This window comes from Mercurialis annua, linkage group LG1-X (genome assembly GCF_937616625.2).
Source record: "Mercurialis annua linkage group LG1-X, ddMerAnnu1.2, whole genome shotgun sequence".
In the NCBI taxonomy this organism is placed as follows: Eukaryota; Viridiplantae; Streptophyta; class Magnoliopsida; order Malpighiales; family Euphorbiaceae; genus Mercurialis; species Mercurialis annua.
Window position 1 is genome coordinate 51,000,449 of NC_065570.1, and position 144,179 is coordinate 51,144,627.

At 32.0% G+C, this 144,179-nt stretch overlaps 10 protein-coding genes and 1 long non-coding RNA gene across 14 annotated transcripts; 7 read left to right on the forward strand and 4 right to left on the reverse strand.

Annotated features, from left to right (window-relative positions):
• Positions 1 to 12,079: 12,079 nt before the first annotated feature.
• Positions 12,080 to 18,683, reverse strand: LOC126664480 (serine/threonine-protein kinase GRIK1-like). The gene is made up of 13 exons (XM_050356878.2): positions 18,304 to 18,683; positions 18,009 to 18,180; positions 17,419 to 17,803; positions 16,917 to 16,991; positions 16,781 to 16,825; positions 16,471 to 16,545; positions 16,076 to 16,163; positions 15,830 to 15,945; positions 14,975 to 15,070; positions 13,587 to 13,653; positions 13,108 to 13,223; positions 12,932 to 13,010; positions 12,080 to 12,523 (listed from the first exon to the last, which is right to left on the reverse strand). Exons 3-13 carry the CDS (start codon positions 17,737 to 17,739, stop codon positions 12,339 to 12,341), a joined length of 1,263 nt encoding a protein of 420 aa, XP_050212835.1. The 5' UTR covers positions 17,740 to 17,803; positions 18,009 to 18,180; positions 18,304 to 18,683; the 3' UTR covers positions 12,080 to 12,338.
• A 15,780-nt stretch (positions 18,684 to 34,463) lies between these two features.
• Positions 34,464 to 38,744, forward strand: LOC126664406 (probable pyridoxal 5'-phosphate synthase subunit PDX2). Of its 2 annotated transcripts, none has more exons than XM_056103727.1 (7): positions 34,464 to 34,573; positions 34,686 to 34,813; positions 34,944 to 35,031; positions 35,346 to 35,419; positions 35,970 to 36,110; positions 38,152 to 38,249; positions 38,330 to 38,744. In XM_056103727.1, the coding sequence occupies exons 1-7, from the start codon at positions 34,519 to 34,521 to the stop codon at positions 38,451 to 38,453; spliced, it is 708 nt and encodes a 235-aa protein (XP_055959702.1). In that variant the 5' UTR covers positions 34,464 to 34,518; the 3' UTR covers positions 38,454 to 38,744. The 2 variants fall into 2 exon arrangements, with proteins under 2 accessions (XP_055959702.1, XP_050212736.1); XM_050356779.2 differs by having other exon boundaries at positions 34,465 to 34,573; positions 35,970 to 36,161.
• A 4,112-nt stretch (positions 38,745 to 42,856) lies between these two features.
• LOC126664403 (uncharacterized) lies at positions 42,857 to 45,189 on the forward strand. Its single transcript, XM_050356777.2, has 2 exons — positions 42,857 to 43,406; positions 44,293 to 45,189. The coding sequence occupies exons 1-2, from the start codon at positions 42,959 to 42,961 to the stop codon at positions 45,006 to 45,008; spliced, it is 1,164 nt and encodes a 387-aa protein (XP_050212734.1). The 5' UTR covers positions 42,857 to 42,958; the 3' UTR covers positions 45,009 to 45,189.
• Positions 45,190 to 52,366: 7,177 nt separating this feature from the next.
• On the reverse strand, positions 52,367 to 54,159 carry LOC126664402 (cytochrome P450 CYP82D47-like). The gene is made up of 2 exons (XM_050356776.2): positions 53,171 to 54,159; positions 52,367 to 53,077 (listed from the first exon to the last, which is right to left on the reverse strand). The coding sequence occupies exons 1-2, from the start codon at positions 54,122 to 54,124 to the stop codon at positions 52,454 to 52,456; spliced, it is 1,578 nt and encodes a 525-aa protein (XP_050212733.1). The 5' UTR covers positions 54,125 to 54,159; the 3' UTR covers positions 52,367 to 52,453.
• Positions 54,160 to 67,839: 13,680 nt separating this feature from the next.
• Positions 67,840 to 74,258, forward strand: LOC126664407 (uncharacterized). The gene is made up of 3 exons (XR_007637411.2): positions 67,840 to 69,367; positions 69,920 to 73,318; positions 73,871 to 74,258. It is a non-coding gene; the product is annotated as an uncharacterized LOC126664407 (long non-coding RNA).
• Positions 74,259 to 90,014: 15,756 nt separating this feature from the next.
• Positions 90,015 to 91,861, forward strand: LOC126664405 (uncharacterized). The gene is made up of 2 exons (XM_050356778.2): positions 90,015 to 90,394; positions 90,956 to 91,861. The coding sequence occupies exons 1-2, from the start codon at positions 90,085 to 90,087 to the stop codon at positions 91,687 to 91,689; spliced, it is 1,044 nt and encodes a 347-aa protein (XP_050212735.1). The 5' UTR covers positions 90,015 to 90,084; the 3' UTR covers positions 91,690 to 91,861.
• A 176-nt stretch (positions 91,862 to 92,037) lies between these two features.
• LOC126664401 (beta-galactosidase 8) lies at positions 92,038 to 98,691 on the reverse strand. Of its 2 annotated transcripts, XM_050356775.2 has the most exons (18): positions 98,117 to 98,690; positions 97,764 to 97,876; positions 97,499 to 97,565; positions 97,317 to 97,409; positions 96,588 to 96,731; positions 96,424 to 96,512; positions 96,214 to 96,319; positions 96,037 to 96,124; positions 95,462 to 95,580; positions 95,200 to 95,358; positions 94,901 to 95,103; positions 94,483 to 94,592; positions 94,111 to 94,220; positions 93,877 to 93,987; positions 93,406 to 93,507; positions 93,093 to 93,304; positions 92,689 to 93,025; positions 92,038 to 92,441 (listed from the first exon to the last, which is right to left on the reverse strand). In XM_050356775.2, the coding sequence occupies exons 1-18, from the start codon at positions 98,360 to 98,362 to the stop codon at positions 92,334 to 92,336; spliced, it is 2,517 nt and encodes an 838-aa protein (XP_050212732.1). In that variant the 5' UTR covers positions 98,363 to 98,690; the 3' UTR covers positions 92,038 to 92,333. The 2 variants fall into 2 exon arrangements, with proteins under 2 accessions (XP_050212732.1, XP_055959705.1); XM_056103730.1 differs by lacking the exons at positions 92,038 to 92,441; positions 92,689 to 93,025 and having other exon boundaries at positions 93,089 to 93,304; positions 98,117 to 98,691.
• A 17,189-nt stretch (positions 98,692 to 115,880) lies between these two features.
• LOC126668802 (DNA polymerase II subunit B3-1) lies at positions 115,881 to 118,101 on the forward strand. Of its 2 annotated transcripts, XM_050361993.2 has the most exons (5): positions 115,881 to 116,329; positions 116,443 to 116,527; positions 117,374 to 117,415; positions 117,642 to 117,741; positions 117,917 to 118,101. In XM_050361993.2, the coding sequence occupies exons 1-4, from the start codon at positions 115,928 to 115,930 to the stop codon at positions 117,713 to 117,715; spliced, it is 603 nt and encodes a 200-aa protein (XP_050217950.1). In that variant the 5' UTR covers positions 115,881 to 115,927; the 3' UTR covers positions 117,716 to 117,741; positions 117,917 to 118,101. The 2 variants fall into 2 exon arrangements, with proteins under 2 accessions (XP_050217950.1, XP_050217941.1); XM_050361984.2 differs by having other exon boundaries at positions 117,642 to 118,101.
• Positions 118,102 to 126,178: 8,077 nt separating this feature from the next.
• On the forward strand, positions 126,179 to 127,126 carry LOC126677420 (fasciclin-like arabinogalactan protein 12). The gene has a single exon (XM_050372024.2). The coding sequence runs from the start codon at positions 126,294 to 126,296 to the stop codon at positions 127,011 to 127,013; it is 720 nt and encodes a 239-aa protein (XP_050227981.1). The 5' UTR covers positions 126,179 to 126,293; the 3' UTR covers positions 127,014 to 127,126.
• Positions 127,127 to 134,788: 7,662 nt separating this feature from the next.
• On the forward strand, positions 134,789 to 135,702 carry LOC126678345 (fasciclin-like arabinogalactan protein 12). Its single transcript, XM_050373249.2, has one exon. It carries the CDS (start codon positions 134,847 to 134,849, stop codon positions 135,609 to 135,611), a length of 765 nt encoding a protein of 254 aa, XP_050229206.1. The 5' UTR covers positions 134,789 to 134,846; the 3' UTR covers positions 135,612 to 135,702.
• A 4,593-nt stretch (positions 135,703 to 140,295) lies between these two features.
• LOC126665236 (zinc finger protein BALDIBIS-like) lies at positions 140,296 to 143,509 on the reverse strand. Its single transcript, XM_050357966.2, has 4 exons — positions 143,176 to 143,509; positions 142,673 to 143,069; positions 141,290 to 142,112; positions 140,296 to 140,550 (listed from the first exon to the last, which is right to left on the reverse strand). Exons 1-3 carry the CDS (start codon positions 143,318 to 143,320, stop codon positions 141,338 to 141,340), a joined length of 1,317 nt encoding a protein of 438 aa, XP_050213923.1. The 5' UTR covers positions 143,321 to 143,509; the 3' UTR covers positions 140,296 to 140,550; positions 141,290 to 141,337.
• Between the last annotated feature and the right edge of the window lie 670 nt (positions 143,510 to 144,179).

Below are 144,179 nucleotides of genomic sequence, written 5' to 3' on the forward strand. Positions count from 1 at the left end.
TGATGAAGTCAAATACTTCACATTTAGCTATAAAAATGAAAGATAATTCAATTACTGATGGCATTATATTTTAATAATTTATTGAGAAATATAGTTTTTTAGATATAAAATATGTATGTTGACATTTTTCTGAATCATATAAAAAAGTTAAAACAATAAACACATTAAAAATAAGTGGGTGGAACTGAAAGGTGAAAACCATAATAAGATGTCTAATATAAACAAAGAATTAAATAAATTGGTGATAGTGTTATGACTTGCATTTGATATAAGAAACTTTTTGCATTGTGGTGTGCCACCAAAGTTTTAAAGGAAATAAATTTAGATAGTGATTCTATAACTATTCAATGCTTCTTTCTCTACCGCATTTCATATGCTTATTACTCTAACTTTGCATGGATACAAATTTTTAAAAAACAAGAATTTTTTTTGAAAAATAAGAAAAATTGTTTATGCAATATATGTGTTACGTTAATATTCAAACATCTCTTATGTCTAGATAATTTTTATTTTTTATTTAAACAAACAACAAATCTCAAAATATCACCTGTATATTTATAATTGTGAGAAATATGTTGTATATTGACATGACATATTTTTTTGTATTTCAGAATTTATCTGGATGACGTGATAGAACTGATTTATATAAAAATTTCTGAAAAGAAGATAATACAAATACGCATAGGCATTGAAACATCAACTATAGATCTACCCTTACACAACTTTCATTTATTCACACACCATAATCATAATGCACACAAGTATTTCCTTCTTTGGCTACCTATTCTTATATTACCTAAAATGCAAAGCAAAGTTATTAAAGTGGAAATATATACTTGCTTATGAATGAGAAACACTAGAATTTTAGGTTCAACAACCACTTTATTCATAGGAAAAGAAACAGAAGAAAAAATAAAATTAAAATAGGACATGGACATTATAACTTTCAAACAAATGAGTGGTTTCACTTATAAAAGTATATATTATATTAATTAAATAAGGCTATTTAACTATTTAACTCACAGAGAGTTGTTGGGTTGATTTTACTGATATGCTCATCATATAATGGGAATTTAATTTATTTATATAAAAGTGGAAATATCTACTATGTCATTTGATCTTTTTCAATTTACTATTTCATTTTTTCAAAATTAGTGTTTTTTTAAGGGTTAATTACGTATAAAATCACCACCTTTACACGAAATTGCAAAAATAACACGACCTTTAAAACGTGGCAATTCAGGGCACCACCTTTCATTTCTTTTCAAAATTAACATGGGCACATTTTTAGTGGCATTTTTGCTGACGTGACGTGACACGTGACACTCTCATCGGCTGTCCAAGTCAGCAAAATTTTATCAAAAAACATGCCCATGTTGTTTTTGAAAAGAAATGAAAGGTGATGCCCTGAATTGACACGTTTTAAAGGTCGTGTTATTTTTGAAAATTCGTGTAAAGGTGTTGATTTTATATGTAATTAACCCTTTTTTTAAATAGCAAACAAATCTTTTTAATTGTTATTAGACCATCGATGTACTAAAAAATAATACTTGCTTATTCTTTTTGTCATATTAGCAAATATTTTACATATATATAAATATATATAATGGATAAAATAACACATTATAACAGTAATTTAAATTTATTTTAAAAATTATTAGTAGTCCGATAATAAAAAAATGATAAAAGACTCGTTTGACACACTTTTAAAAGTCGGAATACTATTTTAAACGAAATAAGAGTTAATATACTAAAATAGCAGAATCGTAAAAATTCAAACGTTGCTAATATACATACTAATATATTATGGAATGTGAAAAATTAAATTAATTAAATTTTATTATTAACATAATGTTTGATGAATATATAGGGAGAATAAGATAGAAGTGAAATTAGGGTTGATTTAGTTGGGTATAAGCATGCATTAACTTGGAGTTGTTGGACTTATTCTCTCCCCCCCTACCATATTTGTTCCTATGTGCTTTAAATGTGAGGGCAAATGATGGGTACCAGCTCATTACTTTAGATAAACACCAATTTCATGAGTAGATACCCTATCAAAATCCATGTGAAACTTAATGCCTTTCTTTAATCTAAATCACATGAATAGAAGAAATTTCATAAATAAAGAAGGGTTTTTTTAAGTGAAACTATTTAATTTTTTACTTTAATTAAATATCACATGAACCTCATTTAACCTATTTATTATATTACTCTTACCTCCAATATTAGTCCTTTTGAAATTGCTCTTTCCCTCTTCCTTTTTCTTATTATATTCATCTCTTTTTTATCATTTTTAAACTTTTCATTAAGTACATATTCTTAATTTTTTTAACATTTATGTTCCTAGAGGGCTATGCTTGCAAACCTTTTTCTTTCTTTTGCACCACTTGTTATTTGGCTTTGTGATTTACAAAGATAAGAAAAAAGGTAAAAGAAGAATCCCATGCCACCCATAGAAATAGACTTAATTATTTAAAAATATTTCATTGTAAAATTCTTTATTATGGTCGAATCTTTTAAAAATATTAATTTAATCTAAATTGTAGTTAACTATTTGCTTTTAAAAATATATATCAATTTTTCTTTCATTTATAATAAAGCGCTTTAATTTCATCAAATTGCAGTCTAATTTTGATAAATGTCTTTATATTTTAAAAATGATAGATTTGTTCATAAATACTTTTTTATATGTGTCTAATTGGCCGTAATTAAAATGTATTTATGGAAATAAATTAAAATTTATATTTTTAAAATGATAGACCAAAACTAAAACAAATCGAAAATTTGGATATTTTTAAGTGGTTAGACTATTAGAAATACTAATTGATAGTTTTGAAAAGGTTTTTTTTTATGAATAGTTTCGAAAAGTTAAATGTTTTATTTGGATTACAATAAATAATGTCTTTTTAATTTGCAGTGAGTTATATGATTAAATCATGACATTTTGTTAAATACTGAGGTTAATTAATACACAAAAAGCTTAGGCATATATATACAAACTTCAATCAAAAATTAAATTGCTATAAAATGAGGATTTTATTAGGCCAAATGTCGTAAAAAGGCCAAATCTTTCATAAAAGTTTCACAAAAGTCCTGACCTTTCAATTTTGTCGATTTTGGCCAAAAACAAATTATTTGGTTTCAGTTGTGGCCAACTCTCATTTTGATTTCAATTTGCCTATGTGACGCCTATGTGGCGCCTATGTGGCATGCCAAATATTGAAAGTTCAGGACTTTTGTGAAACCAAATAATTCATTTTTGGCTAAAATCGACAAAATTAAAAAGTCATGACTTTTGTAAAACCAAATATTCAGTTTTTGGCCAAAATCGACAAAATTGAAAGATAAAAACTTTTATGAAATTTTTATAAAAAATTTAGCCTTTTTACAACAATTAGCCATTTTATTACTGCCTGGTATTCATAACGTGCGTGTGTCCCTCAAAATTGAAACTTTAGTAAAAAAGAATACTTAGGTATAATAAAATATTCAAGCAATTCAAAGTTTGGATAAAGTCATTTCGATAAAAGTAAAACATTTGTCAATAACTTTTCACGCCCACGTTGTAAACATAGAAATTTTATTTAAAATTAAGACTTAATCACCAAAAAACCCTACCTTTTAACCTCTTTTCAGTTGCACCCTGACGTTATAATTTTGTCAGCTACACCCTAATTTGCACTTTTGGGTTTCAATTTCACCCTCAAAATCAAATTGGACTCTTTTTCACTCGGGAAAAATTTATAAAAACCCTTATAAAGTACTCGTTTGAACTCTTTTGCACACAAAAAATTAAAAATGGATAACTTATTTTAACTTTTTCTAATTAGAGAAGAGATCAATTTAGTACTTAAGGGTGGAATTGAAAACCAAAAGTGCGAATTAGGGTGCAGCTGACAAAATTACAATGTCATGGTGATTTGAAAAGGGGCTAAAAGGTGGGTTTTTTTTGTAATTAAGCCTAAAATTAAATGAACGATTTGTTATGCTCAAATAAAGTATTCAAGCATCACTCTCATATAGCTGGTGAAGCTAATTAGATCGAGGACGCACTCGAACGCCGGGGTAATTTTGCTCAATTGTTCTTCATCATCGAAGAAGAGCGCAATTACCCGAACATTAGTGAGATGTTCCTGAACCAAGTGAGTATTTTAATCCAGTGGCAGCAACCAGGGGTAGTCCGAAGCGGATTAGAGGTCGCCGATCAGGAACAGTGATCCGAGAACGAGACTAACCTAGTCAGCAGCCCCAAGATACGACGCGTATGCTCTGTGTTATCACATTGCTCACGATAGATACAGTTTGGCCAATAAGGCAAACCAATATAGCACAGACGTACCTTATATGAGATAGATGGCTGTCACATAGAGGATGCACTAGGAAGTTTGCGAACCTAGGTGCATAACATAAGATGTTCCTTAGAAAGGAAATAGAACATAGAGAATACACATTAAACATACACTAAAAAGAGTTTTGACATACTCTACAAAATGTCCAATATGCCTGAATAACCCAAGTTATGCCCTTAATATAGCTTAATAGTGTATGGTGGAGGAATAGAGAACAAGAATAACATACCTCAATATGATGATAATGAAGCAATAAGAAAAAAAATATAAATGTCACAGAGGATCCGATTTAAGTTGACTTAGAAGAAAAATTAGGAGGACCAGTGGTGGGACGCTTCCTTCCCCCCTTGGAGGAAAGCAAAGGTAAAGAAGTAGAAAAATCAGGCGCCAAAGATGACACCACCACAACCGATACAAAATCAATGGTGACCAATGATAATGCCCCAGGCGAGGAAACAATCGAAATAATCGCCGAAAGAGATGCCAAAGAAGTAGCAGTGGTAGGAACGGGATGACCATCCAAAGCAACAGAGACACCATCCTTGTTATTAGACAAAAGAGAAATGAAAGGAATAGAGGGACGATCAAGAAGAAGAAGACTAGGCATGACGGTCATATCATCATCACTCAACATACCCGCATCCATAGCATCAAAAATATTCTTTACCATTTTTGAGAAAGGAAACTGAAACAAACAAGAAGATAAGAAGAGAGCCAGAAAGTTCAAAGAGAGGATACCAAAAGAAATAAAAAAAAAATAAGACTTATTTATAATCTTTCCCTAGAAGGCAAAGAGGGGAAACCAAAGGGCAAAAGCGACAAAAGAAGATGTAGTAAATAACAATAAAGTAACTGCATTTACTGCCAATGCTACAAACGAGGAAGCATAACCAACCCAGCCGTCAAAACATAATTAATAACAAGAGCACGACGCGCGAGAAAGGTGGAGAATACAGAAAGGTAAGGCAGCTGTAACGCACTATCCAGAATGCTATAAATACGAAGGCTAAGAAAATAAAAAAGAAAGGAAAGAGGGGAGTAAGTGAAAATCAAAAGTATTCCCGATCATCTGGTATCTTGTTTTGGTTTGGTTAAACAAAACCCAAAAACCAAAACAAGTTATAAAGTGTACAGAACGAACCCCATAAAGAAGGAAAACAAGGAAAGAATGGTTGTCCCGACTTTAGAGTGTGACTTGGTTTGGCTTGGCTTGAAAGCGCATAACCAAAACAAGTCACAAAAATAAATGAAACAGACAGAAGTAAAAATTCCAGAAGCCATGGGTCACGAGACACAAAGCATCAAAACCTATGCTGACACATACTGAACAGCAAGGAAATAAAAAAAGCGGCAAAAGCAAAACCATGAAAACAAAAATTTATGTTGGTAACTTTAGGCATAAATACCTAGCTAACGCAAAACCGGTGGGGGAATTAATGATGGAATAACATAAAGTAAAATAGTATAAACCGAAAGAGTCCCATGTCGCCCAGGAAAAGGCAGATATGTTGAGAAATCTATAATTAGGGAACAAATTCACCTGTCAGGAGGTATGAAAATTCTAGCTAATTCATTCCACTTTCTTCCATAACCGTAACTGGCTTAAGCATTAGAGTGGGTATGGGGTCCTGAGACCCACCCTCACCCGTTGCTCCTTATTTTGTCTATTCTACAGGGTTTGGAGACTCATGTCCAACATCCCACATTCATCACTCATTATATAGCAAAGAAAGTTTTTAGGCAATACCAATAGATATGCAAGATGGAAGGTGTATACCCCTCCTAATGTTATTCAACATGTCCTGGCCGATTCATCATCTCTTTAATTAATGCAATCTATCTTTTCTAAAAATAATTGGAGTTGAGACACCAAATATCCTGATAAATTCTCCAAGATTGAGTAAAGAATATTTTTTTCTTGAATTTATAACCTACAAAACTTGTAATGTGTCTCCTTCAAAAATCACTCGACACCAACTAAAGATAATGCCCAATTCATGGTTTCTCGTAATGCCAGCTTCCAATATACTAGTATCCCATATTTTTCAAAAAGTAGCTGAGAATTTACCAACTATTTGGCCTGCTGGATTTTTAAATAATGCAGCAATTGTACCAAAATTATTGTGGGAATCAAAAGTAACATCAAAGCTGACTTTAAAACGATTAATAGGAGGTTGTTTCCAAGATTGAACAAGAAAACGATCACGGTATTATAATCCATGTGAAGAAATGGAATTGTTATCTTCAATAAATGTAACTGCCTTAAAGTCAAGATTTTTTTAACAGAGATATACAAAATTTATATTATTATATTTATAACATTTGATATATACTAGTGTTTACAATTATGTGCAAATTTTACGTTAATCACGTCATCCACGCCGTTTACGTTGAATGCATCGCCTACAAAACTCATCATCATGGTAGAACGATGTCGCAGCCGCTGCTCTCGACGTTTGGAGTCTTCTTTTTATACCCATCCATAAACCTTCAAATAATTTTCTCCATCTTGTCTCCAAAAGAGTTGGAACCCAAGACATTTCAGGATTTTCGACTTCACTCCTAACAAATTGAGATAGGAGATCATTTGCACCTTAAAAGCCAAGATTGAACTAGAGAAAGATCATAGTGTTGAAATACATGTGGAGAAATGGAATGGTTGACGATGAAAATATCAGAAGATGCCTTAAAAGCCATCTGATATGTCTCAAATTCTTTATAAATGTAATAGTTAAATACCTTCGCATTACGCACTTTTCAGATAAACCAAAGTAGAAAACATGTATGTGCCAAAAACTCCACGGATGAGTGGCTCATTTGTTCAATAGAAATAACATGAAGCCAATAGTCAATAAAAGTGGAAGCTTGAAAAAAATCGAAAACACAAATCAAGTTAAGAAGAATGTAGAAATTAAAATATTATTTTATGAATAAATTTAACCTAATCAAATTTAAGTATTTTTGAATAAATGTAAATATAATCTAAGTTTGGAATTATTTAATATTTATTCACTATTCAAATTTAGATGAAGTCATATCAAATATATGTAGATTTGTCATGTATCTCTATTATATAAAAAAAAATTTAAATCAATCCAAAGCCAATTTGTAAATTTCAAATATATTACAGATTCAGATCGAGCCGAACTTCAATTTTAAGCAAGTTTATGCACATATATCAATAATTAATAAAAATAGAATAAAATTGTTGTATAATTGAAATAGTAAGAAAGTCTTACTTTTGGAGTCATGGTAGATTCTTAAACTGTTACGCTATATTTTTTTTTCTAATCCAGTGTTGGTTAATTAATCAATTTAAATTTTATATGTATACTTAATAATTTTTATATTTAAAGACTTAAAGAGGTAACTTTTATTTATAATTATAATTATTACATTAAATTTGATACTAAATTTTACTAATTAATATTAAATAATTATAACATTAGGTTATTAAATAATAGTTGAATTATAACTGTATATTTATATTTTATAATTTATTTATTTTTATTTTTACCAGAAAAAGAGAGTGATATAGCAGAACAACTTATACAAATTTATTTTATTTCTTAGAAATTTTTTGTTCATAAAATATATTACTTAAATTGAAAAAGATTATATTTTTTTAATAAATACAAATGAGAAGCTAAAGGATATGTATTCTACACAAAAATTTGATTTATGTACTCTCACAATACATTAAGTTGGGCTCCACAAAAACAACAAAAGACTTATATAAATTGTACCTCCTTTTCTGAATGTTAATGTTGTTTGTTTTTTTAACTAGAAAATCCAAGTGGGGTTTCTTCCATCGAAAATCAACGAAGTTTTATTCTGACATTTTTTCTTTTCAATGCACTACTATACTATGAAGTATTGTTTTACTTTTACAATGGGAAGTGGAACCAAAAATTCGATCAAGAGATGAGGCAAAATTTTATATATAGTAGAAAAAAGAGAAACTAAAATAATTGTACACCGTCTTTTATAATCATCAAGAACTATTAATACAAGTGAAAATTTGATATTATTTGTCTTTTTATCGGAGTTCATTTTCGATAAAGGAATTCTTAATCTAGTAAAAAACATATTTTATTTTATTTATTTCTTTTTTATATAAGACTTGAGATAGGCCTTGAAAGAATATGGACTATGCAATAGTCGGAAATGTTTGACGATATTGAACTGAAGCAACATGTCCTTTCCGAACACCTCCATTTAGGGGCTAATAATCACCCATGGCACCTCAATTTTAGGGGTACGGGCGCTAAACCCCCTGATGTTTAAAAACGGGCGCTAAACCCCCTGAACTTTGAGGCGGCGCTCACTAAATCCCTTTTGGACGAAATATGACCAAAATACCCCTGGCGCCGTTTTTTTTGGTCAACTGACTTTTTTTCAAAAAAAAAATAAATAAATAGTGGCGCCACGTCAGCTGCCACGTCACCAAACTACCCTAAAAATTAAAACACCTAAAATACCCCTAAATCAAATCAACCCAATGACATCCAACCAAACCACTTTCACCCGAACCGCCACCACAACCACCACCACCGCCACCACAACCGCCGCCGCCGCCGCCACCATAACCACCACCGCCGCCGCCGGGATCTGTTCCTCACTGAGGAATAGACGACGATGGATCTGTTCCTCAGGAACAGATCCGGAAGATGACCGGAAAAATTTTCCGGTGTGGTCCAGTCGGGTGGAGGTGGTCTGGTCGGGTGTTGAGTTAATCTTTTGATTTAGATTGGGTTGATTTATTTTTTTGTCTTTTTCTAAATCAAATTAGGGGTATTTTGGGTGTTTGAAATTTTTAAGGTATTTTACTGACGTGGCAGCTGATGTGACAGTGTCAGATTTTTTTTGAAAAAAAAGTCAGTTGACCAAAAAAACGGCGCCAGGGGTATTTTGGTCATATTTCGTCCAAAAGGGGTTTAGTGAGCGCCGCCTCAAAGTTCAGGGGGTTTAGCGTCCGTTTTTAAACATCAGGGGGTTTAGCGTCCGTACTCCTAAAGTTGAGGTGCCATGGGTGATTATTAGCCCCATCTAGGATGCATCACTCAATTGTTCTGCCAAGCAACATGATGCTTATTCCGACTATGTATTCATATTCTTAAACAAATAGCGAAACAAAAATTAAGTCAAAATGATGGAGAACAAAGTTAGAGAGATCTAAAATCGAGAAATCTTTCTTTTTGAAATTCGTGTCAAGTGATGCTGATATTTTTTATTACGAGAAAAAAACTCCTTATTTATAAAGAGTCTTCCATGAAAATACACTTAATACAAATGCCACTTGAAGTATTTTTGTTTCTATTTATTTGTTATTGCATCGATCATATTGTTTCATCGAAATTCAATTCAAATCACGAAAACATTTTCTTATTTTTAGATGAGTTTTTTCAATTCTTTTATATTTCTATTCATGGATATTCCCCATGCCTTTACACACTAATGGGTATTTTAGTAAAAAGTAATTTAAAGAGAAATATAATTTAATTATAAAAAAATCGAAGAAAACTAGTTTTGTTTCTTGAGCTAAATTTTCATTTCACGTCAAATTGAATAGAAAAAGCAATATTGAAAAGAGTATTTAATATTTTAAATATCTTGATCGATACTCCAACTCCTTGCTAAGAAATAAAACATAGAGTTAATTGATTTAGTTACTTGAATGATATTGTCTTTAAATATAACATTTTTCCATCGATTGGCTATACACCGGCGCATTACTTTATAAAGATTAGATATTTAAAGATATTTGGTTTCACGTAACTCGAAAATTTGACTTGTAGAAATGAAGAAGGTAAAATTATTTTTAAAATTCAAACATTTGCAATTTTTATTAATTATGATTGAATTTTTTAATTTTTATAATTAAATTCAATTTGAAAAGATTGCTGTAATGATGTCCAAATTTTTGCGTCACACCATTTAAATTTTAATTTTTGCGTTATTTATTAGTTGAGCCCAACCTTTTAAAATGCGGTCTAATTTTTTAAAAAAAAATATTGTAAAAATTTGGTTGCAATTGATCAAAATATTTGGATATAATTGAAATAGAATTGTTCAAATTGAAATATAATTAAACCTTGACAAAAAAATATAATTAAACAATTCGCAGTTGATAAAATATATAAAAAATATAAATTTAAAAAACAATTTTGCCAAAATAATATTAGAGCATTCCTAATGGTGTTTTTTTTATAATGAAGAGTATCTTCTTTTAAATAAAGACTAAAGAGCATTTTAAATTAAAATAATTTTTATTTAGTTTTAATCCAATAGACTCTCTAATTTTTAACTCTTTACTTTACTTTTTTTCAATAAATATTAATTAAATTATTCTTTTTTTTCTTTCATATTGGATTAGCAATATATATATATATATATATATAATTTAACTTCGAAATAAATATAATTGATGAAATATAGAATATAGAGTAAAAATTGGCTCTCCACATATAGAGAGTCAAACTCACTCTTTTCTCTAAATTTACATAATAGTTAGTTCATTAAATTTGTATTTTAATGTTATATTTTTTAATTTAAAGAGCTTGACTTTTCTAGAGAGTTTATTGGGAATACTTTGAGTAGTATTGAAAATAAAAATATTTAGTCTTTGTTTTTTATAGGCAAAAGGTATAAAAAAAACCCACGTAATTTTCACAAAAATACAGATCAACCTTTTTATTTTTTTGGTATAATTAAACCCTCTTTGTTTTTAAAGAGAACAAATAACCCCTTTCTTCCAATACTATTAGAAATACTCGTTAATAGGTGACATGTATCTCATAATAATATAGGAAAAACGTTTAAAATTTCAATGTTTAAAATATTTACCAAGAATTTGAGGGGGTAAGTGTCGAAAAATAAACTAAAAGGATTTATTTGTTCGATTTAAAAAAAACAAGGATTTAATTATTCAATTTTAAGAACACAAGATCTTAATTGTGCCTAACAAAATAAAAGAGCTAATCTGTACTTTAAAAAAAAATCATGTGTTTTTTTTACCTTATACTTTTTTTTATATGTATTCGTTTTCATAAAGAGGAGGAGAGTCGTGCAAGTATTCATGACGACGGCTGATGAATTTTCTTTATTTCTTTTTAGTTGCTAAATAAAGAAGACATTTTCATTTTGTTTTAACTTTGGCCTTTAATTTGGACGGTGGAGTGTACCATTAATTTCTTTGTTTATGATCGAACTATTGACTATATTCAACGCCGATTAATTAAAGTGGAAACGGATTAGACTCCGAGAACACTAGTAATATTTTCCTTTCAAATTTCATTACAATTGTTTATATCAAGTTTAAATTTAAAATTTCTTATTAAACTAAAATTAGACCAGTTCACAGTTCAAAATCGATCAAACCGCTAAAAAAAAAATGTTAATTTTTAAAATAATTTTATAAATACATCTATGTACAAGATTCGTATGAAAAAATAACACCCTATAGAACTTTTTTGGTTCAAAACTGTTGGACAATAATTCATTTTTAAAAGGAACCAAACCAGATTCACCTCTGGTCTGATCCAGTCCGACTATTAAAACACAAATTAAAACAACCCTTTACCATTTTCAACTTCCAATACAATATGCTAAGGCAAATCTTCTTTGTGGTAGAAACTGCATTTCATTAGGTTAACAAGGAACAAACAACTTTAAGTTGAAACAGATCATACAATTAAGAGAAATAATTTGTTTTTAACAAAAAAAGACACCTCAAAAATCATACTAGCATTTTCACGAATATAAAGCTCGAAATATTTTCCATAATCATTACAACTTAACCTGAATCAGCCAAAACCTACACTAACTTTTCCCCGGAGTTGGTCGGCATTGGCGCATATTGCATGCCTCCCTCCCTCGACAATCAAAAAGATGCACCAAAACTAAAAGAAAAAAAATAAAATATAAAACGAAAAGGCGTGCCAAGTTTCCTACTATACACCAACAGATCAAACTACTCGATATATTTTAGTAAGTATGATTATCATCAGAATTAATGATCGTCGTGTGTGCTTCATCATTGCTCCCATTAGATTGTTCCATATGAAGGCTATTGCGCTTACACCAGCATAGATATTGAGAAACGGGTCCATCTTCTCCCGTAACCCAACTATGATTCGCTACAGAATCTAACGTCAACCTCTGTTTCGGGTCTGCATGTAACAAATTTTCAGTTCAAAACATAGATCGAAGACAGAGACACAAACATGGCTGTAGATAGAAGTGTAAAAAACTGAACCAAACCGAATAACTGAATCGAACTGAAGAATTTGATTCTGTTCGGTTCGGTTTGACATCATAAATATATTTTAATTTTTCAGTTTGGTTTCAGAGGTACAAAAGTTTCAATTATTTTGTACAAACAAACCGAAAATACCGAACCGACTAGTTGAGTTTGGGTTGCTTGATGTCTAGTAAATTCAGTTCGGTCTTGAAAATAAATAAGAATTTCAGTTCAGTTCGAACTGAATGCACACCCCTAGTTGTAAACGAATAAAAAGACACAGCTCTAGCCAGAAATTCAAAGAATGACTCAGACTAAAAATATATATGCCGCTCACCTTTGCAAAGAAGTCCTTCAAGTAAGTCCTTAAGCTGAGGGTTCATTTCATTTGGGAGTGCTAAAATGTTGTTAACAATCTGGACAAAGGGAAGAAATTTCATCAAACATGTTACTTGCAGTTACAGAGCAAGCTGAAATGCAAATTTCTGAGAGAAAAAAAAAAGAATTGCTTGCCTTATCGTATGTATCCTGTAGTGTTTCTCCAAGAAAAGGGTATTGTCCAAGAACCATGCAGTACAAAGTCACTCCTACTGCCCATGTGTCAGCAGCTTTCCCATGATAGGTTAGACCTGTTTAATCAAAACAAGAGCAAAGTTAGAACATCGGTCAATATATTCCTCATCCATCTAAGTATTCCTATAGCATAGAATTGTGCATTTAATTCTAACCCAACCAAACTGGAATTTTAATTGTTTTCAAAATCGAACTGTGGTAAAATTATAAGGATAAACCAAAACAGACAGTTCGGTTTGATATGTACCAAAACTGAACTGAATTTATTGGTTCGTTTGATTATCAGTTTGGTTTGGTTTGGTTTGATTATCGGTTTGGTGTGGCTTGATTATCGGTTTGGTTTGGCTTGATTATCAGTTTATTTAGGATTGATTTTTTTCAAATTCCTAGTACAACGTTTCCGAGCATGGAGAACTAACCTAGACAGCACTCAGGTGCAGTGAAAACAGGGGTCCCAGGAGACCGGCGAAGTTCATCATTATCATCCTGCAATAAAGGGTGATGTAAAAACTATAAAGAAAACGAAAAATAAATTATGATAAATGTCAGAATGTTCACTATCCATTTCTCAATCTACAAAAAGCAAGCTATATTTTCACTATCGCCATAAACTGGACCAGGAGAACTTGTTTTATCAGCTACTGTGCATACTTCAATAATAAGCAGATACTTGTATGAACTGCTGCAGCAATGCTGATATACCAATCATTAGCTCTAGTGTAGCTCCAAGTTGCAGCTCTTATGCACATGCACGCAATGCATTTCTACAGCAATGACTTAAAGACTACAAGCGGGAATGCTCAAAAGGACGAAAAAGATCCCACACCTACAGCAATGACTTAAAGACTATTTACATGCACACAACGCATTTCTAAATTCTGCAAAAACTTCTTGAATACTATATTTCCCCATTTTCCATTTCAATATTTTTGGTTTCAGCTTCGTGCTACACAGATACATTTATATTTGAGCATTTGACATTTTTGGACCACAGTAGAAAGACCAGATCCTCAATTACAATAAACAGCCTGAGACTTTAAGCACCAATCATGCCAATCTTAGTTCTGTCCCCGTCTCTGAAAAGTTTCAAAGTTCCTTCTACTAGTAATCCAAAATCTACTTTTAATGAACGAACTCAAAGGGCAAAATGACATAATGAATGCAAAATCATAAAACCGCATCAAACATCAGTTTTAACATAAACCAACACCCTAGAAATGATGATACACAAACAAAATAACAAACTTATGATAAAGTATCAACTTATGTTAGTTGATATGTTATTAGGAAGAATACCCCTTGGCCCTTACAAGTCAATGACCACTTAATTATCTACATAATAACATATTTCTCCATAGCACCTAGCATTTGTCATAAATGAATTAAAGTAGTAACACGAATATCAATGACAATAACAAAAGTAAATAAAATCAAAGACGTAATATCTACATTTACAGGTACTCCCTCTGTTTTTATTTAGTTGTCCATGAAAGAAAATGTATTTGTCTATATAAATAGATGATACTTTGGATTTCTAGATGACTTTTACAATTACATTCCAAATTTGTCCTTATCAAATCACTTAATTAAATAGGTAATTCAATTTATAAAGCTAATTCTTCACAAATGGGTGTAATAAAGAAGGTTATATTAGTCTTTACATTTATAATTTAAGACAAAGAAATCACTTTCTTCATATTAGAAATTTACCTTAAAGTGACAACTAAATAAAAAATGGAGGGAGTAGCATACACCATTGTCCAAGATAAGTGATTTCTTTAGCTACATGAAGGAGGCATTTTCTTACCTCAAAGACCTGGCTAACACTGAAATCTCCTATCTTCACAATACCCGAACTAGTAACCAACAAATTGTCAGGTTTAATATCACCATGCACTATATTCTGTTAATTAAGAAAAAAGAAAAGATCAGTATATATAACAATCCCCTTATCCGTGCATCAAAGAAAGCATGACATCTGCATAAAAGAGAGTTGCAAGAACAGCATCTGCAAAACATCTTGACGAACACAGAGAAATCAGAAAGCTATTTCAAATATAAAAGTAGTAAAATATCTGTAACTGAGTCCATAAAATCGTTACAGATAGAAAATTTCACCAGCAAAATTTTACTAGGTTAATCAATTACTTAGTTTCCTTGAAAGTTGATGATAATGTAACAATTTGACTGAGACGCTTAGTGTCTGCAACTGTAAAGTCTTTGACTTACAATCCTGCAGCTTGTGGAACTTTTAATTTTACTAACAAAATTCATCATCTTACCATATAGCCCGAAACCTAAACTGTTACTTCAGAGATGCTTCATGGCAACACGTTCCTAATTAACTTGCATTTGTTTCAGCATATCATAGCATGTATTGTCGTTTATCAAAAGAACTCTTCAGATTAATATGCTAAGGGCATGCTACTAATTAAAATAAAATGACATGTAAAGAGATTGGTTCCTAAACATGGCTTTCATAAGAGAAAATCACTGCTATTAGTATACGACTATACGTTAAAAAATCAGAGGTGCAAAAGCAAAATATTACTTGCATATGAACAAGAAAATTTGTTATTATTCAAGAAAGCACACAGCAAGACAAATAGACAATAATGATTCAGAAATAAAATCTGCAAGCATGGTGTTGTCAGCAACTTACATGGGAATGCAGATACATTAGCCCAGATACAATATCCCGCAAGTATTTTCTAGCGGTAATTTCTCCAAGAGGACCAGAACCTTCCCAATCCCATTTTCCATCCACATATTCAAGAACTGAGAAAAAATAAAAATAATTGCAGTTAACAGAAGTAATAAGAGAATTCCTTAAGATTAAAAGAGTACCAATAGAGGAGCAAAGAGACAATGAACAACAAAGGAAAAAAAGGAATTTAGTCATAAATACCCATGTAGAAATGATCTGTGTTTGGGTCATCAATCACCTCAATGAGATTGATAATATTAGGGTGGTTCAACATTTTCATGATCAGAACCTGCAACAAGAGAGGAAAAAGATTTAAAGATTATTAACTTCCTCCATCAGTGGTGTACATTGTTTATGAGCCGACTAAAACTACAGACACATGAAAAACGGCTCTCTAAAAACGGAAGCGAGTTCTTGAAATTATAAAAACAATAAAGATTTTGAGACTCAATGGATGATTACTGGCACTTATAACCACTATTAAACACAGACATTTCAGGACAACTGTTTAGTTTAATATATATATATTTAGTAACCACCGAGATAAAATTTACAACTGGCTGTGCACTTTAATAAGAAAAGAATTTATATTTTACCTCTCGGAGGACATCACTCATTGCAGTCTCTGAAGGTGCAACCCGCAGCTTCAATAAATGAGACTTGTGAAAAGCCTGCAAGTCCAAAAAAAAAAACTCATTGTAACCAACTGAAACTCCAAATGCATTAATATTGAAGAACATAAGAACTATCAAATTAAGTCTGTTTGAAGAATAGTAAGAAATGCCAAATTATGGTGTTTGTGATGAGAAGGGGCAGGGGATTGGAGGGCTTTTAATAAAACATAAATTGGCTTCTGACTGTTCACAAGAAAATAGGAGAAATTCTACAATAAGGAAAACACGCTACCTTGATTGCATAATGCTTCCCATCATTACTGCTTCGATATAAAACCTATGAGATGAGCAAGGACAAAAAGCAGAACACGTCAGTTTCTTTAACCAAGTCGTGCAATAAAAAATTCCGTTCAAAGCACTACGCTTACCACTTTTCCATAGCTACCAGCGCCAATCTTCCGCTCACGAACATATTCATTAATCATCTTATTACCATCATCATCCTGCAAAAGAACTCACAAAAATAATTTAAAAGTTCAAAAAAATAGCAAAGTAAACTGCAACACTTGCTGATAGACAAAGTCCAAGTGGATATGCATGCATAAAAATCTGTAAGGGATTGTTAAATGCAACTTACAAAAAGTTGAACTTGATAATTAGTTATTTGCATAAGAACCAGTGCTTAGTTATGAAGAAGGTAGGAATCAAATAGACACAAAGAGGAACCACTGTCCATGAATTGTTAGGAACCTAATTTCTAAACTAGTATGCATATTTCTTCATGGGGACTGGCAATAGGAATCAGACATGTATTATTTTCATTCGGAAAAATATTAATTTCTAAGTGATTTGGAATAATAGAACAATGAAAAGTGCAAATTAGAATTAATTATGCATGAAAAGAAAATACATTTCAAATCAGTTTTTTACCTCTGATCGAATAAGTATCTGAGTTTCCTTAACAGGAAATTGCCTACATATCATTCCATTTTGTTCTCTAAATCTTAAAATTTCTTCTGAATGTTTAACACGGATTGGTAACTCAGCATCCTCCTCGTAAGCAGAGTCGGTAATGTTACCATTGTATGAGCCATCGTCCTCATCGTCAACTTCTTCATCCAATAAAAGTTCCTGGGATAGATTATGATTCCTCACAGTAACAGTCCTCGTTGTTCGTTTGGGCTTCCAGGAGAAACCAAAACAGCTACAACAGCCCATTACTCTTGCAAGTGAATAGCTCTTAGGATACATCAAACCCTCAAACTTGCAAGCATCAACCAGAATACTCGGCACAAAACGAAAATCAATCCTAATTCTGCAAAGAACACAATCCCACGAAGCTATTAAAAAATGTCCAGAACGCACTGAATCAGCTCCGTAAAATAAAGCTAACATATAAACAAAAGAAAACACCCTCCTACCGACATAAAATTTGCTATATTTTCAAAGTGTAGCTCAATGGACACAAACATATCTAACAAAAATTCTTACATCAAGAAAGGAGAAAAGCAATTGCAAACCTGAATGACAAGTATGCTATGGAAAAAAGGGCCTTATAGTGCCCAATTCAGATATGCTATTCCAAAGGATGCCATTCAGCCAAGTGAAAGAAAAAACTTATGATATCAATTATACAAATGCTAAACATCCTGATAATAACTCCAGTTTTATATTGAATGATGCCCACTATACCTGCAAAAACAACAACAAAAACAAGTTGACCATTCTAATTAAATTATTCCATAGTACAAACAAACCACTTAAATACATAAGAAAAATAACAAATTTTATTAAAAGAAAAAAGCAAGATCATACCTTTTCTAAATAAATAAATGCATCATCAACACCCAATAAATTAAAAACAAAGAAAAAACAAGAGAGAAACTATAATTCTGGGCCTAATTGAATCTAATGAAAACAAAACCCCTGATCAGGTTTTAAAAGGACACACAAAGCCAAAAACTTGATGAAAAAAGATTAAAACTTTGGGGCAAAAAACCCTAATTTGTGTAGAGAGAGAGTTGTAATGGAAGAATAAATTAAAATTGAATGGAGGATGTACAGGTGGGTGAAACTGAAACTAAACTAAAAATAAAGAGACAATTATAGAAAATTGTGATGCAAATAGAATAGAATAACGTTATTTTCATGTCTTTCAGTTTGTGTGTGTGTGTGTTTCCTTTTAATTGTCTGCTACTAATTTAGTTATTCTTTTTTGAACTATACTAACTTTAGTTCAACATAGTTACTTCCAAGACACACAAAAAACAAACATTATTAAAAAGAAAATCAATTCTAGAGGGCTAGTGAGGTTAATAGAATTTAAATTTATTATTTATTATACTTATAGAAGTAATTAAGTACATTGATTTAAATAGAAAATTTGCTAAGTTGTTAATATGGTGAGCAAATGACCGGTTAAACCGATTTAACGTGTCTATTTTGATTAATATTTTTGGTCAATTCGATTATTTCAGTATAATAAATAAAAAAATTGATTCGACTGTGATTTGAGATTTTAAATTTTAGTTAACTTAATGAATCAAATATTTTTTATTTTTTTATATTTTTATGTGTTTAATTGAATCAACGACTAATTCGGTTAGCTCGGTTTATATTTTGGATTTTTGATCAATTTAACAGGTTTGATTAAAAAATAAACTTATTTTTCAAATTTTGATCATAATTATAGATATACAAATTAATTTTTCTTTTTATGTATAATTTTGTTTGCTAGACATATTTTTTTATATCAATGGAGATATTAAGAAGTTGTTCAACCACCAACATTTAAGAAAAGGTGACGTTTAACTATCAAAATTAGGATTAAATACATTTGGGGTCACCGGACTTTCAAATTATTTTAAAAAGATATTGAATTTGAATTTATTTCTTTAAAATTTCTAAAATTTCAAAAAGGTCTTTCCGATCTAAAATTGCTGATGTGGTCATCCGAATTAATTGGGTTATTCAGATAACATTTATCATGTCAACAATTTAACTATACGTCACAAAAGTTAGTAGCCGATATTAATTAAAATGTATAATTTAGTAATGATTGCGGATGTGATAAATATTTTTAACTTAGATGGCCACATAAAAAAATATTGTCGAAAAATATAAAATAAAATTAACATTTAATATCCTTTTTAAAGTAAATTAAAAATTTGAGAAAAATAGGAAAAATACTCCTTTTTTAAAAATAATATGATTTCCTACCTCAACAAGGAAAAAATAGAGAAAATATCTAACTATTTTAATATACTAGTTCCGCATTACGTGCTACGCACGTGGCACGTTGTGTGACTCGTCACTTTGTATATTAAGTAAATTCATTACAATTATAACAATTTATTTTAATTATAATTAATATTAAATTAATTAGAATTTTTATTAGAAATAATTATTATACTTCAATTTATGATTTTTAAATTTAATTGACGTTGATAACATTATATAATTAATATTAAATTAGTTAGAGTTTTTATTGGATTAGAAAACATCTTTATTATTATACTTATACTAATATATTTTACATATAATTAATATTAGATTAGTTAGAGTTTATTTTGGATTAGAAAATATTAATTTTCATGAGTTGGTTTATACTTTATACTAATAAATAAATTACACATGCTAAATAAATTGAAGAATTTATTCATCAATCCAACTTAGTATGAAGGGCACAAAATTCTCTAGCAATTAATAGGTCATGCATGTATAATGCATACATCTAAGTAATAAGCATATATATAGCCGTGTATTAGTAGCCGTGTGTATTAATATTTGCTTCCTTATTCAAGTTGTGTTGTCTTGCATAATTAATTCCCAATTCAAATCAAATTCTAATTCTAACCGTATATAATGTTTAATAATAAAATAAATATCCTAATTTATAAAGATAAAAAAACCTTTGATTAAGTCATTGTTTAGTAATAAATTAAAAAGGCTATCACGGTAAATTTGCCTGTCCCCCCCCATCCGTGCTTTTATATATAGTATAGATTTACTTTTTTACTCTAACACCTATTTATATTATAATTATACCTATTCGTAATTATTATTTTACTCTAACTATATTATTAGGATTTATAAGTGACAACTGTCATTTTTTTTTCTCTTTTTTTCTTTTCTCTCCATTGGCTTTCTTCTTCTCTGTTTTTTTTTCCGCCATTTTTTTCTTCATTTTCTTCTTCTTCTTCTTTATATTTATTACTTCTTCATTTTTATTTTCTTCTTCTTCATCGTTAATTCATCGCTCCGTCGTCGTTCCGCCATCATCCCGCCGTCGTTCTGCCGTTTTTCATATTTGATTTTAGCGATTTTCCTCAACTCGTGGTGATTAATACGATTTTTTTTAAATTTCAGATCTAAATACATTACTCTTGAATTTTTCCAATACAAAATTAAAAAATCTGTATTAAAAACGATTTTCTGCACAAAAAAACTATTTCTGCAAAAAAACAGCTTCTGATTATCATATGAGTATCTGTCACGACCCAATCTCAGGGCCGAGACCGGCGCTAGGGAATGGGAGTGGTTGCTCCGAAACCCGTAGCAAGCCTAAAAACGTAAAATAATTTTTCGCGAAATATAAACATCATGCATGACATACATACACACGTGTCATGCAAAAGCACACATGCCAGGCATACATATCCTCTGGCAGTCACAATATAGATGACGCAGCAAGCGTAAAACGTTTAAAACTTTAAAACGTTAAAGTTATATTTACAGAAAACTATATATACAAGCTGACTTGCAAAATACTTATCTACTGCAGCTCTAAGAGTAAAGTACTGTTTCTTTACATACTCAAAAATACAGACTTCTGGAAGCAGGATAGAAGTCCGTTGCTTCAAAGCGTCTTTATCCTGAAAGGAAATCTGTGAGGGGTCAGTATATTGGGATATACTGAGTGAGTTCATACATTTACCAATAAGTATTCAAATAAAATCATAAACGATACTTAATCGTATACAGCCAAGTACAGGATCCGAATGAAACCTTAATCCTCAACATACTAATAATCAATCGATCAACCCAATCATAAACATCAATTGCGAGTCCAACTCGCTGGTGGCCCAGCCACTAGATACGGGGACTCCAGACTACACCGTAGCCGAGTACTCTCTCGTATCAAAATCATAACCCAATCGTAAATTTCATATTCATCATCAGCTCCCAGCTGAGTCATATCAAAACTGGTGATCACACAGTCCTATTGTCGCCCAATAGGTAGCACGTTGCATCGGATCAATACTGGTTTCAAATCAAACATATGCAATTCATAAAAAGAATTCGCATATAAAACATGCAGTTCAAATATAAAGCAATATAAAATAATTGCTTAAATAAATACTTTAAAAGCAAATCGTATAAACTCACAGAAAACGCTTATCCAAAAATACGTCGGGGCTTTAGAACGTCAAGCTTCCCGAACTACTGGTCCAGCTGCTTCTTGCCTTGCCGGATCTAAAGCAAATTTTTAAAACATTTGACTTGAGTTAGAATTCTATTCTAAGATTGACTCTAGACTCGAGACTAGACACACTAAACTTTATTAACCGTCGTGCCTCTCACGTGATTATCCCGATAAACGGTATCAAACTCGTTTATGGATAAAATATCACTTTTAACTCAATTCTCTTTCAACCTCATTAGGTTAATGTCTCACATTAATCAATTACTAATCCATTTCAAATCTCGATATGCGCGTATACAATTTTCTCGAAGAACTAGGTCGATTGGCGAAAACACTGTGCGTACGCACGTCTGCATGTGCGATTGCACAGGGGACTGTGCGTCTGCACGGTGTGACTGTGCGTTCGCACAGTCCTAGCAGACTGTGCGTTCGCACAGTCCTGCTGTGCGTTCGCACAGTTCGGCTGTGCGACGCACAGCCACGAGGTTTTGTCCGGGAATCGATTTCCGACGAGCTTCAACGCGCCAAAACGCTCAAAACGTATCCAAAACGCTATTTCTAACTTCAAAACACCCAACTACGATCCTATAATCAAATAAACGATAAAATCGTTTCGTGGCCTAAAACTTTGAATCGATATAACTCAAAATATAATCAACGAAACGGTAAAACGTCAAACTTACCGTAATTACCCGTCGAAATACGATCGTTTGGAGTTATAGAACGTCGGAAACGGACGAGAAACGGAAACCGCGCGACGAACCGTACGTTATCGCCGTTTTTGGAACGAAGAAGGAGAAGAAGGATCTGGTGATTCCTTCATCTGAAGGAAATGATATATAACCTGGCTAATTTGCACTTTGGTCCTTGAAACTTTTCAAAAGTTTCAATTTAGTCCATAACCTATTCGCGTCCAAATTTTAAACGATCTCCGATCGATTCGGAACTTTTACCATAAATACTAAAAATTATTTCGCGGACTTTGGCGAAATAAAATTCCTTACGGGATTTATAAATTATTTTATATTAATTTCTGAAGTTAAATCCCCAAATCCCGCTAATTGACTTATTAAAATTTATTCTAAATTCCCGATATAATTAAATTAAATTCTTCTTAATTTAATTTATCGGAAATCACGACACGTGGCACGACGTAATTATCTTAAAATATTTTGGGGTATTGCATTCACCCCCCCTTAAAATAAATTCGTCCTCGAATTTAAAATTAGTCACGTACCTTGAGTGAACAAATATGGATATTTCTGCCTCATATCCTCTTCTGTCTCCCACGTGCACTCTTCTACTGATTGACTTCTCCAAAGAACCTTCACCATTGGAATTTTTTTCGTTCGCAGTTGTCGTATATGTGTATCGACAATCTGCACTGGTCGTTCTTCGTATGTTAGTTCTTCGCTCACGTCCACCACTTGCGGTTGAATTATTCGAGAAGGGTCTGGTACATATTTCCGAAGCATGGAAATATGGAAGACAGGATGAACTTGCGACATTTCCGGTGGCAAATCCAGCTTATAGGCAACCGAGCCTATGCGTTCTACGATCTGGTAAGGTCCGACATATCTCGGTGCCAATTTACCCTTCTTTCCGAAACGAATTACTCCCTTCATCGGTGATACTTTAAAAAACACGTAGTCTCCGATCTGAAATTCGATATCTTTTCTCTTGGGGTCCGCGTAACTTTTCTGTCGACTGGAAGCAGTATTCAAACGCTGCTTTATCAACGGAACTTTTTCTGACGTAATCTGGATGATTTCTGCCCCAGTGAGCTTTCGCTCACCGACTTCATCCCAACAGATAGGGGAACGACATTTTCGCCCGTATAACGCTTCGTATGGAGCCATCTCGATACTCGAGTGATAGCTATTGTTGTAAGCGAATTCGACTAGAGATAGGTACGTATCCCAACTACCTCCGAAGTCTAGTACGCATAGTCGAAGCATATCTTCTAACGTTTGAATCGTTCGCTCAGACTGGCCGTCCGTCTGAGGGTGAAACGCAGTGCTGAAATTCAATCGCGTTCCCAGCGCGTCTTGTAAGCTCTTCCAGAAATGAGAGGTAAATACGGAACCTCTGTCGGAAACGATTGACACGGAAACTCCGTGTAGGCTCACAATCTTATCGATATAAGTCTCCGCCAACTTTGCTGCAGAATAAGTCTTTATAGGAATGAAGTGCGCTGACTTCGTCAAACGATCCACGATTACCCAAATAGAATCAAAACCTTTCTGCGTCTTGGGTAGTCCGATTACGAAATCCATCGTGATCTGTTCCCATTTCCACTCCGGAATGGGTAACGGTTGAAGAAATCCGTAAGGTCGCTGATGCTCCAACTTGACTTGTTGACAAGTCGGGCATTTAGCCACAAACTCTGCGATATCTTTCTTCATTCCGCTCCACCAGTACGTTGATTTGATGTCGTGATACATCTTCGTAGAACCTGGATGAACGCTATACATCGTTCCATGAGTCTCTTCCATGATCTTCTGTCTTAAGTCTTCTACGTCTGGAACGCACATTCGATTGCCATATTTCAATATTCCATTGACGATACTGAAATCTTGACTCTTTTCTTGTTGAACTTCCTCAATTAAATATTTTAATTGAGGGTCGTCTGTTTGCAACTCTTTGATCTGATCTATCAACGTCGATCGTATCGTTAGCTGAGCCATTAGGTTTCCGAGAGATGAAATCTCGAACTCCACTCCTTGGCTAAACATCGTATGAATCTCGTTGATTAATGGCCTCCGCCATGTCGTTGTAACGTGCGCGAGACTTCCTGCTGACTTCCTGCTTAAGGCATCCGCCACTACGTTGGCCTTGCCTGGATGGTATTGTATCGTGCAGTCGTAATCTTTTAGTAGCTCCATCCATCTCCGCTGTCTGAGGTTTAACTCTCGCTGGTCAAAAATGTACTTCAAACTTTTATGATCTGTAAAGATCTCGCACGTAGCGCCGTATAAATAATGTCTCCAGATCTTTAGCGCGAAAATCACCGCTGCTAGCTCTAGATCATGCGTTGGGTAGTTCGTTTCGTGCTTCTTAAGCTGTCGCAAAGCGTATGCAATCACTCGACCGTGTTGCATAAGGACGCATCCTAGTCCAACTCTTGACGCATCACAGTAAACTGTGAATCCTTCCATTCCTTCTGGTAGCGCTAAGACTGGTGCCGTCGTCAAGCACTCTTTCAATTTCAGAAAACTGAGCTCACACTGGTCTGTCTAGTTGAATTTTGCGTTTTTCTGAGTTAACTTCGTCAAAGGTACGGCGATCCTTGAAAAATCTTGCACGAATCGTCTGTAGTATCCCGCTAAGCCGAGGAAACTTCTAACTTCCGTAACTGATTCAGGCCGCTTCCATTCTATTACCGCTTCAATCTTCTTTGGATCGACCTTAATGCCGCTTTGTGAAACCACATGTCCTAAGAAAGCCACTTCCGTTAGCCAAAATTCACATTTAGAGAATTTGGCGTAAAGCTGATGCTCTCTTAACGTCTGTAATACTATCCGCAGATGTTGAGCGTGCTCTTCTTCTGTACGCGAATAAATTAAAATGTCGTCGATGAACACGATCACAAACTGATCCAAGTACGGTTTGAATATCCTATTCATCAAATCCATGAAGGCTGCTGGGGTGTTCGTCAATCCGAATGACATAACGAGGAATTCGTAATGTCCGTATCGAGTTCGGAAAGCAGTCTTCTGAACATCATCATCGCGAATCTTTAGCTGATGATAACCTGATCTCAGATCAATCTTGGAAAAGTACTTCGCTCCTTGTAACTGGTCGAACAAATCGTCGATTCTAGGTAACAGATACTTATTCTTGATCGTCACCTTGTTCAGCTGTCGATAATCAATACATAATCGAAGCGATCCATCTTTCTTTTTCACGAATAGCACTGGTGCACCCCATGGGGATACACTTGGTCTGATGAAACCGCGATCAACTAACTCTTCTAGCTGATGTTTAAGTTCCTTGAGCTCTACTGGCGCCATACGATAAGGAGGTATCGATATCGGTTTCGTGCCGGGAACCAATTCGATACAAAACTCAATCTCGCGATCTGGAGGTAATCCAGGTAATTCCTCTGGGAAAACGTCTGGATACTCTGACACCACTGGTACGTCACTTAAAGTTGCATCTTTCTTTTCCACGTCTCGTACTATCGCTAAGAATCCTTGACATCCTTTCTTCAACATTCGACAAGCTTTAATAGTTGAAATAATACTCGTAGAAGATTCCATCTTATCGCCCTGACGTGATGGGGGTCGAGAATAACTCTTAACGTATGATTGGGTAGGTGCGCTTTGTACGCTGCGAAACACATCACTCCTCACTGGCGCAACATTGGAAGGATCAGGAATCCTCCCAAAACGGATCAGAGAAATTTCCATTTGCCTAGCACTGTCAATCAGTTGCACTAGGGTTCTTCCGATATCAGACGTCAGACTCACAAATTCAGCTCCTAGACCCTCTACAAACCTCGAGTTCACTCTGACTGGGTCTGTAGTCAGGTCTGGTGCAAACCTACTCACCCTGGTAAACTCTGTCACATACTCTTGCACAGACCGGTTGCCTCTACTCAGGGTCAACCACTGACTACGATAACTCTCCGTCACCGCATATGGTAAAAAGTATTCCCTAAAGTGATTTGCAAATTCAGCCCAGGTCATAGTGTCCATGGTTGGCTGAATATGCTGCTGAAACCAATCTTTCGCAGGTCCTTTCAATGACATTTCCACCATAATGATGGTCTGTCTCTCATTAGCTTGCAGGCGTCGAGCGTTACGTTCTACTTCTTCGAGGAAATCGAGAGCATCGCCTGTACTGTCAAACTTAGTTGGCTTGAGGCGCATATAAGCCAAAACGATATCTCGGTCAGTGAAAGCAACATTACGTAGCTGTTGCTGTTGAAGTTGTTCACGATGAATATTCTGCACCTCAGCCTGATTAGCTTGCATAGCCGCAATTCCCGTAAGAAACTGATTCAGATCAAAACCCACAACATTAGGTTGCTGGGCTTGCGCTTGCACTCCAGGTGCCTGCGCCTGGGCCTCTTGGCCACCACCTCCTCCCTGAACAGAAGAATCGTCTTGAGCTTCTATATGGACGTCATGCGCCCCTTCAATAACATTTCGTGCTGCAGCGGCAGCTCGCTCTACTTCTTGTCGTTGGTCAAACATCCTGACCAAGACAAACAGCGTTACTTAGCCACATAATCGCATATCGTATTAAACGCGCATCTCATCACATGCGAACACACACGTAATACAGACTCACATCCTAGAGGGAAAGCTGAAAGTTTAAAAATTAAATGAATACGTAACAAAGACAAGACTCGAATCCTATGTGCTGCAGTAGATTCCTAGGAAAATAAATCACTCTTCTAAAATAAGCAATGGTAACTGGACCATGCTCTGATACCAACATTGTCACGACCCAATCTTAGGGCCGAGACCAGCGCTAGGGAATGGGAGTGGTTGCTCCGAAACCCGTAGCAAGCCTAAAAACGTAAAATAATTTTTCGCGAAATATAAACATCATGCATGACATACATACACACGTGTCATGCAGAAGCACACATGCCAGGCATACATATCCTATGGCAGTCACAATATAGATAACGCAGCAAGCGTAAAACGTTTAAAACTTTAAAACGTTAAAGTTATATTTACAGAAAACTATATATACAAGCTGACTTGCAAAATACTTATCTACTGCAGCTCTAAGAGTAAAGTACTGTTTCTTTACATACTCAAAAATACAGACTTCTGGAAGCAGGATAGAAGTCCGTTGCTTCAAAGCGTCTTTATCCTGAAAGGAAATCTGTGAGGGGTCAGTATATTGGGATATACTGAGTGAGTTCATACATTTACCAATAAGTATTCAAATAAAATCATAAACGATACTTAATCGTATACAGCCAAGTACAGGATCCGAATGAAACCTTAATCCTCAACATACTAATAATCAATCGATCAACCCAATCATAAACATCAATTGCGAGTCCAACTCGCTGGTGGCCCAGCCACTAGATACGGGGACTCCAGACTACACCGTAGCCGAGTACTCTCTCGTATCAAAATCATAACCCAATCGTAAATTTCATATTCATCATCAGCTCCCAGCTGAGTCATATCATAACTGGTGATCACACAGTCCTATTGTCGCCCAATAGGTAGCACGTTGCATCGGATCAATACTGGTTTCAAATCAAACATATGCAATTCATAAAAAGAATTCGCATATAAAACATGCAGTTCAAATATAAAGCAATATAAAATAATTGCTTAAATAAATACTTTAAAAGCAAATCGTATAAACTCACAGAAAACGCTTATCCAAAAATACGTCGGGGCTTTAGAACGTCAAGCTTCCCGAACTACTGGTCCAGCTGCTTCTTGCCTCGCCGGATCTAAAGCAAATTTTTAAAACATTTGACTTGAGTTAGAATTCTATTCTAAGATTGACTCTAGACTCGAGACTAGACACACTAAACTTTATTAATCGTCGTGCCTCTCACGTGATTATCCCGATAAACGGTATCAAACTCGTTTATGGATAAAATATCACTTTTAACTCAATTCTCTTTCAACCTCATTAGGTTAATGTCTCACATTAATCAATTACTAATCCATTTCAAATCTCGATATGCGCGTATACAATTTTCTCGAAGAACTAGGTCGATTGGCGAAAACACTGTGCGTACGCACGTCTGCCTGTGCGATTGCACAGGGGACTGTGCGTTCGCACAGTCCTAGCAGACTGTGCGTTCGCACAGTCCTGCTGTGCGTTCGCACAGTCCTGCTGTGCGTTCGCACAGTCCTGCTGTGCGTTCGCACAGCCACGAGGTTTTGTCCGGGAATCGATTTCCGACGAGCTTCAACGCGCCAAAACGCTCAAAACGTATCCAAAACGCTATTTCTAACTTCAAAACACCCAACTACGATCCTATAATCAAATAAACGATAAAATCGTTTCGTGGCCTAAAACTTTGAATCGATATAACTCAAAATATAATCAACGAAACGGTAAAACGTCAAGCTTACCGTAATTACCCGTCGAAATACGATCGTTTGGAGTTATAGAACGTCGGAAACGGACGAGAAACGGAAACCGCGCGACGAACCGTACGTTATCGCCGTTTTTGGAACGAAGAAGGAGAAGAAGGATCTGGTGATTCCTTCATCTGAAGGAAATGATATATAACCTGGCTAATTTGCACTTTGGTCCTTGAAACTTTTCAAAAGTTTCAATTTAGTCCATAACCTATTCGCGTCCAAATTTTAAACGATCTCCGATCGATTCGGAACTTTTACCATAAATACTATAAATTATTTTGCGGACTTTGGCGAAATAAAATTCCTTACGGGATTTATAAATTATTTTATATTAATTTCTGAAGTTAAATCCCCAAATCCCGCTAATTGACTTATTAAAATTTATTCTAAATTCCCGATATAATTAAATTAAATTCTTCTTAATTTAATTTATCGGAAATCATGACACGTGGCACGACGTAATTATCTTAAAATATTTTGGGGTATTACAGTATCATCACTGCATTATCATGTAAGTATCATAACACTGCAGAGAAAATTGATTTTTTACTAAAAAAAACAGTGTTTGATTATCATATGAATAACACTGTATTAACATATCGTTATCATAACATTATATGATTATGATAAGGTTATGATAATACAAATGTACGATAATGATAATAGTACAATAATGTTTTCATGATAATATAATGATAAGCTTATATAGTATGATAACATGGTACTTACATGGAATTTTTTTTACAGAAATGGTGTCATATGATAATGTTTTATCATATGATAACGATATGATAATATTTATGGTACATATATGATAATATCTATGATAATGTATGATAAAATAGTTTCTGATTATCATGTCGTTATCATAACACTGGAGTATGATAATTAGATGATAATGAATTATGATAAGTTTATGATAACTAGATGATAACGTACGTGAAAATAGAATTACAAAAAGATTCATGACACCAGTATGATAACCAGATGATAATAAAATAATAAAGTTATGATAACAATATGATAATATGATACCTATATGTAAACAAATCACATAAAAATTATGATAATGAGATAAGAATGTAAAGATAATAATATGATAATATGATACCTGTATGAAAAAAATAATTACAAAAAAATTATGATAACGAGATGATAATGTGAAGATAATAGTACGATAATATGATAATATGATACATGTATGAAAAAAAACAATTACAAAAAAATTATGCTAATAAGATGATAAGGTGACGATAATAGTATGATAACATGACCTTATTATACTTTATTATAATACTATTTTCTTCACATTATCATCTCGTTATCATATTTGTTTTGTAATTTTTTTTATATAGGTATCATATTATCATACTGTTATCATAATTTTATTATTATGTCGTTGTCATAACATTATCATTTAGGTACAATAATACATTATCATCTCGGTATCATATGATTATATTATGATTACGAGATTATAATATAGTGATACCAACATGATAATCAATTTTTTTTGTAGAAAATATTTTTTTATACAGTGTTATGATAACATTATGATAATACAGTGATACTCATATGATAATCAGAGACTTTTTTTTTTATAATTTTTTTTTTCCTGCAGTGTTATGACAATCAGATGCTGTATTTTTTGCAGAACATCATTTTTTGTGCAGAAAATCGTTTTTTTCATCATAATATTGTTTTTTCATGCAGATTTTTAGATCTAAAATTGAAAAAAAGATCAAGAGTAATTTATTTATATTTGAATGTTAAAAAATCGCAATAATCACCATGAATTAAAGAATAGTTCGCTAAAATAAAAAATGAAAGAACAGTGGAGCGACGGTGGAGCGATGAAGAAAGGGCGGCGGAGCGATGAAGGAATGATAGAGAAGAAAGAAAAAAATGGAGAACAAAAGAAGAAATAAAAAAGAAGAAGAAATTTGAAGAAGAAGAAGAAGAAGAAGAAGAAGAGGAAGAAGAAGAAGAAGAAGAGAGGAGAGAGAAAGAAAAAAAGAAAGAAATATAAAAATATGACAGTTATCATATGATAAGAGTAAAGATATATACTTAGAGTAAAAAATCAATAAAAAGTAGTTATAATCATAATATAAACATACTTTAAAGTAAAAAAATAAAAGCATTAGAATGATGAGGTATTTTCTCTATCTTTTTCTATTGAGGTAGGAAATCAAATTATTTAAAAAAATAGAGTATTATCCTAATATTTTCTAAAAATTTTGTTACCTGTAAAGTATTTGACCCAATGTATTTCAATAGTGAATCTACTACTCTCTAGGCAAGGAGAAGCTATTTTTTTATGTTAATTTTAACATGAAAAATAGTAAAGTGCTTTAATTAGCATAATATTCTTTTTTTTTCTCAATACAAAATGTTTAAAAGAAGTGTTATAATTATTTTATATAATTATCTATTACTTTTTATTATTTGATTATTCTTTTCGATTATCTTTTAAAATATTAATGCAATATTTTTATCTTGATACAGTAAAAAGTTTCTTTGAAAGAAGATTGGTGATTTACATATATAAATATACTTTTTAATATATTGGTGTATGATTTAATATTAAAAAATCAATAGATCAATATCGTAAAAGCAAAAAGAAAAAGAACACAATTTAAAATGTAGAAAAGCAAAACTAAATATATGTTAAAATAATAAATATAAGAAAATTATAGTAAAGTTATAACCAATTGGACTTAAGTGGCAATATGCCCCTTCAACTTGTTAATAATGGGCAATTAACACATAAATTAACTTATGGACAAATTAGTACACGAACTTAATGATTATGGGCAATTTGCCCCCTCAATTTGTTAGTTAATTGCCTCTTAAATTGATAATTTGCCCCCTTAACTTGTAAATTAATTTGCTAATATGGATAATTGTCGATAATTACCAAGTTCGTGTATTGATTTGGCAACAAAGTTAATTTATGTGTTAATTGTCCATTGCTTACAAGTTAAAAGGGCATATTGCTATTTAACTGTAGCACTGCACTAGACTCGGGTTTTAAGATTAATGTTTTATATTATTGCATTAGCATCCTTTGGGAATGCTTTAAAGTCTCATATATGTATAATAATATAATACTCTGCACCGTCGTGATATAAATTTTGACGTATGATACAAAGTCCGTTAAAATTTCGACATGATAATAATGGACCTAAAATGAGAAAATTGAAACCAGAGTCTTTTAATTTTCTTGCCCAATTTTCATCTTTCTTAATACTTATTGTCTCCCTCTTCACCAATATTCAAAATCACTACAACAATAAAAAAAACATTACACAATCCCAAGACTAGATTCTTGCGAGCAGTGGGCTAGACAACAAAGGAAGGCTTCTAACTTATTTAGGGAAAATTAGGTTTTTGTTCTAAGGTGTTCCTAATTCGAGATAAATATTTTTTGAAATACTGAACTATTAATTTATTTCGAAAAAATTACCGAACTTTAATTTATCTCAAAAAAATTACCGAACTTTCAATTTATTTTTAAAAAATACTGAAATTTTATTTATTTTAAAAAAATTACCGAACTTTCAATTTATTATAAAAAGGATACTAAATATTTTTTATTTTTAGGAAATAACCAAAAGTTAATTTTTCCAATCATCTGAATCATACGGGAAATTTTTAAAGTAATTATTCGCCACATAAACTACACGTGTACAAATCCTCAATTTAATTAAAAAAAATTTTATTGATCAAAAAAATTAATATTTGATAATCTTTTAAAAATAAATTGATAGTCTGATAGTCTTTTCGAAATAAATTAAAAGTTCGGTAATCTTTTTAAAATAAATTAAAATTTGATAACTTTTTTAAAATAAATCAAAATTCGGTCTCGTTTTTAAAATAAATTAATAGTTCGATAACCTGTAAAATATTTAATCCTTCTAATTCTAACCATGGTTTGGGTGAAAATAATGCCACATCAAATAATTGGTCTTTACTTCTTTTTTTTTTCAGTCCGGCTAGGCAGTCATGTCAATAGTTGTTATTTGATTAACTAAGAATGGCCATAATTGAAACCAACTTATATAAATTGGGCTAAAATTGAAGTTTTCAAAGTTTATAAATGAAAAAATTGAAAAATTGAAATATTTTTTAAACATTAGGCATTTATCATTTAATTTTTAATAAAAGTAAATTATTTTAAAACACTTCACTTTTATTATAATTTAATATATGATTCAACTTATTTGAAAATCAAACAATTTGACCTCTCACTTTTAATTTGTCAACAATTTAATCTCTCCATCTAATTTTGATGTTAGTCAACCAAATAAAAAAATTTAGGGATAAATTGATTTTAAACTTGAAGGTCGAAATCATTAACAAAAATAAAAATGAAGACTATATCATTTTTTTTAACTTTTTATAATTTGGGTTTTTAATTCGGTTGACTAACACAAAAAATGAACGAAAGGAATAAATTATTGATGGAAATAAAAGTGAAGAATTAAATCATTTGATTTAAAAACAAATATTAAAATATAAATTATAACAGGGACTTCCGAGTAATTTGCTCTTATAAAGAAGGGTTAATTCCATATAAAATCATGGCTTAATCACTCAAAAACCCCTCACCTTTAAACTTTTTTTCAATTCCACCCCGACGTTGAAAATTTGTCAATTTTACCCACTTTTGAATTTTCTGTTTTCAATTGTACCCCAATATTTTAATTTTTGTTAATTTTTTTACTTAAATGATGAAATCATTCAATTAATTAAGTCTAAATATGAAATTAAATTCTTTTTTATTCAAAAAAGTACAAATAAGTCCTTTATTTTTAAAAACTAACTAAAAACCATAATAAAATTAACACTAATTTAAATTCTTAATTAATTTAACTAAATTTAAATAAATTTTAAAAATATACAATCAATATATGCGAGACATGGAGAATGTTTTAAACAAACTTCCAAACGCAAAAGACGTTAATTTAATTTTTCAGGGTACAATTGAAACACAAAAATGCAAAATAGGGTAAAATTGACAAATTTTCAACGTCAGGGTATGATTGAAAAGGGGCTAAAAGGTCGGGTTTTTTTAAAACATTAGGCCTAAAATCATTACCTTTACACGTTTTTTTTATTTTAATCACGTCCTTTAAAAAGTGTCAAATAAAATCATAACCTTTTTTTTTACAAATCTATCACGAAGGTGAAAATTCGGTGAATTTTTTTTAATTTAACAACCGGAATCAATAAGAAAAGAGTAAGAAGAATGTGTTTTGTGTGTTAATAAAGCATTAGTTAGAGTAAAATATTTATTTTGGAGGAAAAAAATATAGAATTTTACTCATCGATGATAGATTTGTAAAAATATAAGAGGTGATGATTTTATTTGACACTTTTTAAAGGACGTGATTAAAATAAAAAAACGTGTAAAAGTGGTGATTTTATATGGAATTAATCCCAGAAAGAAAGCAAAAGAATTGGAAAACAAATAAATTAAGAAACGAAAGGCCTCAGAATTCCAAAATAATAAAATACTGAATGGCTGTCGTTGGCGTGCTTGCTCTTCAGGGATCTTTTAACGAACACATTGCAGGCAATTCTTTTTCTATCTATTAACCCGTGCAAGTCTTTCTCTTTTTTATTCTATTCGTTGTTTCGTGTAAATGGGGATTCTATTATCAATTCCTTTTCCATTTTATGTTCAGTTCTTAGAAGATTGGGAGTGAAAGGAGTGGAGATAAGGAAGCCAGAACAGCTTCACAATCTCACTTCTTTAATAATTCCTGGCGGTGAAAGCACAACTATGGCTAAGCTTGCTGAATATCATAACTTGGTATCAAAATTTTGGTGCTTTTCAAGTTAGAGTGAAGCTCTTCTGTTATTAACTTATTACTATTATATTGTTATAGTTTGATATGTTCTACAATGCATTTATTGGTCTGTTGTTTCGTTCCGTATTGCAGTTCCCTGCGTTGCGTGAGTTCGTTAAGACAGGAAAGCCGGTATGGGGAACATGTGCAGGTCTCATTTTCTTGGCAGACAAGGCCGTTGGTTAGTTTTTTTATCTTCTCACTTTCCTGCTTGCTAGGTAGCACGGACACGGACGCGGGGAATGGGACACGGACACAGAGAAACGGTGTTATTTTAAGGTTTTAAAAATGAAGTTTCGTGTCCGAAAGGTCAAGTGTCTCAAATGTTTCTGAAACGGGATACATTAATTGAATGAAGTGTCTGTGCTACCTATCCTGCTTGTAATGTATTGAAATTTATATGTGTTAGTATTTTGATTTTGAGAACATTGGTTAGCAAGCAAGGATTTTTCTATCTGATTTTGAATGTAAAATGAGTCTTGTTTAAATTTTCAGGGCAAAAAATAGGAGGCCAAGAATTGGTTGGTGGCCTAGATTGCACAGTGCACCGGAATTATTTTGGCAGTCAGGTAAATTATATGCAGTTTGTACCTTGAGTAGATGGATTCAACTAAGATGTTTGGCTAAAGATTTTGTCACAACTTTTACTGCAATAATATATTGAATGTTCTATGGAAACGAGTGTTAGCAGCTTTAAATACCATAGAAAATTTGGTGTAAGATCGATGATGTTGCATTGTATTTTCTTCTTTCAGATAAATGATTTATCGATAATGGGTGTTGGATTGTTTTTTAGGGTCTTGTCAATTGCACCCTTCAACAATTTTTTTTTTAGATTATTACGTGTAGTTGTTCTCAAATGTTTTGCCATTCTGGTATTCATTTCGATTGTCATTGTTACAAAATACAAATTAGTTTAGCACAGTGCGATGAAGATATTGTACATCTGTGTAACACACATAGCCATTGGTGATGCTTTACTCCAATAATTTGGTTGTTGTAAATCAAGAAAACAGTAATTTATTGGTATCATCATCTATTTATGACTCTAATCTACTAGAGGAACTCATACTTTGAACTTTTGGAAACGAATTGTTTGCTAAATTCATGTCTGCTTAGATTCAAAGCTTTGAGACGGAGCTATCAGTTCCAGTACTTGTATCAAAAGAAGGTGGCCCTGAAACATTCCGTGGAGTTTTTATTCGTGCTCCAGCTGTAGTTGATGTTGGGCCTGGGGTTGAAGTGCTGGCTGAGTATCCGGTAACATCTACCAATATTTTGTATTCAAGTTCTGCTGTTCAAATCCAAGAGGTTTTTCCTTGATCTTCTTTATATTGGAATCTCTTGCTTGTTGCCTGTGTTTCTCGAGGTGTTACTGATCGTATTGTTATACACTAACTGCTAAGGCTACTTTACGACTCATTTTTTTTCTTTTTTTTGGAATCATAACTTGCTATGTGGAATTTTTGATCTCCATTCCATGAAAAGAAAGGAAGGTGACATGTAGCTCACTCCTAAGTCATTGCATGTTTAATATGGCATTTAAACTAGTAATAAGGCAATTTTAAATGGTTTCTTAGTGATAGAGTCGAGTGGGGAATCACAATATTTAAATAGTCATCTTTCTTGAACTATTCTTGGTTCCTTTGATGTTGCTCTATCTTACGTAGTCATGTAAAAATATGAGTTATTAAAAACCCATCTTGGATGGAAAAAACCATTGATCTCAATTAATAAACCCGCTAAAGACGCAAACCATAGAGTGCTTATTACCGGTGCCACAGATAGATATGTTTTTAGATCTCGCATTTATTCAAAATCCTCCCAATGTAGAGTCGAATAAATGTGAAATGTTTCACTTCATGGAAGTAGGTCATCTGGTTGTGGGATAGGACAATTAATATATGGTTGAGAATGATTCATAACACATTAGTTTAAGTTGTTGCTTCGTTGCCAAAGATGTCTAAGAAGCTACTATATGATGGATGTCAACCCTAGCGAATTCCTATAGGTGGATTTGGAGACCAGTTATAATTTGGTCGAGCTTCTGGCTCTCCAATTGGAGAATGGCTGTTAGTTAAAATTTCCGTACAATGAGAGCTCATTAAAGATAATACAGTCTACCTGGCTTTCATTTTCTTAAAATTTCCGTACAATGTGTGTCTAATCAAGCTTGCAGAACTCCTCTCCTACAAATACACAACTATATTCCAACAGTAAATGAGTTTTACGTGTGATAAGTATTTCTCTCTTCTAAACTGCAAGACATCATTAGACATTCTTATAATAAGCTATTGAGATGGTTTCATGATTTAGAAGGTGTAAGCAAAGGACTAAAAATAGTGGACTATGCTCGGTAATTTCTCTGTTGCTGCTAGTTGTGTTACTCTTTATGTCAGTGATTGATCTTTAGAGTGGATAATGTACATATGAATTTAAGTCTGTACTGGTGGGTGGACTCCATATGTAGAGGAAAGACATCATTTAAGTGACATTAGCTTTACAAATTGGCTGTATTATCTAGTTTATCCTGAGTTATATCTTATAGTAGTCATTATGGTTTGGGCATGTCAGGAATTTCGGTGTTGGTTTGTAGAAGAGAGGAGATGATATTCGGATTTGGATGATTTCTTTATGCCTCTTACGCAATCTGTTGAAAATCAGCTTTAATGGTCTGATCTTGTTGATATGTTTAGTTGAATTTCTGTCCCGGACCTTCCAGTCAATTGTCGAAAAATCTGCAGGAGTATGAATAGAGTGTAGGGTCAACATAATATATATTTCAGTTGTTATTGGACCTATAGGCTATAGTACATAACTGCAAAGTGAGGCCGATTTCTAGGACTAATATGGTTCCAGACTTTCATATAATGTAAACCCTCTAATAATTAATACTCAATAAATTAATAATTCTAATAATTAATAAAATTTTATAAAACCAATTTGAATATTACGTCTTATAAAGTATTCAATAAATTAATAATTCTAATAATTAATAAATTTTTAGTCCGCTATGTATATTAATTATCAGAGGGTCGACTGTAGACCTAATCGTTTCAGTTTATTGCTTTTCATTAATTTTTTCTTTCTTGCTCTGGAGAGCTCTTGTTCTGTCCATTTCTGTCCTTTCCCCCCAATTAAAAGGAGGAAACAAATACGAGAAAGAAAATGAAAGTTACGAGTCATGGAACCATGTGGATTTTATGGTTTTGCAGACACCAAATTATTTAATCTACATGCTTCATCTGTAGATAAATAAATATTTGTGATTGACTTACGTAGTTTATGAATTCTGAATTAGGAAACTGCTGTGCCTGAAAAGAAAGTGATTGTAGCCGTGAAGCAGGGGAATATGTTAGGAACTGCATTCCATCCTGAACTGACAGCGGATACGCGATGGTAATTTTTTCTTTTTCCAGTGTTGTAAAATTTAATTGTTGTTTGTTGGACGACCTAAGTGTCGGTTTCCTTGTACACAGGCATAGTTACTTCTTGAAGATGGGAAGTGATGCTCTAGTGGAGGCCTCAACTAGCATTGTCCAAGTAGGAGTAGATCAAAATGTCGACGAAAAACCAAGGATTGACCTTCCGGTCTATCAATAATGGAAGTTTGATAAGTGATTAGTAGCTTTACAACTTTAATTATTCGTTCTTCCTTTTGAAGAACGGAGATAATATTCGTTTTTACTGCAGTAATACATTACTTTGATGTCGAATTGTCTCATGGAGGTCATTTTATTTTCTTAGGTTGGTAGGTTAGATCTATAATACAAAAACAGATTCATGGGTTTCACCTGTGTACGTAATGCTTAAAAGAAGTAAGCTTTCGAATTAATAGAAACATGTAAAATAAACACAATGAAATTGAAATTTTGTTTTTCTGCATGTTGGCAACCGCTGGTGCAATTATTTTTCTTCTTTTGCATATTGAGTTTTGTTAAGCACCTACTTTTATCAATTTTATTTATGTTTATTGGTATCGGTAAATTAGCCCTTTTTAATTGAGGGATTATTTGTCGCATACAATATTTTAATAAGTATTTATCACTTTTTATAACATCTTTCTATAATTTTTCACTTTACACTAATAATAAATATATTTACAAAAATACCTTGTATATAAATACCTTACTATATATGCAAGGCTTATCTTCAGTTTAGATTAAAATTTCATTTTTCTACAAATTTTGCCGCACCACTCTTCTCTCTTTATTTCTCTTCCTCTCCAAATTTTTTCTTCTTATCTTTTTCTTTTCTGTTTGCTCTTGCGTTCATATATTTTCGCCGCTTATCGCTCTGCTGTTCGCTCTTTCATCTCGTCATCGCGTCTTCCGGTGGATTACTCGTCATTTTTTTGATGTAGCATTTTTTTCGGTGGATTTCTCATCGCCGCGATTTTCCATTAATTTTCTCGTCACCGCGTTTCGTCCGATGGATTTCTCGACATCGTTTTTAGCTTTTTTTTTGTAATATTTTATGTTTTTGTGATGATTTAGATATTTTGTAAATAGATTATTGTATATTTATAATTTTTTTGTTTATAAAATTCTTCTATTTATTTTGGCTTTCTCTTATTCATAGGTTTGTTTATTTATTTTAATGCTACTAATTTAATAAAGAACGTATTGATTTTTGGTGTATTTGCAGTATATTTATAATGTATTTACGTTATAGTATATTTTTGATGTATTTATAGTGTATTTTTGGTGTTTTTCGGTGCATCTATGTTTTTTGGTGTATTTCTGCTGTTTTTCTAGTATATTTATAAAACACTACAAAAGTACCATAGATAAACTATATATACACTATTGTTGCACTATAAAAATATCATAGTTACACCGTAATAATTACACTAAAAAAACACAAAAGAGACACTAAATATACCATACACTAAATAACACGATACCCCCCCCCCCACCCAAAAAAAAATATAAAAAAAGAATAAATCATTAAAAAGTGAAAAAAGTATTTGTGAAATTAAAAAGATGAAGGAATTTTTAGTAAAACAAAAGATAGAAGCTGTAAATATGTTGAAAACAACGCGAAGTCGTAAATAAAATACAAAATAGTGTAGTGTAGAAAATTTTCTCTTTAATTTATCTAAAAATGAATATATTTTTGTTTGGTTTACAAAGTAATTCATTTTGAGGGTTATTTATATTAAAAATTAATGAATGTATACGTTTTTGTAAAATTTAATCATGTTTTATTAAAATTGGTAAGTAAATATAAAATTTCAAAATAAATATATTTAGGTATATTATACTATTAGATCCATCTGTTAATTTTTTTGAGAGTTTACTCGGTTAACATGTTAGATTTGATTCTTAAATTTACATTTTATTCAATTTCATTCGAAAATTATCTACTTTGTTTGAATTTTTTTTTAAAATAACAATAAATTTAATTTTAAAATGTTACGTAACATTTCAATAACAATATATTTAGAAAAGGGTCATTTATGTCTCTAAGATTTGGATTTAGGATCAAACAAGCCCTCAACGTTCGGAAAGGTTCAAATATGCCCCCAACGTCTTGAAAAATGAACAAGCAGGTCCTACAATTTCGACAACTTGACCCCTAACGTCTCATTTATAAGTCAAAATGGGGGCATGATTGTTCACTTTTTAAAACGTTGGGTCATATTAAACCTTTCCGAACGTTGAGTGCTTGCTTGGTCCTAAATCCAAATCTTAGTGGCATAAATGACCCTTTTTTCTAATAAATTTTAGGGTTAATGTAAAACAAAATCACGAACTTTACACATTTTCTCATTTTAAGCACGCAGTTTAAATTTTCTCATTTTCATGCACGAACTATCACTTTTTCTCAAATTCATGCACGATGCTGAGGTGACACTCATTCATTGGTATAAAATGACCTCCACCTTAGCGAATTACACCAATGGAGCCGTGACACCTCAACACCATGAATTTAAGAAAAAGTGGTAGTTAGTGCATAAAAATGAGAAAATTTAAACTACGTGATTAAAATGAAAAAACGTGTAAAGTTGGTGATTTTTATGACATTAACTCTAAATTTTTATAAAAGAATTCTAAAAAAATAATGTAACATTTTAAAGTATATTATTAAAATGCAATAGTTTATAAATCTAGCTAAACGTGAATATATTAGATATATTAAAATTCACAAGCCATTAGATTTTAATAATTTTTATATATCAATATAAATAATAAAGGGTATAATGGTTTTAAAAATCCAAACCTTTTTGACCTTTTGAAAATATATTCAAACCTTTTAAAAATTGAAAATTTATTCCAGTTTGACTAATTCGTTGGAAAACTATCCAATTTTTCAAAGTCGATTTGATATTTTTCAACTTGATTTATCTGAATCATGTGGCATTCAATTAATTTTTTTTTTCAATTTGAAAAAACTTCACATATTCAATTTTTATTGTAGGTAAAATTAAATCATTGGTTTATAATGGATAGATTTACAACAAATTTTTAAAATTTGGACATATTTACAACATTTAAAAGGTTTGGATAATTTTCAAAAAGTCGAAAAGATTTTTTTTGACACCATTAGGCCATATTAAAATGATCCTTATAAAAAAAAAATCAACATTTTGAATATCCATATCCATATAATTAATAATTTATTTGTTGAAATGTTACATATTGTTTTTTATAAAATTTGTAGATATTCTTTTATTGAAATGTTAGATAATATTTTAATTTTTTTTAAATTAAATTTATTTCTATTTTAAAATTAATATTAATTCAATTTTTTTTAATAAAAGTAGACAATTTTCGGATGAAAGTAGACAAAAAAATAAATTTAAAAATATAATCTAACTCTTTAGCTGAATTGGCTATAGAAAAATTAACAGATAAGTGTAAGAGTATAATATATTTAAACACGATATTGAATTTATAAAAATCAGAAGATGAGTTAGTATAATTAATTAAAATACAAGGGGTTCTAACTAATTTACCCATTTCAATTTAGTTACTGCTTTTGATTCGTTACCAAATTAAAGTTCTACCAATGGGAGTTGGTACAAGTGGTAAGCGGCTTGATATCGCTTAAATAAGGTCTCGGGTTCGAGTCTTGTGAATGCATAAAATCCCCACTGAAAGACTCACCCACCATGCCAGGTGCGCGACACGGGTCGGATCCGGATTAGTCAGTGCGAAACTCTAGAAACTGGATGGGCTAACCAAAAAAAAAAAAAGATATTGAAGTTCCCTTCTATTATGGTTTTTGACAAGTTATAAATGTAAGTTTTATGACAATTAAGTTGTTAAATGCGTGTTTTTTTTGACAATTTGTTATAAAAGTATTTTTTTCGACAAGTTGTTATAAATGAATGTTTATGAAATGTAAATTTACAATAAATATGACCATCTTTGCTTGATCTATGAGCATATTTTCTTTTATGAACAAGTTACCTATCACATGGATAGCATATTAAGGGTCAAATGACAATTCGTTTGTCTTTTTCAAATGGGTTGAAGTTCAATTATTAATAAGCAAATTAATAGTTATGCACATAGAAGTTTAGAGTTTTCATGATTCTAACCATTAAAATTAGGGGTGTAATTAAGTGAAATTAATTTGAATATTAAATTCGAGTTCAATTAGACTATAAATTTACAATTTAAATTGAACTCGATCGGATCTTGTTTTAATAATTTGATCTCAATTTGGATTGTAATTGAAAATTGATCTTGATTTGATCATCTCAATCGGGCCGTGAAACTTACCGATAGAATCTCAACATGCAAATATTCATAAACCCTAGTTTCCATTGATAAATTAAAGTAACTTGCTATTGAAGAAAACGCAAGAAGCGAGATTTTCATTCCTGAAAGCAAGCCTTTGACATTTAAATTAATTCCAATTTCTATTCCTACAAGTTCTCCTCTTATTTTTAATAAATTGAAGCAAACATAACAAATTAAGACTTCAAGAAGATTACAAACCAAGAAAAACCCTACTTTTCCAAAGTCAAACATGCATGCAATGCCCTAGTATAAATTTGCTTCTGCAATTCTAATCTTTCATCTTCCAATAAATTCTTAATAATCACATTAACACAAAGATAAGCTATTAATTACATCAATCAATCAAGATCCAAGATGGCTAAACTAATTAGGTCATGGATTTTGGTTGCATTCTTCGTAGTATTACTTGTAGCCGAAGCTACCCTTGTTCAAGGTCAAGGTAACGGCAACGGAAACGGCAACAACGGTGATAACAATGGAAATGGTAATAGCGGAAACGGAAACGGCAATGGAAACAACGGCAACGGAAACGGTAATGGTAACAGCGGCAACGGGAACGGGAACGGAAACAACGGCTCCGGAAACGGAAACGGAAACGGTAAGAAGGGTGAAGATGCTGACTTTGATGATGCAGAGCCTTTAGAGAGCGGAGAAGAAAGAGGGTTATGTAAAAAAAAAGGAGATTGTTATAAGAAGACTCTTGTCTGTCCGGCTCAATGTCCATCTAAGAAGCCTAAGAAGAACAAGAAACAGAAAGGTTGTCGTATTGATTGCAGCAACAAGTGTGAGGCTACTTGCAAGTGTAAGTCTATTTCCCAAACATTTTACCATTTTATTTAGCAAAAATGATTTTAAAATTTTATTTTTATTTTTTATAATCTGATTTCAATAGTTTTATTCAATTATAATCAAATCCGTATATAATTGAATTAGTTTAGCATGATTTTACTCATGTTACAGTCTATGTTACACGAAAACATTCAAATAAGTGAAACGGAAAATGATAAAATATTACTTTTCTAAAAGGTTATATATGTAAATTTCATAAGTATTTCTTAAAATGAAAATAAAATTTTAAAATGTAAAAACTCAAAAAATTTCGTGTAGCATATGCTATATATAGTTGGTGAATGATTATTTAATTATTGTAACAAAAAGATTTAATGGAATCAAGAAAACCATTCATTAATTATTATCATATGAATTCGATTGATTCAATTAAATATATCTAAGCTACAGGGAGGGGTTAAATTTTTTACGGTTAGTGAACTATAGGCAATTCTAGCTAGCGGGATGATTATCATCGTTTAGTTTGTTATTTTTTGATAGCTGAACTTTTATTTTTACATTAAAAAGCGCTAGGTTACTATAACAATCCACGTTAATAATTACTTATATGATGAAGAACAAGTCGGATAATCTCACGATTTTTCAATGCCACATGAATAATCACACGATTTCAACACAGGTTTCAATCATCTGAAATAGTTGAATATAATAATCTGAAATAACAATAAAATTAATAATTTTAACAAATATAAATATTGAATTTACGGTATCAATTTGAAATAAAATATAAAGATTTTATTTATCCAAAAAAAAAATATAAAGATTTTGTACCATTTTTGCTAATAACCCGCATAAAATAGTACTTTTGTAATTAACCACCATTTTATGTGAATTAACAGGGAGAAAACCAAACTGCAACGGATACGGCTCTCTCTGCTACGACCCAAGGTTCATCGGCGGCGACGGTGTAATGTTCTATTTCCACGGATCAAAAGATGGAAACTTCGCAGTTGTTTCCGACAACAACCTCCAAATCAACGCCCATTTCATCGGAACCAGACCACAAGGAAGAACACGAGACTACACATGGGTTCAAGCACTTTCAGTCATGTTCGACACCCATAATCTCGTCATTGCAGCCAAGAAAATCTCAACATGGGACAACAAAATCGACGCACTAGCCGTAAAATGGGACGGCGAAGATATCGAAATCCCCGCCGACCAAAAATGGATTAACGGAAATGAAAATGAAAGAGATGTAATAATCGAAAGAACCGACGAAACGAACAGTTTAAGGATTATAATCTCTGGTTTAGCTGAACTGGACATTAACGTGAGACCAATTGGCAAACAAGAAAACGTTGTTCATAACTATCAGTTACCAAATGATGATGCTTTTGCTCATCTTGAGACACAGTTTAAGTTCAAGAATTTGTCTGACTTGGTTGAGGGCATTTTGGGGAAGACTTATAGAAAAGATTATGTGAGTCCGGTGAAGATTGGTGTGGCTATGCCGATGATGGGCGGTGAAGATAAGTATCAGACTCCTTCTCTTATGTCTCCTCTTTGTAGGGTTTGCAGGTTTCAGCAGAGTACAGGGATGGCTGCAATTTAAAATAAGGGCCGGGTTTTAATTAATTATTATTTATGGAAGTAAATTATAAATATACGTGAATAAAACAGCATTCTTTTGTAAGTGTAAATGTGCTTGCATGTATGTGGGAATTATTTGTTTTGAGTTGTTGAAATGTTCAGATTTTTATTCAATAAAATTAATAAAGGGTTGTAAGATGAAATTGTTTATTTTATTTTATGTTTATAAGAGTTGTAGTTTGTAATATTTGTATATCTATTGGCAACAAAGATTTAGAATTAGGCAAGAAGTGCATCAAGTTCGTCTCATATGTACTTGTGAGGTATTCTGTGTGAGATAATGTTCTCCTATTAAGGGGATATTAAACTCCCTAGATCACTAGAGTTATCTCGAATTACATAATGATCATTAAACTTGATTTTGTTACAAAATGGTTACTGAACTATACCTTTTGTTACAAAGGGGTGTCACTCATATAAAACGCAACGTTTTTGTTTACATGACAAGTTTTAATTACAAAAAGGTACATAGTTCAGTGACCTTTTTGCAATAAAAAATATAACTCAATGATTTTTTTGTAATTCATAAAAGTTTTAGTATTTTTTTGTAACAACTTAAGCATGAAAACAATGCGTTTTATATGGGTGACACTCCTTTGTAATAAAATGTATAGTTCAGTGACCATTTTATAACAAAATGAAATTTAGTGATCATTATGTAATTCGAGATAACCCTAGTGACCTAGGGAGTTTAATATCCCCTACTAAGTTCATATATTTATAATGTTCAATAAGTATGTATTTTTAAATTTTAACATTATTAGTTATTTAATTCAAACCATTTCTCAAAAATATTGATCATTGTTATCCCTATGAGGTTAAAATCCCTATTGTGAGGTTAGAGTACTCCATATAAGGTTAAAGTCCTCATTATTAGGTTAATTATTCCTTTTTATTAATTATTTTTTATATATAAGATTATTTTTTCTAATTCATAAATTATGTGCAAGTATATCAATGAAGTTGTTCATCGCCTAATTTGATAAAGATCAATTTTAAAGTAACACCCAGTCTTACTGACTGTATTTATATATGTGGTTAGTATTATTTATACATATTATTATGAATTTTGTTTTTTACTGTCGTATTTATTGGGTTTCAGGTATAACATCGCTTGGATTTAGCAACATAATTATTGAAGGTGATTTTTTGAAGGTGATTTCTTGAATGTGATCTCTGCAACATAAAGCAAGAAGGATATAATATCAGCAATAGAAGTCATAATTTTTGATACCGTTCGCTTATTATTGTCTTTTATTACTCGCGACTTTACATATGTTAAGCGAATGTATAATTGGATGTCCATGAAGTGACTAATAAATATTTATATTCTGTTTATTACGACAACTGTTGCTGAGAAATATTATGTACTTCTATTTTTCTAAATCAATATAATCGTTATTTTGACAAAAAAAATAAGAAAAACAACGTAGTTGGTGATTAAAAAAAAGGGCCGATCCCAATAAAATTCCAAACGTATGCGGCGTTTGTCAGTTATAATTAAACCTTCAAAATCAGCTAGGCTAGCCCATTTTGCGATATTCGAAACCTTTTCTAGCCATTCGTGAACCAAACCGAAAAATTTGTCGTTCGTGAATGGGCTAAATTAGCTGATTTTGATTGATTTCGCTAGAAAAGGTTTTAAAACATATCAGTAAAAATCGGCTAGTTTGGTACGAATGACATTTTTTTGATTTGATTCACGAATAGTTAGAAAAGGTTTCAAATATCCCAAAATGGGCTAAACTAGCTGATTTTGAAAGATTTAGTCATAACTGACAAAACCTGTAAATATTTAGTATTTTATTGGAATTAACTCATAAAGAAAAGAATAGGATGAAGGAAAATAATAATTGAAAACAATGGACTACTTTGAAGTACTATAAAACCTTAAAATATGAGATCCTATAATTGAATATAGTGTCCTTATTATACTAATGAGATTAATAAAAGACTAAACAAAGGATCAATTCACCCTCTCAACTTAGCATAAAATATCAAATCAGTCACTTTCATTGTTTTTGGTACAAATGCAACTTGCGGTTTTAGTTTAAATCAACACTTCAAACACAAAAACACCCTAAAAAGAGAAGGAATTGTTAACTATACTAATTAATTCTAATTATCCACAATTAAAATTTTAATTAAATCTAACTAAAACTAATTATTCCAATTAAACACCTAAAACTAATCAACCGGAAACCGCCGCCACATGGACTTCCACCGGAAACCCCGCTGCCACATGAACTTCCGCAGAAACCTCGCTGCCATATGGTCTCCCACCGAAAACCGCTCCTCAAACGAGGAGATGTTGCTACTCGTTTAAGGAGCCTTTCACGTTGGAGGAGTAGCAGCTCCTCGCCTGAAATGGAAGAAAGGAGAAAGGAAGAAAGGAAAAAGGAAGAAAAAGAAGAGAAAAATTATTGGATTTTTTAAAAATTAAAAAATATAATTTGAAATAAAAGTTATCGTGCCTACTTATGTTATTGTGAATTGAGGGTTTTTTTATTGTAGGCACAATTATGTCAGTTGCTCCTCGTTTTTTAGAGGAGCAGATCTGCTCCTCGCTTCAGGCGAGGAGCAGATCTGCGAGGAGTAGCAGCTCCTCACATGAGAAGAGGAGCAGCATCTCCTCTTCTCAGGCGAGGAGAAGTACCTCCTCCTCGCATGAGAATCAGAAAAAAATGTGATTTTATGTTTTTAATTTTAAAATTTATTTATTGAATTAAATAAAAAAATTACTGTAAGTTGAGTTTTTTTGAGAAAGATGGTGTTTTTATACTATTAATAGCATTAATATTTAATTAGAATACATGTTAAAAGTGAAGATTAATTTGAACTTTTTTCTATTAAAAAAAGGTTAATTTAAGAGAAAATTAGCTCAGATACTGTGTTGGGCTAAAATATTTAGATTTTTACTGTGACTAAAATCAAATTTGAATTATACGGTTGGAAATTTTTAATTTTGAATTATAACTTTATGCTTTACACAAATAAACTTTTGAATTTGACAGAATACAAAACTGTTAATTTGGTAACACCCACAATCATCAAGCACTTTCCTATTTCTTTTAGATTTTTCCAAGATTTTTGCTGACTTTAATTATCCTCTCATTAACCAAATATTTTTCTATTTTTGTTTGAATTTAAATTTACTTGTCCTTTTTATTTATCATTTTCTTTCATTTTTTTACCTCAATCATATCTGAAGCCGCCGCCGCTGGAGTCCAACCAACTCGACGAAACCTAAGAAGCACGGAAACTTCGACAAAGTTGCGTTTTCCGTTTTGGAAACGTTTCGGAAACCGAAAACTCTTGGACACCCGTACGAAACGTTTCGGGCCGTTTCCGTAAATAATAAAAATTAAAAATTTGTAAAAAAATTAAAATTATTACCCACATTTAAAAAAATGTAACTAGTTACCCATAAATTTTACATTCGCATTGTTCATAATACATCAAATATATTTATTTGTGTTGAATTATATTTTTTTTTTTTATATTTTTATAAAATTTTAAATATTCAGTATATTAAAATGAATTATTTTGTTAATTATCATAAATATTTAGATAATATTTTTATAAATATATCTCTACATTTTTGTTATTTACACGTTTCCCCCACGTTTCGTGTCCTTCATTTTGAAAAACTTTCGTTTCCCCGTGTCCGTTTCGTATCGTTTCCGTTTCCCGTTTCCGTTTCCGTGCTATCTAGGACGAAACCTCTAAGAAGAGAAAGATGATGCCGGTCGTGGCGCTCGGCGGGAGGTCGTGGCGGTGGTAGGTTATTTTTCTTCTTCTACAATTTATTTTTAAAGTTTTTGAATCGTCTTTGTTTTTTTATATTGAAGTTCATGTAAAAGAAGAAGGGAGTGACAATGATTTCGAGGATTTCACTGTCAATGTCGTGAAAAAGAACAAACCGATTGCTCTTTCGCCCGTTGATGTCTAGGTAATTGTTCTAAAAATTCCTTATATGTTATTGCTTTTACAGTTCAGAATTTCGCATCGTCTTTAATAAAATTTCTTTGATTTTATAATAAACAACAACCTTCAACGTTGTCATTCCTGAATTTTTAAAAAATAATTACAGTCAGTATCCATGTTAGTTAACCATTAGCTAACTATTAGTACACTATTAGTTAACTTATAACAAAAACTTTAATTCTGCAAGTATTTCTAAAGTTTTTGAATCGTCTTTGTTATTTTTTATATTGTAGTTTTTTTTCTGTCAAACTGATGAAAAAAACGATGAACGAAGACGGTTTGAGTTGAACGAAGAAAGCAGTCATTGGAGTGGGACGAAGATAGGCGAACGATCAACGAAAGCGAACGATGAACGAAGGCGTGGTGGCTGACAACTGTTGTCTTTTTTTACTGTAATTGTGATATTAGCAATGATGTAAAAATAATTAAGGTTAACTATATGTTTTCTAATGATCAATTAATAGTTAACTAATTTTGTATTATTTTTTATATAGAACATGAATATATATTGATAATTATTTTTTTTTAATTACAGTTAACTAATATGTGATACATAGTTAACTAACAGTTATTTGTATACGTATGATTATTTTTAAAATAATTGAAATTTGATGTTCAGTTGTTTTTTTGTTATATTTGAATAATTTTGAAAATAATTAAGGGATAATTATATGTTTCCTAACGATTAACTATACTTGTGTTGGTTATCTAAAACATGAATACATAATGTTAATTATATTTTTTTTATTAGTTAAAGTTAACTAATAAGTGACTACTGGTTAACTGACAGTTAACTAATTTGATGTACTGTTAATTTTAAGATATATTATTGTTAAATTTATCTAAAAATGATTTTAGGATGTTAATAGTTTTTTTATTAAATTTAATTTATTAATGGTTAACTACATATAAACTGACAGTATATCAGCTTTTTTTTACAAATAAATAAATTTATATTGTGTATTCATATTTATTAATTGTTTATAATGAGTTGATGAATTTTTTGTTTTGCTGGATTTTTTTTTCTCAAATGCTTGTTGTTTTTAGTTTTTTGGTTTCTCTTTTGCCGTTTATGGCATATAATTCAAATTATCAGTTACTATAATTAAGGATTATTAAAGATTCTTGAATATTAATGGCTATATATTTATGCTTTGAGATTTTGTAGGAGATTTTGATTCTTGCAACCACTTCCTTCTTTTTTTTATAGTTGACAGTAATCCTCAAATATCATAAAGTTATTTGTGCAATTTAAAAACTTAAAAAGTATGTCATCAACTTTTTTTTGGTTAACAGTAAAAATCTAATTAAATATAACCATGTAGGGTACTTATTAATTTTTCTCTTAATTTAACTCATGAGGTAGAGTTGAAACCTGAGAATCCGAAATAGGGTACAATTGAAAAACATTCCTACGTCAGGGTATAAACGAAAAAAAAATTACAACGTGGAGGGTTTTTAAGTGATTAGGCCTTATATTTTTGGGACAAAACAATATTATTTTTGATCAGTCTATTCAAAAACCGGATTCTACGGTTTGAATGGAAAACCGGATTTCATCAGTTTAACCCGTTTTTAACCGATTTTTAGTTTTTAGGAGTTTTAAGATGTAACGGGACCGGACTGAGTGCCGGTTCCTGGCTAATCCGGTCCAACCGTCCGGTCAGGTCCGATTTTCAAAACATTGATATTTATTCAAAAGGATGGCTTTATGAGGAGTTTTTTTTTTGTTTTTTCAATATTCAATTCTCTTTTGTTTTCTATAATACATGAAAGGTCAAAATAGGGTTTATTTGTACTGTTTTGTTTTGCTGGATTACTCAAAAAAGATAGATTAATAAGGATAAGGTGGGTGTTTTTCTCTATCCGGAAGGATAAGGTGGGTGAAAATGGGGCGTATACATCCACAACGATGAGATTGATAGATTAATAGATTAGTGTGATGGCAAAAGTGAGGCGTGGAATGGGCCATGTCAATGATTTAAAAACAGAACTGGATTGGCCGGTTAATCCGGAAACTTGGTGACTAGCCGTTCGAAACGACTCCTATGAACTGAAAATCCGGTCCAACCAGATTGGAATAGATAAAACCGTCAAAATCACTTTGAACTGCCGGACCTCCAAAATTTAAGAACTGCCCAGTTTTTTTTTTTTCACTGAAAAAATAAATAAGCTTAGGATCTCTGTTTTAAATTAATTTTATTCAAAAAATATTATAATAATTAAAATTATATTTTTTATTACATCTATAATAATTTGCATTTAAAATAAACAAAATAAATTTAAACAAAGGATCGACGAGCTTCCTGAACTTGCGATACAGTGTTGTTTAACTCAATTTTTATTTTTTTGAGCAACTAATCCCAAAACTCTTCATTTTAGGGCAGATTACCCTATAATTTATATTTTTAAATAGATTTAGAATAATTTTATCGCAATAATTAGGTAATTTTTTATTTTTTTCGCTCTCTCACCTCCAACTTATATTTCACGCGTTTTAAATACAATTACGGAGTTATCTGACCCAAAAATGAAGAGTTTTGTAATTAATTGCTCAAAAAGTAAATACTGAGTTAAATGACTCAGCGTCATAAGTTCAGGAAGTACATTGACCCCTTGTTCAAATAAATTTATACAACCATAACTTTAATCCGTTTGTCATACCATATTTTTAAACCTTTACCATATATATATATTCTTGCAACCATATATATATATTCTTTTTTTGACATTTGTCAGATATATTCACAATCCATTTAAAACTGATGTGACACGATGTTATATATGTTTTTTTTTGAGAAAGTGTTATACTCCCTCCGTCCCATTTAAGAAGAGACATATCCCATTTTTATTTGTCCCACTTAAGAAGGCCATATCGTGTTTTTTGTGCCAATTTATATGAATTTTATTTTTTACCCCCTTTTCTCTTTCTATAATTAATGACTATTAGCTTATACACAAAATACAACACTATCATAAATAGGGATAAAATAAGAAAACACTTTAGTAATTAATGCTTTCTTAATATATGTGAAAAAGTCATTTGTCCCTTCTTAAACGGGACGGAGGGAGTATATGTTAAGTAGGACTAAATTTATACATTTAAACGTATACATAATACATAAGACCATTTCAATATATTTTGATTAATACATTTCTCTTGAGTTGTGCACTTTTTTCATTAACGCCAAAAGTCTGCAGCGAGAAAAATGGATCGGCGTATCCTGCACTTAGTTAATGCATTTTACTATAAAATTCTGAGAATCTAACTTTATGATAAGTGTATTGATCAAATCAATGAGATGTATGATTTTGATATGAAACTAGCAAAAATTTAAGTAATAAGTTGTTGACCAATACGATTATGTATTTTAGATGTGCTGCAAATCAAAGCTAACAATAATATATGCGACAATTAATTTACTGGTAGAGATGAGATTCGAGGCGTGGATTGATGAGGACTTCAAGTGGAGTTGCTCTAAGATTCGTCATTCCAAGACTTTCGGTCATATCAACCGGTTCACTCGTTGGCGATGAAAAATCAAATCCATGAAGTAGCGTAGCTAATGTTAATTGCAAAATCTGAAGTGCAAAAGAAATTCCGGGACACATTCTTCTACCACTGCCAAATGGTAGAAACTCAAAATTTTGACCTCTTACGTCAAAATCTTTATGATTTGTAAGGAATCTTTCTGGTTGATATTCCGAAGGACTCGGCCACACGTTTGGATCACGATGAATCTTCCAAAGATTAGTAAGCAGTCTTGTGCCTTTCGGAATATGGTAACCAGCTACGATGCAGTCGTCCATGGATTCATGTGGTACAGAAAGTGGTGCGGCTGGATATAAACGTAGAGTTTCTTTGACTATTGCTTTGAGATAAACCAAATTGTCAATATCAGATTCACATACTTGCCTGTCTCTACCGACATGAATATCTAGCTCATCTTGAGCTTTTCTCATGACATGAGGGTTATTAACTAGTAGTGATAGAACCCAAATCAAAGTAACAGATGTTGTGTCTGATGCTGCCAAAGTAAGAGCCTGAAATGAAAAAAATCAATTTTCTTAATTAACACATATCTTAGTTTTTCTCTCTGTTAATTCAAACTTTCAAAGAAGAATTAATCAAGTTACCAGGCATGTGGCTTTGTTAATCGTATCGGAATCGCGACAGAGACTTGCTTCTGCTTCCTGATCAATAAGATCAAGCATCAGATCCATAAAATCCTCTTTTCTCCGACCGGAAGCTTTTTTAGCTTTGTGCTCCTTAAGCCATTCTTTAGCAATAGTGTCTATTTTGTTTGCAGTATCCTTCATAGCCTTTTCATGCCCGCCAATATCGAACCACCTCAAAAACGGCACAGCATCGGCTGCAACAAACCTTCCAGACAAATGAAAGAAATCCCTCAACGCTTTTTTCCATTCTTCGTCGCTCTGTTCATTGGTAGTCACATATCCGACAGATTTCCCGATAATAATGTTAAGAATTACATTTAAGGTAATATCACCGAACCATCTTTTCATCTCCACCAAAACCTTACTACTGTTTGAGCTTTTATGCTTGTCCCATGCCTTGTACAGCTCTTTCAAAGCAGTTCTCATCTCGGATTCGCGTACATGTCTCATCATCTCTATTCGGTGGTTAGAGAGAAGCTCGAGTGTGGCAATCTTGCGTATTTGACGCCAGTAATTTCCGTATGGGCTGAACCCGAACATGGAACGATCGTAAGCCAAAAGCTCCATAGCAAGAATCTTGGGACGATCGGCGAAGGCTCTGTCATTGGTGGTGAAACATTCTTTTGCAGTTTCCCAATTGCTGACTACTAGAGTTGTGTGTATGCCCATCTTGATGCTAAAGATTGGACCATATTTATCAGCCATGTCGCCTAGTACTTGGTGCGGTGGTTGAGGACCTCCTAGGAGATGAAGATGGCCAAGTAGCGGCCACGCACCTCCAGCTTCTGGAGCTGCTCTCTTTTTCTTACGGAACAGGTTTCTTGAAAGCCAAATAATTGAGATAATCAAGAAGGCGACAGTAATGGAGACAGCGGCCATAGTGTTTGATGGAAAGGAAATAAAATTTTCCATTGCTTGTAATGTATATCGTCTTAAGTTTTGAGAATTTATATAGATGTCAATTTATTTCTTCTATTCTTATGACTTTTAACTTTAATTAAGAATAATTATAGAATAAATTATAAATTTTACAATATATTACAATATTATTAAAATGAACTAAAATATTAAACAAAAATTAAAAAGAAATTAATTTAACATTTCAAAATTTTATAAAAGTAATAAATTGTTGAAATTTTTTATTTGAAAATTATATTCATTTTATTTTGAACAAATTACTATGAGACTCCTTATATATGTCATAATTTATATTTTTGTCCTTTTATTTGAAATTCAAATTAGGATTCCTCACTTTTATTTCTATCTAGGATTCAGTCATTTCGTCCATTTTTGGTGTTAGCCAATCAAAAAACTAAATTTAAGAAAAAAATGTTGTGATCCCTCATTTATTTTTGTCAACAATTTCGTCCCTCATGTTTGAATATTAATTTACCCTTAAGTTTTTTGACTTGTCAACTAACACCAAAAATGAACTAATGAATTAAATTGTTGACGGAAACAAAAACAAGAGATCGTATTGTTTGATTTTAAACAGGAGAGACTAAAATGTGAATTATACATATGTGGAGGACTTTAGAGTAATTTGCTCTTTTATTTTATACTCTCTCCATCCTAATAGAATTGTCCGCTTTAAGAAATTCTATTGCCCCAAAACTCTAGTCCACCTACAAAAAGTAAGAATTTTTATACTCAATTTCTCTATATTGCCCTTATTTAAAGTCCACTAATGAGTAAATTGAAAATAAATTGTAAGTGGAGTTTATATTAAATAAAGGTAATTACAAAAAAATAAGGAAATATTTACAAAATCCATAATAATAATTATTTTACTTAAACTGTATAATAAAAGTAAAGTGGACAACTCTATTGGAACGGAGGGAAAATATGAACTGGACAAAGGATCAATTCGCCTCCTCAACTTGGCATGAAATATCAAAAAGGCCTAAATTCGTCAAACTAAAACAATAAAACCCATAAATTCATAAAATTGGTCAAAAACTGTTGAAGGTTGATTCTAATTAGACATGTGTTGGACCTAGTCTATGAAATATCAGTTAGTTGCAATATTTTCCGCTTAAGTATTTGTGTTTTGTTAGTTAACGTGTTAGCAATAAAATAGGAGTTCAGTTGAGAGATATTTATTATTCAGATATTTTGTTACCCAATAAAATGGCACTTCAGTATTCAATAAAATGCACCAAAAAGAATTTCAGTCTCTGTTTATTCTTTACTGCTCTAACTATTTCCTGCACTTTAGTTACTACAGTTTACTATTTTCTACTGCAAATAATTTTCTCTGATCAAAAGTTCCAACATTTGTGGTATCAGAGCTTAGTTCGTTTGTAACTGGGCGTACATACTCCATCGCAGCATCAATTTTTCGATAAACAGTCGTTCGGTGATTTCCAATATCTCAACATGTCTGCTTCACCATTTGATTTTTTTGTCCCAATAGTCGGGCGATGATAGGAGTAAAATATTCCTATGTATTGAGTTGTTTTTCGCATGCTTTTATTTCGTTTTACCAAACTTTTCTAGTTTTTTGTATACCTTATTGCATGTGTGAGTGTTTCAGGGATATCAGAGTATTGTGGAGTGTTTTGGCATAAAAGAAGAGAAGAGTGATAAATCAGAGAAGGAGAAAAGTCTTGGAGCGAAAGAATGAAGCGAATGGAGCTGAAGACAGAGAGTCTCAGATCGAGACCCTCACTCTAGAGGAAAGTCTCGATCCGAGACCACATCCAAAAATTGACAGATTGCCCTAGACTAAGGGGTCTCAATTCGAGACCATCCCTTTTAGTGGATGTCTCGAATCGAGACCATCATTCTGATGGGTTTTCAGACTTCAAACAAAAGACAAGACTTGAGATCCACTTCCTTATTTAGCTAGACACAACTTGTATTAGGGTTTTTTATTTTCCTCTTTTGTATGATCTATATAAGACACCTTATCTCATTTGGAGAAAGCATCTTTTTAACAACAATTATTCTCTACACATTTTGAGTCATCTCTTAGTTTTAGTATCTTTTTAGGGTTTGTGCCTCCATCATTGTTGTGTCTTGGAGCTTTTCCTTCATTGTATTAAACAAGTTTTATCTATTTTATGCAAACTATTTTGTGGAATTAATCTTCTTAGTAAGTCTTCTTAACTATGTTTTACTATTGCTTTATGTTTATTGCTTTCTTAGTTATAAGTAGCTAAATCCCAAAGTTTTAGGGGTTGATATGAAAACCTTGTTATTGTGTTTAATGAATTGGGATGGTTGATTGATTTCATGTTTTAATTCTTGTTCTTAATGCTTGCTTAGGTTTAACTAGCCCTAGCATGATTATGTTCTAATTAATACATTGAGAAACGGTTAGTTAAAAGGACAAAGTGGACTACGAACCTAGATTAGAACGCCGTGAGAGCGGGTTTGAAACTAGGTGACCTTTGAGTTAGAATATTAATTGTTAGGTGGTTGGTTGATTAGGTTTAGTGTCACGAGAGTGAGTTAGACTTAGTTATTTGGTTAACTAGCAGTTTTATCGATTTTTGAGGCTCGATAGAGCGGGAATGATGCTTTAGGATCGAGTCGGCCCTTAATATCGATTTACCCATTTCATAGATGCAGGACCTAGGAAGGAATGTCAACCCCTAGACGCTTTACTTTATTGATTAAATCTTGTTTTACTTTAGTTGTTTGATTACAATTGCTTGATTAGTTGAATTGCGTTTGTTAATTAAATTGTTGCGTAATTGTTTAATGTTCTGAATCAATTACCAATTTTATTGCTAAACGAATTTAGATTTATTTAAAAGCGTTTTTATTTAATCAATTATCTTTATGGGTTCGATCTCCAGATTTTTAATTTATTATTATTAAAAGTTGTAATACTGTCACTTGCGGTAAATGACCAACATGCGATCCTATAGTTACTGATTTTTATTATACCCACTTAGACAGATGTTGGTGAAGATTAAGAAGTTGATGCCGATGATGCCCCAATATTATTGGGACATGAGCACCAGATGTAGGGAGCGATGTAAACCATGTGCATTATAACTATATTAAATCTCAAGATGTACCATATAAAGAAGTATTCCGAAATTCAAATAGATTTAAAAAAATAAAATAATTTAAATTATAAAAACACGTAAAAATTAAATTTTTAACACTATTAAACTTATAATTAATATATCAGAATTCCTCTATTCAGCAGTGTTCATCTTTGCATCCATTTGAGAGACGTGACGTATAATTTTGGCTTCCCCTAATCAACTCTTTACAAATTATACACAAGACATTTTATTTCCAAACGAAAACAAAAAACTATCAATCGTTTTCTTTCTTGTTTTTGCTTATAATATTCCATAAAATTTCCAAAAAAAAAAACACTAATTAAAGTAATATTTCTCTTTGCTTCCTTTTGACAGATCATTTCGTGTACAATTTTGCGTAAGCTTCATCAATTCTTTGCATCCAGTACATTTTCATTTCCAGATGACAACAAAAATCTATCAATATCAGTTCTGGACTTTTAATCACTTTACGGATAATATCATCATTTATGAGGACCAGGAAAGTTAACGAATTGTGCAAATCAAGAAAAGTTTGACCATCCGATTTTTTTAAGATAAGATTTGTTGAATAGATGACAGATATTATTGTATTGATATATTATATGTTTGTTGTTAGATGGAATACCCTACTATCTAATCCCAAACTATACATATTTTATTCATCCGGTTTTTAAACTATTTTTTATTTTATCAAATCAAATTAGCGAAAAATTATTTTTAAGTCTTTGAAGATAAAAATGATGTTGTTTCGTTATTTTTAAAAATGCAATTTAATTACTCTAAATAGCGTCGTTTTTATCAATTAAGAACTCAAAAATGATTTTTTGTTAAATTAAGGGACCAGATAAAGATAATAAATAATTTATAGATTGGATAAAAAAACAGGTTTAATTTAAAGATCTAAAAATAAATTATTTCTTGTTAAATTCATACTTATAATTCATAAAAAAAAATTCATACATATAACCATGGACGGTCTAAAGTTTAGGGCCAGTTTTCCTCTTGTACCATTACACCATTATTGTATCCGTCCGGTAGGGCCATGCAGAAAAAATTCAAACCAATCAAGTCAAACCAATTCAACCAAATTAAATTAAATATTACGGTTTAGAAGATTGTTGGTTTGATTTTGGTTGGAAAATAAAAAAAAAGTAATTATTGGTCTGGTTTGCGGTTTTAAAAATTATAAACCAATATAAATCAAATCAAACCAATATATACACATACATATATATTTTTATTAAAATTATAAATATTATAACTTAAAAATAAAATATCTATCACTATTTTTTAAAACTGTACTTGACAAAATAATATATTTAATTATCATCTAAGGAAATAACTATTTGTATATTTATTATCGATCAATAAATATTATATTTTTATAATATTAGGATATTATATTAATAAAATGTAAAAATTTATAATATAAAATATTTACTATAATATTTTTTATTTAATAGTCATTATTATAGTTTGTTATATAAATATAATATTTATTTTTATGATGAATAAATATTTTTAAATTTTTAAATTTTTTTATCTTAGATGATAAATAATTAATTTTTTAATAATGGTTAATTAGTTTTAAAATTTTTATCAAATCAAAGCAAATCAATTTTGTTGGTTTATAATATGTGCGGTTTGATTTTGGTTTGGAGATTTGCCAAACCAGTATAATTGATTTGGACTAATATATCAATGATAAATCAGTAAAATCAAACCATGTAGACCCTATTGTCGTGACGGAAACAATAATGTTTAGTGGTAAAATGGCGGAAATGGCCCTGAACTTTGATAAAGAAATATTTAGCAAAAAGAGCCTTAACAAATCAGAGATTTATTTGCAGATTATTTTTCCAATGGGTTTTAAATGATATTTATCTCTTTCACTATAATTCTTATATTTTAATTTATATTTTTAAAAACTATTTTATACTCCTATCAATATTATTAATGAGTGCTCATGTCAATTCTTAATAAATGCTCATATGAATTTTTTTTGATAGTTGGAGAGAGGAAGCGTTTGTAAATTTTATTGTATCCTTACTTAATGTTTATCATTTATCGTCATTATCCTAAAAAATAAATTAGACATAATATTTAATAAGGGTATGATAGGAAGAATGAAGATAAAGTTGTAAACAGTTAGAGCATTAAGTGTGTTTCTTAAACTGTGTGAAAAGAAAAAAAGATAGAGTAATTAATTTTTAAATATTTTTTTAAAAATTAAATTAAACAAAAACTATTCTGTCTTTCTTGAAACGAATCCAATGTGGGTTCATCTCGAGGAAGAAAAACCAGAGCTTATCTTCCGCCATGAAAGACGAACATTGTTCGTCTTCCATGGTGAAAAACGAACCAGCTCTTTGTCCTGGTCTTTCTCAAGTCAAATCGAAATCGGGTTCGTCTTGAGGAAGACGAATGGCGTGTCACAGGCGGAGTCGGAAAAATATTGCAGCAGGTTCAGAGGAGGGCGGTGGCGGAGTTGGAGGCGTTTAAATATCAAAATGAACATAAATAAATTTACTGCCATTAATTTATATTAAATAAAAAGTTTATATTTATTTATTATATTATTTTTTAAATTTATGGGGAAGAAGGAGTAAAAACATTTATAACATTAACTGTTATTTAGAATATAAGTTAAATATAAAGAATTTATTTGAACTTTTTCGAGTAAAAAAAAGGTCAATTTAATGTTTGAGGGTGCAATTGAACCCCAAAAGTGTAGATTGGGGTACAATTAAAATCTAAAGATTTAAATTTGGATACAATTGGCAATTTTTACAGCGTCATGATACAATTAAAAAAGAGTTTAAAAGTGAGGGTTGTTGAGATAACATGCCTTAAATATATGCTTAATATTATAATTAAGTATTTTGTCTTAAATTTGAATTAACTATACATATATATCACATTTATATTGGGTTTATAAAACTCATATTTGTTTGGGTCTGTTCTTGGTCTCTATGATCCTGAAGGTTTATATAACATTGACACTGGGTCCGAAATTCTTATTTCGGTCCACAAGTTATAAGTGGGATCTACCAAGACATTATAACAACTCAAGTCATATGAATACTGATAATCTAATTTAACCTTTACATTGAACATTTTAAACCCTTTGTCTCACGATATCCAGATTGAACATATGACAAAGTATTATCATTCTTATATTATTCAATCATTTGTTCCTGATTCCAAGTAGACTGATAATGATAACTCTTTATCAATTTATTTATCATGATCATGCATGTCTTTCAGTCTATCTTTTCAGGAAGGGCCTATATATATCTTACTCAAATAAATGAGTGGCAAATTCCTTATCAGTCACTCACATTTCTCATATAGCTACTTTCATATCCAACAAGAGTCGATTACATTATCCTATTAAAGACAATGCTAGAATGTATCAAAATATAAAATAGCAATATAGAAATCAATGGTAATTTTAAGGTCAAATGATTATATTAATATTAAAGTTAAGGATTCTACTATCAACTCACAAACTTGATGACCTGATGAATAATTAACAATTCGATAAACTTATCATAGTATAAAATGATAATGGAAGTGCCTACTTATTAATAACAAAAATGATAAAATCAATATATGGTCAAACATGATTGACCTAGTGCATATCACTAACAGTCTCCTACTTGCATTAGGCTCAATCTACAGTAAATCTAATACCCATATAACTCTCATGTTAGGTTCTGGAAGAGTCTTAGTTAGCGGATCAGCAACATTATCATTGGTCAAAACTCTGCATATCTTTAAGCCTCCTCTCTCAATGATTTCTCAAATGAGATGATAACGCATGACTATGTGTTTGGATCGCTGATGTGATATTGGCTCTTTAGATTGTGATATAGCCCCATTATTATCACAATACAAGTTCATTACATCAGATATACTATGCTCCTCTAGTTATGACCTTATTGATTCAAACAGCCTCCTTAGCTGCGTGTGTTGTAGAATCAGCAACGGTGTCTTGCTTCGAACTTCTCTAGCTAAAAGCACCTTCATTCAAACAAAACACATAGCCCTATTGTGATCTATAACCATCTATGTCAGTTTCAAAGTTGGCGTCTATGTACGTAACCCTTTACAACTAGCTCATCTTTTCGACAACCATATAGTAAGAATACATCCTTAAGCATTCTCAAGTACTTAAGGATATTCTTAACTGTTGCACAATGACTTTCACCTGGATCTGACTGGAATCTGCTCGTTGTACTCAAACCATACGAGACATTAGGTCGAGTACACATCATTATATACATGATAGATACAATAGTAGAAGCATATGAAATCTTACTCATGTAGTCTTGCTCATCTTGTGTCATAGGACACTAAGTCCTACTAAGACTAATTCCATGTGCCATTGGAAAGAATCCTCTCTTGGAGTCTTGCATACTAAACCTTTTTAATACCTTATCAATGTAAGTGCTTTGACTTAAGCCAATAAATCTTCTTGATCTGCCTCTATAAATTGTGATGCCTAATATATAAGTAGCATCACCCAAGTCTTTCATTAGAAAACCATTCCCTAGCCATGATTTAATATTTTGTAGTATAGGGATATCATTAATGAGTAGTGTGTCATCAACATAAAGCACTAAGAAAATAATTGCGCTCCCATTAACCTTCTTATATGTAATACCCCAAAAGATTTAATTATTTATTTGGGCCACATGTCCAGTTTTGATTCGCCAGAGTGGCGATATCAGAAGAATTTCTGAAAAAGATAAAGTAAATAAGTTTCAAGTAGGACGGTTTTGGGAAATTAACTATGAGAAAATTAAGGTTATATTTCAATTCTAAAATTTGAATTGAAATTAAAAGAAAAAATGTCAAGAAAAGTCCAAAATAAAGTATAGGGACCAAAGTGGTAATTTGGCCACTTTGTATCGAAAATGAAAATTTTAGGTTTTGACAGGAAAGTATTAATATCGAGTTTCGTATTATTTATTGGATATAAATAATACGTATATGCATTAACTAAAAGGTTAATTGATTTAATTATGGATTAAATCGAATAAAGGAAAAGTTAAAAGGAAAGTTTGCAACTAATAAAGAGAATGATGACTTAAGTGGCATTTTAGCCAAGAAATATAAGGAAAGGAAATCAAAAGATAGAGATCAGAGAAAGAAAGAAGAAGCTTCGAGAGAAAACCAACGAAGAAACGGTGATCGCGATAACTCCGCCGTCCGACGTCCGAATTTAGCGTTCTTGGTGTCGATCTCTTCGGAGTTCAATTTCCTATCTTTCCTGAGCATTAAAACAAGGTAAGTTGAACGTTTTTATGGTGAAAAATGAAGGAATAATGGCTTTTTGATGCCGTGCTTTTACGGTTTGAATCGAACTCACGTAAAACATGTTAAAATTGATGTTTTTGAACGTTTTGGAGTTGGGTTTTAAGGTTTAGGCGTATTTAAGCATGTCGGGATGGTTTTGGATGGATTACGGTGTAAAAATCGACATTTGAGGACTGAAAACGGGTGCCTCACGTCGTGAGACATTGTCTCACGACGTGAGACACGTCTCGCGACGCGAGACGGTGTCTCGCGACGTGAGACTGACTTTCACGTCGTGAGACCTTCTCTCACGACGTGAGAGAAGCTAGGCACGATGTGCCTAGCCGTCGCCGACCCCCGTTGGTTGTGTCGAGGTCCGACACGATCTAGCTCGACCCAGAAACGTTATATGTACTCCGAAAACATATGAAACGAACGACAAGCTTAACGATATGAATTAGGATTTCAAATTAACATTTTAATCAAAGAATAAGCGATTAATAAGATACCTCGAAAGGTGTTAAACGTATATGGGATATTGATTAACGCTTAACAAGATACGAATCGTTTTACAAAGTAAAAGAATGATAACTTAGGGTTTAAGTTTATAAGGTTCACTTTTAGGTACTAAACGCGTATTTGACTTATTAATATGTCTGAAGCGTCAGCAAGCAGTGAGGGCACCAGACGAGGTCTAGTGCGAGCATATCATTACATCACTTCATTGATTGGATAGCGGTCACTGTGAGTTGCACTTTACTTTCGTGTATTATATATTAAAGTTATTTTATATAAATATATATACTGTTTACACGCATCGCATTATATATAATTGATTGCAATGTTATATGTTTACTTAATTTCTATATACGAGAACTAGTATGCGATCCGAAGAAACTAGCTACCTATTGGGTGTCAATAGGCTGTGTGATCACCAGTATTGAGTCAGTCTAGTGTGTTTGCATTTGAGAAATGATGTAACACAGCTGGGAGCTGATGATGATTATGAAATTTACGAATGGGTATATGATTTTGATACGAGTGAGCACTCGACTACGGTGTAGTCTGGAGTCCCCGTATCTAGTGGCTGGGCCACCAGCGAGTTGGACTCGCAATTGATATTTACGATTGGGTTGAATGATATATGATTATTCGAGAGATGTGTCGCATGCTAGGATATTAGTTTTGTACGGATCAAATACCTGTTTATATGTTTTATATTATTGTTTTCTTGAGATGCGATGCTATGTTTTATAATAATACGGTTAGTAAATGCGAACTCACTCAGTATTTTCCCAAATACTGACCCCTCACCTTTGATGTTTTCAGGTACTTAGTATGTGGACCTAGCTAGAGGCCAATTTTAAAGCCCAGAAGTCAGTTGAGTATGTTTAGTATCTGACTTCTGTGAATGCTGCAGTAGTGGTCCCGCGTTGACTGAGTCGTAGCCTAGACAGCAGTATACATTGAGTGTACATATTACTTGCTGTCCAGATTATATGTTTTTGTAAGCTACGTGTTTTATATGTTATGCACGGCACTAGATGCCAATGAAATGTTGGATACACTAACTGATGTATATAGTACCGCGAGGCCAGTTCGTACAAGGTACGGTAACTAGAGCCCGCGAGGATAACAGAACAGTTAGTGTAAATGTTTGTGTATACATGTTATGTATACTTGCTTCTGTTGCTTTATGTTATATGTTTATTATTTGCGAAAAATTAATAGTGATTTAAGGCTTGCTACGGGTTCCGGAGCTACCACTCCCGTTCCCTAGTGCCGGTTGCGGCTCAATATTTTGGGTCGTGAAAATGTTGGTATCAGAGCAGTTGGTCCAGTTACCACTGCAAGTTTGTTTCAGTGTTTGTTTGAGAGCAGTTGGTCTAGTTACCACTGCCAGTTGTGTCTGAATGTGTGTTTGACTTGAAATACTCTGTCAGTAAGTAAACCTAGGAACTACTGCAGCAAGAGAGTCAAACCTTAGTTGTTTGCATTTGATTGATATGTGCATTATTAGTAGAATGTTATATAACGCGCGTGAATTCAGATAGTTAAGCGAATAAAGTGATTAATGTTTGCAAATGCGAACTGCTAAGGCAATTAAGTGTGTATTGCTCGTGTAAGGAATATTAGGTGATTCCATATTTATGAATTATGTATAGACTGATTGAAAGTTTAATGTTTGTGATGCCTTATGAGATGATAATGAAGTTAAGCAAGGAAAAAGGGGGCTCAGATGGTCGTTGACGTTTGGAACTGCTTCTTTTCAGCATGTCTGGGCAGAACGGAGCTCAGTCACATGCTGCAGAGGAACGGAGGAAGCGCCTCCTATCCATCAAAATGGATTTCTAGTTGATGCCGATGAATCAAGCGGTTTCTTCTCTTGTGGTTATTTAGATGGTCTCACCAGAATAACTGTTGGTTCTTTTTCTTGGATCTAGATCATTTCTTACCACTTTTTAAACTTAAAGCTAATGTCAATTCATCAATTAATTTTTAATTTTTAAATTGGGTTTGTTTGGAAAAGGAGATTATGAAAGAAAAGAAGATGGCCGCCTTCCAAGATGAAGAAGTTGAAGAATACCTGATGTTCTTCTTACTTTCATCTATTATGTTGGTTGCCAATTTTAGTTTTGGATAAATTATGTTCATTGTTTTGTAGATTAATTCCAATGGTATAGGCTGTATTTCATCAAATTCCTATCTCAATTCTGCATTTTATCAAATTCCTATCTCAATTCCGCATTATATCAAAGTGGCCTTTAGGATTTGCTGCAATTTTTGACTAGTTGAGAAAAATTATGTCATAAGTATTTATTTATTTTATGTATTACATTAGTTTCTATAAAACTAATCATTATATATGCAAAATAAAGAAGGTATTATTTTCTTATTTGAAATGCAGGAGTGTACAATGTTTGGAAGTAGAGGATAATTTAAGTCATATATGTTGCAGAATGTGAGTTATAAAAGAGTTGATAATAAGTTGATAAAGAGTCAATTTACAATTATATAAACACACTAAACTGATAAGTATATAAATCAAAACTAAAGTTGATAATAAATTGGATTATAGTCATATAAACACATGATAAATTAATAATTGTATATTTAAAATTTAGAGTTGACAACGAGTTGATTCATGATTACAAAAATATAAATAAATAAAAAATTTAAGTTGACAACGAGTTGATTCAAAACCCGAATCGAACGTTGTCAACATTAATAAGTGAAAAATGGTAATAATAATTTTAAAATACGTAGTGGAAGAAGTTTAGTGCTTGAATCCCACTGAGAATAAAATAATATTTTATTTAAGTTTTTTAATATTTTACCACTACTTTTGACCTATCATCGCGGTTGATATTTTACATATAGAGATTAAAAATTTAATTTGATTTCAAATTTATAGTGAAATTAATAAGAAATTTTAATAACTAATATTTAAATAAATAAGTTTGTTGAAGATAGTAAAAATATTTGGTTGATCTATGGTTGACATTCGATTGATTTACAGTTAACATTTAGTTGATTTTCAGTTGACATTAAGTTGATCTTTAAAAATTTGGTAAAATTATAAAATAATAGTTTCAACAAATTTAAGTGGACTTGTCAAAACAGTAGAAATCGTCACTTATTAACATTAACAAATGAAAAAAAACGGTAACAATATTTTTTAAATGTGTCGCAAAAGAAGTTAGGGTTCGAATCCCACTAAAAAAATGATATTTAATTCATTTATTTTTTAATATTTTACCACAACTGTTGAGCGACCACTGCGGTTGACATTTTACATGTATAGGTAAATTTAATTTGATTTCAAATTTATATATAATTCATAACAAATTACAATAACTAATATTTAAATAAATAAATTTCGTCAAAAATAATGAAAAATTTGGTTGACATTCGGTCGATTTACGGTTGATATTTAGTTGATTTTCAATTGACATTTGGTTGGTCTTTTGTTGATATTTGTTTGATCTTTAATATTTGAAAAATTTTAAAAATAAGAATTTCAACAGATTCAAGCAAACCCGTCAAAACAGTAGAAATTGGCATACGTCAACATTAAGAAGAAAAAAATGGTAATTTTTTTTCGAAATGTATCATGGAAGAAAAAAAAATTACTTTTGATATTTGGTTGACATTTAGTTGATTCTAATTTATTTAAATTACCGAATCTATTACTATAATTTATTACTGGTTAGAAAACACACATAATAAACTAACAAATGTAAATTTAAAATCTATAAACACTCAATGTTATTTTATAGGTTCACGGTTAAAAAGTAAAAAAATAAACTAGTAAATGAATTTACAAAATCTAAAGTTGAAATAGTCGATGCATGATTATCAAAACACTTGATAAACTAATATATATATATATATATATATATATATATATATATATATATATATATAAAAGGACAAAATTGACAATGATTTTATTCATATTATATTAACACATGATAAATCCCCTAAAATATGATTTTTATACCTCAATACCCTAAATAAGCTGATTTATAATAAAATAAGACCATTTTATCCATTATAATAGCACAAAGAGAGATGTCCCTTATAATAGCACAAACAAATGATTAACTAGTAAAATATATATTTAAAATATAAGTTGATAATGAGTTGATTCGTAGTTACAAAACGCATTATAAACTAATAAATATATATTTAAAAAAAATTATCTTTGCATCTCTCTAAGGTAATAAATAGAGGATGAGCGTTACAAAGGGGACCGTAGCCAAAGAAGCAATGTTCTATAGACTCAACTTAGAATCGAGACTTGTGTAGTCGATTTGTTTTTCTTCAATGAAATCATATCTTTGGCAAAAAAAAAAAAACTTCAGTATCACAAAGGACACATATATCTTCTTCAATTACACCCTAACTTTTCAGCTTGTCTATGGTTCTAATCCTGCACTTCATAATAAGCCAAACAAAGCTCTAACCTTATTTTAAATTAAATCAAACAAAGCTCTAACCTTTTAATACAAACTTAGAAGCTCTTACCTTTTAATATAAAATTGAAGATAAGAACTATTACAATCCACCATAAAATCCTCAGTTAATCCAATATTCAAATCAAAATTTCCAATATCTGAGATTTCTTCAATTACAACAGATCTGTAATTAGAAATATTTATTTTCTGTCTTCAATATTTATGTTTTTTTGATCTCTCCCCTATTTGAAGGTCGTCAACTGCCGCCTGTACATACCGACAACCACCGTCAGACGGAATAGCGTCGGCTATGACACTGGCCGTGTAATACCCCGTAAGTTCAGGTGCCGTTTAGTACAACGTGTCCGGTAGAGAAGGACCGGAGTTACAGAAATAAAGATATTGGATATTAAAGAAAAGGATAATATGGAGTAAGACGTATATGTTTGAGGATTAGAATAAGAAAATAAGGAAAAATATCAAGAAAAGTCACAAACTTTAGATCAGGGACTAAAGTGGTAATTTAACCAGTTAAGTCCGAAATTGGAATTATTTCGCCAAGGTCCGCGAAATGTTTTATAGTATTGGTGGTAAAAGTTTCAGGTCAATCGGAGACCTTTTAAAATTTGGACGCGGATTCATTTTGGGCTAAATTGTCAATTTTGAAGAATTCAAGGATCAAAGTACAAATTAGCCAATTTAGCCTCGAGAATAGTAATTGGAAAATTATCGACGAGAATAATTATATTTGGAGTAGTATTGTTTATTTGGATATAAATAATACGTAGATAATCGAGTTAAAAGGATAATTTAACCGTTTGGTTAAATTAGAAAGTTTAAAAGAGAAATGGTTTAAGTTAAAGAGATGAAGGATCAAAATGGACAATTAGCCAAGATATATATGATAACTTTCCTTAAGAGTAAGGAAAGGAAGTGATGATCAGAGGAAGCGAAAGTTACAGAAGCTTTCGACGATCGATTACGATCCGTCGCCGTTTCGCCGTTTCTCGTCCAAATCGCGCGTTCTTTATATCGATTTGTTCGGAATTGGAAGCTCTATCAATCATAAGCTTCATTTCAAGGTAAGATTTTGGATTTGAGTGTTAAAATCGGAGGTTACGGGCTGTTTCGACGAAAAATGCTATGTTTGAATCGAAACGCTAAAAACACGTCGTTTTCCACCATTTTCGTATAGATTCTTGATAAGTTTTGAGCCTAGATGATTTAGGTATGCATTGGTATGAATTTTGGGGTATTTGGAGCTTCGGAAATGGTCCAGAAGCATCAAAAAACGCTGCCCCCAAAGTGCGCACGACGTGCTGCACTTCAGCACGTCGTGCTGGTGCGCGACGTGCACCAGAAGGGTGCACGACGTGCACCACAAGGGTGCACGACGTGCACCAGTGAAGGGCACGTCGTGCCCTTCATGAAAAATGAAGGGCACGAGGTGCCAAGCTAGCACGACGTGCCCTACTTCGATCGTGACCTCCGGGGGACTTCCGGGAGCGAAAATTGGCCTCTGATGGCATGATATGGGCGTAGAACTCTGACAAATGTCTTAAAATGAATATTAATAAGACATTATAGCAATGAACATTAACATGATGAGTAATAGAGATATGAATAGAGATCTATAGAGAAAGATACGTTTAGAACACGACGATTATATTTCGTGCTTTTGTCGTGTTAGGTACCTAGTGCAGTTTTTAAGAACAAGATTCTCTAAGTATATATTTTAACGATAGAATCCTGTGATAGATGTGACGGACTATCGATCTACGAGTATGACGAACCAAGAAGCTCGACGAGGATTGACGGACCAGTCTCCTGGAGCTTACGTTTGGATATAAGGAATAGCGATCGTTGTGAGTTAAACTTTACTTTGAGTATTATTACGCAATAGATAGTTTTTATATTATAAATATAATATTAAACTACATCGCATGCTATAGTATTTTATCGATAGAAATGAATTTGTGCATCGTATTATCGAATATATATAGATTGTGAAAACTAGTATATGATCCGGGGGAAACAAGCTACCTATTGGGTGTCAATAGGCTGTGTGATCACCAGCGTCCGGGTAAGTCATAGATAGAGATTTCATGGGTCGTATATCATACTTGTTTGTGCATGCGATACAAAGCCTATCTGGTTGAACTATCCCGGGGCCTGTATCTGCGAGTCGGCTGGTTGAACTATCCCGGACTCATATCGATCGATCGTTAGATGTTGTGATAATGTTCATTATGCATACTAAGGTATTAGGGTTTCGATCGGATCAAATGCTTGAAGTATAATATGTTTGTATATATGTGTTTGTTTTAAATGCGATGTTATTTTCTATAATACCCTAGTAATGTGTTTTCTCACTCAGTATTTCCCCAAATACTGACCCCTCACATTGATGCTTTCAGGTGTTTAGAGTCGGATCAGACAGACCGTCTTTGGTGTGCTGAGTACGAGTCCCCTTGGTGCTGCAGTAGTATACGTATGACGAGTCTTAGCATAGAATAGTCAGGTCTTATAGGTTGTGTACATATTTAATGTTTGTTTGATGTGACGTCTTTTGGTTGTCAGTTTTGTATTGATCGATAGACGGGCTAGTACGTACAAGTTACGGAAGTGAGATGCCCACTATGGTTGTATCGATGATGTGATATATATGATGTACGTTATGATTGTAAACGTGTCTTCTTATTACATGTTTATAGGATAGTTGTGTTTGCGTTTCCGCGAAAAAGTTAGAATGGTTTTAGGCTTGCTACGGGTTTCGGAGCTACCACTCCCATTCCCTAGCGCCGGTCTCGGCTCAATAATTTGGGTCGTGACAAAGTTGGTATCAGAGCAGTTGGTCCAGTTACCTCTGCTAATATATGATTTGAGTGCAGTTAGTCCATGATACCACTGCGAGTCTGTGATTGATGTTTGTTTGTTCCTAGGTATTAGGTCATTAGACTAAGCTAGGAACTACTGCAGCTATAGAATTGAGCCATGTCTGATCCAAGTCGTTTGTATTATTTGTTTTAAGATCGAGCTGATTGATTGTGAATTTTTGATTGATTGAGAATTCTTGTTTGTTTCATTATGATAAGTATGATCGATAGATTGTGAAACCTTTGTTTGTTTCTTTGCGAAATACGTATACGATGTATAGATGGTATCGAAATCGAATTATCGAAATGTCGAGATGTGCAAGAGGAAGGAGTATGAAGTTACAGAAGTGGAAGAACCTACCGTGTACAGAGTTTAAATGTCTAGAGAACTTACAAAACTCGAAGTTTAAAACTTTTTGAAAGTTGTTTGTTTAAACAATTTGGAAAACATAATTGTGCCTAGACCCGCGACAGTCATCGATAAGTGCCACGACATTGATAGAAGTGCATCACTACATATATCTGTACATACATCGATAGGACATGCATCATATGCATTATGTTCGGACGAAAAGGTGAGATGTGGCAACTCTTTGGGGATGAGAGACGTCATCACCCTAGTGCACAATTTTGTTAAAATGAAAATGAAATTTGATTTAAAGTTCAAGATGAATCGTTTTATCGAAAGAGTTTTGAAAGAGTTTTGTTTTCATGTAAGTATACCTAGACCAGAACTCTGTAACGGAAGTGAAGTGCTCGCGAGCAAGCTGCGATCAAGACCAAGAGGCGAATGAATACGTATAGTTGCGAAAACATAGACGTTATGCTTCTAGGATATGAACTTAGTTTCAAGTTAACGAGCTAGTATATAGTTAAGATCGTGAATACGTTGGACAGTGATATGTACCCGATTAGTGATGTGTTAGAAAGTAAGTATCTCTTTGACGGGATGTCAAGGATCTTAAACAAGGATATAAGAGAAGAAGTGGATATGAAGGATGAAGTTTGTATAAGAGAAGTGAATGATAGATGTACGTGAATAGCGGAATGAAAATGATTGGACGGTGAACTAGGACGTTCATATTGTATGATAGGAGTATGAAAAGAGGATAGTTGAGTATAGGAATCGATTTATAGTTTATACTTTGAAGATAGAAGATTGCCCTTATGATAAGATGAGGTGGATATTGTGTGATATTAGAAAGACGTCGGATTTAATAAGGATATCGACGATGGATGTACAAGGATAGGAGCGACGAGTCAAGAAAGCGTGTGATGGAATACAAAGTATATAGTATTGAATGTTAAACAAGGAACAAATGAAAAGGGTCAAGGGTTTAAGATAAGTAAAAAGGTTGTATGAAAATTCGAGGACGAATTTTTATAAGGGGGGAAGAATGTAATACCCCGTAAGTTCAGGTGCCGTTTAGTACAACGTGTCCGGTAGAGAAGGACCGGAGTTACAGAAATAAAGATATTGGATATTAAAGAAAAGGATAATATGGAGTAAGACGTATATGTTTGAGGATTAGAATAAGAAAATAAGGAAAAATATCAAGAAAAGTCACAAACTTTAGATCAGGGACTAAAGTGGTAATTTAACCAGTTAAGTCCGAAATTGGAATTATTTCGCCAAGGTCCGCGAAATGTTTTATAGTATTGGTGGTAAAAGTTTCAGGTCAATCGGAGACCTTTTAAAATTTGGACGCGGATTCATTTTGGGCTAAATTGTCAATTTTGAAGAATTCAAGGATCAAAGTACAAATTAGCCAATTTAGCCTCGAGAATAGTAATTGGAAAATTATCGACGAGAATAATTATATTTGGAGTAGTATTGTTTATTTGGATATAAATAATACGTAGATAATCGAGTTAAAAGGATAATTTAACCGTTTGGTTAAATTAGAAAGTTTAAAAGAGAAATGGTTTAAGTTAAAGAGATGAAGGATCAAAATGGACAATTAGCCAAGATATATATGATAACTTTCCTTAAGAGTAAGGAAAGGAAGTGATGATCAGAGGAAGCGAAAGTTACAGAAGCTTTCGACGATCGATTACGATCCGTCGCCGTTTCGCCGTTTCTCGTCCAAATCGCGCGTTCTTTATATCGATTTGTTCGGAATTGGAAGCTCTATCAATCATAAGCTTCATTTCAAGGTAAGATTTTGGATTTGAGTGTTAAAATCGGAGGTTACGGGCTGTTTCGACGAAAAATGCTATGTTTGAATCGAAACGCTAAAAACACGTCGTTTTCCACCATTTTCGTATAGATTCTTGATAAGTTTTGAGCCTAGATGATTTAGGTATGCATTGGTATGAATTTTGGGGTATTTGGAGCTTCGGAAATGGTCCAGAAGCATCAAAAAACGCTGCCCCCAAAGTGCGCACGACGTGCTGCACTTCAGCACGTCGTGCTGGTGCGCGACGTGCACCAGAAGGGTGCACGACGTGCACCACAAGGGTGCACGACGTGCACCAGTGAAGGGCACGTCGTGCCCTTCATGAAAAATGAAGGGCACGAGGTGCCAAGCTAGCACGACGTGCCCTACTTCGATCGTGACCTCCGGGGGACTTCCGGGAGCGAAAATTGGCCTCTGATGGCATGATATGGGCGTAGAACTCTGACAAATGTCTTAAAATGAATATTAATAAGACATTATAGCAATGAACATTAACATGATGAGTAATAGAGATATGAATAGAGATCTATAGAGAAAGATACGTTTAGAACACGACGATTATATTTCGTGCTTTTGTCGTGTTAGGTACCTAGTGCAGTTTTTAAGAACAAGATTCTCTAAGTATATATTTTAACGATAGAATCCTGTGATAGATGTGACGGACTATCGATCTACGAGTATGACGAACCAAGAAGCTCGACGAGGATTGACGGACCAGTCTCCTGGAGCTTACGTTTGGATATAAGGAATAGCGATCGTTGTGAGTTAAACTTTACTTTGAGTATTATTACGCAATAGATAGTTTTTATATTATAAATATAATATTAAACTACATCGCATGCTATAGTATTTTATCGATAGAAATGAATTTGTGCATCGTATTATCGAATATATATAGATTGTGAAAACTAGTATATGATCCGGGGGAAACAAGCTACCTATTGGGTGTCAATAGGCTGTGTGATCACCAGCGTCCGGGTAAGTCATAGATAGAGATTTCATGGGTCGTATATCATACTTGTTTGTGCATGCGATACAAAGCCTATCTGGTTGAACTATCCCGGGGCCTGTATCTGCGAGTCGGCTGGTTGAACTATCCCGGACTCATATCGATCGATCGTTAGATGTTGTGATAATGTTCATTATGCATACTAAGGTATTAGGGTTTCGATCGGATCAAATGCTTGAAGTATAATATGTTTGTATATATGTGTTTGTTTTAAATGCGATGTTATTTTCTATAATACCCTAGTAATGTGTTTTCTCACTCAGTATTTCCCCAAATACTGACCCCTCACATTGATGCTTTCAGGTGTTTAGAGTCGGATCAGACAGACCGTCTTTGGTGTGCTGAGTACGAGTCCCCTTGGTGCTGCAGTAGTATACGTATGACGAGTCTTAGCATAGAATAGTCAGGTCTTATAGGTTGTGTACATATTTAATGTTTGTTTGATGTGACGTCTTTTGGTTGTCAGTTTTGTATTGATCGATAGACGGGCTAGTACGTACAAGTTACGGAAGTGAGATGCCCACTATGGTTGTATCGATGATGTGATATATATGATGTACGTTATGATTGTAAACGTGTCTTCTTATTACATGTTTATAGGATAGTTGTGTTTGCGTTTCCGCGAAAAAGTTAGAATGGTTTTAGGCTTGCTACGGGTTTCGGAGCTACCACTCCCATTCCCTAGCGCCGGTCTCGGCTCAATAATTTGGGTCGTGACAAGGCCGCTGACCCATCATATTGATTTTCTCCACGACTGGTTTACTCCGCCTGCCTCTCTCCGATATAAGACTTTTCCCACGGCTGGGTTAGAGAGAAAGAGATGAAATGACAGTTTAAGTTTGGTTTGGCGTAAAGGATTGCAGGGGCTGGGGTAAAACAGTACCAAAAAAATATTGAGGTATAATTGAAAAGGAAAAAGATAAGTTGAGAGATTACCGCACATATTTTTTTTTGAGTCACTAATGTATAACTTTATAAAAATGAGTCATATAGTGTAATTTGCTCTCTTTTTTAAGGGCGGTTTGTACAAGTGTTAGGGGCAGTTTTTTTTCCTTGTAGGGGCGGTGAAAACCGCGCCTACAAGTGCAAATTACCAAACTTACACCGTATTTATTGACGACGCGGAGATTTCGACCCTGCTAAATTGGAGTCCTGATTCCCTTGATGTAATTACCTTTTTTAGGGGTTTTCAATGCAATTTCCTTCCTCGGTGTCTAATATATAAATAGGTATCCATATATTATATAATTGAGAGGATTAACGGAGCCATTTCATTCAATCTCACAAAATAAAATTTTCTCAATAATTCTCATCAAATAGAATTTTCTCAACAAATAAATTATTCTTATTAGTTCCTATTTTTGTTAAAATTCTTAATTCAAAATAAAAATTAAATATTATTTAATTTACACCAATTTCCTAATCTATATAAACTATCTATTTGAATCAACATGTTATATCACGACAATTAAGAGATTCCAACTTCAAGCTTATCACATTGGTGTATTTAAAACTAAACAATTCATATGGTTAGTTATATTGAATTTGAAACCTGTTAATTATAATTATCTATGAAGTGCTTCAAAATATTAATTAGATAGTTGAAATTTATAATATATTATTTAAACATTCTACTCATGAGCTCTTTTTATTAATGGTTGCTAACTTTTATAATTGATTTATTTGAAGAAGATCGCCTGCCAAGGAGCTGGATGCGATGTGAGGTACATGGTGTTTCATTTTTTTCAAAATTCTTTTTTTTTTTTAGAATCAAGATAGCGCTTTATTAGAAATTAATCATGGTTACAAGTTCATTAACCGGAAACGGAACATTTCCGTCAATAACGCAATCTCTACCAAAGAAAATCCCCCATTTGGCTAACGCATGAGCTACTTGGTTACATGACCTTTTCACAAATTGAAACCGAACTTCACGCTCCATGCATGCAGCCATGCAGTCCTCTACCATGACCTGCAAATAATCCTCCGCCTCAGCTGGGTTCTGAAGCCTATTCGCAACGTTAAGCGCATCCATTTCACAAATAATTCTATCCACCTGCAACTCCCTTACTAGCCGGGCCAAACAAAACAGCTTGAATCTCTGCAATTTCTGCATTAACACAACCATTTAATATAGACACTCCACTGCGAATAACTTCTCCTCGTGAATTTCTGCAAACAGCGCTAAGGATCGACAGTTTCTTGTCAACCGAGACTGCTACATCTGTATTAATCTTCCACCACGTCGGGGGGGGGAGGAGTCCAAGCTTGGCCGTTACCCTGAGGTTGATTCATTCTGGGCTTCGAGATGTTCCCAGAAGCAAGCATCGACTGGATACCGTTGAATAATAATGGCGTGGGATTGCGATAGTTTCCAAAAACGATGTTGTTTCTATTCATCCAAATTGTCCACAACGACATGACAAATAATTGTAAGTCCTCCCTTTTTAACGTGCTGCTCATAAGAGAGATCCAATCAGGGATAGAATCACATCGAAACCCATCAGTTCTCAGGTTTATGGGAGAAACCAACCAAAGGCCTCTCACCATTTCGCAATCCTTCAAGCAATGCAAAGCTGTTTCCTCTTCAGTATTACATCGAGGGCAGAGGGGAGAGATTATGACTCGCTTCTTAATCAGATTCACGTTACACGGTAAGGTATTATGCCCAATACGCCATAAGAAATGTTTCACTTTTGGTGGAATCGCCAAACTCCAAATGTTATTCCAGTAAGCTGAGATGCCTTGAGAATTTGACGGGCCTGCTATATCGCCCCTAACCATTTTATCCGCCACATAGTACGCTGACTTGACCGTGAAAACGCCCTTCTTGTCATGGGGCCAGAACAACTTATCCGGGGGAAGACGTTTACTAATTGGGAGCTGCAATATGTTATGGGCATCGGTCTCAGAGAATGTTTGCCTGATCTTCACCACATCCCAACATCCGTTAGCGCCATCAATAAAATCTCCAACCAGACTATCATCTGACAATGTAGTTGCTCCAATCGGTCTCATGAAACTGGCATTAGATATCCAATTATCACATTGAGCACGAACCGACAATCCATTACCAATTCGCCAGGCCAACCCTGCTTTCAGAACTGATCGCCCCTCTTCAAGACTTCTCCAAACATAGCTAGATCTACTGCTCCTAGGGGCATCAATTACGTCTGAATTAGGGTAATACTTAGCTCGAAATACTCTTCCGAACAAAGAATCGGGAAACTGATGCAGTCTCCAAATTTGCTTTGCTAGCATAGCTAAGTTAAAAGCTCGAATATTTCTGAAACCTAAACCACCCAACTTCTTTGCTTTGCAAATCTTGTCCCAACTAATCCACGATATTTTCCTCTTGTTCTCCGATCCACTCCAGTAAAACCTCGCAGTCGATCTCTGCATATCATTACAGAAAGAGACGGGCAACGCAAAGCAGCTCATAATGTAGGTGGGAATAGATTGGACAATGGATTTAATCAAAACTTCTCTCCCGGCTTTAGACAAATACTTCTCCTTCCACCCATCCATCCGTTTATGGAGTCTATCCTGAAGAAAAGCAAATATCGGTTTTCTAGCTCGACCAATTAAAGTGGGCATTCCAAGATACTTCTGAAAGTACCCAACTTCCCGCACCTCTAGAATATCCCCAATTGCTATCCGATGGCGCCGAAGCGTGCCTGAGCTAAAAAACATCTCTGACTTGTCAAAATTCACCATTTGACCCGATGCTCTTTCAAACAAATTGATCACCCTTTTGATATATCGGATTTCGCTAATACTAGCCTTAGCGAATAAAATGCTGTCGTCTGCGAAAAAGAGGTGATTTATAGAAGGACCCCCTCTACATACCTTCCCCCCTGTCAAACAGCCGTCAACCTCCCCCTTTCTGAGCATCGCCGAGAAGCCTTCCATACACAACAAAAAGAGATAAGGAGAAATGGGATCTCCCTGACGCAAACCACGCTGAGGAACAATACATCCATGAGGCCTCCCATTAACCATAACTGAAAACGAAACTGTCTCAATACAGCTCATAATTAACCGAATGAAGTGACAGGGAAACTTCATCTTTCTCATCACTCCCTCAACAAACGACCACTCCACTCGATCGTACGCTTTACTCATATCTAATTTGATTGCCACCGACCCCCGTTTACTCTTTGACCTCTTCGCCATAGAGTGAAACATTTCAAAAGCAACCAAAGCATTATCAGTAATAAGACGACCTGGCACAAACGCACTCTGCGACTCATCAATAACAGTTGACAGAACTCGTTTCAATCTATTTGCCAACAACTTTGAAATAATCTTGTAGATAACATTGCACAGGCTAATAGGTCTATTTTTTTTCAAAATTCTTGCTAATACTGTTTTGGCCTTTTTTTTACTCAATCAGGTAATACTTAAATATTAGTCACAGATTTAAAATTTATTACTATTTAATTTCCATTGCGTGAGTTTGTTTAAATTATCTATAATTTTGAATTTGAATTTACTGTGATAGAAAAGGTTCAAGGAAAATCTTTCATCAACAATAATAAGTTTTGAAAATCTGTTTTGTCAGGATGTTTTTTATAATCTTTGTTAACTTCCAAGGGCTGATTTTGAACAACGATCGTTCTCTTGCCGAGGTGGTCAGTTCGAATATGTTTTTTTTCTAAGATTTTTTTATTAATTTCTTATTTGTTAAATAGATAATTAAGTAAATCTTAAGATATATTTGTAAGTTTCCACCTTTTTAAAAAATATTCAATTTAGTTTTGTTATTTTAATGAGTTTGTAAAAATATTTATTTTATTGAATATTAATCTTTAAAAAATAAATTAATCTAGAATTTTAAAAAGGTCATATTTATATAAATATTTATTTAACTTTTAGTATTTCAATACTATAGTTTATTTGATTTTTTATCTAATACAAAAATTACTAATAAAAAGGTGTTAATATTAGAGATAGTCATACTTTCAAATAAATTACTACTAATATTAAAATAAATTGTAATTTAATTAATTTACATTTGAATTTTTTTCACATTTGTTTATATATATGTTCTCTACTAAATTTATTATTTAAATAAATATTAATTTGATTCCGCGTAAATACGCGGGACTTGCGACTAGTTAGTAGATATTTTTGATGTATTTCTGTTGATTATTGATATGTAAAACTTGACATTTACGAAACTCTTGTAAACTAGGCATTTCAGTTTGTGCTCATATGTTTGATGTTAAAAGATTGAGCCGAATGATATTAATACTTTAAATTGCGACTGCCAATTTTGTAACTTAATAACAGACTGAACCTAATGGAATGAATCTCATTCATACTAATTCAATTACAACTTTTAGCTAATCATTCACATTTTGCTACATGAAATGAAAGCAAATATAACCATAAACAAAACAACAATGAGATCGTTTTTATCGTGCTTCTCTTCTTCTTTGCTCTGTCATTTTCAAGTTCGTATCCCATTCTATTTCATAAGTCTCAAAATCACATCTTAATTGGTGAGCACATGGGCGGAACTAGGCATATAGTTTGAGGGGGCATCTGCCACCGCAATTTTATTTATTTATTTTAAATAAAAACACCCTTTTAACTTTTTTATTTTTTAGAAAATATAGTCTTGTATATTTCTCCCTCTTTAAAAAATTGTATGATTACGAATCCCCATTTAACAAAACTTAATTTCGCCCCTAGGTGTGCAATGGAAGAATCAAATCATAAAGAGTATTTGCATGTTCTAATCATCTATTCAAATCAAAATGTGCAAAGAAATCATGTAAATTCTAAGAGCCATAACTACCTAAACATAACCCTAATTATTAGTTCATTCAGATACACTAAGGGGCCGTTTGGTTCAAGGTTGGGAATGAGAATCGGAATGGGAATCGGAATGAGAAGGAATAGGAATAGGAATGAGAATGATTGTTTTCATTTTTTGTTTGGTTTAAAATTAGTGTAGGAATGAAAATGGATAAAATTTAATAAAAAAGTTATTTATTATTTATTAAAAATATTTTTTTAAAATATTTTTTATATAAAAAATAAAAGTATTTTAAAAAAATTAAAAAAAGTATTTTAAAAAAATTAAAAAAATATTTTCGAAAAAAATTAAAAAAAATTAAAAATTATTTTAAAAAATTAAAAAATTACTTTAAAAAAATTAATTTTTTTTAAATATTAAAAAAGTTTTTTTTGTTATTTTAAGTATATTTTTTAAAATAAATATTTAAAAATAATTTTATAAATATTTAAAAATAATTTTATAAATATATATATATTTATTATTTATTATTAAAATATTTTGTAAAATTTTGATTCACATTTTCAAAAATCCATTCCCATAGGGTAAGGGGGGAATGGGTGATTACCATTGAGGGGGTAATCACATTTCCATTTTCTAGTACAATTTGACAAAACAAATACAAACAATGGAAATTATTTTCATTTTCATTCTCATTCCCCTCTTTTTGTGGCGAACCAAACGGCCCCTAATACTATACCACAAACAACCAAAAAATTAACGCCCTAAATTTACATTTATCCATGAAGTCTTCAGGGTAGCAATTTGGCCACAGATGCACATGGCTAATGCAATTCTTCGCTCAGCCTACCTTCTATTTCAAATAATTTTATCGAAAATAAAGCTCAAAACACAAAAAGAATATGGAGTTTCAGAGATCATGAGTTCAATTAAAATTATAAAATTATAAACTATCCATTTATCGTGTGATACGTAACAATAATTAATGTATTAAATAATCAATAAATATAACATTAGTTGTTTATATTTTAATGTCACTACAAGAAATACTAAAATTAGCAGTAAATATTTTTGCTTCTAATTGTGCTAAAATTGTTACTGTTAACATTTAATAACAAAAAAAATTGTGGCATGTTGCTGCTAATAAAACGTTATCTTAAATAATTGACAATAAAATTTGCTGTAAAAATGCTGCTTATAATTAGTTAATGGCAGCAACTTTTAAAATTATTGCAGTCAAATATCTTTTAGCAGTAAAAAAAATTAGCTGTAAAATTATTGTTACCAAATATAGTATTTGTTATAGTGTGTGAATTAATGTGATATTTATTCATTGGTTAATACATTTATTGTTTTCACTTGTCACACGATAAATGAATGGTTTATAATGTTACATTACGAATTAGGCTCATGCAAGTATTTCTCGTGGGTTAGAGATTGAGTTTTAATTTTACGGAGGGCAGAGATTTCAATTTTTGAAGAGAAATTATTAATTGCACACCATTTTATTAAATCATTATTTTTGTTAATTTATTTTACACTTCACCTTTAGCTTTGAATTTTAGATTTAAGAGCTTTTTGGTTTGTAAATAAACAGTATTATTAACTAGATAAAAAAGGGTTAAATAATTATAAATATCATAATTTGAGAGGTTAATTAGATAAAATTTAGAAGATATACTATCAAATAGGTTAAAGAAAAAAAATGAAAAGATAGATACTAGACCATATATATATATATATATATATATATATATTCAGATATTAAATTATACATTAAGTCAAAGGAAAATGATTCATAATTCATTATTTTAACCCATTTTCTACGACTTACTTACGTGTCAGTATTTTATTCGTCTAGTAGCAAATGCGCTTCTCTTTGCCTCTTAAGTAGAAGGACAAAAAAGCTCTTTTTTTATTGCTCCACGCTCATCAAGCCAACTTTACTTTTTGGAAGGTGAAACAACGGTTGAAGCGAGTATTTTTTCTTTGAAAATGTATTTCTTAAAAATAAATTTTTAATTCTTCCACTATTTTACTGTCACGTCGAATGAGATTATAGAGGAGGGTTGTATAATTATTCTAAACCAAAATAAAATCAAAATATTTAATTATATTATTTCTAAGAGTGTTTATCTTATGTAATCGTTGTGCCATGTCATTTTCAGAACAAATCAATGAATATTTGCGATAATATTTTTTATTTTTTGTTATTAAATATTCCGTGCCAAAACAATAGTCCACTTTTCCCTTTTCACACAGTTTAAGAAATATAATTAAGGGCTAATACTCTAAAAATCCCCTCACCTTTCAACCCCCTTTCGTTTGCACCCTCACCTTTCAAAATCCCCAATTTTACCCTAATTACCACCTTTCACTTTCAATTGCACCCTCGAAATATTAAATTGACCTTTTTCATTCAAAAAATTTCGAATCAATATTTTTTATTTTTACTCATTTTCTAAATAGTACTAAATGTTAAAATTTCAACAATAAAAGCATCTTCTCTAAAAAATATTTCAAAAATTACTAAATTTCACATTCACTTTTATTTAATTTTACCGTTTTAATTCCATAAAATTAATTAAACTAGATACTATTTATAATATTTGTTGAAATATAAAGTATTAATTTGAACTTTTTGCAGTAAAAATAAGTCAATTTAATATTTAAGGGTGTAACTGAAAGTGAAAGGTGGAAATTAGGGTAAAATTGAAAATTTTGAAAGGTGAGGATGCAAATGAAAGGAAATTGAAAGATGAGGGATTTTTCAGGAGATTAGCCTATAATTAATATTCTAACTTTTTACAAATTTATGTTCATTTTTCCAATCATAACCTTATTAAATATTATGACTATAGGCTAATATAATAATAAATAATACACTTTAAATAAGGTCAATATAAAAAATAAACACTCTAAATTGTGATTTAGAAGGAAAGTGAACTATGTTTTGGGATAAAAAAAATAAACAAAGTGAACTATTATTTTAAAACGGATGGAGTATCTCGCATGACTAATATATTTTAATTTGTTATACAAATAACATGGCGCATATACGTTCATTTGTATAATTTTCCTATTCCTAGATATGTATGTCTCGAGTCCATACAGAAGTCCTTATGAATTCAAAGTTTGTCATCATTCTCAATGCAAGGAGATCCACATTGCAAAGTTCAGATCTTAATGCAGGTTGTGTAAATTTTTGTGAGATCCTATGCATTAAGAATTCAGATTCTCCGTGGCCATTTATTAATCCTCACCCTCTCAACTAGTGTCAAACCATTCAATTTTTTTTTTTTTAGTATTATTACTTTACAGTAGTAACTTTTTATTTAATTATTTATGACTTTATGATAATAAAAATATGTTTCACTAATAAAAGTTGCAAATTGAAAATAATAATTAATGAATCATTATATTTGTAGACCAACAAATATTTTAAAAAAATGAAGATAAAAAAAGAAGGAAAGAATATGCTAAACCAATCTGAGTTTTTGTAATATTATTATTTTGAGTCAAATACGTTGTGGGTCATCGAACATTCAAATTAATTATTTTAAAAAGACACTAAATATTAGTAATTTATTTCTTTAATGAGGTCACCAAATTAACTTCCTTTTTTTATTTCAAAAAGGTATTTTCGATTTAATTTTATTGATGTGGTCATCCGAATTAGACTATTCAAAGAATATTGATCATGCACGTTTTTTTTTTGGTGCAAGGATGAGAGACAAAGTCTAAAACAAACTAGAAACTAACGTTTCTACTATAAGAAGTACCATACAGATCATGCAAGATCCAAGGCATAAGATTCGGAGGAGGCCTATCATGATACGTGCTCCCTATAATGTAGTCGTCACTCGTCGAAGCCAAGTGGGCCGCTGCAAAATTTCCTTCCCTGTAGATGTGACACAGTTTCACCTTCCAATTTCTGCTCATTAGCTCATGAATAGCGTGAATGATTGTAGTAAAATGAGCCGCTCCTTTCCGGTTCGAGACCATATCCAATGCCGATTTACTATCAACCTCCAGAACAATTTGTTGTAACCCCATCTTTCAAGCTAACTGAAGACCCAGGAGCATCCCTCTCAACTCAGCATCCAGAACTGATCCTTCTCCTAGAGTCGAAGAGAAACTAGCGATCCAATTCCCCATACTGTTTCTAATAATACCGCCGGCCTTAGCAATACCCGTTACTGAATTGAACGCTCCATCTGTATTAACTTTAGCCCATGAATCTGGGGGGCACGTCTAACCAATCTGAATTTCCTGTCTCTCAATCGTGGTTTGATAAATGAGGCGCCTATTATCCAAAGCTATCTTTATGTACTCAACTCGACGATGAATGTCATCAACAACTTGGCTAACAGCCATGCTCTTGTTTCCTATCACAGTAGAATTCCTCCATTGCCAAATTCTCCACACAGTGACTCCGAAAGTACACTTCCACTCAACTTGATTATTGAAATTTTCCTTCCCGGACAAGTTACGAATTAACCATTCTTTAAATCCAAGATTAAAGAACCTGGATTGCAACTTCTTATCAATCAATCTGAGCCAGACTTGTTTAGCATTAAGACAAGTTCTAAGGGCATGGTCAACGTCCTCCTCCAAATAAAAACAGCGAGAGCACTCTTTACCCTGAGAGATATGACGTCTAAATCGCTCCACATTACACATCAGTTTATCATGAGCAGTGATCCATAACATATGTCGAATTCTTTCAAGACCCGGCCAATCCCAAATAATTTTCCAACAGGTATCTTCCTCGGCTCCATCTTCAATCTCCAAAGATTCATAAGCAGACCTCGTGGTGAACAGCTCTGAAGACGAATGCCCCCAATAGATGATATCTTCTCCATAATTCATTTTTGGAGGAATGTGTCTAGTAATTTTGAGGACCCAAGCACAAGGCAGAAAATTAGAAAATTTCTCCCAATGCCACTCACCATTATTCGTAACAAAAGCATTCACAGTAAGGTTGACGTCGGATATAGGAATAGTATCAGTAGCAACCTCAATAAGGGTAGTACTGTTCTCAACCCACGGATCAAGCCAGAAGCGAGTTTTGGAACCGTCCCCTAAGGCCCATCTAACACCATCACAAATTTTTGGCCAAATTTTGTTTAGAGCTTTCCAAAGGTGAGAAGCTCCAACGACACGATTAAGCTCGGAAAGATTGGACTCGTCAAAATTATATTTAGCTCGAAGTACCTTAACCCAAAATTTATCTGAGCTAGCCATGACTTCCCAAACAAGTTTCATGAGAAGGGCTTGATTCATAGAGGACATATTCTTAAAACCAAGGCCCCCATGATATTTTGGCTTACAAACGATATTCCATTTAACAAGATTCACCTTTCTCCCCTCTTCCGAAGTCCCCCATAAAAACTTCCTGCATATCATTTCAATATCTTCACAATCACTCTTGGGAAAGGCTAACGTTTGCATCTGGTAAATCGGAATAGCAGCTATCACTGACTTCGCTAAGGTTGCCATGCCTGCCATGGCTAGAGATTTAACTTTCCAGTTTGACAGCCTGGATTGTATACGGTTCATCACCCTCCGCGTATGTAATCTGGAAAGTCGGCCATGCAATAAAGGGATACCAAGGTATGTGCCTAAATCTGAGGTGACATCGAACCCCAGTTTTGCAGCAACAGAATTAGCGATAACTGAAGACACATTTCGTGAAAACAGTACCTTGGTTTTCTCGCGATTAATTTTCTGCCCAGAAGACTCACAGAAAGTAGAAAGAACATGATTAACAACTTCAGCTTGGGCCAGAGAAGCTTCACAAAATAGTAATAAGCCATCTGCAAAAAATAAATAAGCCAACGGAGGACAATTGCGGCTCATCTTAAGGGGATTCCAACGTCTGCTCTCACACTCCCTATTGATAAGGTGCCCTAGCCTTTCCACGCAAAGAACAAACAGATAAGGCGAAAGAGGGTCGCCTTGTCTCAACCCACACGATGGGATAAAAGGATCTAAGGGGCAGCCGTTCCACAAAATATTCATCGAAGTCGAGGTAACACAATTCATGATAACTTTAGTTAAATAATTCGGTATGCCAACCTCAATGAGTGTATCCTCCAAAAACTTCCACGAAATTTTATCGTATGCTTTCTCTAAATCAATTTTAATCGCCATAACTCCTTTCCGCCCTCTTTTATTGCGCATTGAATGAAGAGCTTCTTGCGCCAAAATGGTGTTGTCTGTAATGTGTCTCCCCGCCACAAAGCTAGTTTGAGCCGGGTTAATAATGCAAGGCATGATACTTTTAAGCCTATTAGCAATCAGTTTCGTAATGATTTTATAAATCACATTACATAAACTAATTGGCCTAAAAGACATAAGAGAGGTCGGATTAGCACATTTAGGGATGAGCGTGATCAAAGTACGGTTAACCATTTCAGGCATAGGATCCCCATCAAAGATGCCTTTAACAAATCTGCAGACACTCTCCCCTACAAAACCCCACTGGCTTTGATAGAACATGGCGTGCAACCCGTCGATTCCCGGAGCTTTCAGAGGCTTCATGTCCCAAAGGGCCTTTTTAATCTCATCAGGCTGGACCGGTTTGGCTAAATCTTCAAAATCGCTTTCGCTGATAGAAGGGAAAGCTCCATGAATGGGGAAAGGCAAAACTGGATCATTGCTTTTAGAGAACAGCGTGGTAAAATATTCAATAGCCATACGCTTCAAGACCTCCTGATCATCTATAACCACTCCTTCTGAATTCTGTAAAACTCGGATTCTGTTGAACCTTCGTCTTTCCGCCACTTTTTTATGGAAAAACTTGGTGTTACGGTCCCCATCCACAACCCAATCGTTCCGGGATTTTTGAAACCAAAAAAGCTCCTCCTGGTAAAGAGTCTCATCAAGCTCCAGGAGAATTTTAGCTTCAAGATCGATAAGCTTTTGTGAATTGTAATTCTCTCTAGCACGCTGAATCCCATGAAGTCTGGCAAGCAAGTTATCTTTTCTTTTAAATATGTTACCAAAAACATTAGCGTTCCAGTTTCTAGCAGAAAACGAAAACGAGGCGATGGATTCAACAATAGAGTTCGAACCATTCCAGTTCTGTTCAACCAACTCCTTAAAACCACTTTTTCCAATCCACGCTGCTTGGAACTTAAAAGGTTTTGCTCCCAAAATGTTAACCCTCTGAGAGTTAAAGCGAAGAAAGATGGGGTTATTGTCCGAGTGAACCCTAAGAAGATGAAGAACGTAATGATAGGAGAATCTCTGAATCCATAGATCATTACAAATATAACGGTCCAGCCTCTTAAAAAGATTCCCACACTTCCAAGTGAACGGAGACCCACAAAAGCCCAAATCAATCATGTTAAACTGATCAAACCAACCTTTGAAAGCTCGACAACCTCCCGAAACGCTAGCAACTCCCCCTTTTTTCTCCTGGTCTGATAATGCAGCATTGAAATCTCCTCCCAAAACCCAAGGTTCATACACAGACTCAGCTAAGGTCCCCAAATCTGTCCATAAAATATGTCTAAGAGACGCATTAGGGCTCCCGTAAACAATCGTCAAGAGAAAGGATTCTTTGCCATCAAATACTTTAGCATGAATGAAGTATTTATTATTATTTAGGATCGAGATTGTATAACCATCCTTCCACAGAATCCAAATGCCACCAGAAAAACCCACCGCCTCAATTCTATGAGAGAAGCTAAAACCACTATTTTTAATGAAGTGGTCAGCTTTCTGTCCACTGATTCTAGGCTCTAGAATGCCTACTATGTCAAAAGAGTGTTGACGACAAAAGTTCTTGAAAGTTCGCATTAAACTTTTCGAGCTCGCACCTTGCACATTCCACACCAAAATCTTTTTGTTGCCTATCATTAAAAAGACGGAAAGAGGATGGACATAAGCAAGATTACAATGGGGCATGCGAAATACCCTCCATTCCTTCTCCCTTACCATCTAGATCACTGTTAAGACCAGTGGTAGTATCCTCAACAATCATATCATCAGCTGTAGAATTTAAAGGGATTGCCACAACATCGCCGTCTTTTCTTGATTCAGGATTCTTCTTCAGTAAGTTATCTGGCCCTGGATCAATATCCCACACCTCGTTTCTCTGTGCCACCTTCCTACCAATGAACTACATGGTAGAAGGTATATTGGGATTAATATTCTCTGTATTATACGTCACGTTAACAGCTGAATGGTGAACAAAATCTAATGAAGTACTGGCTTTGTTCACAACAAAACGGGCTTTTGCCACATGCGATGGGCTACTGGGCCGGGAGACTTCAATTGAATTACTATTCAGTTTCTGGCTTTCTTTATGGGCAATATGGTCTTTTTTAGCATGATTCATGCAATCAACATCCTTTTTAGGTAACGTAGGAGACTTCCTGTTTTGAATAACAACCTCTTCCACAGAATGCGGGATCTCTTCTAATTCTGGCAAAGAATCATCATTATCATTATCTAAGATTTGAAATCTAGATCCTCTTTGATCTTCCTTCTTCCCAGAATTACCAACATGGTAATTTCTATTTTTACCATTCACATTTGACGGCCTTCCCCTTTTACTCACCATCGTCCAAGGGCCAAAAGTAGGGTTAGCCTCCGCCGCCACCTTAGATTCCGGTAAGACATCACCCGTCTTTACATTCCCCTCTTCTCTAGCATTATCTGCTTGGTTCAGAATGATGATATTCGGGCATAGACCTTTAACATGGCCAACCTTTCCGCAATGAAAGCAAATTCTAGGAAGACACTCGTATTCAACGAATTGGACTTTTCCATCAAGACAAAATTGTGACACCAACGGTTTGCCCAAATCCACTTCAACCGCAATCCTCGCAAACTTCCCCCTCTCCGCCGCTTCCGTACAGTAATCGATTTTTAACACTTTGCCCACCATCGCTCCAATAAATCGAAGGACTTTCTTATTATAATAGTGAATTGGCATGCCAGGTAGCCTAATCCAAGCTTGTATCTGCTGAATATCATCAGTTAAGCAATCAAAATCTGGACTCCATGATTGAACTGAAAGATAATGCCCAAGCATAACCCAAGGACCTCCAGTAAGGACTGCTTCAACATCTGCACCATTCTTAAGCCGTACCAAAAAATAATTATTCTCAAGATCAATGACATCAAAACCTTGAGTAAAGTTCCACATAATCTCCAGACGATTGCAGAGATTCCTATATCCAATAGGTCTTCCCAGCAATTTCACAATCACAGTAGTCTTCCACTGTTTAGATAACTCCTCTTTCACTCTACTAGAAAAGGCAATTGAAGGCATACTTTTGTTCTTGAACACTGTAACATCATCAGGATTAACCACAAAATCTTCAAAGTTCCCAGACAATGTTTCCTCCCTTTGTCTATCTGATTGCAGCACTTTATCCTTGAATGACATGATTGGTGGGGTACTTTCCTGATCATCGCCATCTCGGAATCTCGCTTTTTTTGTCGTTCTATCCTCCAATGAGGGTTCTCTTGGAGACTTCTCTAGAGAGCTTTCCATTAGGTTTTCCCTTATTGATCATGCACGTTAATAATTCAATATACGCCACAAAAACTAGTATTTAGTTTTAATAAAATATGTAATATAATAAAGTTTACCGATGCGACAAAAATTATTAACTTAGATGACCACATAAAAAATAACATCAGAAAAACCTTTATGAAATAAAAACTCCACATAAGTAAAATAACATCGGAGAAATCTTTATGAAATAAAAACTGTAATTTTTTCTTTTCTTGATAAACAAATCTGAAGTTTGGTTACCTTAAGAAAATAAATTGAAGTTTAGTATCTTTTTAAAATAATTTGAAAGTTTGGTCATCTGTAAAGTATTTGACCCGTATTTATTTGTCATAGTGTTTCCTATATTTAATATAGAAAAATATCAAAAACTAATGTATGTGCTAGAAAATGTGAGTACTAATTTAAGGCAAGAACTCATGATTTCTGGCTGAGGCACATGGGATTTACAAGTCAAATGGAGTTAATGGCTTAGATCGTTTGAATGATACTAACAAGTAATGATAATAAAATTATTATGTAAATAGTCCAGCCGAATGCATTGAAAGACATGAAATTCTCTGGTTTTAACCAAAAAAATTAATAAGAAAATCAGTATAAAAAAGCTTTGCCTGTCTTTAATACTAGTATTTGGTAAGAAAGCAGAAAAAGCTGAAATAGAAATGACAAAATAATATTTTTTATAAAATATTTAATACTTTTAAAGTTTTGAAAATGTTAAATTGTATGATTCGATAAGATTCCGAGCAATATAAGGTAATAATATGACTAATAGTTTGTGTTATACATCGCATCATAACCGGACCATGAATCCATTTAAGTATAACACATATTCGATAATTCAATTATGATCCGTTTAAGTAATCATGCCAAACATATTCTTTATAGATTGTGCGAGTTAAACCTGATTACCCTATCTTTTTCGTATTTTAAATGGATTGGTCGGTTTATGATCGGAACTAATGAAAACTCAACTTATCGTGTGGTTTATCTAAACGAGTAATGTCAATTTCCAGCCTAGCTAGCTAATGGTAAGAAGCAAATTTGCAAAACTTAAGCCTTAATCCACGGCTAAGTTGTCCAATTGCAAGCTCAACACAAACTCTCGCTCTCTATATATATGACTTAATGCAGCATATAAATATTCATGCACACTCTAATAACTCCATCTCTAGCACAAGAGTAGAATTAAAATTTCATTTACTAAACATAGCCATGGATAAAAAAATGTCATGTAGTACATTACTAGCCATTTTTCTTGTTTTCTTGTTGATGGAAGCAAAAACTGTTAAAGCTCAAAATAACAATGGAAAAAAGTCACCTTATGATGCTGCTATAACTAATTACTATATGTTGCCAACATCACCTACTGGGCATGAACAAGCCTATTGCCTTGCTAGAGGGGCTTGCCAAAATAAGACATTGGTATGTCCGGATCAATGCATGGTGAGGAAGCCGGTTCGGAATCGGAAACAGAAAGGTTGCTTCATTGATTGCAGTAGCAGATGTGAAGTCACCTGTAAATGTAAGTTCATTTTACCCTTTCTAATTTTGTTTTCCGCTACGGAAACTTGCCTACATTTTCTCTTTTTGCTTCTATTTTTGGAAATATTTCTGAAACTCTGGAACTTTATAATATATTCTTGTTAAAACATGATAAAATTTATGAATTTACCATTTTTCGTTTCAGTATATTCTTGTTTCAGATGTTTTCGTTTCAGTATATTCTTGTTTCAGATGTTTTCGTTCCATGCAACATAACTGGATTAGCATTTTTAGAATAGTTTGGTCTTGCTTCTATTTTTGAAAATGTTCACTTAATGCTGAAATTAATTAAACAAGACATATTTATAGGATCTAAGCAATATGAAAATCCCAAATAAATAAACCTTTAATGGTCTGAAAAGTTTCTTAAATAATGGATTTGAGGCTGTACATCAAGCGATTACTGGCAAATTCATAAACTAATATAGATCTATGAATCGGCTTCGATTTGATATATAATAGGTTTCTTAATTTCAATCGAGTTATACATTTTTAGGAATGGTAACATTTATATATATATATATCAATTCACTGGCTGCAGGGAGAAGGCCAAATTGTAACGGATATGGATCTCTGTGTTATGATCCACGATTCATCGGTGGCGATGGCGTAATGTTCTACTTCCATGGAGAAAAGGGAGGAAACTTTGCCATAGTTTCCGACGAAACCCTACAAATCAATGCACACTTCATTGGAACTCGACCCCAAGGAAGGACTCGGGACTTCACATGGGTGCAAGCTCTATCGATCATGTTCGACACTCACACGCTAGTCATTGCAGCAAAGAAAGTTGCACACTGGGATTCTAATATCGATGCTCTTCTAGTAAAATGGGACGGAAAGGAAATTGAAATCCCGACAACGGGCGAGGCAGAATGGAAAGCGAACAGTGAAGAAAGAGAGGTTGTTGTTGAGAGAACTGATGATACTAATACTGTAAGAGTCACAGTTGCTAATTTACTGGAATTAAATATAAATGTGAGGCCAATTGGGAAAGAAGAAGACAGAATTCATAACTATAAGTTGCCGGAAAATGATGCTTTTGCTCATTTGGAAACACAGTTTAAGTTTTTTAATCTGACGGATTTTGTTGAAGGCGTTTTAGGCAAGACTTACCGGCCGGATTATGTTAGTCCAGTGAAGATTGGTGTTTCTATGCCAATGATGGGTGGAGAAGACAAGTATAAGACTCCAAATCTCTTTTCACCTCTTTGTAGAGTTTGCAGATTTCAGAGAATTAGTTCTGAAACTAATTATGAAGTGTCTGCATACTAATTAATGACAAAGAATAACGGTAAAGATGTGATTTTGTGTTGTGTAAGCTTTGATTCTGGAATTTATGCATAAAAGTTGGCAAAATTTGTGAGGGTTGTTTATTTAGTAAATTAACTTATGAGACAATGGACATTTCGATCCATAAAATTATGTACCGAATCAATTAGATTCACTTTGATCGATGAATATCTAGTAAACCTAACTTTAAGACTTTCATCAAAGTTGAACAAATTGTCACTATAGAAACTCTTAGTAGAATTTCAAGTAATAGATTTTTTATCACTTAATTTGATTCATAAAGAAGTGCTTGCTCTAACTTTTGCACAACTCTGTATAAATAACTCCAAGTTGCATCAATAGTTTGAGAAAAAATCACTTTTTTTTCCTCCTGATATTGCTATTTAAGAATTTTTATTACAGCCTAAAAAATGGCAGGTCGGAATACAATTTATTAAGTATTGCATAATTGATCAGTAGAGCCCTTTTAAAGAGTCACTGATACTTATTTTATGCAAGTAATACAGTGTAGACTGGAATTTTCCAACTTTTCATTTTTGTGATATATTTTCTTTTCTTTTTTGATAATCAACCAAAAGGCTTATTTAATGTTGACACTTACTTGAGAGCGCGGTTTTAGCAGGATTTCATGTACATGATGCTTCTACTGCTAAACTCTTGGTTACTCCGACGCATGGATCACCAAATGTATTGATTGATACTCCAACATTACAACTCTTTAATCCAATACAAGCCTGTAAAAAAATAACCTTCATTTGTCAGGAATTCGAAACTTACACTAGCACAGACACGGATATGGAAAAAACGGGCACTTGGATATGAATAAGGAAAAAAAGTGTTATTTTAAGAGTTTCTATGTTAAAAATAAAGTTTCGTGTCCGAAAAGTCAAATTTCCGACATGTTTCAAAAAGTTGATCGAATGAAGTGACCGTGCCACTAAATTTACGTATTGGATGTTATACGAAGAATCGTATGCATACCTTCTGTACAAAGGAAAGAGCGGTAGAGGTTTGGCATTTGCCGTGGCTAAAACTTCCACAACTTCCTTGTGGGGTTCCAAAACTCGCAAACTTAATCGACGAAATGACCTGATCAGGATGCGGGCATTGCAGAGATAATACAGGTCCTGAGTTTCTTCCTCCTTCTGAATTTGTGTTCCACATATCTACAGGTTGTGGGTGCGATTCGGATATGCGCGAGCACAAACTTTGAGCCTGTCTTGTAGCAAAAGCTATTTGTGATGGATCCCCACTTATTTCCTCAAATATTACAAGAATGTTGCCGCTTGGTTTCACCCATGAGCGAGGTACATGGTAGCTGAAAAATTTGTTAACATCAGAAACGTTTCTCAAAGCTATTTTCTGTCGGTGAATTCAGAACTCACAATGTTTGAGAAGGCCTAGCACAGTTCTTGAGGCATTTGTTTGAGCTGTAAGCGCCTACGTAATTGCAAGAAGCAGTGCATCCAGTAGTTGGTGACAAATTAGTTGGCCAATATCTTCCAATACTTTGTCCATTCACCCACGCTTCTCCCTTCCCCATCCCTGTGAAATCAATTGCAATCGGATCATTTCCAGCAGGCCCGTCGAAGCTGGTCTGAATTACAAGACACGCCAGCTGTTAGCTTATGAAGAATTGATTATACAACATGATTCAAGATTAGGGATGTCTTTCTGAGTTAAACTAGTGTTCTTTACCTTGTACCATATCAAAGGCTGATTCTTAGGCAAGGCAGGCTGTGAAATCCACTGTGTAGAACTTCCACTAGAAAGGCCCGAATCTTCACCTTGAAGTCCTATCTGCAAACACAATATAAAATATTAAAATGTGAAAAAAGAAACTCAGAATGCAGCAATTGGGGGTATCACTAGGGGTATGCATACGATTGCTTTTTTTTTAAACAAACCGATTTTATAAGATTTTAAATTAATTTAAATGGTTGGCTTTGCACCAAAAGTGAAATGAATTATTTTACTTCTAAAATCGGAGAGAGTAAAAGATTAAAATTATTTATAGTTTCAAACCAAACCAAACCAAATTTGTCAGTTCGGTTTGGCTATTTAGTTTGGCTCAGTTTTTTGCACACCCTTATCACCACTTTGGATTACAGTATACTCAATTTATTAGGCCTGATCCTCAAGGACAAAAGAACAGAAATAAAGACTGACCTGGTATGTCCACTGCTGCGAAGAGAGATCAACAATATTGCCATTTTGTGATTTCAGTGTTACTGGACCGGTGATCCCTGCACCGGCTAATTCAAAAAAAGCTCCATAATTCTGAAACAGAATATCAAACTTTCCATCAGAAAAGTCTTGCAATCTATAATACTTGAAAGGTGGCATTTATTCATAAAACAGATATAGTATGAATTCGGAAACATAAAATCAGCAGGTCCAGACCTGAAGTCCAACAGTCAAACTTAAGAGATCAATGGTGTTCTTTCCAGGAGTCAGCGTGATGGGAATATCTACTGCAACCTTAGAATTGCTGCTTTTGCCTGTTCCACTACCTGTAAAAGCTCAAATTTTTCATATGCAGGTAAAATCAGTATCGTTGCAGCTGTACAAACCAAAACCATAACCAGAATACAAGAAAATGCAGATATATGCATAAAATCAGTATTATTATTATCTTCCTGACACTCGGGTTTAAATATCTTTATTTTTTGCTGATCTAAACCAGTTGAGAGAGAGAAAATTAGGTCAAATAATACTGCAGTATAAAGAAAAATTGAAAGAAAGAAAAGAAATTCATTGTTTATTTTCCATCACCTGCAAGTTTGCCATTAACAAAAGCATGGAGGGCATGGCCAAGAGATCCAACATGAAGAACAGATTGCAAGCCATCTTCAAGGAAGGGCTCATCACCTTTGATATTAGTGCTGCGAAAAATCCGCACGTATTATCAGATTTTTATACATCACTTTATTAACCCTTACGAGATATTTAGCACGGAAACGGAAATGTTGAAATGGAAAACGAAAAAACAATATAAGAACTGGCTATAAATATAGAGTTTTGAAGTTTCAAAAGTATTTTCAAAATAGAAACGAGGACAAACCGTACAAGTCAAGAAGTTTTCGTGCAACATAGCTTACGAGGCCATCGTCAATATAATAGAATAGATTACAGCAGCAGATAGCATGCTTCAAAGAGAGGAAATAACTGTGCAAACAGAAGATTTGTATACCTTAATGAATACCATAAGTAGTCACTCTTATCAGCTGTAGTATTAATCTGCTCAAGTAGTCCAGATTTCACAAACGCATCATTCTTTGAAATACCTACAGGTTCCTTTATCCAACTCCAACTAGAGCCAATAGCCTTTGAAGAACCAAAGTTACCGACTAGAGATTGATGAGTGAAGGTTGGAACTACAGACATCGAGTTAATCTGTCATGTGAAAGATTGGAATTAGCTATCAATTTGAATTACGATTATAAAATGACACTAACAGATCTTCTTTAGCTCGAGAAGTTAAAAATAAACCTTAGCAGTATTCATAACTACATTCTTGCAGTCCGGTAAGATGCTCACAGACCATGCTGGCAAATTGTATGAATTGCTGTTGAACGCTACACTTTTCTCAGTGGTGCCGAAATTTGCAAGAAAAGCTGCACAAGATGATCCTGTTCTGTAAACTGTTGCCTGAAAAAGAAAAAAGAACCAAAATAACTGAGAAATTAGGTGATGTTACAATCGTAGTGTGTCATGAACACCCTTTAATTTACAGATTTTAAGGACATTTTACCTCCAAATTTGAACCTAGAGAAGTAGTTGCCGGATCAGTGGCAATTAGTGATTCTTCACAAAGCTTGATGGCCTTATGCACATCTTTCAGATGACCCCATTTAGGTTGGCTAAGAAGTCCTGCAATACATTTGACATTTCAAATGTTACATATGAAAAAGTCTTAAGATATCAACTTACTGATCAGTCGAGTAATCCTGTGAGCTACTCGAAATTGATTAAAAAAAATTCAAAATCGACCCGATATCAATCGAGCTACTCGGGTCCATTTGAACATCAAAATACTCGACTCGACAGTTTTGCGAGTCTAATTGAATTTTGATTAGTTTATTTTAGTTTTTATAATTATACATATGTACAATATTACATATCTTTATAATAAAATTTAACTTTTAAATGTTTCTACAGATAATTCAGTTGAATCGAGTTCCGAGTTTTAAATTTGAGAGTCGAATGGATGTTGAGTATGACAGTATTTCAACTCAATTACACCTAAAATATATGACTGGCACCAGTGTAACTGCAAGTATACATTAGGCTGTACAAAAACTATAGAAGATAAAATAGAAACATTACCAAATTCATCAAGAGGCGCATCGTAGTCATAACTCGTAGAAATGAAGGGTCCGCCTGTACTCCGGCCAAAGTTAGTCCCGCCGTGGTACTATAAACCGAAAAGCAACTTTAATTTCAACATCAAGCTGCAATATTTCATATCAGATTTATAATTTGACCAGATAAGAATTCAAATACCATATAATAGTTTTGCAAAGTTCCACCTAGTTGGTAAAATCTCGCCACCGCGAATGCAAGATCCGCGACTGGTCTATAGGGAACAGCACCACCAAAGGATTGAAACCTAGCAATTTAAATTATCAGGAAATGCTCTAATTAAAAGCTAATCAGATACGAAAGATTATACTTGATGTGAAATATTATAAGTTTTGAGTTGTGAAAACTGACCATCCACTCCAATTCTCAGTCCAGAATTTAGGTTTGTTCTTAGAATTTGGGGTAAATTGATCACAGTAGAACCCATTGCAGGTATTTATCTGCATAATTTTGTAAGAAATCAATCAGAAAGATTAATAAGAAAAACAGAGAAAAAAAAAACATAAGAAACTTACAACAGGATCAGGAGCATCTGATTGCTGACACATGACCCAGGGCACACCAGTATCCAAAGATATAGCCATGCCTGCTGCCCATTTGATGTAGGTTTTGGCAGCAGCTCCATATGCTGAATCAATGTTTCCATATTCATTTTCAATCTGAAATTCAACAATTACAAAGAAAAATTGTATTTAACAGAAAATGAAGAGTTAATCACAAGAATTGTAAAAGAAAAGGGTTTCTAATTGCTTCAACAACACATCACTTTCCAATCAATAAAAAGTCATAAAGCGACATTTTAGAATTCATTTTCTAATACTGGAAGATAGAGTCCAAAATACTCAAAAACTAAATTTCCATTCAATTCTAAATAAAACTCGATTCGAACTTGAATTAAATTTTATTTTACGAGAATTGAGCTTTTTAGAAATGAAATTTTAATACAAAGCTAAAGATATTTTGTAAATATATATAACCTTAAAAAGATAAAAAGATCATCTAATCAAAACTCGATTGGTTTGCGAGTCTGTCGAGCCGAGTATCTTGATGTTTAAAATCAATTGGTAAGTTAATTCGAGTAGTTTGAACTCTGAATTAATTTTAACTCAATCTAAATAGCTTGCTCGACTCGGCTATATTCCTAAAATGGAAGACATTCCACTAATAGAATGTGCATGATTAGTATACTATACTAATTTTGAACACAGAAATTAATTCATTTAGGTCTAAAAAATGAACCTAACCTGTGATAAAATGATGGGTCCTCCTTGAGAAGCATAAAGCTTCTCCTGCTTCATCATGTCCACAATTTTAGCTGTAAATCTTTGCATTTCAGCCTGAAACAAATAGAGGTAACTATTATAATACCAATTAACAATTTGTCCATCAACAAGCTAAATAAATCAATAAAGAAAATAATACAAACCTTGAATGGTTCATTATCAGTTCGAAACTTGATTCCAGGTATAAAATGCAGCCAAAGAGGAAAACCACTGTTCAACATACAAATATTTAGACTTGAATTCTGTCAAAAAATGTATCTAAAATCATTAATTACTTCGTGTAATTTGAATGAAAACTAAGAAGGATGCGAGTGTAAATTACGATAAATATCTGGAGTAACTTAGTAATTTGCTCAGTTTTTTAAACCTGAAATCAAACTGTAAAAATAGCCAAAAAAAATTCTATACCCATAATTCCATTCTGCACAAACATAAGGACCAATGCGAAGATGAACATAAAGTCCAGCTTCTGCTACAAACTTCACAAATTTCACCAGGTCGTATCTTCCTTCAAAATTATACTGCAATCATTTTAATTTCCATTAAAAAAACGTAAGTTTGATTAAAAAATATTTAACTATTAATGTAATCAAGAAACAGAGGATGTTGACAGTGCCCTGTTTTTCAATAAAATGAAGTAAAATAGAGTTACAATGAAAACTCGGTGATTAGTAACTCTATTTTCCTTCATTTTCTCAGAAACCAAACAGAAAATTCTTGGTTAGAAAAGAAAAAAACTGAAAAACAGAGGAGACAAGAACCTGGTTTCGAACAGGTTCATGAGCATTCCAAAAAACATACGTCTCAATAACATCAAGACCGCCATCTTTTGACTTCTGTATAAGATCTTGCCACATCTCAGGAGTACTTCTTGGATAATGAATAGAACCAGAGACCAAAACGCGGCGTTTTCCATCGATCACCAAGGCTCTATGGTCATAACTCACGTTAGCAGCAAACGCAACAACACCACAAAATAAACTCAATAAAATTACCAATCTTTTCATCTTCTTGAAACAGTAATTTCTGGTTTTAACAGTAATTTATTTACTTTCTTGAAACTGTAATTAATGAATAAAAAAGAGTTGCTTCATTAAAAGAAACTTGTTTGAAGAAGTTTGCTTTGGCTTTGGAAGATGGTTTTGTAAAAACGTGGAGGGAATAATGATAATAGTGCAGAGTTAAGTTATCTTAAGACTGATACGGCACGCCATTAATGTGTGTGTTTAAGCTTTTTTTTTTTTTTGCAGAGTGGGAGTGTGGTGTGCGTTATTAATGAAGAAGAAGATAAATGGAGCAAAAATGGTGTCGTGTCGGTCGAACCACGGGAGATGTTTGTGTTTTTGCCACTGTCATTTCTTGGGATTTTAAGAGTAGATGAGACGACAAAACTATAATTATTTTATTACATAATTAACTGAAATAACGACAGTACAAAAATTATTAATCCAAATATTTAATCCACCGTATGTCCATCAAAAAGTGTATATTTCAAAAAATAAAATTTAAATCAACTACTTTTTATTTGTCACATCAGATAATACAAAAAATAGATTAAAAAAAATGTATATAATTTTTATTTAAATGAATAATTATACAACGGCATGTGAGCTTAACTTGGATGGTTAAGATACCTCTAAATGCATTAAGAGGTCGTGGATTTCAACCAAACCTCCGTAATTAACAAACTGACAATTGAAACTTTTAAGAGTCGATTACCACCTTTGATAAAAAAAAAATATAATGCCACGTTAAATTCAAAAAAAAATGCAATCCAACGTTATTGTGCAGTAAGCAACGATATATTTACAATATTAAAAACGTTTAATAATAAATAATAAAATATTTATTATTCTAAATGCTCGTTGACTCATTATAAGAATAACGGGATACAACCGCTGCATAGAATAAATATTCTATTTAAGTTGATATTCTTTTATTTTTTTATATTTCCATTTAGTCAAGATTATTTAAAAAATTATCATAAATTGTAAGACCAAATATTGATACGACTATTATTAATTAAATTATTAGTTTATTACTTACTTTACCTCATTATATTGTCATTTACAAAAAGCAGCAAATTTAGAAAACAATTATTGAGACTATTTTACAAATCAGAGATAAATATAGGTAGACATATTTGATTAGACGAATAAATAAAAAAGCATAAATATTATTAATTTATCGAGATAAAATAAATTAATTTATAAATATTTTCATATGCAGTTGTAATTTTATATTTTTTTATATTTTTGAAATAAAAAATTAATTTTTAATGTAAACAAGTTAAAAGAAACATAAGCAATGTATCATTGAATTTGGATGTTTTTCTTTTCCTTTTCTTTTCAAATTTTAGAGAAAAAGAGTCAAATTTCAAAGTCAGTATCATTCGAATCCCTGTTATAATTAAAATTAATATTTAAAAAGAAATCTTATTTTCTATATTGGGGAATAATGCTAAGGAATTTGCAAAATATACAAATGCCCCTATCAAGTTTATGTCACAAGTCTTCACATACCCAGTATACTGATAAATATATTACATTCAATTTTAAAAATGCAGCTCTCATTGATAATAATAATAAAAATTATTCTAAGACCCCACATATATTATAATTCACAGTTTGATACTTTTTATTTGAAAATCAAACGATTTGATACTTAAGTTTTAATTTTGCAAACATTTGCAACCTTCTCCTAAATATAGATATCAAATCGTTAACGGAATTAAATTTGAGGTATCTAATCGTTTAAAAATGAAATATCAAGTCGTTAATATAATTAAAAGTGAGGTATTAAATCATTTAAAAGTGAATACCAAATTATTAACGGGACTAACATAAGCTTCTAGCTTATTATTGACGCAATTAAAACTGAGATACTAATTTTTTTTGATTTTTAAATAAGAGATATCAACCTATGAATTATGACAAATGTGAGAGTTCTTAGAATTATATGCTCTAAAAACTATCCACATCAAATTTGAATACCATCAATTACTGTATGATTAATATTATCCAATAGTTGATGTTGTTTAATTATATAATAGTTTATGGTATTTAAATTTGATGTAGATAATTAATAGAGATTCAAGTTGAAACATACGTACAACGAAACTTAATTCATCATTGTCCATGAAGATGGTTTGTTAGCGGGGTTTCAGTTTAATTTTTTTATCATTATTATGTTTTGCTTGTATTTTTTATCATTTCATATTTAATTATTAGATTGTAGTATTTAAAAGATCATATATTTACTTGCTGTTATATGTCTTTCATATTTGTATTTTAATTTTCTTTTTTCACTTAAATAGCAATTTGCGCACTCAACTTGTAAGTAATGAGCAATTAACATAAAATTAATTTTGTGTGCAAATTAATTATGAACTTGCTGATTATGGACAATAGTTGTGGTTGAATATTTAAAAAGAAGAAGAAGAAGAAGAAAAATAAAAATACTGCAGCAGGAGGTGATCTTAACACGAGAGAAGATTATTACCAGTGTTTTAAAAATTAAACCGGTGGCCGAACCGGTTCGACCTCTAATTTATTAGTTCAACATACGATTTTTTTACCAGTTCAATCCCGTTCAAACCGGTCCAACCTGGTTCAATAAAAAGATCCAATTAGACATATTTGTAAAAAAATTAATATTATTTGTAAAAAATTAAAAAAATTATCTTAATTAATAAAATATGTAAATATTTGAATTTAAAAATAGTTAGACTATTATACTAATATTTTAATTGGAACATTTCAATTTTAAGGGACAGTTGGATGTCCAGTACCTATTGCACTTGAGGAAGAGTATTGAGATAGTCACATATTGTTAAAATAACACAAATATATAAAATTTATAAATATGAGGGTTCAACCACCTATTAATTACGTATATTAGTTATTAGGTCATACTCCCTCCGTCCCATAAAGATAGGTAGAGTTGAATTTGCACAAAAATTAAGAAATAGAGATTAAAGTAGTTAATTTTTTTATTAAATTATAATAACAACCTTCATTTGATTATTTAAATATATTAAATTTAATTAATTTATATTATGGAAAAACTAATTATTTTGTTGGGATTGTAATTAAATTTAAAAAAGTAAAATTCTTAATATTTGCATTGGATAAAGTGATAATTAATGATAATTTAAAGAATATAATAAAAATGGTCAAAATAATGAAGGATAATACAGGTTTTTCAAATTAACTATTCAAGTTAATATAGCAACTTTGTCTATATTTTAAAACGCTCAAAATAGTAAAATTGCAAGTATGATTGAATGTAAGTATGGGCCACAAAGCTTCCTCCGCGAGTTCAATTTTGTCATTGGCTTACAGCTCGAGATAGACTATCCTCAAATGCAGTTTTGGTTCGTCGAGGAATTATTTTAGAGAAAAACAGTGGTTGTCTTCTTTACTTGCAAAAGGAATCTACTATTCACATATTGTTTTATTGTTCTTTTGTGTGGCAAACTTGGTCACATGTTATGAGATTGATCAATAACACTTGGGATTCGCCTTCTTCTTTGGGGAACTTCTACGGGGTTCAGTCTAGTCTTTATAGGAAAAGATATAGGATCCTTTGAAATTTCATATGATTCTTCATCAATTGGTCTCTTTACAAAGTTAGAAACAAACGTGTCTTCAAGTACAAGACTAGCCGGATTGATAGTCTTATTTTTTTTTTCTCAAAGATGATAGTCTTATTTTAGATAGCATTACCAAGGCAAGTTCTCTTTTACAAGTCTATTCATCTATCTTTTCTTTTTTCTAGTTTGGATGTTTATAGAATTCTGAATTTTTTCTGTATCAAATTCTGATTGTATTAGCTTTTTTTGGCTTCCACTCCTTGTGTTTGAGCTAATATAAATATCATTTATAAAAAAAATCTTCTAACGATAGAATTATTATAATTTTAAATATTTTCTAAACAAAAATAGAATCATGAACCAAAAAAATTACATGTATATTTCTAATAGTCAATTTATATGTTTTTAATCTATTAATGTTTTATTTTTAGAAAAAAAAAAGAAGGTGTAGATCAATCGTCATGGTCAATTAATTCAAGCAAATTATAATTCCAACTGTAAAAAAATTCATTTTGGATTCTAATTTCAAAATTTAAACGAGTATATATATAAATACGATTTAAATGGATAATTCCAACTAAATAAAAAAAACGTCTTATATGAATCTTCAACAAATCTAGTGGTCTGAAGATAACTTCTGCATGTATATTGAAGATAAGACTTGAAAAGTTTGAAATTTGAAGATTCAAGCGGTTTTAAGATCGTAATCAATATTTATATATTTGGGTAATTTTTTGATGGTTAGAAAATCATATTCGATGACTGTATCAAACAACTCTCATCATTATTTTAGATTAGTTTTTTTAATTTGCTGAAAAATTATTTTTTTATATAATTTTTATTTTAGGAAATTTTAGCTTGGAAAAAAAAATGCAGGTACGTCTTGGTACATATATCTTTCTTCCATGTAACTTCCAGTGATTTACTTGTAAGAGCGATGTCAACGTTAGGTTAAATAGTACAAATCATATAAAAGATATGTTATCAGAATTTTAGGCTAAGATAGTGGGTTTTGTATAAAATGCAATTTGTCATAATGAGTTTATAACAATAGAACGGTGTAATATATATGGAGTATGGAGGCAAAGTGGTGTCACTGTGTCAGTATGTATAATAATTCCCAAGATATCGTGCATGTGATCACTGATGGGCTCACCCATTTTATCTCACCTACCTCCTCATTCTCAAATATCAAACCCTAATTTACTAACGATAACAATTAACTTCAACAAAAGGTCATATTAATTTGAATCAAATGCTACCCTCGAATGATAAACATCCGAAAAAAAACATGATCATGTTTTGAGTTGACTGAAATGTTTTTAAGTGCCATTATTTAGTTGAAGTTTTGCATATTAATGTTTTTTTTTTGTTATTAAGAGAATAAAATGGTTGATATTTTATTTTCATTTTATAATAATTTATGAAAATTTTGAATTTCAATTTCTATACAACTACATTCATCTATTTAGACATTTTTATAATAAATGTTAGTGAATTATAAACGGCTACTATAAAATTCATCACTAGTATCACAACATATTTAGTGACAAAAAACAACTTTATCATTACTATCAATAGGTTTCGAGAAAAATAAGATGTCAACTCGACGTCAAATTAATTTTATCGATCATTTGGTAACTTAGTTTTAGCGCCCAACAATTATATTAATCCATCAGTAGATACCGAACGGACAGACGCAATTAAAATAAATTAAAATTTAGTGATAATATTTGTAGTTTAGTTGTTTATGAATTTAAAAAACAATTGATTGTGGAATTTCATCTTTGAAATACAATAGTTTCTATTACTATTTAATAACTGTAAATTACTTTATTGAATAAAATAGTTACAATTCACAAAGAATGTTAATAGCCAATCTGATGCTTGAAATGAGCGCAAATGAGAAAAGAAAAGAAAAAGTAATACCCTTAAACAAGTGTACTAATTAGTTGCAGAATCAGATTCACGAGCCATTGGACATATCCTTGAATAATAATTAAATTTCAAGACAAACAAAAATGTGATAATAGAGGTGTCGTATAGTATTGGTATTATTGGTATTAGGGTTTGGATTTGTACCGTGTCCTTATCATTTTCTTCTTAGAATAATAAATATTATTATGGTGTCCTTATCATTTTCTTCTTAGAAAATAAATAAAGAAAATAAATAATTATTATTATTATGTACGTGACCCCATAAAATTGGCATTTTCAGACTTCCTTTTGGATCTAAGCCATTTGAGAAAAATGTTAGGTTGATCATCCATTTTGTTGAGCTTCTCGAAGCACATTGGTATTGTCATTCATTTTTATTTTTGTTTTGATAATTTTAAAAAGAGTAATTTCTCGTATTTGTGGAAACAATGGATCCTACAATCTTAGCATAATAATGCTAGTTCACGTACCATTTGAATTATAATTAGTGGCATCTTAATTTATGATTCATAAGATTAGAAATGATCTTTACAAAAAATATTAGTTACTTAATGCTAATAAAATACCATTATTGGACAATTTCAAACTTTAGCGCAATTAAAGATATGAAATTTTTGTCCCTGAATTAATTAAGCAAATCCACGTAAACAATTTATATCGAACTAGACAAGTCCTGAATATAATTATTATAATTATAAATCTAGCTAACAGGCTGGGCTGTTGGATATTTTTTAAGATATATTTATCTAAAAAATTAAAATTATATATATTTAGAATCACTTCGTTTATTGTTAATTAATTAAAACAATATTTAAAATTATTCTGTCTAACCAACCAGTTCAACTAAGCTAATTGAAAGCTGATCTACTCAAAATTGATAGCTTATTTGTATCAATCATCTTTTTTATGCTTCTAAAGATAGAGTTCATACAATTATGGATTTGCTTTTAAAAGGACCCATAAATATTCTGAAATAGCTAGGTACACTTCATTAATTATCTTTACAATGTATTTATTCATTAAAAAACACTAGTGTATTTTATCTTCACTCAATTTAAAGGAAGTGGAATTATGGAAATCTGTACACATTTGTATACTTCCAATATTGTGTGAAGTATATTCAACAAATTTTTTATTTTATCCTTAAATTTAATACAAATAATATAAACATTGGACATGGACAACAATTCTATTAGATTGTGAGTTTTTTTTTTCTTCCATAATTGTTCTTTTTTGTCCTAGTTATTAAAAATAAACAAATACACAAAGAAAATTAAATAATGCCGAATTTGTAATTTTATTTATAATCTCAACTCTTTTTATACATTACGCTCCAATAATTTTCTCCTATCTTAATTGAGGAGATAAAATTAGCTACACTATTTGAAAATATTTTTATTGAAAATGAACGAACTAAATCTTGTTTAATTTTTTATACTAAATTTTATGAGTAAATGATTTTTTGTTGAAAATAAAATCCATACTAAAATCTGAACAGAAGAAATATTCGACCCTAAACGCACACATCTATTGACCTTAGTGCTACAAGTTTGATATTGGACAACGTATAGAAGGTGACACAATCGACAAAAGTGGTCCAATAAAACCTTCCACTTCATAATGGAAAATAGAAACAAATCCAACAACTTAATACGACCCTAATCAAAGAACTACATATTTCGATTTAAGCATATTTATGGTCCTCTTTTTTGTTTTATCACTTAATTAGAAAGGGAATTTTTAGCGTTTGTTAGATAATTTAAATGCGATTTTAGCACGCATATATAGTTCATATGCCATTTGTTTTGATAATTTTTGTTGATTTTTAAAAGTTCAAAACCTTTTTATAAAAGGTGACTTGATTTTATTTGGCTAATAGTTCCTAACCTTTTCGATTTTTTGGAATATATTCAAGCTATTACAAATTAAAAATTTATCTCAGTTTAGCCAGCCATTGAAAATCTATCTAATTTTTCAAAAATGATATAATATTTTTAAAATTTATTTATCCAAATTAAAAACATAGCTAGTAATATAAAGGCAGTAAAACAGTCTCAACCATATAAGACCTCACTAGGTCAGACAATTAGGGGATCCGAACGGAGATATCTCCACTATGTAACACACCGAGCAAACATCCACACACCCCGACGGCCTGAACTGAAACTACGGTATCTCGGTATATAATGCGATCGATGCGGGAACAAAACTCTCACACCAGCTCGGCAGGTGACCCAGGTCTTTCCTTGCTTATTCCACGGACCGGGCTGGCGAGGATCCTAACAAACCTCGTGGGACACAGATAAGATCTGATATTAACAGAATGTTCCCCCGCATCCATTGCGTATCCCACTCGATATTCCGAGACACGATGAGAAGCTGCCACATCAACTAACCGAATTGTAGGGACCAAACAAAGAGAAATGATCTACTGTGGAAGGTTTGCACCGGGCGAACCTATATAAGGCACATTATTTGCAAACCCTGAGGTATTCATTATTCTTCACCCTACACCTTCTTTTTCTTTTCTCTTCTTCCTCTCATTTCTAGAAACACTGATCAGACCGTCAGAGCGAGTTGCCGGTTGTAATACCCCGTAAGTTCAGGTGCCGTTTAGTGCAACGTGTCCGGTAGAGAAGGACCGGAGTTACAGAAATAAAGATATTGGATATTAAAGAAAAGGATAATATGGAGTAGGACGTAATTGTTTATGGATTGGAATAAGAAAATAAGGAAAAATATCAAGAAAAGTCACAAACTTTAGATCAGGGACTAAAGTGGTAATTTAACCAGTTAAGTCCGAAAATGGAATTATTTCGCCAAGGTCCGCGAAATGTTTTATAGTATTGGTGGTAAAAGTTTCAGGTCAATCGGAGACCTTTTAAAATTTGGACGCGGATTCATTTTGGGCTAAATTGTCAATTTTGAAAAATTCAAGGATCAAAGTGCAAATTAGCCAATTTAGCCTCGAGAATAGCAATCGGAAGATTATCGACGAGAATAGTTATATTTGGAGTAGTATTATTTATTTGGATATAAATAATACGTAGATATTCGAGTTTAAGTGAATAATTAACCGTTCGGTTAAAATTGAAAGTTTAAAAGAGAAATGGTTTGAGTAAAAGAAATGAGGGATCAAAGTGAACCTTTAGCAAATATGTATATATGTTAAGAAGAGAAGAAGGATCGAGAGAATGAGAAACAGAGAAATGGTTTTTGACGAACGATTTCGATCCGCCGCGGTTTCGCCGTTTCTCGTCCGAATCGAGTGATTCTCGCGCCGTTGGATTAAGAATTCGATTCTCTATCATCGTTAAGCTTCAAATCGAGGTAAGCTTGACGTTTTTATTGTGAGAATTAGTAAATTAGGGTTATATCGTTTTAACGAATTAAACGAATTGTAATCGTGTTTCTATAGTCGTATTTGGTGAGATTCGAATTGGGTTATATGTTAAAATGAAGCGAAAGCATGTCGGGAGTGCCGGAAAGCGGCAAAGCGCCCGGAAAATGACTTTTCCGGGGGCTGTCAAGGGTGTGCGTTCGCACACATTGAGTGTGCGTTCGCACACTCCTTGAATTTTGGGGTGTGCGTTCGCACACTCATTGTGTGCGTTCGCACACTACCTAAATGTTGCCAGATTGAGAAATCCTACGGTCAGTTTATAGATTTGCCTCTTAGGAACGCGTCTGTCAAATTTCAGCTCGATCCAACGGTTCAATTGGGAGAGATCGTCGTTTTTCTAAACAGTGTCAGTGCGCAGGCAGCAACTGCGCATTGTCCTGAAAACTACTTGAAACTTCAGCGGAATGAAACTAAACCCTAAAGTTTAAAGGTATCATACGTATTGGAATACGATTAAGAGATATAACAAGTATCTCGACTAAGTATTAGAATACGATCAAGGTTAAAAGTCGTATTTGAACTACGATTATATTAACCTAAGTTTATAACTTAGAGTTTTGATATTAAGCCTACGTTTATGAATTAAACATACGTATGATTTGAATAGGAAGTGGATACATCGACGAGGTACGAGATCGACGAGCTGGAATAGTTAAAAGAGTGAATGACGTGTGGAGCTTACGTTTGGATATAAGGAATAGCGATCGTTGTGAGTTAAACTTTACTTTGAGTATTATTACGCAATAGATAGTTTTTATATTATAAATATAATATTAAACTACATCGCATGCTATAGTATTTTATCGATATAAATGAATTTGTGCATCGTATTATCGAATATATATATAGATTGTGAAAACTAGTATATGATCCGGGGGAAACAAGCTACCTATTGGGTGTCAATAGGCTGTGTGATCACCAGCGTCCGGGTAAGTCATAGATAGAGATTTCATGGGTCGTCTATCATACTTGTTTGTGCATGCGATACAGAGCCTATCTGGTTGAACTATCCCGGGGCCTGTATCTGCGAGTCGGCTGGTTGAACTATCCCGGACTCATATCGATCGATCGTTAGATGTTGTGATAATGTTCATTATGCATGCTAAGAGATTAGGGTTTCGATCGGATCAAATGCTTGAAGTATAATATGTTTGTATATATGTGTTTTGTTTTAAATGCGATGTTATTTTCTATAATACCCTAGTAATGTGTTTTCTCACTCAGTATTTCCCCAAATACTGACCCCTCACATTGATGTTTTTCAGGTGTTTAGAGTCGGATCAGACAGACCGTCTTTGGTGTGCTGGGTACGAGTCCCCTTGGTGCTGCAGTAGTATACGTATGACGAGTCTTAGCATAGAATAGTCAGGTCTTATAGGTTGTGTTCATATTTAATGTTTGTTTGATGTGACGTCTTTTGGTTGTCAGTTTTGTATTGATCGATAGACGGGCTAGTACGTACAAGTTACGGAAGTGAGATGCCCACTATGGTTGTATCGATGATGTGATATATATGATATACTTTATGATTGTAAACGTGTCTTCTTATTACATGTTTATAGGATAGTTGTGTTTGCGTTTCCGCGAAAAAGTTAGAGTGGTTTTAGGCTTGCTACGGGTTTCAGAGCTACCACTCCCATTCCCTAGCGCCGGTCTCGGCTCAATAATTTGGGTCGTGACACCGGTGTCCCCACTAGTATTTCGTCTGACGTTCTGTTTGTTCTTGATTGTCTCAGGCTCAGCAGACCGGTGCAGTCGGCAGTGATTTATCACGAATAATGAGATATTTAAATTGACCACATTTTTTTTTTTTTAAGATAGAAGAATTGAGTTAATCTATATAAACTAAATATGGAAGATTTTTTGTTTATTCTTTTTATCAAATTTAGTAGTTTTCCTTTTAAAATACGATAAAAGAAAATAAAATCTTTCAATTTTTTTAGAGCTTTTGAAGAAAATCTAATACTATAAAAGAAAAAATCATAATCTATAGCTCATTTTTTTTATAAAATACAAGTTATCAATCTATAAATATGGTTTTGTATATATAAATCTCAAATGATTATTTAAAACTATCAATGAAGGGTGTTATTGAAAGTCAAAAATATGAAATAGGGTAAAATTGAATATTTCAGCCTAGTACTTACGGATTGGGATTCCGTTCATGTTCATGATCTACACTGTTCATTGTAAAATGAACGATGTAGATTAATTTAATTAAAGTTGTACTTTTTTAACCTACACTGTTTATTTTAGAATATTGAGCGGTGTAGATCGTGAACATGACCTCTTAAAGTTCAAGATAAATTTGAGTAAATCTCAATCCAGTACTTTAATATATTTGTAGTAACATTTTACTCCTCATTTAGAGTTTATCTCAAATGTTGGTTGTATTTTTCTATATTTAGTTTCTAAGGTTTATAATAAAATAGATTTTGAAGTTTAAGATTCAATGTTTAGGGTGTAAGAGCGGCGGCCGATGGCCAGAGGCCACGGAACAGCGATGGTGACCAAAGGGCTGGAGGACGGAGGGGACGGACGGAGGCAGTCTGTCCTATTTCGTATACAGGACAAATTAAAATATTTATATTTGGATTATGAGATATAAATAGGTGAATTGTGTAGATAGGCCACCATAAAATGAGAGGAAAAAGAAGAAAAACCTCATGACAAAAAGGCCTTTTTAGATAAATATATAAAAAAAATATTCTCAAAAAGTACAATCTCAAAATCTGTCTTTGAAAAATTTAATTTGTATTTTTTTTATAAAAATGACTTTTGTTATTTTTAAAATATTGTTTTAATCTCAAAAATACGATTTTGGTTATGCAGCGGTATATTAACACCGTTGGTTAACCAACAAACAAAATTATTACATATTCAAGCCTCCATTTCTATTAAACTAGTTGAAAATTCTATTACAAACCCCTCTGTCTTCATTACCGCAAGAGCAACCGTCAAATAAACCTAAATCGTCTTTTTTTAAATCTAAAATTATTGATTAACCATTAGTGAACCATTTGTTAACCAACAGTGTACTAAAAACAAAGTCATTGGTGTACCATTAGTACACCATCGGTTAACTAGCAACAAAAATAAAATTCAGCAACTGTTTACAAACGATTTTATTAATGATATATTCAAAATAAATTTTATTACAAAGTTATCTAACGGTTTACTCAATATTAACCATTGGTTACCCAACACCCAAAACATTACAATTCTAATAAGCATTTCTTCAAACACCTAGAGTGTAGGTTGTGCCAGAAAATCAAACCACAAAAATCCAGCAGTCATAAATCATATAATTTGATAGTTTAACAAATTACCGTCTAAACTTATACATATCAACAAGTTTAGAAAAAAATTGAAAAGATATTGGAACCCAAAATTTTAAGAACCAACTTTTATCTTTTGATTAGCAATTTATTTTTTTCTATGGCAGCGGAAGTTCATGGATCTTCATCGTCGATAATGGAGGCTCTGCCTCTTCTTAACTGACAGCGACGATGAGTGATTTCTTCGGCAGCAGCAACGATCTCAATCCAGTAGCAGTGACAGTTAGTCTGGTTAGAAGGCGAAGAAAAGATAATCAGCATCATGAGCCCCATGAACGGCGGCAACTCCAAATCCATCGGCGAACGGCGACAGCTTCAACAGTTGCTTCCTCTGCTTTCTTTCTTATTTACTCTTTGCTGCCATAACTTTAAGTTTGATTTGAAGAAATTAGGTTATGAAAAGATTAGAGGAGCATTGATATTTGTGTGAAATTAAAAGTATAAAAATCAAAAAAGAAAAGAACATATTATATTTCTTAAAAAAAAAGATATGAACGTAATTATCTAATTAAGTTTATAAAGAGATTTTTAGACAAATATCCTCAAAATGGCAAAATAATCTCATCAGTACCCTTTGACTAAAAACTATTGAAATATACCGTTTGACTAAAATTTATTGCAAAAATAAAATTTATGTTTTGAAAAATACGATTCCTCCTGGCTAAGTTAACTGAATAGAGATTATTGCCCAGCCACCATCTCGTGCGGCAGAAGCATCTCGCGGTCACCTACCTCCTCGTCTTCATCTATCTCATCAAACTCCTTATGTTTCCTGTTCCTCATCGCCATCGCCATCATCGGCACATTCACAGGCGCCGACTGCAGATGGTTATGAAACTTACCGGTAAACGACGACTATTTGATCATTCTTGCAGCTAAAGCTCGAGAAAAATGGCCTCTTCGCTGTGGATCTCAGACTTTGTTCCTATTTCTAATGAATTACTTTACTTTTGCGCAATGCTTATTTTTACTTTTGGATCTATTTAATTGACGATATTTGTTTGATTATTTGGCTGTATAATGGTAAACTTGGGTATGTGACGCAGAATGCTAATGGGTGGGTATTTCATTTAATTTCTCTTTATTAATGGGTTGAATTTTAGTTTTCTGAATTTAGTTTTCTGAGTTTAATGTGAAGGGTGTTTAGTAACGAACAAGGGTTTGATGGCCTTTTGTATGATCTGGTGGTAGTGGTTATGTCAAGGTAACTTCTTTTTTTTTTTTCAATTTCAATTGTTCAAGAAACTTCATTTATTGTTTATTGTAAACTTCTAACACAGTTTGACACCAAAAGTCTCATTCTTCTTGTACACTTCTTAATTCTTACTACTTTCAATTTACTTAAGTTGTCATTTTCATAGTGTTGGTTATCTGTAAGTTAAATCTCTTGCTGTTTTTTTATCTGCCATAGCGTCAAGACAACAAATTGGCATCAATATTTTAGTTTATTTTAAATCGTTGGACCAATTTTGATACTATATTGAATAACATATTGACTTAAATTTCAGGAGATGCAAGGTACATCATGAAGCATATAGTTTCATCATTCTTAGAAGAACAAGTGAGAACTTTGTTACGTGAAGCTTATAGTTTCATTTTTCTCAAAAGTTAGTAACTAGAGGCATCTACTATGTTTTTGTGTGGAAGATTATGGATACTTTAGTTTACATTTGGACTTGAAAGTAATGTAACTTTATTTTCATCTATGTGAAAGACTAAATTTCCCTTTTGCTCAATATAAAAAGTGTTAAATCCATGTACTTAGAGAAACATTTACCACTGGTTTACTATATGTGTATTTTGACAAAATAAACTATTGCGAGTTTCCTATCGGTGTTATTTCGGTTTTCTAAAAGATAAGTTAACTGTTAGTTAACTAACAATGTACTAAATAGATACTAAATTTATAAAACTAAACAAAAATAACAGCCAATATTCATAAGTTTAGCAAACAATCCTATACAACAAAATAACCAAACAAACAACTAAAACTGAAAATCCATATACTAGACAATCACTAGGGGTGTGCAAAACCGAACCGAAACCGAAAAACCGAACCGAACCGACAAATTCGGTTCGGTTCGGTTTGAGATTTCAAAGAAATTTCGGTTGGTCGGTTCGGTTCGGTTTTGAGTTAAAAAATATTTCAGACAGATTTCTATGTAAACCGAACCGAAATAACCGAACCGAACCGAAATAACCGACCGAACCGACTGGTTCGGTTCGGTTCGGTTTGAATTTTTTTCTTTTCCTAAAATTTCGGTTCGGTTCGGTTTTTAAAAAAGACCAAAATTCGGTTCGGTTCGGTTCGGTTTGAACCGAATGCACACCCCTAACAATCACGAGTTTTAAATATTTTTCTTCATTTTTGCCTTTCTCGCTTCCACATTCGTCTTCTTAACTTCAACCTCTTTGCCACTCTCAATATTTTTAGCCATCTTCATGTTCCCATATTGAAACAAAAGAAATGCAATACGCTCCCGCTATTGATCAGCAAAAATATATAGAATTAGTAACCCTTTAGTGAACTGTTAGAAACTATCTAATAAAAAGTAATAAGTATAATTAAAATAAAGAGATACTTTTCCATGACTGCAATTGAAATGATTCAAAAAATCAAATTGCACCTGTAAATAAGATTTTGAAGAATAACGAGCACAACATACAATTAAAATGACAGACATATGAGGAAAAAAATATCGATTTAACTTAAAAACCTAATTTAATTTTTTTAACTTAAAAAAGTATTGTCATCGATTTGCTATCAATTTAATTGCTCATTATATACTTGCAAGTCTTTGATAGCACTCACTAATAGTTTACTATCAGTTTACTAATAGGTAGTTAACTATTGGTCTACTATCAATTTACTAACAGTCAACTATCAGTTAACTAATAGGTAGTTAACTATTGGTCTTCTATCAATTTACTATATTTGTTTGTCTTTTACGATTGCGACTTTATTGACTATTTTTTTTAAAGATGGAAATAATATTTTGGTAAAAAGACACAATTTTTACTATCAAATTATTAAAGAAAAATTTACTATTGATTTACTATCAGTATTATAAATATATACAAAATTAGTTTGTCTTTTGGTTTACTAAATGAGTAGTTAACTTACGGTCTACTATCAGTTAACTAATAGGTAGTTAACTATTGATACTATAAATTTACTAACGGTCCACTATTAGTTAACTCATAGGTAGTTAACTGTTGGTCTACTATCAATTTACTATATTTGTTTGTCTTTTACGATTGCGACTTTGCTGGTTATTTTTCTTATATAAAAGACGGAAATAATATTTTAAAAATTAACTATAAATTTATCGACATTTTAATCACGGTTAACTAACGGTGTACTATCACAAAATTTATATTAATTTCTTAAAAGATGGAAATTAACCATAGATTTATCGACGGTTTACTCATAGTCAACTAACGGTGTACTAAAAATAAATTTTTTTTAACATACAGTATGTTTAAAATACACAATTCAAGTTTGCCAATAATTTATTAACCATACAATCATAATAGAAATTATTACAAGTTTCCAACAGTTAACCTAGCGTTTACTAACAGTGTATTACAAATAAAATTATTGGTGTACCATTAATAAACCATTGGTTAACCAAAAAAAAAATAATTACAAAATTTTATTATAAACCCCTCCGCCTTCACCACCGCAACAGCAACTGTCAAACAAAACCTAAATCGTCTTTTTTAAATCTAAAATTATTGGTTAACCATTAGTTAACCATTGGTTAACCAACGGCAAACCATATCAGAAAAATTACAAATCAAAAACTTTCTTCATCACCAAAATACTTGGATCAACCGTCAAACAATAACATCCAATCTGTGGCTCACAAACGACAGCTGCAGCAATAAACAAAGTCGTCAAAATAAAAAATTATTGGCAATCATCATCCATTAAGAAATACATGAGCAAGAATTACTCAAGTGCAAGCGTCATCACATCACCAAATCATCCAATCATAGCTCTAGGTAGAGCAGTTTCACATGCAGCGACAACACAATTTACTTTATTTCAACCTACTCATCATGAGCTTAATTGTAGTTTACTAATGTGTATGTATACTTTTCTCAGATTGCTGATTTTCAATAAATCCAGAAATCAAAGCATTAAAAGAAACATCATTTGGTTCAAACATTATATTGTAAACCATCAAAGAATTACTCCACTGACCATATTTCATGTACATCAAAATAAGTGCATTAGAGATAAAAGAAACAGATGCTGAACAATTTTAATGCTCGAGCATAATTTTTTTTCCTTGTGCCAATGCTATAATACTTGTGAAAGAACAAGTTTCATTTGGGAAAATAACTTGATCGCCAAAAAAGGTTGTTGAGCATGATAATAAACAGAATTCATACTGACCAAGAAACAAGGTCTCTCTCAGACATTTCATCAAACACTTGATGAGCATGTATTATATTCCCACATTTTACATTAAATTAACAAAACCTGTGAAGGAAGGCCAATTAGAATGGTCGTTATCAAGCAGAGACCAAAATAGCAAGAAGAAAACTTTACCTTTGAGATATGCGATCTCTCGTTTGAGCTCTTCCTCGGTTTTGCTAGCTTCCTTATAGAACTTTTTACACTTGTCTTCGTCTATATGGTGCTGTACTTTTCCAATCTTTGCGCAATATGTACTGTAAATTAGACAGGATGTTCTGGTTATGGCGGTCGCGGACTGACATAGACGACGATGGAGGTGGAGGACTGGCATCAGAGACAAAGGTGATGGTGGTGGTAGTTGTCCGGTGAATTGTAATTGACTATAATTGACGCTTTCCGGTTAGGCCTCTTCATGTCCACCATTGAATGAAAAAGTAGCACTTCCAAAACCAGCGGCGACGGCGGACAACACTGGAATCGGCGAGGATGAGGGATCTTCTTTATTGGGATTTCTAAACAAATAATGGGTTAGTGATGGGTAAAAAAATCGGAGATAAAAAAGAATGATTCGTAAAAAAGGAAAACAAAAACAAGAAATTTGGAAAAAAAAGATGATGATCGTAAAAAAGAAAGAAGATGGACCGCGTGGTAGATGTGAGAATATTTAGGCATTTTGAGGTGCTGAGCCTAATTTCCTCGTTTATAAATCGTAGTATTTTGTCTAATTAACTTGACCAAAAAAGGTCACCCAACCAAGAATGAGTCCAGCTACAAAATTGAAAGCCCAGTAGGCCCAGCTATATAATTTCCAATTCCTACTTCATCAAGAAATTTTCAAAATCGAAACCGCCAGTCTGCAACAAACAATCAATGGCTTCCTCCAAGAAATCAAACAAAGAGGAACACACAAACAAAAACAAAAACAAAACAATCAAAACCAAAGAATCCCCAATCAAGAACTTAAAATCACCCAACAAAGACAAACATAAAATCAAGAGCAAGTCTCCCAGTAGCAAAGTTAAAGAATCGCCCAAAGTCTCAATCGAAAAAGTTAAAAATCAAGACTCAGACACACCCAGGAAATCAAAAATCAAGAATCAGACCAGCTCCAAATCTGACAAAAATCCTAAAAGAAAGGCGGAACCAGAAGAAGATGGAGAAGACGAGACATTGTGTAGCTTCCCAATGAGTAGAATAAGGAGAATAATCAAGGCTGAAGATGATAGTTCTAAATTGCCTCAACATGTTGTTTATCTTGTCAATAAAGCCACGGTACCATTCTCAATCTTCACAATTTCTGTTATGTTTACAATGTTAGGGTTAGGGTTTTAATTGTGTTTGAATTCTGGACCTCATTAATTTGTTTGTTGATTGAATGGTTTCAGGAGATGTTTGTTGAACAGTTTGTTGAGAAAGCTTATGAATGCGCAGCTCGGGATAAAAAGAAAACTCTTGCTTACAAGTACCTATGTAATCTCCTTTTCCATCTTTTAGATTATTTAGTTAAGTAAACATATAAGTAGCTAAAGTATGAAATTTTACTTCATTTCAGTAATTTCTTAGTTTGTAATGTTACAATCGCCTTACCGAATGTGCATACAAGTGAACCCTGATTAATTTTTTTTGTGCTATTTCTAGTGCTAGTCTTTCAGCAATTTCAAACATGTGGTAGCAAAAAATTATAAAGTCTAGAAACGCAAACTTGGGTGTTTATTATAATAAATTCATTTGATCTTCTTACAAGTGATGTTTGCCAAATTGTCATTGTAGAACTTTCATATGAATGATCCTCAAAACTCAAATGTATAAATGGTTTTGGAAACTTATTTTGCTCTTCTGATGTAGAGTGTGGAGACAAATATAGTTCCTGTGTAGCACGGATACGAAAACGCTGAAATAGGAAACACAGAAATGAGAAACATTGAAACAACATTATCTATAATAATATGTTGAAAATATATAGTTTTGGAGTTTCAGAAGTGCTTTTAGAAATAGAAACGAAACACCGAAATGTAGGATTTGAGAAGTTTCGTTTCTTCATAGTATAGATATATTGAGCTGCTACCCTGATAGGAGTACTACATATCACATGGAACTTGAAACATGTATGGAACTTGAAATTCATGCATCATTTGCTTGCAGGTCTTGTATTTTGGCTTAACTGTAAAGTATTTCCTAAGCAACAGAATACCACTGCCGGAATCCCAGCCTTGGGATTGTGCAGTGCTTAAATGACCTTAGAGTTATTACATTTTGCAAAATAATATTCCTGTATAATATTGAGATGGTGTTAAGATGCTTTCTTCTTGGTTTCAGCATCAGTTGTTGGCAAGCAGAGGAGATTTGACTTTCTTTCAGGTATTCCTTATCAACTTTTTTCTGTGCTGTGTTTCATCTTTTCATTTATTGCCAGTAAACTTTCGAGTAATAATTCCATGCAATAAACGTGTCGTCAATATTTGACACAACTCTCATGTATTGACAAGTTTCACTTCTTTTAAACAATCAACAAATGTCAAAAAAATTATGTTGCTGAGTATTTTCATTTTTCAATGATGTTGGTATTCATTTTACTTGTTGATAGATTTTGTTCCCGAGCAACTAAAAGCTGAGGAAGCCTTGGGGCAGATAAAATCGGCAGAAACTGCTAAAAAATAGAGCTCATTATACTACTTGAGATGATGGTACGCACACTTCCTTTGGTGCCTTAGTAAATCATTAGTTTTTTTGTAGGTTTCCCTTATGTTTTCAGTGGATTGCATGAAGCGACATTGTTCTCTAACAACGTAGACTAGATTTGCTGTTCATTTTGTATTCAAATGGCATTCTAATTTATTAGTTAAGACATTTCCTTGCTAGGTTTTAGATTGGGCTAATTCCTTGAGATGATGGTATGCACATTTTAGGCTCTTCTCTTTGCTCTAGATTGGCTGTGTAAACTTCAAAGAGAAAGCCATTGTTTCCCATCGACTTTGTATTGTATCCATGAGTATATGTTTTCGGAACGTAAGCGTTACTGTAAGCGAATGGAATTTTTCTCATCATCTCATGCAATGTAAATGAGTTGATATTCCTCTTTGATCCTAAAAAAGATGGTTAATGATGCATGTTTCAGTAATAAAGCACATGAATTCTGGGTTTTGCCTTGAATACATATATAGTTTGTTTCGGAAAACTAAACTGTGTAAGCAATGCAGCAATCTAAATTTTATTGCCAGTCTTGGAGAATTACAAGTATGTGAGATTTGTTCAATCCTTGTCTTATGTTGTAATTGAATTACGTCGAGTTGAAATACTATCAATCTCAAGCTTTGACTCTATAAGAAGTTTGAACTTTTTAATTCGAATTTGATCACATTTTAGGAGTTTGATTTGAGTTCGGTAAATTGAGAATTAAGATTGACTTAGTTACTGAAGTGAATTGTTATCTTTTTACATATTTTGTATGAAAATCTTGTGTCACCTAAGTAGTTTAGAGCACTGAGAAGGGCCTCATTCAAGATTAGGTTCATGGAGTAACTTGCCAACTAATTGCTGGGTCCATGGCTGATATGATGAAATTGGCTCGTAACTGTAAATCTGCAAATGTCAACTTTATTTGGTACTAATCATTCTTCTCCGTCTGCATTATCATTCTGAATTGATCTTCTTTCAATTATATCATAATGAATTAATAAAAAGTGATAAAATTTTATATAGAATGCGTCTCCGACGTCATATGTGGATGGAGCCAGTGATATTTCATCATACTATTTTTTTGATTAAAAGAATGAATTTAGTTTTGTTATCATAAAACAAATAGTAGGAATATAAAATTGAGAAACAATTGAAATTAGAATTAGCTACCATTCTGCAATTATAGATTGTTTTCTAGGAAAAATCCCTAACATGTTGAATAAAAGAATCGAATCGAACAGAACCGATTAAATCGTTTAGATAAAGAATCAGAGGCCAATTCAATTCAATTCTTTTCTTAAAGTCATAAATATGATTCCATCTTTTTTAACCAAAAGATCGTAAAATATGAAATTCTTGACCTGTTAAACTATATAGATCATCCTATATTTTATTTCATAGCTAAAATATAATACATAATAGTTTTTAATGAATTTATTAGTTGAAATTTTGTATTAGTGTTTTTTTAACGGAGATAGAAATTACATTATTACTACAACAAAACTACAAACAAAGCTATATATATATATGGGTGTACATGGTCTGATTTGACTGGTTTATCATTGATATTTTAGTCCGAACTAATTATATTGGTTTGGCAAATTTCCAAACCAAAATCAAACCACACACATTATGAACCAGCAAAATTAGTTTGTTTTGGTTTGATAATTTTTTCTTTGAAACCATTTAAACCATCATCAAAAACTTATTTATTTATCTAAGATAAAGAAAATCTAAAAATTTTAAAATTTTAAAATATTTATTCAACATAAAAATAAAAGTTATATTTATATAACAAACTATAATAATGACTAATAAATAAAAAAATATTTTATAATATAAATTTTTACATTTTATTAATATAATATTTTAACATTATAAAAATATAACATTTATTTATCAATAATAAATATACAAATAGTTATTTTATTAGATGATATTTAAATATATTATTTTGTCAAGTACACTTTTTAAAAATAGTGATAGAATTTTTATTTTTAAGTTATAATATTTATAATTTTAATAAAAATATGTATGTATGTGTATATATTGGTTTGATTTGGTTTATACTGGTTTATAATTTTTGAAACCGCAAACCAGACCAATAATTACTTGTTTTCTATTTTCTAAACCAAAATCAAAGCAACAATCTTCTAAACCGTAATATTTGGTTTGATTTGGTTGAATTGGTTTGACTTGATTGGTTTGAATTTTTTTTCTGTACAGCCCTATATATATATACATATTACTCTTTATAAATATGTGCAAATCCGCCATTCACGTCATCCACACCGTTTACATTGAATGCATCGCCGAGCTCGCCAATATGACGGAATGATGCCGTAGCCGCCGCTTCTGATGCTTCTCCAAATACCTTCAATAATTTTTCAATATGTGCTCCCTCGTCTGCATATGAAAGATAGAACCTTAGACCTTTAGATTTTATGCCTCGCTCCTTAACCAATTGAGCTAGAGGTTATTGGCTTTGTATTAGTGTTTACATTGTAAACATATAGACCTACGGCTTTATTTTTGAATAAATGATCAATTTACTTCCTCAACTTTGCACGTTTTTGGATCAAACAGGTCTGCAACTTGCATTTTTCGGTCAGAAAGCCCCTCCCCTTCTCTCAGATAAGCAAGTGTGTTACATTCTCAAAAAAAATGGAAAAAGTTTTAAATAACCCCTCAATATTTTATTTCTCTTAAATTAATACTTAATAATTTTAATTTTCAATTACATATTTTAATTTTAAAAATCCAATAACTAATTTAATTTTTAATAAAAAATAAAGAATCTTTTTATACCTTCTTCTTCTTCTTCTTTTCTCTTTGTTCCGACCACCACGGTCCGCCGCCGCCGTCCCCCCACCTCCTCAGGCGAGCTCCTCGCCTGAGGAGCAGATCTATGTTTGCTTCTCGCCTGAGGAGCAGCAGTTCCTTTAATGAGGAGCTGCTACTCCACATTGCTCCTCTAAACGAGGAGCAGCAGCTCCTCCTCGCCTGAGGAGCAGATCTGTGTTTGCTTCTCGCCTGAGGAGCAGCAGTTCCTTTAATGAGGAGCTGCTACTCCACACTGCTCCTCTAAACGAGGAGCAGCAGCTCCTTCTCGCTTGAGGAGCGGTTTGTGATGAAGTGGGAGCGGTTCGGACGGAGTGGAGTCGGGCGGTTTCCGGTGGTTTAGATTCAGTGGCGGATCCAGGATTTTGATATGGTGGGGTCCATTTATATACTAAAATTTATGCTATAAAAATATATAAATTCTCAACAAGTAAAGATTTTATGATCATCCTAAACGAATTTGTATAGAATATTCAAGAATTATATCATTACTCGCACTACAAAATACTCGTAAGCTATTATATCATATTATGAACAAAGGATCAAATCGCCCCCTCAACTTGGCACGAAATATCAAATAAGTCATTCTCACCGCTTTTGGTACAAACAAACCCAAAAGTTGCGTTTTTAGCTCAAAAAGCTCCTCCCCCACTCTCACCCAAGCAAGTGTGCTACACTCTCCATAAAAAAAATGAAAAAAGTTTAAAAAGACCCTTAATATTTAATTTATCTCTTAAATTAATTCTCAATAAATTTAATTTTCAATTACATCTTTTAATTTTTAAAAATTCAGTAATTAATTGAATTTTTAACAAAAATTTAAGGGATCTTTTTTTCTCTTTTTCCCATTTCTTCTTCTTCCCCCTTCTTCTTCTCCCTTTTTCTTCTTCTTTCTCCTTCTTTTTTTCCTTCTCCGGCCACCAACCAATAACCTAAAACAGATTGTTCATCTTTTTTGGGATGAACAAACGAGCTGTTCATCCCAAAAGGGATGAACAAAATGAGTTCATCCCTTTTGGGATGAACACACGCTGTTCATCCCAAAAGGGATGAACAAATAGATCTGTTCATCCCTTTTGGGATGAACAAGTAGGTGAATTCCGGTGGCGGCGGGTGGCGGTTTCCGATGTGTTAGAATTAGGTTTATTTAGGTTTAATTAAATTAAATTAAATTAGTGTTAAATGGAATTTAATTATATTTAATTAGGATTTAATTAGGATTAATTACATTTAAAAATTATAATTAGTAAATCCCACTCTCTTGAGGGATCTTTTTGATATGAAAATACAAGTTGCGGGTTTTTTTGATACGAAAACGCAAGTTATGGGTTAGTTTGTACCAAAAGCGACGAGAATGACTTTTTTGATATTTTGTGCCAAGTTGAGGGGGTGAATTGATCCTTTATTCATCATATTATTATCTAATTTTATTTGTAAATTATTTTTTATCAACCTTGTTGCATATAGTCGAATTAGTAAACTTAAAAAAAAATTACTATATTAGACTACAAATGAATTTAAATATTTTTATAATATCTCAGTGTGGTTCACAAAAACATATTTTTAGAAAAATCAAATTATAAATTATTAAACAAAAATTTAATAAACAGTTAAATGAATAGACACTTTGAAATATAATAGTACCTAATAAAATATGAAAAAGATTTATAATTTTCTAATGTATATTTACAGTTTATTCGTAAACAAAAATATAAAATATCACCTATATATACGAAAAATATATGTATCTTTTTTTGAGAATAAAAATATATGTATCTTAATAATTAAACTTCAATTACTTTTCTTTTTTTTTTTGAAAATTAACTTCAATTACTTAATATTTGATTTGTTGCACTTAGTAGAACTTATATTTTCAGTTTAAGCCTACATAGGGTTTTAAAAGAGTTTTTTTTTTTTTTAATTAAACAAAAGTTTAGTAAATGGACATATAATTTAGATTATATTTTGAGTTAGATTTGATAGAAAAAAATCTATAAAATTTATTTAGTTGATTTTTGTTAAACCTCTTTCACCGTTTACATTCTACTGCACTAGCTTAGTGGGATTCTTATTTTATTATTGAAACTTAATTATATGTAGTATTAGTAAACTTTTATTTTCTGAAAAATACCCTTATATACATAGATCCGCCTCTGTTTAGATTTAAGTGTTTAAAATATAATTAGACTAATTAGGTTTAGTTAGAATTAATTATTTTTAATTAAGGTTGTAATTGTGATTAATTAGAATTAGTTAGCTTAATTAGCAATCTCACTCTCTTTTTGGAGTGTTTTTGTGTCAGAGGGGCTGATTTGACCGAAAACGCAAGTTGTGGGTCTGTTTGACTCAAAAACGTCCAAAATAACTCATTTGATATTTCGTGAGGGGATGAATTGATCTTTATTCCTTTAGTTTTTACTTATACTTAGGATGGGGTGTGGGGGGGGGGGGGGGGGGGGGGGGGGGGGGATTATTGGAATCCTTGTTATTTTAGTCGGAAATAAGATAGAAAGGAAATTTAATCGGAATGAATAAGCATTTTTTTATGATTGATCTGTATAAACATCAACAACTCCGAATTAGATCAGTTTCACCTTCATGCTGCTAAAATTTTCAAACCATTAGGTGTTTTTACAATCTAAACCAGATTTTTTTAATTTTGTTATATTATTCCGGATTCATTTTTTCGCTGTAATTATATCCAGTTTTTCAAAATTCATTTAATTTTCTCATATGACTGTGATGGTGCCAAAAACACATACCGTTTCGACATTTTGCAAATTTATCTAAAACTTTTAAAGTTAAATATATTCCAATTTGACAATATTGCAACAATTCTATTCATTTTTTCCTACCCAAATTGTGTCAATTTTTCACCTAAATGCAATACCTATTTATCTTATATGGCTTTTTGATATTTTTAACTTTAAACTTGTCTTTTTTTTTTATTGAAAGTTAGAGAAGTAAAATTAGATTTTGATGATGTTTTTGATCTTTTTAAGATTAAAAGTTAAATTTATAACATTTTGCAAGATGAGTTTTTCTAATTACAAAATTAATATATTTTTTAAACTGAAAATTGGAATAATTGAATTGATTAGAGTAAAAATGGGTACAATTATAAAACAATTCTCATTTTTGGTTAACTTTGCAAATTGAGGAATTTTTTTGGCTTTTCAGTGCCACCTAATTACTAGGCAAAATTCCATCATGATATTTCCATGTGGACAACATTACACCGTGGCATAGCCACATGGGTAAAATTAAATCACTTTTAAAAAATTGAATAAAATTATAGCAAAAAGATGAAATTAGGATACTATAATTAAAATTATTTAATTTAAATTGTAAAAACACGTAAAAATTTGAATTTTTAAAACTATTAGTTTTAGACTTATTGAAGCTTTCAACTAGTTGAACCAGTTGAACTATAAATTAATACTCCCTCCGTCTCAATAGAGTTGTCCATTTTGCCTTTATCACACAGCTTAAGAAAAAAAATTATTACTTATGGATTTTGTAAAATTTTCCTTATTTTTCTTGTCATACCTCTATTTAATAAAATTGGGATTCCCTCAAGTTCAAAATGAACTTGAAAGGGGTCATGTTCACGTGTAGATCAAAAAAGCACAATTTTAATCAAATTAATTTACACCGTTCATTTTATAATGAACGGTATAGATCGTAAACATGACCCCCTCAAGTTCATTTGAACTTGAGGGAATTCCAAATCTATTTATATAGAGTCCACTTGCAATTTATTTTCAATTTACTCATTAGTGGATTTTAAATAGGGTTAATAAAGAAAAACTGAGTGTAAAAGTTAGTTACTTTTTGAAAGTGAACAAGAATTTTGGGATAAAAATATTTTTCAAAGTGGACAACTCTATTGGGACGGAGGGAGTATCATTGACATCTCCAACGGTCTCTCTAAAATTGACAAACTTTCTAATTTAAAGAATTTTGTCAATAAATTAAAATCTAATGGATTCTCTAAAGTTTAGAACAAACCCACCATTGGGTCTGTTCTTGTAAAACAAGAACTCGTCAAACGGTGGGTTTGTTCTTCTTCAATAAACGAAGTTAATGTAAATTATTTTTTATAAAAATATATAAATTTGTTGAACATTAGTATGTTATTTTCAATCATGTTAAGATCATCTTATCCGGTAAAGAACTAGAGTCACACCCAGCTGGTAAGGTAAATAGCACACAAGAGCAAGAATAAGAGTGCATGATTGGATGAAAGATGGGCCAGGATATTAAATATGGATGAACTTCGGGTTGGTAGGCCAATGCACCCAAAACTGACAAACCACCATATTTAGAGCACTCATCATATTCACTAACTAAAACAAGCAAATCACATCTATTTCTTAAAATTGTGGCAACCAAATTTCAGATTTTACCAAAAATAAAAATATATTTACAAGTGAAATCAAAGCAATCATGCAACTCTCTGTTTCCCCACTTGATTTCCCTTCATGTTTTTCTGATTTTCTAAGCAAACATAGTTGCTCAAACTGTACTATTTTTTGCTCTCTCTCCACTAATTCTACTTCACCTTTTCAAGAAAGATTAGGGTACTAACAGCTAATTGATTAAACATCCGACTGATAACGAAAAAAATATTAAAACTTTAATTTATATCAAAATAATAATAAAATTTGAGTTTTTATTTCATAATAAGAAATTTCAGACTAAATAGATTGACGCACCAATCAATGATATATTTAAAAATATATTATTCTGTAAGACGCCACGTTAGATGATGAATGTATAGCAACCAATATAGTAATATTTCAATAGTGGCTTCACTCAGTCCCTATGTTAAATTGGAAAATAACTCGTATGAAATAAAATTTAAATTTTTGAGTAATTTACTACAAATTAAAGTTTTGATATCAAATCAAAACTTTGATAAATGTGAGTGTCCAAAAGAATTGGGACATGCAAAGATTATCTGCCTAACACGAAAAAATTGTGGGTTAAAGTTGAGATTAAACATGTTGGCGTCATAAACAAATCAATCCGTTTAAAATACGGTTTAAAGTGTGTTGTGCTTGGATTGACACTCGAACCCAATTGATCCGTTTATGTCCCGACTCTAGACATGATGTTCTGTCGTGTCAATCCGATCCAGCACGTTATCAATAAATATGTTAACCGGGTGTAATTATATTCAACCCATTTAAAAAATAAGTTAAACGTATTGTATCCAATTTAACTCATATTTAACATATTTATAATAAATGTGTTAAATAGTTCGTGTTTATAATTACCCATATCAATGCAATTTTTCAATAAATAGATTACATAGTCGTACTGTTACCACCCATAATCAAACCACTAGATTAAACGAGATATACGGAATGACGTCCATAACCTGTTTAACTCTTATATTGTGTCGTATTGACACGATTACAAATAAATCATGTTCATATTGATCGTAATCGTATTAACAAAATAAAGACACGACAAACAACCCGTTTTTACAGCCTGCAAATGTTTGATACTTCTTAGGTTTTTAACTCAACAACTTATTAAGTTTTGTAACTAAAAATGTACATTAGACCTAACTTCATCCTCTCCCTTCCATATTAAAAACCCTCTTTCCCAATTCTTAACAAGTATCAAACACTTGCTCTACCAAATAGCAAGGACCACTTCTTTTTCTACAAATATTTCTTGCTTCCAAAAACTATAACCTAGCATAAAAATGGCGCCAAAACTTCTCTTCTTTTTCTCCCTTCTACAATATTGCACCATCATAGTACTAGCTCAGGGTCCAGCAGCTGCACCGGCACCACCCGGCCCGACAAACGTAACGAAAATCCTCGAAAAAGCCGGCCAGTTCACCATCTTTATCCGGCTTATGAAAGCCACTCAAGAAGATGTGACACTAAATGGCCAGCTCAATAACACAAACAATGGCGTAACAATAATTGCACCTAGTGATACTGCTTTTCAAAATCTTCAATCTGGAACACTTAATTCCATTAATGATCAAGAAAAATCTGAGCTAGTTCAGTTTCATGTTATTCCGAGTTATCTCACGAGTTCTCAATTTCAAACTGTGAGTAACCCGCTCACGACTCAGGCCGGTTCCGGTGACCGGTTTCAGCTTAATGTGACTACTACGGGAAACTCAGTGAATATTACTACTGGACTCACGAATACAAGTATTTCTGGTACTGTTTATACTGATGGGCAGCTTGCTATTTATCAAGTTGATAAAGTTCTACAACCTATTGACATTTTTACACCAAAGCCTCCATCTCCGGTGCCGGCGCCGGAGACGCAGAAGAAGAAGAAGGCTAAGGCTACAGAGGGTCCAGCTGCAACAAAAGATAGTAATGGTGCAGAAAGGTTTGTTGTGAGTAACAATGTGGTAGTGTTATTTGGAGTTGGTATTTTTACTGCAATACTTTCTTTATGAAGGTGTTTTGGTGATTTTTTTTTAAGTTTTGAATGATTGTTGTTTTTGTTATTATTATCAGTCTCAAATTGTATCATTTAATTAAGTTTTGTGATCTGATTGATTTTTTTTTTTTCGTTCTTCGGATTTGAGTTCCAATTTTCTCTATTTTATTGAAGATTTATTTGCACTTTCAGCATTTTGTACCATAGTTTGAGAAGAAACAAAACGACTAGTAATTTGTCTTGTGAATATACATGTGACTAGAGCAATCAAATACAAAAGCATAAACAAAAAAATACTTTTGCTGAAATTGTGTCTGTCGCGCCCGTGATGCTTCATGTCGCGCCCGCAATACATGCCAGGTCAGCAGATCTTCAACGGCTCTTGATACATGGCAACTTCTAACTGGATCAACTCAAATATATCTGTTGGACAGCCAACGGTCACATGAGTCACGCCCGCGGTCTCTTTGTCGTGCCCGTGATAACTCCAACGGTCATCTAGGATTTCATCAGATATGAATGTTGTGCCTGTGATTAGATGTGTCGCGCCGGCGACACATGAATCTCGCCCGCGATGCAGAAGGTGTAGCGCCCGCGAAATGCTATTGGAGAGCGAGAGATTGAAAAACTCGATTCTCGCTAGAAAGCTCCGAATTGACTTCCGATTGATCCTATGAGGTCCTATACACTTATAAACAAGATTAGAACCCTCATAGTTGATTGTCAAAGTCAAAACAAAGGAGTTTAAGAGGACAAGGGTCCAACAAGCTCTAAGAGCAATACTCTAATAAAAAGGAAAGAAATGCCATAATAGCCCAGGGGACCACTTTTGATTCTCTAACAAGAGAACATACTTACATCACGCCGTTCGCATTTCGAATACCGAAATAGCCGAAAGAGCCAGCTTAGCCTACGAAATAAAAGGACTTCTCATCATAAAAGCACGGGTGAAGAAGAAGTACACTATATAAACCATTTAATCCATAAATTCTAAGCTACCTCTTTTTTTTCTTTACTCTTACTCTTCTTCACCAAAAACTTATTTGAACGTCGGAGCGAGCGCCTGAAAAATCTCTTCCGGCATTCTACTTGACCTTGTTCTCTGTTCTCAGGTCCTCGAGTTGTATCGAATCCATCCCCCTTTTTTCGGTGATTTATCATGAATTATTATGGAGTCACGTATATTTAATGCTCATTTAATAAAATTATGAGGTTATTTTTGAATTTTTTTTATTATTAACTAACATTAAATGAGACAAATTTTTTTTATTCTCATCGAAGATAAAAGGTGTTTTTTTTTTATTTTTATGCGACGGAAAGAATATTCTTGATTTAGTTGGATTTTTTTTTCGATTTCTGTTGATGTTCATATTGATATATAGCTGAACAATTTATCATTTAATTAAAAAAATTATATATGTTGGATTCGACAGTAGCTCAAGAGGGGGAGAATTAAGACTTTGATTTTTTGCGAAAATATACTAAAATACTTAAACAACTGGTTGATTAGATACTTTATAAAAGCTAATCAAATACAAGCTGTTGTTGCTCCTCTAAAACGATGAGCGGCGAGGAGCAGAGAGGCAAATCTGCTACAAGGGGCATATATGCTTTTTCCCAGGCCTCTCCTGAGAAGCGGCCTCTGCTCGTGAGGAGCAGATCTGCTCCTCCACATTTGAGGAGATATGCTCCTGCCACTCCTCTAAAACGAGGAGCAGTGAGGAGCAGATTTATTGCTCCTCAAGCGAGGAGCAACAATTCCTCGCCTGAGGAGGTGATGGGAATGGAGTCGGCAGTGGATATATAATGGAAGGTGGTCAGAAAAAAAGGAAGAAAAAGAATGGAAAGGAAAGAGGAGGAAAAAAAGTCTTTTATTCTTTTATTAAAAAAATAAATTAATTATTGAATTTTTAAAAATTAAAAGATGTAATTAAAAATTAAAATCATTAAAAATTAATTTAAGAGATAAATAAAATATTGAGGATTTTTCTAAATCTATTTTATTTTTTTACGGAGATTGTAGCACGCTTATTTGGGTGAGAGTGGGGGAGGAGATTTTTAATACGAAAATGAGTTTTGACTCTGTTTGTACCAAAAGCAATAAAATGACTCATTCGATATTTCATGCCAAGTTGAGGGGTGATTTGATCCTTTGTTCCGTAAAAAAACTATAAGAGAATGAAGTACAAGTTGGAACTAAAAGAATAAACGAGTCAAAACGTCTCGTTAGAAGGTATTTTCATCTAAAGCTATGGGATTAATGTTATTTGATTGTTAATGTTTTTGATAAAATTTTGTTCGTGTAAATTTTTTAAGGGGGAAAACGTACTTTAATGAATGTTTTAGAATCAGTTCATCTTTTTCTCAAAAAAAAAAAAAAGAATCAGTTCATCTTTTTACTTAGCGTTTTGGAAAATTTTCAGGTTGGCATCTTTTGATTTTTGTTTTCTATTCTGCTTTGTGTCCCTTTCTTGTCTTGAAGACAAAATGAAAACCTGTCCTAAGCCTTGACCAGTAATCACATGGGAAAAGTGGACTGCCATATTCATTTGCAATTGATGGGTATGCTTTTTTCCAGACTTTTTTTTTGATAAATTTTTATTTTTCCAGACTTAGGGAGACACAGAATTTAATATCTCATTTATACAAAAAATCTAACCCTCACTCACATGATGAAATTTTATCACCACATAATAAAAGCCTAATGCTAAAAAAAACTCTTGACCTCCATTTTCAATTTTATCTTAACGTTAAAAGCGGGTTAATTTTATTTTATTTTACATTTTTATGTTTAAATTGTACTTTAAAATATTAATTTAACATTTTTTTATTTGAAAATAATTAAAAAAAAAATTCATATCTAACTTATATTAATTATATATGTTGAATATTTATTTAAATTTAGTTAAATTAATTAAGAATTTAAATTAGTTTTAATTTGATTATGGTTTTTAGTTATTTTTTAAAAATAAAAGATTTATTTGTATTTTTTCAAAAATAAATTTTATTTTATCTTTAAACTTAGTTAATTAAATGATTTTATAATTTAAATAAAAAAATTATGAAAAATTAAAAATTAGAATTTTGAAACGAAAAAATACAAAATAAAATAAAATTTACCAATATTCAACATCAGGATATAATTGAAAAGTGGCTAAAAGGTCGGAGTTTTATATAAGCCCATAACGAACGAACACTGGACAAGAGTAAGAAAATTATGAATCAAGTTAAGTACTTGATGGAGTAGCTAAATCAGAAAATTTAAAGTAAAAGGTGAAATTTAATTTCGGTTTTTGCTAGTTCAATTGCTTTTAGTATATTATTATTCATAAAAAAGAGATTTTTTTTATTCTTTTTAGAACATACATATTTATAGATTTTTTTTATTTTTTTATAATTTCTCTCTCTAATCTTATTTAAAATATAATATCAAAACTACCCTACAATATATTAGGAATTTATCTTATTTTAGACCATCGATTTTTATATCCACCATACTTTTTCTGCTCTCCTAAAACAAATTCTCTCTTTCTCTCTATTTTACTCTTCCTATTAAAATTCTCTCTCCCTTTTTACTTTTCTCCCTATCAAATGTTTCTTACTCCCCGTTTCTTTTTCGATTGCCACTTTCTTCCATTTCGCCGTTGCACGCTTTCCGGTGGATTTTTCGTCGTATTTTTCACTATCGCGTTTTTCGGCGGATCTCTCATCCTTGCAATTTTTTCAATGATTTTCTCGTCGACGCTTTTTTTTTTTCGATGGATTCCTCGACGTCGTTTTTAGATATTTTATAATTTTTACATTTTTTGTGATAAATAATTTTTTTTGTAAAGAGATGTTGTAAATCTATTATTTTTATGTTTATAAAATTCTTCTATTATTCATATAATTATTTCATCTTTTTTTTCCATAGATTTGTTCTTTTATTTTGATGCTACTGATTTTGTAAAAATGAATTGATTTATGGTGTATTTATAGCGTTTTTACGTTATTTCTGGTGTATTTGTAGTGTTTTTGTGGCATACATTATAAAAACACTACAAAAATACCATATATACTATTGTTACACTATAAAAACATCATAGTTACACTAAAAACTTAATATATACACTATAATACACCATAGTTCTACTGAAAGAAACGATAAAAAATTAAAAAAAATCTATAAAAAAGAAAAATAAATCATTAAAAAGTAAAAAAGAGTATTCATGAAATTAAAAAAAATATTTTTTTTGTTAAAAAAAGGTTAGAATAATAAAGACAAAAATAACAATACAAAGTTGTAAATAAAAAAAAAAATAATGTAGTATAAAAACTTTTCTAAAAAAAATATTTATTTAATATTTATAAAAAAATGTTTAATTAATAATAAAAAAATAATATCGAAAGAGATGAGATAAATAATCGATAATACATCTGACTACTAGAAAACAGTCACGGCGTCCATCCTGCTATCTTCATTATGAAAAATTATTAGGTAGACTCAGTCCACCACGTCATCCGTAAACTAAGCCTATCACATAATCATACGTCATTAAAATGATGGCAATCTTGTAATATTACTATTCAAATGTGTAAATAAGTAATAAATGAATTTACAAAATTGTCATTATTTTAATGACGTGTCATTATGTGATAGACTTAATCTATGGATAACGTAGTAGACTGAGTCTAACTAAAAATTTCTCTTTAATTATGCATCTCATTGCATCATAGCCTGGTAATATCAATTGAAGTGTAAAATCTCTTCAAACAACACAGTCAATTATTCAATCGTATAATATTGAGCATATTTTTCGTCTCTTTCTGAAAAAGAGGGTAGTTTTGTTTGTAAAATTGTGTTTAATTTTGGAAATAATAGCTGAATGATACCCTATATTTTCAACTTTTTATATGCATATCATAACCTTTTAAAGATGTCAATTTTAATCGAAGTTTAATTAGTATATTTTGATTATAGCCAACTAGATATATTTATGAAATAAGCTATTTTTTTTAATTTTCTTCATTCATGATCTAATATTTCTTTTATCGATAAAAAGATGTTTATCAAAATCGACTACAATTAAAATATATTTAATTATCAAAGTTAGGTTAAAATTAACGTTTTTGAAAGATTGTGATATAAATAAAAAAAGTCAAATATTTTTAAGTGATTGGACCATAATTTTATATGTGGTTGTTCTATCGAAATATCTTCATTAGTTGATAAAATAATCCGTACAAATCTAATTCTTTAAATAATATTAACGAGTGAGAATTAAATTTGTTAGACACTATCAGATTGATAAATAAAAATTAGGTTTGCACTTGCAGTAAAGTATGAGATATATCATGAAATATTCAAATTTATTCTAGAAGATTTAATTTTGTTAATAAATGAATTCTAACCTCTTATCAGACCACTCTTTTCTTTTTCTATTATAATTAAAGAAAGTTACAAATCGAAATTTATACAAAAAAGTTCATACTTCTAGCTGCCATACGTTGCTCAAAAGTCAAAAAAAATGTTGAGAATTACTATTTACACTAATCAACTGGCCACTTATATATGTGGATGCAAATTTATCTCAGATTTGTTTTTAGATAATTAGTAGAGAGAGAAACGTTTGTGCAAAAGAATCTCATGACCAAACAGATTAGCTGTCCAGCATTTATATTATTTAAATTATAACTCATTAGTATTCACAAATATATAAAAAATATATACACAAATATCAAATTCTTATAAAATAAGAACGAGAGTTAAAACTCATGTTGGATATTTCAATTAGATTGTTTAGCATTTGTATCTTTTTTTTCTATCGTCTAATAATATTATTAAATAAAAATAAAAAATACTTATAAATTTAACAGAAACTAAAATCATAATAAATTTCAAATTTTCAATGTTAAATTCGAAATGGTAGAATCTATATAAAAGAAATGGCACATTAGTAAAGTTTTTGAGTAATATAAGAAAAAAATATTAGATTTGTAGCATGCACCCTGGCCATTACCATGCAGATGGCCGGTTACATCATAACTACTGATACCATATTGCTTGTTCAGTAATTCTAAAACTCCATACGCCCGAGTAGCATCATTTCATTTGAAATTCAAGTCCATTTTTTTTAGCATTTCTACAAGGCCTATATCATAAAAAAAATCTAAACATTTTCTATTTTTAATTTGTAAATTTAATAAAAGAATAATTTTGCTAATTTTACTTTTCAAAACTAACAATATTTCTTTTATAATTTTAAAAAATATTCAATCGATATATAGCATGTTGCATTGAAAAACAATTATTCAAATGAAAGGAAAAATTCAAAAGGATTTATTTATTGTTGATAATATTATAAAGTAACTAGTAACTTAAAAAATATTGTTATTTTTTAATTAAAAAAATTTAGAACTTAAATTGAATTTAACTGAAGTAAAAATATTTGAATTTTATAAGCTTTTACAAAAGCAGACATGGTCATGGTGATGAGAATATTGATAAGAATTCTATTTTTCCAATTATGGTAAGCCTTAAAGAAAGTCACATTTTAAAAAATCCTTTACATATCATCTTATAATTATTCCTCCTATTCTAAGCAAACTAGTGGCTGACCCGTCACATCTCTCTCCTCTCATTTCTTCCCCCTCTATTTTTATCAATAAAAAAATAAGTAGTCATTAACTCACTAACAACCATTTTTATCAACTAATAATATGAACATTATACCTAATTTTTCACTACAAAAGAATTATGAAAAACAATCATTAATTTTATAAAATTTAAATTTATAAATAATATCATCAATATGTAATTTAATTATCTAGTTTCGCTCATTTCTTTTTAATTTACCCACTTTTTTTTAATGAGTTATACATCCATAATTACAAATAAATTGACTGAAACATTCTTAAAAATAATTTTAATATTTGACTCGTCAATTTTATGAATTTTGAAAATGTGCTCAAGAGGCAAATAGAAAGGTGAAGAATCTAATTGATAGAATAAGAGATATTTTAATCATCAAACTTATTTTCACGACAGATTAGTCCACAATTGTAAAAATTTATTTATCTAGTTTTAAGAAAATTTATATGTTATTATTAAATAATTATATACTTTAGAAAATTATTTAAAAAACATATTAAAACATCGACTAATTTATCATCATAATAATAAATTTAAGATTATATATATATATATATATATATATATATATATATATATATATATATATATATATATATATATATATATATATATATATTTATTTGTGTGTGTGTGTATTTTTTTTTCTCCATGTGATAATTACTGCTTGCAAATATAATTGATTGACCAGATTGAAATTATTTTTTAAAAACATTTCTATCATTTAGTCATAATTATAAATAAATAAATAACACTATTTTTGTGTTAGTAAAGAAACCTTTTTTTTAATGAATCAAAATATATATTAAGTCATAAGAAGTGGTAAAGCTAAATTAATAAAATTTTCGCATAAAAGGTGGAACACTAAAGACTACGACTTTGAAATAAAAAAAAAAACAATAAAACACAAAACCGAAAGTAAAATACAATTTAAATTTCTAAAGAAATCTAATCCAGAGTAACAAAAATTCTATTACAATTCTTAAAAAGAATTACCGTTGTGGTAAACAGTTGAAAATTAACTCCTCTTTATTTGAATTTGTGTTCTGAAAAATCCCACTGTTTCTGCTCTTCCAGATTTCACATAAAATACATAATTTTATAATTTTATCCGTCTTATAAAAAATTTCCAAATCCGCACGTCACTCCAAAACCATAATAAAACCCTAGCTAGCTCTTCATCCCATCAAACAAAATCTCTCACTATTTCAATTAAACATGAAGCAGCAAACTTGTCTCCTCTCATTCTCACTTCTCATCTTCTTCTTCCTCATTCTCCATTCCACAGCTCAATCACCAGCTCCTGCTCCGACACCGGAAGGCCCTACAAATATAATCAAAATCTTAAAAAAATCCGGCGAGTTCAAAACCTTTATCCATCTTTTGAAAACTACTCAGCTAGATAGCAACTTAAACTCCCAACTCGATAATACAAACAACGGCTTAACTATTTTTGCACCGAGTGATACTGCATTTTCTAGCCTCAAGAAACGAACCCTAACCTCCTTAACTCGTCAAGAAAAGGTCGAGTTGGCTCAGTTTCATATTGTTCCAACTTTTATTTCAGATACCCAATTTGATACTGTCACTAATCCTTTGAAAACGCATGCTGGATCAGGAACTAGGTTTCAGCTTAATGTTACTACAAGTGGCAATTTAGTAAGTATAGCAACCGGACTTACGAATACTACTGTGTCTGAAACTGTATATTTGGATCATCATCTTGCTATTTATAAGGTTGACAAAGTTTTACTGCCTTTGGATATATTTACTCCTAAGCCTCCTCCGGCTGCCGCGCCGGAACCTGTAGCGAAAAAGAGTGAAGAGGAAAGTGTCGAGGACGATGACAGTGAGGATGATGATGATGATGACGATGAAAATAGTGTAAAAAATGTTAAATCTGGTGCAGTAAGTTTGGTTGTTGATTGTAATTTGGTGTTAATTGGAGTGATTGGTGTAGTTGCTGCAACATTTTCTTTGTGACAAAATTTTGATTATGTTGGGCTATGGGACCAATTGTCTATGAGTTTGGCTTAATTGAAATGGCACGGCAGTATTGTGACGTTCTTTTTTATTATTATTATTATTGTAAAAATCGAATCCGAAACTCTGTGATAAAATTAGAAGAAATTAAGTCCCATACATTCTTTTATGGAAAATTTTATAACAATATGATCTAATTTTTTTGTTTAATAATTTTCTGAAATACATGTTCTTGTAACTTATTTATATTTTTATCTATAAATTTTAATTTTCTTTTTTGATTTTTTTTGTTTACGAAAAATACCTTCTTCTTTTTTTAATTTCACAAATACCTTTTTCGATTTTCAATTTCGGTTTTCGGTTTTTTCTGCCGAACCGACCGATTGCACAATCCTATGTTTCAGCTATTAATAATTTTTTTTTATAGATTTTTTCCTGTAATTTTTTTCATTTTTTTATAATGTAACAATAGTGTATATATAGTGTTTTTATGGTATTTTTATAGTGTATGATTAGTGTATATATAGTGTATTTATAGTGTATTTATGACATTTTATAGTGTATTTTATGATCTATACAATGAAACACTGCAAATACACCATAAACACTGTAAATGCACCATAGATACACTACAAATACACCAAAAATACACTATAAATACTCCAAAAATACACTAAAACATAAATATATTATAAAATTACTACAAATGCACCATAAATCAATTTTTTTAACAAAATCAGTAGCAATAAACTAATCTATGAATAAGAGAAGATAAAATAAATAATTATATGAATAATAAAATTATAGATTTGTAATAATTTATTTACAAAATGTTAAATCATTATAAAAAAACCTAAGAAATTACACAAATCTAAAAACGAGTCGAGAAATTCATAGCGCGAACGGAAGAGATGAACGGACTAGCGCGAATGGAAAAGACGAACGGAAAAACGACCGGAAACGACGAGAAATCCATTGGAAGTAGACGAACGGAAAGACGAACGGAAAGACGAACGGAAAAGTAATCGGAGGAAACAAACTGAAAATCAAATGAAAAAAAAAAAGAAGAAAAGAAGAGAGAACTTTGAGAGAGAAGAGAGAGAGAAAAGTGGTTATGTAAAAATTTAACCTAAAATGTGATAAAACTTCTTTATATAGTTGGTATTTTTGGTAAATAAATTAGAAAAATAGGCAGCGTAGGAAATAAGGGAAAGATGGGCCAAAATGGTGAAAATACTTTGCCAAAAACAGATATTTGGAAAATAATTCCAATTTTTTGCTGTTATAAAAATATTTTTAAACTTTATCTTTTGCAAAAATATGACATCTACTAATAATCTATCGATGATATACCAATAATCTACTAATAATCTACCAATAATCTACCAAAAGAGTGTTTTTAGCAAAACAATAAAATAAAAAATCAGAGTGTATTTTTGTAAACATTTAACTAAAAGTAAATATTTTTATAAAAAAATAATTCGATAAACTTAGTCTATCACGTTATCAATGAACTAAATCAATCACATTATAACACGTTATTATTTTAATATCTAGGTGTAAAAAAATAACAAATAAAATTACAATAATAAAAAGTCCTAAAACTAAGTGTTTCTGTTAGCTGATATGAAATTTCCATTTGTATTGTCATTATTAAAACTGTAATGCAACTGAAGTTTAAATAAATTAATAAATTAAGTTAATTAATGAAATAGTTTGAAATTGTAACTTTAAAAAAATATTAATATAAAAGTATTAAATAATTAAATATCCAACAATTTATTAATTCAAAAGAAATTATAAATATTTTTAATAAATTCAGGTAATCAAAAACTATCTTTATAAAATTTAAGGCTTCTAAACATATATGAAAATTAAAAACAAATTCAAATCTTATATTTATAAGAAAATTTTAAAGAAAATCAGTGTAATTATATTCAATTATTAGTATGTCCATGGGTTTAGGTCAATCACTACTTTTTCTTTTAATTTTAAAAATTATTATTTTCATCTTGACTTTTGTATTTTATATAACTGAAATTCAAAAGGATGTTAATTAAGAAAAACTAAAAAATAAGAAAGGAAAAAAATAGTAACTTTTTAAAATTTATAGAGAAAATAATAATTTGAACCGAAAATTAAGAAAGTGTACTACAATTAGACATGTTTATTAAAAGTAAAATATATAATCGAACATCCAAACGAATGAATTTGACACCAAAATGTTGGACATAAAGGCATTAACAACCCAATCCTATAAGACCGTGTAACTCCATCGAATAGAGATAATCAACTCCAACATAACTCTATAAACTTATCCTAGATTTATGTGTTTAATAATTATTTCATAAGAATCACAACTATAACCAAATTAAAAAAAGAAAAACATGTCTCTCAACCCTAACTATAAACCTCCAACCACCACACTCCGGCCACCCCGTTTCCACCACCAAACCACCAGTCACCCCCTAGTCCTAATCCTTTTTTTTACTTTAAGAATTACCTAGACTCCTAGAACTATATTAATCTTCAACAAGCTTTTTTGAGTTTGAAATTGCGAGCAGGGTTTCGTTGGCAAGAAAGCGTAATGTAAGAAACAAACGATTTGGGTTTTCCATACCTAATCATTGCTAGAAAACAGACAATTTGCGACGGATTTTTACGACGGACTAATAATCCATCGCTAAAATTGCAAAATTGCGACGGATTTAGCGACAGACGAACAATCTGGAATTTATTTTTATTTTTTGGTGTTTGTAAGAAAATGTTGAAAGAAATTAAGAAAGAAGATGATGATGTGGAGCTATTAGAGTGATGTGGACGAGACATGGCGAAAGAGAAAGGTGTGATTCATCATCCGGCGAGCCACGTAGGACAAACTCGCCTGAATTCATTTAGGAACCGCCGGAAGTTCAAAAACCATAAGTTCAGTAACCATTTTGGAACAAAAATTAGTTCGGTGACCATTTGCAGCTTTGGAAAGTACAGTGACTCCCAGAATCAATTATCCATTCAAAAAGTTACCATCAATTTCTGTAGTAGCCACCAACTCAGAAGTCGTCTCAGTGTTACTAGCATCTTTCATTTTGATTTCACTAACAGCGATGAACATATTTTCAGATGGAACCACGCACAACAGGAACATAGTTGTGTTTGGATGATTTAAATTTTTCATTCATTTTAAAATAATTTTCAAAAAGTGTCGAACTCTATTACAGTGTGAAAACTTATATAGAAATAATATTATTTTTGTTTATTTCTTTATAATTGATGATACCGAATCCTACACTAATTATAATGGAGCCGAGTCACAGAAGATCTATTCTCAGGTGATACCGGACTCCTAACAAGAAATCTGAATATATGAGGAAGACGGCTGAATCCGTAGGATCCGTCGATGTATCTTTCAAAAAGATGAAGATTGAATCCCTTATGATCCGTCCAAAGCGCGTTAATCCTGGATCCGGACAGATCGCCAGATCTACTATGATATCTCGAAGTATCTTCCTATTTGGACACAATCTCCAACTTAGGAAGATACGATCTATCTTAAGAAGACGAGACTATTTAGGAAGACGTTTCTAAATAGGACTCATGTCTGAATAAGATAGATCACGCTAAATCAGAATCAATCCCTACAAAGTAGGATTCACTTACCTAATATAATTCTACAAGCTATGCATTCATCTACTATAAAAAGAGGATAAGGTATGCCTAAAAACACAATTACATTCATATACTTAAAACGCTGCTCAAAATTCTAAACTGACTTTAGCATCAGAAAGTTAATCGGACAACTACCGTCCGGTTAGCTTCTACTCTGTTTTACAGGTCTTATTCACCGGTTCAAAAGACAGACTCCATTAATAATGCTATATAACATTTTTATATAGATATAAAAATGTTTGGTTGCCAAAAATACTTGGTCACCATATATAAAATGAATCAACTAAAATTACCTAGTCACCAAATTTACTAATTAATGATAATCTCAACATAAAATAATATTTATAGAGGAATCCACTCAGATAGAGTCTTTGATTGATTTGAATTTTGTCGTGCCTTTATGTATTACTCGTCCTTCCATTTTCAGTTTTTTTTTAGAAAAGGACAATATTTTTAGATGTTTAGAGGCTTAAGGTCTGAAAAACTACATATCTTTCAAAAAAATTTCAATTGCACCCTCACCTTATAATTTTTTCAATAGCACCCTATTTCGTATTTTCGGTTTTTAATAGCACCCCGACCTTGTAAAACAGTCAATTTTACTCTATTTTGTATTTTCGATTTTTAATAACACCATAAATCATCAAATTAAACTCGTTTATCGAGGATTTATTTGAATTTTTTTAAGTTAAAGGACTTGTTAAAAAGTGTCCAAATAAAAAAAAAATATGATTTCACCTTTAAATTTAGTTTTTTTGAAATTTTTTATCCTTATAGTAATCAAATCATCTATTTTTTTTAATTTAGAGTATTACTGAAAGCCAAAAATAAAAAATAGGGTGCTACTGAAAAATTACAAGCTGAGGGTGCTATTGAAAAAAATTTGAAAAGTCAGTAGTTTTTTAGACCTTAAATCATGTTTAGATTATTTTGTTCAGTCTAATGACTTTTCTGTATTTTCTTTTTAGGGATCTTTTACCTTTCACATGTTGGTGACGTTGCATAATAAACAATCATCTATCTAGAAAAGAAAAAAAAAAGATTTCAAATTTTTCTTTTTCTTTTTGAAAAGTTAAACAGTAAAAAAAGGAAGCTGCAAAAATTACATGCATGCATGGAGGGTCCCAACACAACACCCTCGTCTCTTCCACTTGGCTTCCATGTCTGTCTCTTTCTGTTATGTCTCTTCAGCAATGACCCCAGTGACCATTCACTAACTCACAAATTTTTTTATATATCGATTCTCCGAGTTGACTCAGTTGCTTCAGAAACTCTGTTAATGCACAAGTTTCAATAGCTTTCTTGTTTTGTTTCACCTAACACTGACTGATTCTTTTTTGATCGCTAAACTATTCACAGACAGCCTTATGGCCATTAGCCAGAATGTAATGTTACCAAATGTTTACCCATAATTTCAATTTGATACCAAAACTTTAATTTGGATCAAATATTACCCTAAATCTAATATTTTATAAACAATATCCTTTAGAAAATTCAGACTGGTGCATGTTGATATATATGGCCTATAGTAATTGGACAGATATTTTTATCTCTAAATACCACATCAAAATATATTTTCTTAAATTTGTCCAATTACTATCGCTTGAAATTTAAATTAAAATTTGGGTATCCAGCTAAAACTAAGAGTAAATATTTGGTATCACAAGCGTCTATAAACCCTAGCCTAGTTCATAATCCAAGGTGTCATTGCAGTTATTAAACTATACACTTTTTACTAAAATATTACCAGTATTTTATCTGTTACTATATTTTAGTAATCAAATTTCTATTTTTCCAACATAGTCAAATAAATTCCGGTTAATAGTTGCTTATGTTGTCGATATATGATGGAGTCTTCAACTTTGCCACATGGACAATATATCAGCTACATAAGCAATTACTGGCCGGAATTGATCGGACAAATTTCCGTTTTGGCAAATTGGAATTGTTTAGTAATCTCAAAATTATTTAACCCTAATTCACGTCTGTATATAGTACATGGAGAATCTTACCGTTTCTGGTTATAGTAAAACTGTGAATGATGCCCAGTATTTAAAGTACTACATTGGCTCAAATCCATGGCTAGCTGAACCCAATGATGCCAACTTTACGAGCTCTTGTTGCAAAAATGGCGCTCTGCTTGCTGCTTCACCCGCAGCTCCTACTCCAAGAAAATCTCTGGTTAAACTCGAGCTTGAATTCAAAATGGAGCTCGAATTTGAATCACTGAATAATGCCGATTCTTTCATGAAAAAAGTTGCAGGAGAAAAACTGTTGGTCTGGTTATTACTTCTTGTAGATCCCATTTGAGCAGCTTTCTGCAAGAGTGCAGTAGCCGACATGTGAGCCGATGATGATGACAATGATGACGAGTTTCTTTGTAATTGTTGCCGTTGAGGGTTATTACTATTACTTGAATACAAAGAAGTCTTTACGGATTCAGCTAAAGCTTCTTCTTCCTTCAGTGATGTCATCGGCAGTGAGCCTGTAAAAACTCCGTCCTGGTACTTATTATTTAGCCACTGAACTTGTGAAGAACCAGAACCCGAACCAGAACCAAACATATTCAAGTCATAAGTTTGAACCAATTCATGAGGCAGTAAACCATTATTAGTACCACTAGGATCTAACCATATTGGCAATCTTGGCTTATGCCCTACTAGCTCAGACCCGGAAGTATTAGAAGCAAACTCTGGTCTAAACACAGAAGAAAATTGATTATTGGTGGGATCATTTCCGAAGTTTGTATTAATGGCAGCTGAAACTGGAGCAAATCTTCCACTTTCTTCTGCTAAAGCATCACAAAAAGCTCTGTGTGTAATAAAGCTGTCCTTCCTGTTTATATGCCACACAAAAAACAACTCTTATCATCATCAACCTATATGTTCTTTCGGCTATGTTGCAAGAAAATTTATCCGAGTTCAGCATTTTAATATTTCGTTTCCGTTTACAAACTAGCTTAAGAAACTCAAAAACTTCATATTTATAACTTGGTTTTATATATGTAAAAATCATTTCGTCATTTCCTATTTCAGCATTTGTAGACTGTTGTACACAGATTTACCGAGTTCTACATTTTAATAGGCTTTCAAAAATGCTTCTAAAAACTCTACAAGTCCATATTTATAACTCATTTCCCTTAAGAGAACAAACATTTCACGGTTTATATTTCAGTATTTACGTTTTCGTGTTATATGCCTGGCCTTTTTTGGTGTGACTTGCATTAAATTCTCTTTAATGGATATTTATTTATATAGTATAGTAATAAAGAGATAGCATTGAATTCTTCAACAAAATAATCATAAAAAGTGAAGAATGTTTTGCACACACCGTATAAAGAAATTCAAGAAAGAGAGTGACAGATAGCTATAAATTTATAAAGTTTTGGTTCAAACCTGGAGAAGAGAGTGCCACAGTCACATCTATACTCTCTAGTGCCACAGATCTTACTATGAGCTTTCCAATCTGATTGAACTGCATATTTCTTCGAACATTTCTCACATTTCCATTTCTTTTCTCCATGTTTTCTGCTAAAATGTTTTTTGACTCCTGTTAAGTCACCTAAAGCTCTTGATGGATCATGATGAACACAGCTTTTTTCAGGGCAGATATAAACTTTTCTTCTAACTTCTTTAGTTGATCTTTGCTTCAATTTCCATGGAAGATTGTGTCCTCTTCTGTGAAGTTGAAGGTTTTGGTCTCTTTGAAAACCCTTGTTGCAGATTTCACAAAGGAATCTGTTTGTTGCCATTAAAGATTTTGGTGATAAAGCTATAACTTCTGCATCTGGATCTGTACCAAAATATTTTAATTCAAGAAATAAAACCCAGAAATGAATTATTATAACTTAAAACTTAAGAGAAGCTAAAAATTAACAAATTATTTATGTTAAGCTTGCCTGGTGTTCCAGGTAAATTTCTCTTCCTCTTCATCACTGGATTTGAAGTAGGGTTAGGGTTAGGGTAAGGGTTAGGGTTTGCTGCTGGCTCTTGAACAAACCCTAAGATTGAAGAAGGGATAGAAAATCCATCTTCAGACATCATTTTTGAAGTTGAGACAGTAAGTGAGTTGTGTCCTAAGCTAGCTAAGAAGAAAAAAACAAGTATATACTACCAAAAATAATATGATAAAGGTTCCGGTTAAAAAGATTTACGGTTACTTTAACTACATGTTTTTTACAATTCTATCATCATCATTTTGTTCTTTACATTTTAGCAACCAAATTTTTCATTTTTTAAAAACGAGAAGTTACTATGGCAACTCTGATCAATAATTGATGATGATAAAAATTTATAGTTTAAATTTTCCCACAAACGCTCCCTCTTTTTAATTATATAGTAAAATAAACTATAATTTAATAACCGCAAGACATTTTGATCCTATAAGGTTTATTTAAAGCTCAACGTAATTCGACAATATTTCTAAAAAAAAAACCTACCCTGAGTTCTTCTCAATTTATAAAAGAAAACCTGAAGTGATTCTAATTTAGAATTCACTCAAACTATAATTTAAAATATATTGTTTTTGGTTTGCATATATAAGGCCAAGATGAATACAACAAAGAAGAAGACAGTGTAAGCTATGAACAGAATATTTTGTTCCTCTCTCTATCTCCTTATGTTACACGGCTCCTCTCAAAGTCTGTCATCAACTGGACCACCACGTACGCCTCTATCAAACTAATCTTAATTAATACATTAACATGTCTCTGAATAAATTAAAATATAATACTCAAGGTATAGATTAAGTGATTAATGTGAATGAAATAGAAATTGCTTGGGATAGAGCAATTAATCTGTTAATTAGAAAAAGTACTACTAACTAGTGATATAAGAGGGTTGGTTCTATTGCTTAGAGAAAAGGCGTAACGGTACTAAAAAGCCATACTCTTTTTGGTTTTTA

Excerpts from the sequence above, each read along its gene's own strand:
- LOC126665236 (XM_050357966.2), bottom strand. The coding sequence starts at position 143,320 with ATGATGTCTGAAGATGGATTTTCTATCCCTTCTTCAATCTTAGGGTTT. Across the intron at positions 143,070-143,175 it reads AAATTTACCTGGAACACCAG|ATCCAGATGCAGAAGTTATA; the intron begins GCAAGCTTAACA and ends ATTTTGGTACAG. Across the intron at positions 142,113-142,672 it reads TGTGGCACTCTCTTCTCCAG|GAAGGACAGCTTTATTACAC; the intron begins GTTTGAACCAAA and ends GCATATAAACAG.
- LOC126664480 (XM_050356878.2), bottom strand. The coding sequence starts at position 17,739 with ATGTATCCTAAGAGCTATTCACTTGCAAGAGTAATGGGCTGTTGTAGC. Across the intron at positions 13,224-13,586 it reads TGCACCTGAGTGCTGTCTAG|GTCTAACCTATCATGGGAAA; the intron begins GTTAGTTCTCCA and ends TTGATTAAACAG. Across the intron at positions 12,524-12,931 it reads TGAAGGACTTCTTTGCAAAG|ACCCGAAACAGAGGTTGACG; the intron begins GTGAGCGGCATA and ends TGTTACATGCAG.
- LOC126664406 (XM_050356779.2), top strand. The coding sequence starts at position 34,519 with ATGGCTGTCGTTGGCGTGCTTGCTCTTCAGGGATCTTTTAACGAACAC. Across the intron at positions 34,574-34,685 it reads TTTTAACGAACACATTGCAG|TTCTTAGAAGATTGGGAGTG; the intron begins GCAATTCTTTTT and ends TTTTATGTTCAG. Across the intron at positions 38,250-38,329 it reads CTGACAGCGGATACGCGATG|GCATAGTTACTTCTTGAAGA; the intron begins GTAATTTTTTCT and ends CCTTGTACACAG.
- LOC126668802 (XM_050361984.2), top strand. The coding sequence starts at position 115,928 with ATGGCTTCCTCCAAGAAATCAAACAAAGAGGAACACACAAACAAAAAC. Across the intron at positions 116,528-117,373 it reads TCTTGCTTACAAGTACCTAT|CATCAGTTGTTGGCAAGCAG; the intron begins GTAATCTCCTTT and ends TCTTGGTTTCAG. Across the intron at positions 117,416-117,641 it reads GAGATTTGACTTTCTTTCAG|ATTTTGTTCCCGAGCAACTA; the intron begins GTATTCCTTATC and ends ACTTGTTGATAG.
- LOC126664403 (XM_050356777.2), top strand. The coding sequence starts at position 42,959 with ATGGCTAAACTAATTAGGTCATGGATTTTGGTTGCATTCTTCGTAGTA. Across the intron at positions 43,407-44,292 it reads GTGTGAGGCTACTTGCAAGT|GGAGAAAACCAAACTGCAAC; the intron begins GTAAGTCTATTT and ends GTGAATTAACAG.
- LOC126664401 (XM_050356775.2), bottom strand. The coding sequence starts at position 98,362 with ATGAAAAGATTGGTAATTTTATTGAGTTTATTTTGTGGTGTTGTTGCG. Across the intron at positions 96,732-97,316 it reads GACCCATCATTTTATCACAG|ATTGAAAATGAATATGGAAA; the intron begins GTTAGGTTCATT and ends GTTGAATTTCAG. Across the intron at positions 92,442-92,688 it reads CTCTTTCCTTTGTACAGAAG|GCTTGTATTGGATTAAAGAG; the intron begins GTATGCATACGA and ends ATTTTTTTACAG.
- LOC126678345 (XM_050373249.2), top strand. The coding sequence starts at position 134,847 with ATGAAGCAGCAAACTTGTCTCCTCTCATTCTCACTTCTCATCTTCTTC.
- LOC126664405 (XM_050356778.2), top strand. The coding sequence starts at position 90,085 with ATGGATAAAAAAATGTCATGTAGTACATTACTAGCCATTTTTCTTGTT. Across the intron at positions 90,395-90,955 it reads ATGTGAAGTCACCTGTAAAT|GGAGAAGGCCAAATTGTAAC; the intron begins GTAAGTTCATTT and ends CACTGGCTGCAG.
- LOC126664402 (XM_050356776.2), bottom strand. The coding sequence starts at position 54,124 with ATGGAAAATTTTATTTCCTTTCCATCAAACACTATGGCCGCTGTCTCC. Across the intron at positions 53,078-53,170 it reads TTAACAAAGCCACATGCCTG|GCTCTTACTTTGGCAGCATC; the intron begins GTAACTTGATTA and ends TTTTCATTTCAG.
- LOC126677420 (XM_050372024.2), top strand. The coding sequence starts at position 126,294 with ATGGCGCCAAAACTTCTCTTCTTTTTCTCCCTTCTACAATATTGCACC.